General features: G+C 40.8%; 4 protein-coding genes across 13 annotated transcripts; 2 read left to right on the plus strand and 2 right to left on the minus strand.

Moving 5' to 3' along the window:
- Window positions 1–18268: 18268 nt before the first annotated feature.
- On the plus strand, window positions 18269–32095 carry ZNF140 (zinc finger protein 140). Of its 4 annotated transcripts, none has more exons than XM_042234443.2 (5): window positions 18269–18467; window positions 18800–18852; window positions 20392–20518; window positions 20768–20866; window positions 30150–32095. In XM_042234443.2, the coding sequence occupies exons 2-5, from the start codon at window positions 18844–18846 to the stop codon at window positions 31316–31318; spliced, it is 1404 nt and encodes a 467-aa protein (XP_042090377.1). In that variant the 5' UTR covers window positions 18269–18467; window positions 18800–18843; the 3' UTR covers window positions 31319–32095. The 4 variants fall into 4 exon arrangements, with proteins under 4 accessions (XP_042090377.1, XP_060256711.1, XP_060256710.1 ...); XM_060400728.1 differs by having other exon boundaries at window positions 20771–20866; XM_060400727.1 differs by having other exon boundaries at window positions 18269–18852.
- Window positions 26101–68382, minus strand: ZNF891 (zinc finger protein 891). 3 transcript variants are annotated; one of them, XM_060400726.1, is made up of 2 exons: window positions 68232–68382; window positions 26101–34851 (listed from the first exon to the last, which is right to left on the minus strand). In XM_060400726.1, the coding sequence occupies exon 2, from the start codon at window positions 27885–27887 to the stop codon at window positions 26370–26372; it is 1518 nt and encodes a 505-aa protein (XP_060256709.1). In that variant the 5' UTR covers window positions 27888–34851; window positions 68232–68382; the 3' UTR covers window positions 26101–26369. The 3 variants fall into 3 exon arrangements, with proteins under 3 accessions (XP_060256709.1, XP_027812150.1, XP_060256708.1); XM_027956349.3 differs by having other exon boundaries at window positions 26101–59208; XM_060400725.1 differs by having other exon boundaries at window positions 26101–59208; window positions 68196–68382.
- Window positions 68383–68442: 60 nt separating this feature from the next.
- ZNF10 (zinc finger protein 10) lies at window positions 68443–82577 on the plus strand. 5 transcript variants are annotated; one of them, XM_060400724.1, is made up of 5 exons: window positions 68443–68662; window positions 72067–72547; window positions 73778–73904; window positions 74170–74265; window positions 78614–82577. In XM_060400724.1, exons 3-5 carry the CDS (start codon window positions 73856–73858, stop codon window positions 80071–80073), a joined length of 1605 nt encoding a protein of 534 aa, XP_060256707.1. In that variant the 5' UTR covers window positions 68443–68662; window positions 72067–72547; window positions 73778–73855; the 3' UTR covers window positions 80074–82577. The 5 variants fall into 5 exon arrangements, with proteins under 5 accessions (XP_060256707.1, XP_042090375.1, XP_042090374.1 ...); XM_042234441.2 differs by having other exon boundaries at window positions 72067–72156; window positions 72315–73904; XM_042234440.2 differs by having other exon boundaries at window positions 72067–72156.
- A 21688-nt stretch (window positions 82578–104265) lies between these two features.
- On the minus strand, window positions 104266–106012 carry LOC101111229 (elongation factor 1-alpha 1-like). Its single transcript, XM_042234445.1, has one exon. It carries the CDS (start codon window positions 105938–105940, stop codon window positions 104552–104554), a length of 1389 nt encoding a protein of 462 aa, XP_042090379.1. The 5' UTR covers window positions 105941–106012; the 3' UTR covers window positions 104266–104551.
- Window positions 106013–114318: the final 8306 nt, after the last annotated feature.

Raw genomic sequence — 114318 nt, forward strand, 5'->3', positions numbered from 1 at the left:
GCATATGTGTGTTACCAGTGCATCTGTACTTGCTACCCCTTAAAAAATAGCGATAGAGCTATCCTCCACAGAGCCCAGGATCTGGTCAATTGCTGCTTTCTAATGGGGTTAGACCTGCTATTTTAAAAATTGTTCCTTTAAGGGCTTCCCTGGTGGTTCAGTGGTAAAGAATCTGCCTGCCAATGCAGGAGACACAGGTTCGATCCCTGATTCAGGAAGATCCCACATATCATGGAGCAGCTAAGCCCCTGAGCCACAACTATTGAGCCTGTGCTCTAAAGCCCAGGAGCCCCAACTACTGATGGCTGAGAGCCCTAGAGCCTCTACTTTGCAACAAGAGGAACCACTGCAATGAGAAGCACAAGCATTGCAACTAGAGAGTAGCCCCTGCTCACTGTAGCTAGAGAAAAGCCTGCACAGCAATGAAAACCCAGCACAGCCAAACATAAATCGAAATTTTTAAAATTGTTCCTTTAACAAGTTTTAGTCTACCTATCTTCATTCTTTCTTCAGAACCACATTTTAAAAATAAATTTTATTGATAAAATATATCTATTTTAACGTAAAGTTCAAGTTCCAAGCCTTTTTGGGAGGCGGGGAGGCTCCTTGCCACACAGCATGTGGAATCTTAGTTCTCGACCAGGAATCAAACCTGTGCCCCTTGCATGGAGTAGAAGCACGGGATCCTAACCACTGGAACACCAGAGAAGCCCTGAGTTCCATGCATTTTGGTAAATGCCTGAGTCTATATAACCACCACTGCTACCAATATGTACAACTTTCCAGCACTCAAAATGTTTCCTGTGCCTCTTCCCAGTCAGATCTACTCCTACTGCTAACTGCAACGATTGATCTCACATTCAACCCTATGGATTATTTTTATCTTTTCTAGAATTTAACATGAATGGAATTATACAATAGGTAATCCTTTGTGTCAGCTGAATGTTTTTGAAATTTGTGGGCATCAGTAGCCTGTTATTTTATTGCTGAGTAGTTCATTGTATGGTTACACCAGTTAGTCCATCCGTTCACCTGTTGATGGACATTTGGACTGTTTCATGTTTTCAACTCTTAAGAATTAACCAAAGATGCAACATGATACTCAGAATGGCCAGACGTGAAAGACTCCAAGAAAAGTGTTGCAATCGTGTGAGAAAGCAAAACCCTCATACACTGCTGGTGGGGACATAAAACAACATGCAACCACTTTGGAAAACAGTTTGGCAGTTTCTTCAAAAGATTAACATGAACTGACCACAGGATTCAGCAATTCTCCTTTTAGCTATATGCCCAAGGAAAATGTGTCCATAAAAGCTTGTATACCTAGCTCATAAGATCAGTTTAATGAAGGTTTGATTTGTCTCTGCTTCTGGTCTCTGTTGCTGAAACTATGATCTGAGGGTCAAAGAATAAGAAAAAGTCAATAAAAGGAGAAACCTGAGGGGGTGTACCTATACATTCTTATTCTTAAAAATCTGTTCAGGAATTTACCTTCATGTAACAGAGTCTGGGAGCCCATGTGAACATAATACTTCTGATTTGTGCTTATGTAATCACTGGGTCACTTAAATTTAAATTGTATGGCAGAAACCAACAAAACATTGTAAAGCAATTTTCTTCCAACTAAAAAGTAAATATAAGAGCAGGATGTTTCATTAAATATATGTTGTTGGGACCTTCAACCAAACATTTTGGACAAAATAATAGCATCGCATTCCTTGCTGTTGTTATCTAGTCACTAGTTCATGTCCAGCCCTTGCATTCCATGGACTGTAGCCCACCAGGCTCCTCTGTCCATGGGATTTCCCAGGCAAGAATACTGAAGTGGGTTGCTATTTCCTTCTCCAGGAGATCTTCCTAACCCTGAGATAGAACCCAAGTCTCCCACATTGCAAGTGGATTCTCTACCACTGAGCCACCTGGGAAGCCCCATTGCACCCCTACGTTACACTAAAAAACACCAATTCCAAAAGGGGTAATTTGTAATTGCAATATAAGAAACAACAAAAGTATCATATACAATCATATGGATACTTATAATATTATGGATGAAAAAGATTTTTAAGGCATATTGAGGAGATCAATTATAAAGCATAGATTTCACCTCACAAATTCAATGTTATAAGCTATCTTTAAGAAAATTAGAGATACCAAGGGAACATTTCATGCAAAGATGGGCTCGATAAAGGACAGAAATGGTATGGACCTAACAGAAGCAGAAGGTATTAAGAAGAGGGGGCAAGAATACACAGAAGAACTGTACAAAAAAGATCTTCATAACCCAGATAATCATGATGATGTGATCACTAATCTAGAGCCAGACATTTTGGAATGTGAAGTCAAGTGGACCATAGAAAGCGTCACTAAGAACAAAGCTAGTGGAGGTGATGGAATTCCAGTTGAGCTGTTTCAAATCCTGAAAGATGATGCTGTGAAAGTGCTGCACTCAATATGCCAGCAAATTGGGAAAACTCAGCAGTGGCCACAGGACTGGAAAAGGTCAGTTTTCATTCCAATCCCAAACAAAGGCAATGCCAAAGAATGCTCAAACTACCACACAATTGCACTCATCTCACATGCTAGTAAAGTAATGCTCAAAATTCTCCAAGCCAGGCTTCAGCAATACGTGAACCGTGAACTCCCTGATGCTCAAGCTGGTTTTAGAAAAGGCAGAGGAACCAGAGATCAAAGTGCCAACATCCACTGGATCATGGAAAAAGCAAGAGAGTTCCAGAAAACATCTATGTCTGCTTTATTGACTATGCCAAAGCCTTTGACTGTGTGGATCACAATAAACTGTGGAAAATTCTTAAAGAGATGGGAATACCAGACCACCTGACCTGCCTCTTGAGAAATCTGTATGCAGGTCAGGAAGCAGCAGTTAGAACTGGACATGGAACAACAGACTGGTTCCAAATAGGAAAAGGAGTACATCAAGGCTGTATATTGTCACCCTGCTTATTTAACTTCTATGCAGAGTACATCATGAGAAATGCTGGACTGGAAGAAACACAAGCTGGAATCAAGATTGCTGGGAGAAATATCAATAACCTCAGATATGCAGATGACACCACCCTTATGGCAGAAAGTGAAGAGGAACTCAAAAGCCTCTTGATGAAAGTGAAAGAGGAGAGTGAAAAAGTTGGCTTAAAGCTCAACATTCAGAAAACGAAGATCATGGCATCCGGTCCCATCACTTCATGGGAAATAGATGGGAAACAGTGGAAACAGTGTCAGACTTTATTTTTTGGGGGCTCCAAAATTACTGCAGATGGTGACTGCAGCCATGAAATTAAAAGATGCTTACTCCTTGGAAGAAAAGTTATGACCAACCTAGATAGCATATTCAAAAGCAGAGACATTACTTTGCTGACTAAGGTCCGTCTAGTCAAGGCTATGGTTTTTCCTGTGGTCATGTATGGATGTGAGAGTTGGACTGTGGAGAAGGCTGAGCACCGAAGAATTGATGCTTTTATGATGTTGGAGAAGACTCTTGAGGGTCCCTTGGACTGCAAGGAGATCCAACCAGTCCATTCTGAGGGAGATCAACCCTGGGATTTCTTTGGAAGGAATGATGCTAAAGCTGAAACTCCAGTCCTTTGGCCACCTCATGCGAGGAGTTGACTCATTGGAAAAGACTCTGATGCTGGGAGGGATTGGGGGCAGGAGGAGAAGGCGACGACCGAGAATGAGATGGCTTGATGGCATCACGGACTCGATGGACGTGAGTCTGAGTGAACTCAGGGAGCTGGTGATGGACAGGGAGGCCTGGCGTGCTGCGATTCATGGGGTCGCAAAGATCGTACACAACTGAGCGACTGAACTGAACTGAACTGACTAAATGAGACCCAAGCCTGTCTCACACAATGACCTCAGTCCTGAGAGCTGCATACAGTTCTACTTGCCTCTGGCAGAAGCTGATAAGGAACAGAGGATTTATGAGAAACAGCATGTAGGAATCCTCCAGTTAAACATTCCCTGACAACTGTCGTTTTTTCTTTTGAGGCTCTAACCCTCTTCTTGTTACCAGTTCCATTATAAGCATAGAACTTATTCTAGCTGGTCTTTTTCGTTAGGCCTTCTGGTGACAAATTCTTCATTTTCCTTCACCTGAAGGTCTTCATTATCTAGAGGTCTTTATTTCCCCTTCATTTCTAAAGAGAATTTTTGCTAGATGCAGAATTAGGAGTTTACAGTTTGGGGTTTTTGTTTTGTTTTGTTTTTTCAGCACTTGAAAATTACTGTGCCATCTCCTTCTGGTCTCTGTGGTTTCAGATGAGAAAAATCCATGTTCTTTAATTGTTCCCCTACAAGGAATACACTTTTTTCTCTCTTCAAATTGAATAGTCACAACTGAGTTCCTAGTGAATTACTATAGAGAATTAGGCCAGATTATTCTAAAGTTTATCCAGAGATACAAACTCATAAGACTCACCTAGAAAAATCAGGAAAGAGAGTAAGAGGGGACGTGCTCTCCCAAAGAGCTATAGTAATTAAAACAGTATGATATGTATAAGAATAGATGAATAGATCAGTAGGACAAAACAGAGGAAAGAGACATAGATATAAGGGGATTTAGTATTAGAAGAATGTAGGGTATATTTTAAAATTTGGTGTGCAGAAACACTTTCTAAATGGGAAGAATTCAAAGTCAGAAGGGAAAAGACTGATAAATCTGAATGCATAAAGATTTCAAAGTACAGCATGCATGTGTGTACACACACACACACAAAACCCCAAAGGGAAAATACAAATAGTGATTTATGCAAATATGCTGTATCTGAAACATACATATGAAAGTTATAATATCCAACCACCTAAGAACTCCCATGTGTGTGCTCAGTCATGTCTGACTGTTTTTGGACCCATGGACTGTATCCTGCCAGGCTCCTCTGCTATGTAATTTTCCAGGCAAGAATATTGGAGTGGGTTGGCACTTCCTGTTCCAAGAGATCTGCTGGACTCAGGGATTGAGCCTGCATCTTTTGTGTTTCCTGCATTGGCAAGTGGATCCTTTACCACTAGCACTACCTGGGGAACCCCAAGAACAGCTGCAAATCAATAATAAAAATACAGGGATACTAATGGGAAAATAGGCAAAGTACATGAACATGCATTTCAAAGATAAATAAGAACTAGTCAATAAACAGTTGTTTATTCTCACAAAAAAGTAAATTAAAACAAGATATTTTAACTGATCATATGAGTATTAAGTTTTGATGATATCATTTTGCCACTCATTGAGCCCTCACTCTGTGCCAAGCAATGTGCTATAGTTATGGGTATAACTCATAGTGCTTAGAGTCTAGTGAGGAAGATAATTACTAACAAAATAATCACAAATACACACAAGTAATTACAAATATAATTGCAAATTATTGTAAATTTTAAAGAGAATACATATAGGATCCAAGGAGAGTTTACAATCAAAGGAACCTTATTGTGAGGAAGAGTTTCTTGGGCTGCAATATGAAGCATAAACTGGAAATGTACTAATTAAGTTATTGTATGAAAGGATAGATAACCTTTTCAGAGATAGAGAAAATTAACGTGCTCAAAGGTCCTGCAATGCATGTCATATAGGGAAAGAAGGTTAGCACATTCAGAGGAGGAGCCTAAGAAAAGTCTCCTTGAAAAGACAGGGGTAAGATCATGCAGACAACTGGGGACTATGCTAAGGACTATTGTCTTTAGAGCAAGCAAAAGCCATCATATTAGGTTAAACAGAGGAATATATTTTTTAAATTTTTATTTATTTGGCTGCATTGGGTCTTAGTTGTAGCATGTGGGAACCTTCGTTGCGGCACAGGGACTCTCTGGTTGTGGTGCACAGTCTCAGTAGTTGTGATGCACAGGCTTAGTTGTCCCACAGCATGTGGGATCTTAGTTCCTTGACAAGGGATCAAACTGGCAACCCTTACATTGCAAGGTGGATTTTTAACTACTGAACCAGCAAGAAAGTCCCAAGAGGAATATATTTGGAATTGCTTTTATAAACATCAGGCTGATTTCTATATGAAGAAAAAATTTGGAGGAAATGGATGTGAAGATATAGCAAGGTTGTGGATGAGAAATAATAGTTTGGACAAGATTGGTAGTTGAGATTAAACACAGACATGTCAATCTCAACATGTTCCCAAACAAACCCATTTCTTCTCTCCTAAATTTGTCTTTTCATGTGTTTATCAGCTTTGTAAAATATGATGATTTACTAAAAGACCTGAGCAAGTTGTATAAGTGGAAGTTGAAATCATAAAAGTGGATAACAGTGGTAGCTGAGGTTTTAAAGAATGAATTTCTAGAAACATTTCACCCAAGTAAGAAACCTACTTCCTCCATCTCCCCAGCCTGCCATGTCCAATTCATTACCAGGTCCTTTAAGTTCTTCCTTTAAATATTTTCTTGACCCTGATTACCTTAGTCCCCAGCTCCTGGTCTCCAGGATACAGAATCATTGCCTTCATTGGTGTTCCTGAACCAAGATATTTTTCTGTTGATACTCAGCATCACACTGTACATGGGATGCAACAGCCTCTTCAGAACTCTTCATTGTCTTCTCATTCACAGAATGCATGTTCCTTCACATGTCCTTGTGAAGGATTAACTTTTCCAGTCTCTTCTCTTTTCATACTATCTCTCCGTTGCCCTCTTTTAAACAGGCCAGTGAATTTCTTGGTTCCTTTTTTCTCTTCCAGTTTTTATACTGGACTGTAACCAAGTAGAACCTTATGGGACCTCCCTGGATAGTCCCGCTTCCATGTTCTTCACCTGCCTCTTGTTTGTAGAAAAAAAATTAGTCTCTTAGGCCTTCCCAAAGTTCCAAAGAACAAATTTAATCAGAAAAGTGAGAAAATGCAGAAAGGAAAACAAACAAGAAAAAACAATGGCTTATCCATTAGACAAAGTCAAGGACTCTTAGGTCCTTCTCAGTCCAAAGTAGGAAGTCAAGAAATACCTGGAGTAACAGGCAAATTTGGCCTGGGAGTACAAAATGAAGCAAGTCATAGGCTAATAAAGTTTTACCAAAAGAATGCACTGGTCATAGCAAACACCTTCTTCCAACAACATGAGAGAAGACTCTACACATGGACATCACCAGATGGTCAATACCAAAAGCAGATTGATTATATTCTATATCCTTTGCAGCCAAAGATGGAGAAGCTCTATACAGTCAGCAAAAACAAGATCGGGAGCTGACTGTGGCTCAGATCATGAACACCTTACTGCCAAATTCAGACTTAAATTGAAGAAAGTAGGGAAAACCATTCAGGTATGACTTATATTGAAGAAAGTAGGGAAGACCATTCAGGTATGACCTAAGTAAAATCCCTTACTATTATACAGTGAAGGTGACAAATAGATTCAAGGGATTAGATCTGATAGAATACCTGAAGAACTACGGATGGAGGTTTGTGACATTGTACAGGAGGCAGTGACCAAGACCATCCCCAAGAAAAATTAATGCAAAAAGACAAAATGGCTATCTGAGGAGGCCTTACAAATAGCTGAGTAAAGAAGAGACGTGAAGGGCAAAGGAGAAAAGGAAAGATGTACCCATTTGAATGCAGAGTTCCAAAGAATAGCAAGGAGAGATAAGAAAACCTACCCAAGTGATCAGTGTAAAGAAACAGAGGAAAACAATGGAATGGGAAAGACTAGAGATCTCTTTAAGAAAATTAGAGATACCAAGGGAACATTTCATGCAAAGATGGTCACAATAAAGGACAGAAACAGTATGGACCTAACAAAAGCAGAAGATATTAAGAAGAGGTGGTAAAAAATACACAAAAAAAGAACTATACTAAAAATGTTTTGATGACCCAGATGACCACGATGGTATGATCACTCACGTAGAGCCAGACATCCTGGAATGCGAAGTCAAGTGGGCCATAGGCAGCATCACTATGAGCAAAGCTAGTGGAGGTGATGGAATTCCAGTGGAGCTATTTCAAATCCTAAAAGATGATGCTGTGAAAGTGTGGCACTCAATATGACAGCAAGTTTGGAAAACTCAGCAGTGACTAGAGGACTGGAAAATGTCAGTTTTCATTCCAATCCTAAAGAAAGGCAATGCCAAATAATGTTCAAACTCCCGCACAATTGCACTCATCTCACACACTAGCAAAATTCTCCAAGCCAGGCTTCAACAGTATGTGAACTGTGAAGTTCCAGATGTTCAAGCTGGTTTTAGAAACGGCAGAGGAACCAGAGGTCAAATTGCCAACATCTGCTGGATCATTGAAAAAGCAAGAGAGTTCCAGAAAAACATCTACTTTTGCTTTACTGACTACACCAAAGCCTTTGGCTGTGTAAATCACAACTGTGGAAAATTCTTCAAGAGAGGGGAATACCAGACCACCTGACCTGCATCCTGAGAAATCTGTGTGCAGGTCAAGAAGCAACAGTTAGAACTGGACATAGAATAAGAGACTGGTTCCAAATCAGGAAAGGAGTATGTCAAGGCTGTATATTGTCACCCTGCTTATTTAACTTATATGCAGAGTACATCATGCCAGATGCTGGGCTGGATGAAGCACAAGCTTGAATCAAGATTGCTGGGAGAAATATCAATAACCTCAGATATGCAGATGACACCACCCTTCTGACAGAAAGCAAAGAACTAAAGAACCTCTCGATGAAAGTGAAAGAGGAGAGTGAAAAAGTAAGCTTAAAACTCAACATTCAGGAAACTAAGATCATGGCATCTTGTCTCATCACTTCATGGCAAACAGATGGGGAAACAATGGAAAGTGTGACAGACTTTATTTTTTTGGCTCCAAAATCACTGCAGATGGTGACCGCAGCCATGAAATTAAAAGATGCTTGTTCCTTGGAAGGAAAGTTATGACCAACCTAGATAGCATATTCAAAAGCAGAGACATTACTTTGCCAACAAAGGTCCATCTAGTCAAGGCTATGGTTTTTCCAGCGGTCATGTATGTATATGAGAGTTGGACTGTGAAGAAAGCTGAGCACCGAAGAATTGATGCTCTTGAACTGTGGTGTTGGGGAAGACTCCCTTGGACTGCCAGGAGATCAAACCAGTCAATCCTAAAGGAAATCAATCCTGAATATTCATTGGAAGGACTGATGCTGAAGCTGAAACTCCAGTACTTTGGCCACCAGATGCAAAGAACTGACTCATTGGAAAAGATCTTGATGCTGGGAAAGACTGAAGGCAGGAGAAGGGGACGACAGAGGATGAGATGGTTGGATGGCAACACTGATTCGATGGACATGAGTTTGAGTAAGCTCTGGGAATTGGTGATGCACAGAGAAGCCTGGCGTGCTGCAGTCCATAGGGTTGCAAAGCGTCAGACACAACTGAGCAACTGAACTGAACTGAACGAGGGTTATAGATACTGTTCTGAGCCAAGTCCTATGAGCTATTTTGCAGATAGTGAAAGCCTCACCAGGTAGAAGAGTTTAACCCTATGCTGCCCACCAGCATGTTAACCCCAAAAGATTGATGATGTTGACTCCAGATTACCTCACCGTCAAGCAATCAGAAGAATGTTCATGTGCTGATCACGTGCCCCATTTAACCTCTCCCTCATGCTGTCTTTAAAAAATCTTTCCCTAAAATCCTTCAAGAATCTCAGGCCTTTTAAACACTAGTTGCACTGTACTCGTTGCTTGCCACCTGAAATTAATGCTGTACTTTCCTTCACCACAACCCAGTGTCAATATATTGGCTTTACTGGTCATGGGCCAGCAGACCCAGGTTTGCTTCAGTAACAATTTTGGCACCCACAATGGGGCAGAAGTTCCAAGCGAGCATCTTCCCTATGTCACATCAGTCCCGGGCTGATGGAGGCTCTTGGATCCCAGCTGCCTGAGCACCTTTGTCTCAGGCACAGCCCCAAGTGCCTCCCACAGACCAGGTGTCACTGGCTCCCAGCGCCTTCAATTCTGTGATGAAGGAAACAAGGCTTTGGTTCTGGTCTCTCTGTTAATTGACAGTTGACAATTTGGCAGTTGACAGACTTGATGTAGGAGGGTAAGTCACTTTGGTGCATACAACCAAAAACTCCCTTCCTCTCCACCCTGGGCTTTTCTTTCCCAGAATAAGCCCATTTGTTTTGTACTGGTGTGGTACCCTGCTGGAGTCAGGAATAGTTTTTAGGCTTCTACCCTATTTGTGAACCGGTTCTTTGTTTCTTTGAATGCAAGCATTTGGCTTTGGAGGGGACACTTGTGTTTGGTTCTTGTTGTCTTGGTAGAATGCCCTCTGGAGTACATTTTGGGGAAATGATTTTATTATAGCTATGAACCTATTTTATTATAGCTATGGGGGCTTCCCTCATAGCTCAGCTGGTAAAGAATCTGCCTGCAATGTGGGAGACCTAGGTTCGAACCCTGGGTTGGGAAGATCCCCTGGAGAAGGGAAAGGCTACCCACTCCAGTATTCTGGCCTGGAGAATTCCATGTACAGTCCATGGGGTTGCAAAGAGTCGGACATGACTGAGTGACTTTCACTTTAACTATGAACCTATGACTAAGGAAAAAGATGACTCTCTTCAGACTCCAGAGAAAATTGGTTATGATGAAACTATTTTGAAATCCCCAAATTGGTTTTTTGTTTATATATATGAAGTTAGAGAAAGCTGACTTGATAAAATACTTTTTTCAGAATTCTGGCTCTAAAAGAACAAACACACTCCTAGGAGAAAGTTTGAAGTTAACTCTTTCATATACTTGAAATATAAAAACAGCCCACTTTACTTGAGACTTCAGCCTTGGGTTAATTAATAGAACTTCAAACCAAAGGCGTGGGGAGGGGTGCGGGATGGAAAAGTGGCTTTTAAAAATTCAAATAAGTAAATTTATTTTTGGTTTTACATTTGCCAGGTGAATTACCATTACATACGAGGTCATGATTCCTTGTCTTTCTGCTTGCCTGTTGTGTTGTTTAAAAGAGGGGTCCTCGTGTGGAAAAATTTAGGAAAAAACTGTTGGACTTCACCCTTTGGTTTTTGTCCTGCAGGAATGCAATTTTATTCCTTGTGTCTATGTTTGTATTTGTCTTGTGTGTAAGTGTGCTGGCTATGGGAAACTCAAATTTGTTTCCTGAATGCAGCCGCTTGAGGTGCATTCTCCAGAACTGAAATACTTTTAGTTACAAGCCAATGAAATATAAAAAGGTGATTTTCCTTTGTAATACAGCTTGGTCAAAATGCTCCCAAGATTCAAAGTGGTCCATTAATGGATCCCTAAATTATGCATCCATGGTGCAATTAGAGCTGTTTTACAATAGAGAGGGGATAAAAGATAAAAATTATAAACTAATTGGGAACTTCCCTGGTGGTCCAGTGCTTAAGAACATACCTTGCAATACAATCCCTGGTGGGGGAATTAAGATCCCACATGCCTAGGGGCAACTAAACCCATGCTCCACAACTACTGAGCCCCACCTGTGCTGTGACTAGCGTCCATGAGCCAATCTGTGCACTGCAATGAAAGATCCTACATGATGCAATAAAGATTTGAGTGCCACAACTAAGACCCAATACAGCCAATAAATATTTTTTAAAATTATAAACAAATATATTTTGTATTTAAATAACTGACTCATGAATAAGTTTTAAAATAGGCTATGAGGCCTCTGTGTGTCTGGATATAAGTATGTCTCATGATTGTGTCTTTGTCTTTGGAAAATATTCTGAGGTTATTTTGTAAATGAGCTCTATTTACCTGGCTTAAAGAAAAGTAAATGTTTACAAATCAAACATTTTAAAATGCAATAGAGAATAACCCAAATGAATTTCATGTTCACTTGATCTGGGAAATAATTCAGTATTAAATTAATAATCTGATATTACAGTTAGTTTGTTGATTAATACAGATATGTCTTTAGAATCATCAAATTCTAGGTACTTTTATTGTACCTAAATTTACTAAAAGTCAATAAATTCATACTATATCTTTTACAAATTTGTCAACAAGAAAATTAACTTGGTATGATGATACTATCACAAGTAATACAATAGAAATGGTATAGGAGCTTTCAGGTGAACTCTGTAGAAATAATTATATTTTAGTTTTTCCAGATTCTTACTAAACTTCAAATGTTAGAATTTCACTAAATTAACCTAAATGATAAAAATTCATTGGAGGTCTAGGTCATATTTAATTAGAATAAAATACTACATCATTGATTGCTACAGAAGTCTAAGTTTATGTATTTTTTCCTTTTTGTAAGAGAAAAAACTAAGATGCTTGGGCTTATTAGTCATATATCTTATACCACATTAAAAAGAGAAATTATGCTATGAAAAAATGTACATATTTAGAAGTTATATAATATTTTCTTAAGTTTTCTAATCAGGAAATACGGGTACACAATTGTTTGCTTCTTGATTTTCACTAGAGATTAAGGTTTTTTAAGAGTTAAAAATTGTAATGTAACTAAAGCTACTAAAATAATAAGGGAAACATTTCAGTGTGTAAAGAAAGCAGGATTTATGTTGTTGGTGGTAGAAGATACGAAGACTGGAAACACATTTGCTGGGCAAACAAGAATAATTTTGTCCTAGAGTTGCTTGTTTATGAAATGGAAAACTAAGGGACAAACTAATATGGATCTAGAAAATGATAAATGGTTTGTGGAAAAGGATCCTTGAGAAAATAATTTTGTACGTTGTCAGCATTGACATTAGATTAAATTCCATTAAATAAATGAATTTTATTATTAACAGTAAGCTGGAATTTGTTTTTCTCTCTGTGTTAGGAGAGCAAAATTGTCCTGATATATTGAGCTGCCTTTGATAACAGATTGTAAACTTCTTTCTCTAGCTAACTTTCAGTATTCCAAAGGGCCCCTGAGGCATCTCAGAAAAAATTTTAAGTAGGATTATTTGGTAGATTAAATTACAGAAGAAGTATTATAAAATAAAACATAACATTAAACCTTCTTTATGTTATATCTATTAAAATGTACCTTTTAAGTGTTCCAGAAATCATAGGAAATTCCTGGAAATCATATATATCCTGACATAAAATGCTATCTGTCATCAAAATTGAGGCTCACAAAGACCGAACCTGAGAATTAGGGAAATACCCTAATGGATTTTCACATAAAGGCAAACACAGAATCTATAAAGACTGTGGCACATATAGATAAAGTCCATTCTGTTCCTACAAAAAACTAACCCTTCATTGTCAGAATTTGCCATCCTGATGTCCTAGTAGCATGGCAAAAATCTGCTTATAAATCAGAGAAATTAAGATTGTTAACAATAGTTCTGATTTTAAACAACTGGGCTATGGGAAACACAAAGCTGCTTGACTCTTCCTGGCTCCCTGGCAAATCTCAGTTTTTATTTGATGGGTTAAAATCTTCCCTTGTTGCAAGGCTGATACTCTCAAAATGAAAAAAGAAATGGTTGTAAAATCCATTTTTCACTTGGGGTATACTTTCTACAGTCTCTAGTGATCAAGGTACCTACTTCAACTGGGCAAATCATATGAGCCTTAACAAAATCTCACACACTTCTTGAGATTACCACTGTCACTATTATCATTGGGCATTAGGTAAAGCACACAAAATTCATGGAAAAAAATGAGCTCAAGCAGAGCAAAAATTAATTACATGGGATTGAATGAACTGATAAATATAATGTTATGCCTTTCTTATGACTTTTCTATTTTTATGATTTTATTTTGTCTGACACTATTGGCTTTTAATCTTTGTCTCTGAGATATAAGGAAACATTTCCCTTTAAGCTGATTATACTTTATAACAACTTGGTAAATTATACCATTCAAATGGAATTGAAATATACATCTTTTATATCTACCTGACCCCTCCAGAAACTAGAATTTCTCAGGTTCCCAGAAGCTTTATCAAATGAATAAGGAAGGTAATCTCTTAACAACTGAAGAATCTCAAAATATTTTGTGGACCTTAAGAGAGAAGAATTCACCCAAATCTACAGGTAGAATCTGTGACAAAGCCTTGCTGTGGCTTTCGTGGCCTTGAGAGGCCTTTTAAAAGTTCAGTCTGAGATTTCTGAAGAAAAGTTACAGCATGGTCAATTTAAAAAAGCCTTTGTGTTTGGTGTATGTGCTTGACTGAGGAGCCAAGGGGACGAAGCTACCATCTAAGCGATTATGACCGAAGGCCTCTAAGTCAGAATCCTGTCCAAGTGAAACAATATGGCAGTGCTGACAGAGCCTCCATTGGCCTCAGATAGCGGTTCTCCTGCTGTCCCCGCTGGCAGGCTGCCACCCATGTCCCTCCGAGCATGGTGCACCCCGCCTTATGTCGGGACCAGGTCTGGTGAGGAGAGCCCTTCGTCCTGGGAAAAGGGGCACATCTGGAAAGGTGACCGCCCCCTTGCCCATCATGCACCACATGTTCGTGAGGAACCTAGTGCTAAACCTTTCCTAGGCGATCTGCTTCTGGGTTGGGGTTTTCCTATGTAGCAGAGCAGCTCCCTTGCTGCAGTCTATTGAAAGTCAGCTCTCAAAACAAGGGTTTGAAAAAAACAAAAATTGATGGCAACAACAAAATGATAAAGGAGAAGAAAAAATAAAGAAAAAAAAGACTTTGTGAATAATTAACCAGACATTTTGCAAACAAATTGATCTTAATTTGGCTATATTTGCTAAAAATGAAGGTAATTTAGAAAGAAAAATATTATATTGTAATAGATACTAAATTCTAGTTTTGTTCATTGAGGTCAATTTTTACTGTTTAAAACTTACTTCCCAAAAAGAACTCTGTTGCTATGCTACATTATTATAAGTCTGAGTTACTAAGAAGATACTCTAAACTTGTTTCTGAAGATCACTGTAATCTATCTTTAGATGAAAATCAGATGCTCCCTGACCTATAAACAGGGGATTATGCATACTAGAAAAAGCATTAATTAAAGGGCTGTCTCCAACCTAGATGAAAGAATACTCTTGCCAGGTATTCTTAAGTACCCCATGCACAAAGAAACTGAAGGGAATTAACTCAAATTCTTTTTTCCCATTTAAGAAGGGCCTCCGCATTGGACTAGTCTACAGAAAGGACTGCTGACTTGCCGACCTCAAACAACATTCATACAAGGATAAGAAGACAACAGCAATGGTAGGCAGCAGACCCAAGAATCCAAATCAGGCCTGTAAGACCAGTCACACTACTTTAATTGAGCTATTTACTCAATGTTTATCTCCCTATCAATGGTTAAAGTTATTATTTTACTTTTAACCACATTGTTGTCCTCCTCCATGTTTAGCATAGAAAAAGGATTTCCTAATGGACTTTTCACAGAGTATAACTACTCATGATGCGTAGCACTATTTAAAGTCTACTGATGAAAGAACATGTACAATGCTTCTGTGACAACTGGGTATGGATGACAAAATGCCTAGCCTATGAAATGTTTCCCTGTTAGCATAACTTTCTGACCTTAGTTACAATATCTGATTAGTTTCCTCCTAATGTGGAAATTACTGGAAAAACCATAGCTTTGACTAGACAGACCTTTGTTGGCAAAGTAATGTCTCTGCTTTTGAATATGCTGTCTAGGTTGGTCACAACTTTTCTTTCAAGGAGCAAGCATCTTTTAATTTCATGGCTGCAGCCACCATCTGCAGTGATTTTGGAGCCCCAAAACACAAAGTCTGTCACTGTTTCCATTGTTTTCTCAATGTAAAACATTGTTTCCCCATTGTTTACCTATAAAGAAAGCTGTCCTCTGAAGAATTGATGCTTTTGAACTGCGGTGTTGGAGAAGACTCTTGAGAGTCCCTTGGACTGCAAGGAGATCCAGCCAGTCCATCCTAAAGGAAATCAGTCCTGAATATTCATTGGAAGGACTAATGCTGAAGCTGAAACTCCAATACTTTGGCCACCTGATTTGAAGAACTGACTCACTGGAAAAGACCCTGACGCTGGGAAAGATTGAATGGGGGAGGAGAGGGGACGACAGAGGATGAGATGGTTGTATGGCATCACCGACTTGATGGACATGAGTTTGAGTAAGCTCCAGGAGCTGGTGATGGACAGGGAACCACGGGGTCGCAAAGAGTCAGACACAACTGAGCGACTAACACACAACACCAAGGGAGACAATCTGCACCTGGGACAGGCAGCTGACCCACCATGGCATAGAGTGATAGATATGTTGATTATATCAATGCTTCCTATTGAAAGATTTGCAATTAAAAGGGGAAAATGATGGGGAAATTTTTCACATGTTGAGGTATGGGAAAGTGACTCTGGCTTATACATGATTTAATTTGAACTTTAGGCTAAACAAAACAGTCTATTTGTGGCCTAAACATGCACTGTATATCTACTTTAGCCAGTAAGGAAAAATACATTTAAAAATCAGAATGAAGTAACCATGGTTCAGACATCCAAAATGGAGCTGGGTGGCCATTGTGGATGTAGGTTCAGACACAGTCCTATATTACTGAGAACCTGAGTTAGCTAAACTTTATCAGACTTAAGGACATCATCAGCCATTTTATCAAAACAGCTATTTTATCTGTTAGCAGCTGCCAATCAGAACCTCATGGTCTTAATGTCTCCTCACAACTATGAAATCTTTCTCCTACTTTAGAAATCGTAGTGGCAAAAGAGCTCAAGCTATAGCCTGCTAGCAAAAGGCACTAGTTTCTTTAGACAGAAGTGTATTCATTAATAAAATTGCTTTAAATTATATTTTGGCAAAAAATAAAAACACTCCAAAACTTATTTTCCCAGTTGCCATATAAAATAGGAGGGCTCTTTTCAGGAATACTACAAGGGTGCATTTTAGTCATTATCCTTAATGTAATTGTCTACTAATTGTCAAATGTTTGTCCAGGTGCTATAACAAAACAAAGAGAGAAGTAATGTATTCATAATACAAAATGTTGATGCTAAGCTTGGGAATTAGACTATTTCCAACTTTGTGTCCAATTTCCCCAAATTGAGGCAGGACTACAGGGCACTTTAACAGGAAGTAGCCACAGTGGCTGTTTCCCATTTGCTCAAAGAGTTGGGGAAAATTAAAACAGAAATGGAAACTAAAACTGAGCTCCTCTGCCAAGTCTCAAATTAACCTCTCAATCCTAAACTTTATCCCCTCTCTTATTCCACACCTGTTCCCCCTCAAGACTGAGGAGTATCCAAGAAAAGCAGTAAACTGTTAACAGAGCAGGACCCTATAGGGCCTTCCTGGAATAACTCTCCTCAGCACCCCTCATCCTGTCCATGCATTCAGAAATGTAGGAAAACTTTAGCCTCCTAGGCCTTCCTCAAGTTCCAAAGAACAAATTTAATCAGAGAAGTGAGAAAATGCAGAAAGGAAAACAGTAAAGCAAGAAAAAATAATAGTTTAGCCATTAAACAAAATCAAAGATCTTTAGTTTCTCCTCAAGGGCTATAGATAACATGCTAATAAGCCTCTTCCTTTGAGCTGTTTTGCAGATACCGAAACCCTCACCAGGTTGAAGAGGTTACCTGTAAGGTGCCCGCTAGTACTAGACCCCAGACCAGTTAGAAACAGAAGGTTGGGGATGCTGACTCCCAGTTACCTCACCGCCAGCAAATCAGAATGTCCACAACCTGATGCACTCCACAAACCCTGTCTCATCATGTTTTTAAAAACTTATTGAAAGCCCTCAAGGAGTTCGAGTCTTTTAAGCACCACTTTCTGTCACCAGAAACCTGTTTCCGTGGATTGATTGTACTGTGGATGGCTGAGCCAATCCAAGTTTAGTTTGCTAACAGATCATTTTTCTTTCTTGTCTCTTTTTTCATAAACTGTTCAGCTCCACCTAGAATAAGGTTCCCTGATTCAGTGGGCCTAATCTCTCCTAAACTTCCCATCACAATACAAAGCTTCCCGCCCTACCTCCCATTCCCTCAGCTCGGAGCTCTGTCAGAGCTTAGTCCTCTTTGCGTGCTCGGGACCGAGCTCGGGACCGGGAGGAACCGAGCTTTCGGGGCTCCCTTTGGAGCTTCAGGGTGGAAGCCCGGCTGCCGCCTCTGCCCAGGCGGACAGCTCGCCAATCCGGGCTTGGCTTGGGGACGATCGCCGTGGCCGCCCCGGCCGCGGTGGTTGAGCTGCCACACCGGACTCCAGGGTCTGGGAGTCAGAGTCCTACCCAAGGGAAGGACGGTCCTGCCACTGCCGCCTTCTGGGCTGCAAGTCTTGGAAGCAAAGGCAAGGGCTGCAGTCGATTCTGGGAACAGTAGTCCAAGCGTGGATGGCTTGGACTCAGGCTGAAGCCGCAGTGGATCCTGGGAAGTGTAGTTGTTTGAGGCCCCGTTCACCTTGTGGGCGCGGGGCGTACTGGGAGTCGTCGTGTTGGGGGCTCTCTGCCCGCGAGGCGCTGAGGCCGCGGTGGGTGCTGGGAAGCAGAGCTGTCTGAGGCCCGCGGCCTGGTCGCGGTCGGTGGCTGAGGCTCCGGAAGGGGCAGTTTGCAGGACTCTGGCTCGGGGTCCCCGTTGCAGAGACAAGAATTGTCCTGTACTGACGGAGGTAGGAGAAGGGCCCGCTCTGCCCGAGCCGGGGTCCGCCGGGGCTGAGGTGACCGAGGGCGGTGGCCTCATCCCGAGCTCTGGAAGTCGTGGCTGCCCAGCCAGCAGCGCGGAGGAGATGCCCCAGCTGCGGCCCCGTTAAAAGCTGCGGCGCTGCGGCCGCGGGTCCGGCCCAGGCTGGGTGCCCCTGCCGCGGCGGGGAGGGAGCTGTCGTGGACGTCCCTGATTCTGCGTGACGAGGGCGGTGGTTGCGGAGCGACTGGCCCCCAGCCCGGCCCGGTTCGCCCGCACGGCCCCGCCGGCAGTGCCTCAGCTTCTTTCTCTCCCTGCCAGCTCCGCCCTCCACGCTGCGTTTTCAGCCGGCCCTGCCCTGAGCCATGTCGCAGGTAAATTGTGCTTCCTTTCTTCTGAATGCAGCTGTGTTTACATAGGCTTTCCTTCTCCTGTAACTCCTACCCCTGTACCTGCCCTGTCTCCCTCTCGTGCTTGATAGGACATGAGAGGGTTCGCTGGGGGCGCGGCGCTGCGGGCGCTGTCCCGATGTGGGCGGGGTCTGAACGTAGACCTGGCTGTCCCGTTCTCCTTTTGCCAAACGAATTCGATGGAATGAGGAGTGCTTTAGGCTTCTCTCTCCCGCTGCTGTTCTTTCACTTATTCGTCCTGTTTTTATTGATTATTTTATTATTATTTTATTGATTGTTTTCGTTGAGGCTAAATGCTTGGCAGGCAGTTGTGCTTCACAGAGGTGGGGGACAAGAAGGCCAGCCAGTCCAAATTATTCCGTCTGGATGCAGTTTCATTTCTCTGTCCTGCTTTTTTTCATGCATGTCTCCAAATCCAGAGGCTCTCCAACTTTTGCCTTGAGTCCAGTTTCCTTCTGTACTGCAGATCCCACTGCAATATATTATATTAGGAAACAGCTTCCTTTATTAGCCAATAATCTATAACAAGTTATAGGGACTTGAATTTTTTTTTACTGTAAAATATAACTCTGTCATACCTCTGGAACTGTTACTAGTTTGGAACTTTTAAAACTCCCGTTCATGCCTGATGGCTATGTGGATCACTCAAGTGCTGCAAAGCAGAGGCTTATTATTACCCCAACCCTGAGGGAAAAAGCTTTAGGTTCCACCCTGGCATGTCCTTATACTTTAGTCTTTATTCTCTTGTTCCCTGACTTTGCTGAAACTGGTCTCCAAGTTTCACAGCTATTTCTTCAGAAATGCGGATGCCTGGGATAAACCTGGGTGTCCCTTAAACAGATGCTGCTGCTATATGCTGCAACCAGTAGTGACTACAAAGAAATTCTTGTCAAATCATTTTAAAATGTTGTTGGTTTAGTCACTAATGTATGTCCAACTCTATGCAACCCCATGGACTGTAGCCCGCCAGGCTCCTCTGTCCATGGGATTTCCCCAGGCAAGGCTAGTGGAGTAAGATTGCCATTTCCTTCTCCAGGGGATTCTCCCAACCTAGGGACTGAAGCCATGTGGCCTGTGTCTCCCACATTGGCAGGCGGATTCTTTACCGCTGAACCATCAGGGAAGCCCCCGCTAAAGTAGGCTGGTATTAAGGAAAATATACATCCCCTATTAAACATAAAGGGATTGTCTTCATTATTTATAAAGTGTTGTGAGATCTTAAGAATATTTACAGCCAAAGCCAGAAATACGTGTTGTTCACATGTATAGTCACAAAATTATAAATTATCTCAGGACAAAGCATATATTTTTTCTTCAACTACACAATAAAACAAAACAGCTAAGCTCTTACTTATATTCTTAATAATAACTCAGAATACTGAAAACTGTCATTGCACTACTTACGTACATTGTCCACCCTCCACAGTGGACTCATTTCACTCCTTGATCAGGGCCTTTGGGAGCATAGATGCTGGTTGTACAGATGTATGTGTGTCATTTCAGGGGTCAGTGACATTCACAGATGTGTCCATAGACTTCTCCCGGGAGGAGTGGGAATGGCTCCAGCCTGCTCAGAGAGATTTGTACAGACATGTAATGCTGGAGAACTATGGCCACCTGGTCTCACTGGGTAGGTATTTTCTCTCATCTCCTCTGACCTTTGACCTTTAGGATGACAGTTGTGAATCTTGATTATCTGACTGAATATTCCCAAGGAAGGAAAGTTTCTGTTTGTTTGTTTGTTTTCTTTCAAGAGGAGGGTTATAACTTCAACTAGTCTTTCGACATCTTTCATACTTATATCTGGCATTTCTAATAATGGCCTCTTTTTTGGTAAGGATTCAAGGACTAATTTTGAATGTATTTCATTTTCCACAAGCAGGTCTTAACATTTCTAAGCCAGATGTGGTTTCCTTATTGGAGCAAGGGAAAGAGCCCTGGCTGGGGAATGGAGATGTAAGCAGAGAGCTGTTTCCAGGTGAGTGAGTGAGAAGCTGGTAATGAAGTTTTTTAAAATAACAACCAAGCAGCCAGTGAGAAAGCAGTACTTTTTTTATATGTTGGATAGAAAGTTTTCCTTGAAAGGTGCCAGAGATACAGGAGGGGACTGTGAGGTCTTGCCCATGCAAGGGGATCACTTCACACCTACTTACCTGTCTGCCTTCAGTTCTCTTCTCATCCTTTTCCTCACTTTATTTCTCTTCTCTTTCTTTTTAAAAATTGACATGTGCTTTTATTGTCTTAAGTTAAAAGGTGTATATTTTTTCCTTTATATTGTTGGTCTAACCCTCTTGAGTGATTCATTATGCTTTGGTTAATTAATGGGTTTATTCCTTCACTAATATATTAACAATATTTATTTTTTAATCTCATTAAGACTTTCTCTTAGGTGGTATGCCTCAGAGAGTAGAAGGCATGGCATAGTGAGATAGTGGGTCTGTAAATAACTTGGTTAGAGGTCCTCAAGTTGGCAGTTCAACAGTTAGAAGAAAGGAATTTCCATTTGGTGTTAAAGACCTGGGTAATTCAAATAGGGATAGTAGTAACAGAAATAAAAAAGACAGAAAAAGGGTCAGTTTTTGAGAAAATGAAGGGAATTAGCTTGAGATATGCATGGTGTGAGTAGAGGATGGTATTTCCAAGTAGAGAGGTGCACAAACTACTGGAATATGTCTTAGAAAAGAATTCAGGTTAGGAATGTAGAAGTGGGAATCTTGTATTAAGAAGGAAAAAATAGAAGCAACGAGACTGATTGAGAAGAGCTTTGAAAGCCTTCTTCATGTTAGGTTGAAATAAAATTGCTGGTGAAGCTCTTTAAAAAATCAATATGGCCATGCTTCACCATTTAAGATTCTGACATAGAAGACCTTTGGAGCCTAAATTGTATGTATTTATGACAATTTGCATAAGTTCTGTAGTTGATTCTGAAGCCTACCTCTATTGGAAATCTACTGGCCTTTAGAGAGTGGTCCTCTGGAGATAACAGGGGAACACTTACATTTAAAGAGAAGAAGCTAATGGAAGGACTAGTGACAGGACAGAAGATGCCTTGAAAACAGAGTTCTGACTTTGAGAGCAAGACTTTCAGGAGTAAGGACATGGAAAGAGAGTCCTGTATGGCTGAAAGTCACAAGGTGGGACAAGTGCCCAGAGACTTCCTCATCAAAGAATGAATTGAAGAAAAAGCCTCTAATACCACTACGTTAATATAACTCTTGCAATTTTTGTGTGTTCCTTCCAGTACCCCCTTTTTTTGGTGAGTTAAATTTTATTGAGGGCAAAATGAGCACTGCAGCCCAGGAGACAGCACCTCAGATAGTTCTGAGGAACTGTTCCCCCATAAGTTTTTGAAAGGTGAAATAGCTCACAGAAATAAGGCATAAAACATAAACATGCAGCTTAAATTATTATAAGACACCTATGTAACTACCACTCAGGTCGGTAAACACAGAAGTCCTGGGTCCCTAAGAGCTCTTTGGGTGCTCATCCCAGTCACTCCCCACTGCACCCCCTGCAAAGGTAATTAATTTTCTTTAATGATAGTAACTTCCTTGGTTTTCTTTATAGCTTTTTCAACTGTTTGTGTCTCTAGTCACTAGTTTACATCTGTATGTTTGTGAACTTTTTTACAGATAATCATAATATGTATGTTCTAATTTACTTCTCTCAAAATTATAATATTCAGGTATTTTGCATATTGATCTAGGAGTTTGTTTCATTATACAAGTAGATATAACCCAATTTATCCATTCTGTTATTGACAGCTTCTTGGGTTGTTTGCAGTTTAGGGCTGTTGCAAGTAACATTGCTGTTGTCCTTGGGTCCTGGCACATCCTGGCACAGGGTTCCTGTGGTTTATATCTAGAACTGGAATTGCTGAGCCAGAGGATGATGTGCCTCTTTCACATCATTAGATGATGCCAAAATGTTTTCCAAAGTATTTTTACTGACTTGCACTCCCACAGATACCATAAGTGAGTTCCTCTTGCTCCCCATGTTTATCAACACCATGTACTATTAGATATCATAATCTTCACACTTGTCAGGAGATAGCACACCTGTTAGGAGTGTGTGCAGTGCGAGCTTAATCTAGTTTAAATGTGCATTCTACAATTACTGATGAAGTTCAGCACCTTTTCATATGTTTATTGAGTATTTAGATACCCTCTTTTATGAAGTGCCTCTTAGTTTTTGCTCATTTATTGTATTCTTTTCTTGTTTTGTAGGAGTTAAAAATTTTGGATACAAATCCTTTGCAATTCTATTCACTTCAAATATCTTCTCTTACATGTGACTTACTTTTCCCCTTAAAACCTCTCTTAATGAACAGAAATTCTTAATTCTAGTGCTGTCAGATTCATCAGTCCTTCCCTTTATGAGGTTGTTTTTGTTTTTTTTTTTTTTTTGGATGTGTTTAAGAAATATTTCCCTACCACAAGGTCATGATGATGTTTTCCCAGATTTTCTTTTTTAAAAGCCTAGTTGTTTTGCCATTCACATTTAGATCCATGGTTCACTTTGGATTTATTTTTGTATGTCACATGACTTAGTGGTCAGTTTTGGTGTCTTCTTTGTTGACATCCATTTCTCAAGGTACCATTTATTGATATGTCTGCCCTTTCCTTCACTGGTTACTCATAAATTAAGTTGTTATATCCTGGGTAGGAAGAGTCAATATTGGGAAAATGACTATACTACCAGATGCAATCTACAGATTCAGTGTGCCCCTATCAAATCACCAATGGCATTTTTCACAGAACTAGAACAAAAAAATTCACAATTCACATGGAAACACAAAAGATCCCAAATAGCCAAAGCAATCTTCAGAAAGTTAAGTTTTTGTGTATGTTTCTGGGTTCCCTATTTTTTTTTTCTATTTTTCTATCTTTGCATAAATCAATACAGTCAGTTATGGATTTAATACTGGATAACATTTGATTGTATTTGCCTCACCTCATTCCTTTTTTTGCTGAATAATGTCATTTACAGACATCTTGACATTTCACTATATAGTACTTCATTATCATGTATAAAGTATAGGGATATTTTCTATACAATTGGAATATTTTCACATCAGAATAACAGTTTTCCCTAATTTTGTTTTAATGCGGTATCCATATATAAATGATTCATAAATGTGTTTATAACTGGATTGTCTTTTCCCTGTGGGATGATGAAATGTTCCTCTATGTCCTGTAACTTTGAGTTGTAACTTTTTTTTAAATATTAAGACTTTGGGTCTTATTTAAATCCTGTTGAGATATTAACTTTATTTAAGCAGGCTGTCAATATGGATAAGTTCTAACCTGTTTTCTCTGTACATGTTTCCAACGACAGTCTGGTTTTCAAAGCCTTTGCAGGTCTATTTCATTTGTCCCCATAAGCACCTCTTAGTGGCCTTTCTGGAACTTAGACAGTGGGTTCAGCTTTAGGTGTGCTATTTAGGGTCAGATCCATGCATGCACAGCTCAAGGATGAGCCCAGAATTTCATACACAACTTTACGAGATCACTTTCTTGAGCTCCTTTTTTCACAATCTCCCCTTTCCTTTTTGACTCCCAGGGCCCCCTCTTTCAGGTCTTCTGGATAGAAAGGTAGACCTTTAGGTTCCCCTCTGCACTTCTGTAACTTTGTCTGCCTCTGTAGCCATGCAACAAAGGGACAGAGGAAAAAAACAAGGTGAGGGGTATTACCCCTGTGCTCTTAGGACGATAGGTTTTTCTGCTGAGGGAGGAAATGTTACTCTGCCTTGGAGTGTTAATTGCCTATATGGCCATCACTGCTGCAGCATGCTTTGGGTTTGAGCAGAAGAGAATGGGAAATGAACAAACAATAAGATTTCTCTGTATGGCTCCCCTTTCCCCTTTATAAGACAGAAATAAAGGCTTCTCTTGGAGCTCTTTACCTGTTGCCCAGTTCTTGCTTTCAGGTTGCATTTGACTTTAGGCCTGGAGAGAGTAGAGATGGGAAAAAATACAAGAAACTCACCACCAGTTGTGTTACTTTGTGTTCTGACTTCCTTCTGCAGTCAGCTTGCTACCATTTACCTTTCAGAGTACTCAGCTAGCTCCTTTATGCACTGTTCATGGTTTTCACTTGTACTTAGTGGGAGAGCCAGTCAGAGTGTACTTAGTCCATCTGTACGCGCTGGGAGCCAGTCATATTTTATAAGTGAAGAAAAAAAAAAAAACAGAGTTACAGCGTGAGTAAAGATCATGCTAATAAAGTGAGAGGATGAGGCTCAGTTTAGATTGAGCAAAAGTATAAAGTGTAAGAGGAAAATGGTGGGAATTAAGGATGGTTCTGGAAAGCACTGGTCAGATCATGCAGGTATTTTACAGGCTGCATTAATGAACTTAGAGTTCATCCCTAGGCTAATAGGGAGTCATCCAAAGATGTTAGGCAAGCGAGCACTTTAGTGACATCCTTCTGGCTGAAGTTTGGGAAACAGATTTATTGGAAGCAAGCCTAGGAAACAGGATAGCCATTTAAGAGTTGTTTCCATAACCTAATCTAGATGTAATCATTACCTGAACCATGGAGGTGTCCAGGGAATGGAAGAAGGTATACAGATGGCAACAAAGTAAAGAAGTGAACTCAGAAAGACCCAGTGATTGACTAGATAAATGACATGACGATGACTGAGGAATTGTGATTGACATCACTTTTTTGGCTGGTATTATTATTTCTTGGAAGAAAAAAAGGATGAGCAAGTTTGAAAAAAGAAAGATTATATCAATTTGTAACTTGCTAAATTTTGGATCTTTGGGTTACTCAAGTATATAAATTCAGTAGGCAACTCAGTATCATAGTCTAGATCTTAAGAGAGAGATCACAGTGCTTCTCAAATTTTAGTCCTCTGGATTGTTTTAAAACATACTTCCAGGCCCCTCTCCAGAAATTTTGAGTCATTAGGTTTGGGATAGAACTCAAGAACTGACATTTTTAACAAGCCCCCGTGATACTGATGCTGAGTTAAAGTACACATTTAGGAGTTACTGGTACAGCTTCTCAAGATTTGAATTTTCTTTGTAAAATCTCCATACCCCTATTGTTGAATTTATTCTTAAGCAACTTTTTAAAGTTTCTTTTCTAAGAAGTTATATTGCTTTTCTATAAGAATGCTAATGACTTTGTATATTTATCTCTGTCTTTACTGTAGCATTTTAATAATATCTTAAACTTTCCCTGCAAATAATATAATGATTCTTCTATTAATTAATAAACTTTACTTTTCAAAAAAGCAGTCTTAGGTTCACAGCAAAACTGAGTGGAAAGTACAGAGTTCCCCTGCCCATTCCCACCCTTGCCTGGTCTTCCTCACTGACAACATCCACAGTTCAGTTCAGTGGCTCAGTCGTGTCCAACTCTTTGCGACCCCATGAATTGCAGGACGCCAGGCCTCCCTGTTCATCACCATCTCCCGGAGTTCCTCAGACTCACGTCCATTGAGTCCATGATGCCATCCAGCCATCTCATCCTCAGTCATCCCTTCTCCTCCTGCCCACAATCCCTCCCAGCATCAGAGTCTTTTCTAATGAGTCAACTCTTCGCATGAGGTGGCCAAAGTACTGGAGTTTCAGCTTTAGCATCAGTCCTTCCAAAGAAATCCCAGGGCTGATCTCCTTCAGAATGGACTGGTTGGATCTCCTTGCAGTGCAAGGGACTCTCAAGAGTCTTCTCCAACACCACACTTCAAAAGCATCAATTCTTCGGCGCTCAGCCTTCTTCACAGTCCAACTCTCACATCCATACATGACCACAGGAAAAACCATAGCCTTGACCAGATGGACCTTAGTCGGCAAAGTAATGTCTCTGCTTTTGAATGTGCTATCTAGGTTGGTCATAACTTTTCTTCCAAGGAGTAAGCGTCTTTTAATTTCATGGCTGCAGTCACCATCTGCAGTGATTCTGGAGCCCAAAATAATAAAGTCTGACTCCATTTCCACTGTTTCCCCATCTATTTCCCATGAAGTGATGGGACCAGATGCCATGATCTTCGTTTTCTGAATGTTGAACTTTAGGCCAACTTTTTCGCTCTCCCCTTTCACCTTCATCAAGAGGCTTTTGAGTTCCTCTTCACTTTCTGCCATAAGGGTGGTGTCATCTGCATATCTGAGGTTATTGATATTTCTCCCGGCAATCTTGATTCCAGCTTGTGTTTCTTCCAGTCCAACGTTTCTCATAATGTACTCTGCATAGAAGTTAAATAAGCAGGGTGACAATATACAGCCTTGATGTACTCCTTTTCCTATTTGGAACCAGTCTGTTGTTCCATGTCCAGTTCTAACTGTTGCTTCCTGACCTGCATACAGATTTCTCAAGAGGCAGATCAGGTGGTCTGGTATTCCCATCTCTTTCAGAGTTTTCCACAGTTTATTGTGATCCACACAGTCAAAGGCTCTGGCATAGTCAATAAAGCAGAAATAGATGTGTTTCTGGAACTCTCTTGCTTTTTCCATGATCCAGTGGATGTTGGCAATTTGATCTCTGGTTCCTCTGCCTTTTCTAAAACCAACTTGAACGTCAGGGAGTTCATGGTTCACGTATTGCTGAAGCCTGGCTTGGAGAATTTTGAGCATTACTTTACTAGCACGTGAGATGAGTGCAATTGTGCAGTAGTTTGAGCATTCTTTGGCATTGCTTTTCTTTGGAATTGGAATGAAAACTGACCTTTTCCAGTCCTGTGGCCACTGCTGAGTTTTCCAAATTTGCTGGCATATTGAGTGCAGCACTTTCACAGCATCATCTTTCAGGATTTGAAACAGCTCAACTGGAATTCCATCACCTCCACTAGCTTTGTTCGTAGTGATGCTTTCTAAGGCCCACTTGACTTCACTTTCCAAGATGTTTGGTTCTAGATTAGTGATCACATCATCATGATTATCTGGGTCATGAAGATCTTTTTTGTACAGTTCTTCCGTGTATTCTTGCCACCTCTTCTTAATATCTTCTGCTTCTGTTAGGTCCATACCATTTCTGTCCTTTATCGAGCCCATCTTTGCATGAAATGTTCCCTTGGTATCTCTAATTTTCTTGAAGAGATCTCGTCTTTCCCATTCTGTTTTCCTCTATTTCTTTGCATTGATCGCTGGAGAAGGCTTTCTTATCTCTTCTTGCTATTCTTTGGAACTCTGCATTTAGATGCCTATATCTTTCCTTTTCTCCTTTGCTTTTTGCCTCTCTTCTCTTCACAGCTATTTATAAGGCCTCCCCAGACAGCCATTTTGCTTTTGCATTTCTTTTCCATGGGGATGGTCTTGATCCCTGTCCCTGCACAATGTTACAACATTCACAGTATTACATTTTTCACAACTGATGAACATACCTTGACATATCATTATCACCCTAAGTCCATAGTTTACCTTAAAGGTTCTTTCTTGGTGTTGTACATTCTGTGCATTTTGACAAATGTGTAATGACATGTATCCATTTGTTAGTATGATACAGAATAGTTTTACTGCCCTAAAAATTCTTATTCTCTGCCTACTCACCACTCTCTTCCCCCAACCCCTGGCAACCATGGATCTTTTTACTGTTTCCATAGTTTTTCCTTTTCCAGAGTATCATATAGTTGAATTCATAGTATTTACTTTTTCAGATTGGCTTTTTTCAGTTAATATTATGCATTTATGGCTTATTCCTTTATACCTTTTCATGGTTTGATAGCTCATTTCTTTTTAGTGCTGAGTAATATCCCATAGTCTAGCTGTATCATGGTTTTCCATTCTCTTACTGAAAGACATCCTGTTTCTAAGTTTTGACAGTTATTAATCAAGCTGCTGTAAACTTCCATGTGTAAGTTTTTGTATGGACATGTTTTAATTATTTGTGTAAATACCAAGGAATGTGATTGCTGAATTGTATGGTAAGAGGATGTTCCATTTTATAGAAAACTGACAAACTGTTTTTCAAAGGGCCTGTATTATTTTTCATTCCCACCAGCAATGAATAAGAGTTCCTGTTGTTCCACATCCCTGTCAGCATATGTTGTTAGAGAATTGAATTTTGGCTATTTTGATAGGTGTGTAGTGGTATATCATTTTAATTTATAATTCCTTAATGACATATGATGTTGAGTATCTTTTTATATTCTTACTTGCCACCTATATATCTTCTTTGGTGAAGTGTCTGTTCATGTCTTTTGCCTGTTTTTAAATTGGGTTGTTCATTTTCTTATTGTTGAGTTTTAAGAGTTCTTTGTATATTTTGGGTAGTAACTCTTGTCAGATATGTATTTTTTTTTTTTCATATTACAGATATGTATTTTTGCAAATATTTTCTTTCAGTCTTTTCATCCTGTCTTCTTATTCCCTTGACACTGGCTATTTCAGAACAGAGGTTTTTAATTTTAGTGATGTCCACCTTATCAATTACTTCTTTCATGGACTGTGCCTTTGATGTTATATCCAAAAAGTCATCAATATAACTAACATCATCTAGGTTTTCTCCTTTATTATCTTCTAGAAGTTTTATAGTTTTGTTTTACATTTAGTTCTGTGATCCATTTTGAGTTAATTTTTGTTAACAATGTAATCTGTGTCTAGGTTCGTTTTTATGCATGTGGATGTCTAGTTGTTCCAGTACCATTTTATGAGAAGGCTGTATTTGCTTCTTGTGTTGTCCTTGCTATTTTGTCAAAGATCAGCTGACTATAATCATGCAGATCTGTTCTGCGCTCTCTCCTCTGTTCCATTTATCTCCTTGTCTAGTCTTTCACCAGTGCTGCTCTATCTTGATTACTGTAGCATTACACAAGTCTTAAAGTCAAGAGTCAGTCCTTTGACTGTTGTTCAGTGTTGTGTTAAGTATTCTAGGTCATTTTCTTTTTTGTATAAACTTTAGAGTCCATTTGTTGAGATCTGTGAAATAACTTGCTGGGATTTTGATTGGAATTTTGTTGAATCTGTGTACCAAGTTGGAAATAATTTTAAACTTCCAGAGTTGCAAATGCAATTGTCATTTTCAAGACATTCTGACAGTAAATAAAGTTTAAATAGAGGTGAAGATGATTAACCACCTATCCTTTACAATTATTTATCTTCCTAATAGTTTTGTTTTTCCCTCACCTTCAATTACTTATTTTTAGTCTCCTAATTCACCTACATCTTTCTTATTTAATGTCTTCTGGACATGACAACTATAAAAGTCATGCAATGCCAAGATTTTTTTTTCAATATAATTCTCATTTTAAAATGGAAGAATGGCTTTTATGTTACTCAATACAAAAAATTAAAAAAATATTTGCTTTGTTTTTTCAGCTTCAAAGTCAAATGTTGAGATCCAAGAGTTTTCTCCAAAAAATGTCATATTAGAAGATGATTCATCCCAGTACTTGATAATGGAAAGATTTCTAGGCCAAGGCTCTGAGTATTCGAGTTTTAAAGAAGGCTGGAAATGTGAGGGTGATACTGAGATGCTGCAGGGAAATCAGGGATGCATCAGGCAAGTGACAGTTCCCCATCAAGAAGCCCTGTCTCAGCATGTGAATGTCAGTACTGTGGAGAGACCCTATGGATGCCATGAATGTGGAAAAACTTTCAGTCGGCGCTTTTCCCTTGTGTTACATCAGAGAACTCATACTGGAGAGAAACCATATGTATGTAAGGAATGTGGGAAAACCTTTAGCCAGATCTCAAACCTCGTAAAACATCAGATGATACATACAGGAAAGAAACCCCATGAATGTAAAGACTGTAATAAAACATTCAGTTACCTTTCTTTCCTCATTGAACACCAGAGAACACATACTGGGGAAAAACCCTATGAGTGTACTGAATGTGGAAAGGCCTTTAGTCGTGCCTCAAACCTCACTCGACATCAGAGAATTCACATAGGAAAGAAACAGTATGTATGCAGGAAATGTGGGAAGGCCTTTAGCAGTGGCTCTGAACTCATTCGTCACCAGATTACACACACTGGAGAGAAACCTTATGAATGCATTGAGTGTGGGAAGGCATTTCGCCGTTCTTCACATCTTACCCGTCATCAGAGTGTCCATACCTCCAAAACCCCCTATGAATGTAATGAATGCAGTAAAGCTTTCCGTTGCCACTCCTTCCTTATCAAACATCAGAGAATTCATGCTGGAGAAAAGCTCTATGAATGTGATGAATGTGGTAAAGTTTTCACGTGGCATGCATCTCTTGCACAACATATGAAAATTCATACTGGAGAAAAACCCTACGCATGTACTGAATGTGACAAAACCTTTAGTAGGAGCTTTTCCCTCATTCTACATCAGATAACTCATACTGGGGAGAAGCCCTATGTATGTAAGGTATGCAATAAATCCTTCAGCTGGAGCTCAAACCTTGCTAAACATGAGAGAACACACACTCTAGAGAACTCCTATGAGTATGAAAATTCATTTAATTACCACTCATTCCTTACTGAACACCAGGGAATTCACATGATAGACAAAACCTAAAAATGTATAGATTAAAAAAAAAAAGTAGTTAATGCCTTACTTTGACTTCAGTGAACTCTTGAAAAGAAGCCTTATGTGAATATGTTGTGATTAAAATGTGGTCTATGCTGTAGTCAGTATTCTGGAGAAAACCCCCAGGAATATTTGGGAAAGCCATTAATAGCTGCTCATTCTCTTTTATAACAATAGAAGATGAAATCAATCAGTATTGAGAAGATTCTTCATCTGGTGGTGGTGGTAGTGGTGGTGGTTTAGTCACTAAGTCGTGTCCAACTCGACCCCATGGACTGTAGCCTGCCAGGCTCCTCTGTCCATGAGATTTCCCAGGCAAGACCACTGGAGTGCTTTGCCATTTCATTCTCCAGGGGATCTTCCTGACCCAGGGATCAACCCTGCATCTCCTGCATTGCAGGCAGATTCTTTACCACTGAGTCACCAGGGAAGCCTGTACTTTTTCCTGGAGATCAGAAAATTCATAATGAAGAAAAGTCAAACACAATAAGAAATTTTAAAATACTCTTCCTAAGGGGGGGAAAGCAACCCTATAAACGAACTTAACATAGGGTGACTTTCTTCAGTATTTCAAACCTACAGAATTATCCTGGGGAAAAACCACCATTATGATGAGTGCAGCAAAATCTTAGAGTTCTAAGAAGTTATACTGGACAGAATTGATGTGGGAGGTTTTTTTTTTTAATGGGAATGTTTGTTTTGGCTTTTTTAAAAAGCAAATTCATGAAAGCTATGAATAAATCTTTTGATTTATAGTAAATTAAATGTACTGGCTGAGTTTGTTTCTTCACAGCAAGTGTGATTATGAAACTGCAACTATCACAATATTGACATCAGCAAGAGTAGCATGCTTTTGTAAACATTATAAAGACATAGAAGCATTTTTAGATATTTTATGGTTTTAACTTTGAGTCAGAGTTTGGACCTAAGATTATGATAATTCATGTTTACCCTTGAATCTGACTAGATGTCTTAATCAGTCTGAAATAACTGTAAATAAGGTACATCAGAGGAAAATGCCAAGGTTTTCCTCTTTTGCTCCAATTAGAGTAAGAACATTTCTTTTGTAATCACATTTGTCAAATCAGATTGTTTTCATCTCCACATATACCTGCCCATTCTTTATTCTCCCATTTTAAAGACTGTGTTATCTTTGAGGCATCTGACTGCCTCCTAAGAACTTCTCTTGCATTTAGTACACGAAATACGTGATTAGCACTCGGATAAGTGCTTCATTCAGAGAAGGTGATGGCACCCCACTCCAGTACTCTTGCCTGGAAAATCCCATGGACGGAGGAGCCTGGTAGGCTGTGCTCCATGGGGTCGCGAAGAGTCAGACACGACTGAGCAACTTCACTTTCACTTTTCACTTTCATGCACTGGAGAAGGAAATGGCGACCCACTCCAATGTTCTTGCCTGGAGAATCCCAGGGACGGGGGAGCCTGGTGGGCTGCCGTCTCGGGTCACACACAGTCAGGCACGACTGAAGTGACTTAGCAGCTGCTATGTCTGACTCTTCACGACCCCATGGACTGCGGCCTACCAGGCTCCTCCGTCCATGGGATTTGCCAGGCAAGAGTACTGGAGTGGGTTGCCATTGCCTTCTCCAGGACTTAGCAGCAGCAAGTGCTTCATTAGTGCATATATTTTCATGTTCTTTCACAAAATGAGAGCTAGATATTTCTTTTCCACTCAATGTAACAACAAAACACATAGCTGCTGTCTAATATTTACTTTTCTAGAACCATTCAAAACCTCAAACTATTAGAACAGCTCCACTCTATAAACCCCCATTTTCCTATGATTAATTTCCCTTGCACCCTGTGGCAATCCTTGATGAACAAGAATATATTTGTCATCTCAAATATATTTGTTACATTCAGAGGTATGACCATAAACTTCTCCCAGGAGGAATGAGGGCTGATTAAACCCTGCTCCAAATTTCTGTATGGGAATGTAATGATGGAGGACTATGGGAATCTGGTCTAAGGTGGGTACTATTCCTCCAAATTCAGAATCTGAATTTAGGAATCTGCCTTCTCCATAGGAAATATCAGGACGTAAGCTCCAAGTTGCCTGGCTGAATTTGTAGTCCATGTTCTTGAAGTAATGTTTTAAATTGGTACAAGTTGGAAGTGGCATGCATTCTGCTTTGGTTCTTCTAATGCTTCTCTTCCCTAGGATCTAGGAAAACCATATTTCGAATTATCTGTTTTCTCCTTATAAGCAGGACTTTCTATATCTAAACCAAATATGGTCTCCTTATTGGAGCAAGGGAGAATGAAGAATGATGGAAAAAATGGGAACAGGCCTATGCTCAAGTGAGGGAAGGGCACTTAGGAACAGAGTGTCTTTGCAGGCCACCACAAAGTCAGTTCACCAAATATGTTGCTTGAATAATTTTGTAAAAAATAAGAACTTTCCCCCAAAATTTACTTCATGCAGCATCATTCTGAACTACATAATTCACCCAAAGTTCCTCTTGTTCTTTGTGGTAAAATACTTCAGAAAATAAGAACTATGCTATTGTTTTTCATTTAATTAAAGTACAGATAATGCATCAAATACATTAAAATATAGTTAATTCCTAAATTATACAATAAAAGATAAGTCAAAACACTGAAAAGAGAAAGTGAAAGTTTGGATATTTTCATTTATATAGTATGCTTTCTTTGTCATAGCAGTGCAGTGCTGGCAATGTTGCTTTCACTCAATTTCAGTACAGAAATCTGTGTTACACCTTTCCGTGGTTAACATAACAATCTTTTTTTTAAATAAGCTATTGCAGAGGTAGCAGAAGACTAAAACAAAAGCTTCTTGTTTTTCAAGATGAAATTCAGTAACAATGGCCAGCCAAACACAAGATAGAAAAGAAAATGGCAGAAATAAAGTATATGTTGTACTTTAAATTACTCGTATATTATTTCAGTTCCAATTTGTTTGACAAAGAAACAATAGTGACATATAGTGTGACCATCTCAATACATGTGAAAGGGTAAACATCCAAAATGAACATTTTAATCTATGTAGTACAAGGAGTTTGTATTTCGGATACACAATTATCTTAGGTTTGCATACTCAAAAGATGTGAAATACCGGAAGGAAACCACTGTAGCTCTTTTTATTACTCTGTTGTCATGATTATCCAATTATCCATACTAAAACAGAGACAGAGGAGAGAGAAGGGAAAAAAGATGAGTGTAAAGCACAGACATTTAGGACAAACTGAAAAGTTCTAACGTGTAGTTATAGTCTTTTAAGAAGAAAGAATGACAGAAGAAATAGTTGAGGAATTCACTCAAGAATCTTAGAAATGATGCAAGATAATCTACAGATTCAAGAAGCTGAGCAAATTCCAAGTAGGCAACTATGCACATTGTAACAAAAAGTAAAACCTGGTTATCTAAAACTGGTATGGGGTAGGAGAGATTACCTTCAAAGGAGCAACAATAAGACTGAAAACTTCCTCCTCAAATGATATGATGAAGTCAGATGATAATGAAACAATGCCTTTAAAGTGCTGAAAAGGAAAACAACCAGAGGTCAAATTGCCAACATCCGTTGGATCATAGAAAAAGCAAAAGAGTTCCAGAAAAACATCTGCTTTATTGACTACGCCAAAGCCTTTGACTATGTGGATCACAACAAACTGTGGAAAATTCAAGAGACGGGAATACCAGACCACCTGACCTGCCTCCTGAGAAATCTGTATGCAGATCAAGAAGCAACAGTTAGAACTGTGCATGGAACAACAGAAAGGACTATGTCAAGGATGTATATTGTCACCCTGCTTATTTAACTTATATGCAAAGTACCTCATGCGAAATGCCAGGCTCGATGAAGCACAAGCTGGAATCAAAATTGCCAGGAGAAATATCAATAACCTCAGATACACAGATGATACCACCCTTATGGCAGGAAGCAAAGAAGAACTAAAGAGCCTCTTGATGAAAGTGAACAGGAGAGTGAAAAAGTAGACTTAAAACTCAACATTCAGAAAACTAAGATCATGGCATCCAGTCCCATTGCTTCATGGCAAATAGCTGGGGAAACAGTGGAAACAGTGAGAGACTTTATTTGGTGGGGCAGCACGGGGGCTCCAAAATCACTGCAGATGGTGACTGCAGCCATGAAATTAAAAGATACGTGCTCTTTGGAAGAAAAGCTATGACCAACCTAGACAGCATATTAAAAAGCAGAGACATTACTTTGCCAACAAAGGTCCATCTAGTTAAAGCTATGGTTTTTCCAGTAGTCATGTATGGATGTGAGAGTTGGACTATAAAGAAAGCTGAGTGCCGAAGAATTGATGCTTTTGAACTGTGGTGTTAGAGAAGACTCTTGAAAGGCTGTTGGACTGCAAGGAGATCCAACCAGTCAATCCTAAGGGAAGTCAGTTCTGAATATTCATTGGAAGGACTGATGCTGATGCTGAAGCTCCAATACTTTGGCCACCTGATGTGAAGAACTGACTCACTGGGAAAGACCCTGTTGCTGGGAAAGATTGAGCACAGGAGGAGAAGGGGATGACAGAGGATGAGATGGTTGGATGGCATCACTGACTCTATGGACATGAGTTTGAGTAAGCTCCAGGAGTTGGTGATGGACAGGGAAGCCTGGCATGCAGCATCCATGGGGTCACAAAGAGTTAGACACAACTGAGTTACTGAACTGATACTGATACCAATCTAGATTTCTATACCAACCAAAAAATCCTTTAAAGTTGAAATAAGGATGTTTCAGATAAACAAAAACGGAGGGAATTTGTGTAGCACAGCTATGACTAAAGGAAATAATACAATGAGCTCTTCAGGCAGTATGAGCTGATCCCAGATGGAAACTTGCAATACAGAAGTATTGGGAAACTAAGGCCTATGGTCCAAATCAAGGCCTGTGAGCTAATAATAGATAATATTTTAAATGGTTGCTTTAAAAGATGAATATGCAAGAAATATAAATGAATTTGACACAGTAGTTTGTAGTTTAAAATATATATGAAACTAGAGAAGCATGATAATTAATACATGGTAAGAAAAGTTATGACCAACCTAGATAGCATATTTAAAAGCAGACACATTACTTTGCCAACTAAGGTCCATCTAGTCAAGGCTATGGCTTTTCCAATAGTCATGTATGGATGTGAGAGTTGGACTGTGAAGAAGGCTGAGCACCCAAGAATTGATGCTTTTGAACTGTGGTGTTGGAGAAGACTCTTGAGAATCCCTTGGACTGCAAGGAGATCCAACCAGTCCATTCTGAAGGAGATCAGCCCTGGGATTTCTTTGGAAGGAATGATGCTAAAGCTGAAACTCCAGTCCTTTGGCCACCTCATGCAAAGAGTTGACTCATTGGAAAAGACTTTGATGCTGGGAGGAATTGGGGGCAAGAGGAGAAGGGGACGACAGAGGATGAGATGGCTGGATGGCATCACTGACTCGATGGACATGAATCTGAGTGAACTCCGGGAGTTGGTGATGGACAGGGAGGCCTGGCGTGCTGCGATTCATGGGGTCGCAAAGAGTCAGACACGACTGAGCAACTGAACTGAACTGAACTGAACTGAAGAGGGGATGGATGGAGTGTAAGATTCTAGCCAGCATTGGAAAAGTGGTAAAAGTACTTGTTCGGCTCTCTCTTGATCTAGGGGCCAATTAATAAGTATATTCTACTTGAGAAAATTCATTAAGCTATACACATTTCTCTATTATGTTTCAGTAAAAAAAAGTTTTTATAAGTCTCCCAAAAGATTATTAAGCTTCAACTTTAAAACAAGAAGTTACTACAAGAATTCCATATTGTCTTAGAAAGCAGCAACCAATGCTTCAGGGCACTTAAGATATCCACACAGAGTTAAGGCTGGGTCAAGTTTTGTTACTGAGAAATTACTTCAAAGAGTTTTCTGTTGAACATTATACAGTACGTCTCAGGACAGGAAACTTGTTAAATCCTTCAAAGAAATTTCAAAGCAAAAAGGCAGAAGACCTTGGAGACTGGGTGTTAATGACTTGGGAGAAAGAGAACACGTCTTCAGTAACACTTTCAAAAAGTCTACCTTTAAAGGGTAGGAGAGAGGAAAGGTAATAAACAAAAAGGTAAACAAATTTGTTATTCTTTTAAAACTTTTTAAAAATTAATTTTTTAAGTATTACATTCTGTAACACCAATACTCTCAATATCACAGAGGAAAACATTATGTATAAAAATTGAAATTGATCAGAAAATAGAAATTTCAGATTCAATGTGAAATTTTGCTGACTGGTAGAAAATATAATTTTACCTGTTTGCTGTGCCTTTCTTAAATTATAGGGCAGTTTATGTCATTACATTTATTAGTCTGTGAATTCCCTACTGATGTTAAATATGTTAATTACTATCTTAATAGAACTCTTTATGCTAAGTAAATGACAATTTTCTGTAATTCAAATTTCACACATGAACTGCTACAGTAGACTCCTAGTTTCCCAGGATTTTTACAATAGCCAGTATAATTTTTTTTAAAGCAATAATTTCAACCTCTGAGGAAAGATTTCTAAAGAACTTCTGATAGCTCTTCAAATAAAATATACACTCATGCTGGAGCTGGTATGTGGCCTACATTCCAACCCAGTCTCATATATTCTTCTCTTTATCCCCTTGCCTGTCCATGTTCCAGCCACTGACCTGTGATTTATTTAAATAAACAAACGAGGACTTTTGTTTTTGCTGTTCTACTTACAAAGCTATTCTGCCTCTCCACCTCTCCAATTCCCCATGGATGACTCCTTTCCTTTCCTTCAGGTTTCAGCTTGAATGTCACTACCTCATGGAAGCCTTTCCTGACTGCCTTATCTAACATATGTTTCCCTATTATAACACCTCATTTGTTTCCCTTATATTATGAATTTTGCCTAGAGGTCAATTTAGATGAAGTCTAAAAAGAGCCCAGGCCCTTTAGCAACATTTTCAAAACGTGCCTTTAAAAAACTGTAGACAGAAAAGCTGGCTTAAAATATGTTTTAAAAAAATTATCTGATATTTTTTAATGGTTAGAATCTATATATTCAACAATAGCCTGAGAAAATATATTTGTAACTTTGAAGATATTAAAATCATACTTTTGAAAATTATCTAAGTAGTTCATGATGGAATTGTTTACTATTTTAAAAAATATACAACTTACCTAGAAACTTTAACAACAAAGAAGTAAAACAAAAAAAATTATGACTCAGAAATAACCACTGATAATATTTTGGAATATATTCTTCTAGGATAGTTCAATGCACATATATACACACATATTTACAATATATATTTTAACAAAAACATGGTTCTACTCAACTTAAATGCAGAATACATCATGCGAAATGCTAGGCTGGATGACTCACAAGCTGGAATCAAGATTACTGTTAGAAATAGCAACAACCTCAGATATACAGAAGATACCACTCTCATGACAGAGAGTGAAAACTTTTCACCCTATTAATGAGGGTGAAAGAGGAGAATGAAAAAGCTGGCTTGAAACTCAACATTAAAAAACCTAAGATCATGGCATCCAGTCCCGTCACTTCATGGCAAACAGAATGGGAAAAAGTGGAAACAGTGACATTTTATTTTCTTCACCTCCAAAATCATTGAGAATGGTGACTGCAGCCATGAAATTAAAAGATGCTTCAATGCTCCCTGAAAGGAAAGTTATGGCAAACCTAGACAGTGTGTTAAAGAGCAGAGACATCACTTTGCTGTATAGTCAAAGCTACAGTTTTTTCAGTAGCCATGTATGGATGTAAGAGTTGGACCATAAAGAAGGCTGAGCACTGAAGAATTGCTGCTTTGTGGTGCTGGAGAAGACTCTTGAGAGTCCCTTGGACTGCAAGGAGAACAAACCAGTCAGTCCTAAAGGAAGTCAACCCTGAATATTCATTGGAAGGACTGATGCTGAAGCTGAAGCTCCAATATTTTGGCCCCCTGATACTGGGAAAGACTGAAAGCAAAAGAAGAAGGGGGCAGCAGAGGATGAAATGGTAGATAGCAGCACTCACACAACGGTAATAAATTTGAGGAAACTCTGGGAGAGAGCGGAGGACAGAGGAACCTGGCATCCTGCAGTCCATAGGGTTGCAAAGAATTGGACATGACTTAGCAACTGAACAATAGCAACAATTTAAAAATCAAAATACAGTATATTCCCAGTTATCAACATTTTAATGACCATATTATATTCCATTTTATGGAAATACATAATTTAAAAAAAATTAGCTGTTAGAGGGAATTTAGGAATTTTAGTTTTTCACTACAGCATGAAACTCAGGTGACTGTTGTTACTTATACATGTTTGAATGAAGGATTCTTCTATAAAAGGTAAGAAAAAATTGTTAGGTTAAAGGCTAGGAATATTCTCACTCTGCAAATATACTGCTTACCTGTCCCCCAGAAAGGTTTTATGAATTTTTGCTTCCATCAGTAGCCTAAAGAACACAGCACTGTCACAAGTATTTGGGTCATTTCACTCCTTTTCTATGCACAGTGATCAAAGTATATGAATTTGAGGATGGAGGAGGCAGCGGGAGGGAACATGAATAATTAAACTACAGTTCTCTTAAGAGTCTGTTTCTGCAGGTGTGTCAATTGTTGGAATATCTTGCTATGCTGACTGTGACTCTCGTGCTTAAAAGAGAAAAGAAATTTTGACTCCAAGCAATTTTTGCCTTATACAATCACTTAAATTTCTTATTTTAAGTTTATCCTCCATTGAAACACTAAGTAAACAAAAGACACATAATTTGGGGGGGGGGGCGGATACAAATATTTAAATGAGTACCTATTATGGGCCAAGTACTAGGAATAAAACAATTAACAAGTTAGAGTTCCCATCTTACCAAAGCTTAAAGTTTAGATGGTAAGATACATAATTAAATAGGAAATACTGTGAAAGTTTGAAAAGTATGTTAGAGCAGATATAGGATACAATACCTAAAGGATCAACAGGCCAGGTTAAGGTCCAGAGAGAGTGAAGAGATGGAGTAGCAAGGGATGTGGCCTGAAAAGACAGGTAAAAGTTTGAGCATAAAAGGTCTTGTAAAACATTTAAAAGGAGGGAAAAGACAGTGGAGGATTTAAAAGTGAAAAGTAATACAATCAGATTAGTACCTTACACTAATCACCCTGGGAGCAGTGTGGAACACAGATGAAAGGAAAGCAAAATGTATTAACAATCTTATTCATGCAGTATCGGTTGTTATTACAAAATATCTGGAAGAGAAAATGGATTAAATGTACATTATAGTATATCCACATAGTCAAATACTAAGCTATTTGAATGAAATGAATGAAAGAATGAAACAGCATGAACTGACATAGAAAGATATGCTTTTTATTTTTTTTGACATAAATTTATTTATTTTAATTGGAGGTTAATTACTTTACAATATTAGATTGGTTTTGCCATACATCAACATGAATCCGCCACAGGTATACACGTGTTCCCCATCCTGAAACCCCTCCCTCCTCCCTCCCCATACTCTGTGGGAGAGGGAGAAAGATATGCTTTTTAAAAAGATATAGAATAAAAGCTATGACTCAATTTTCATAATAAGAAAAAGCAAAGGTGAAATATGCTGGGTGAGACTGGGCCTGAGTCCACAGCTGCTGGTGTACCAAGTTATTAGTGAGCCAAAACTAGTACATAAATTCCAACCCCCATTTAAGCAGACCACAACTCCTTTGCTGAACATCATTTAAGATGATCTCCTCATGCAAGGATCACATGCATTTGGGATCCTTTTCTAACTGCTGCCTGCTACTGCTATACCCGGAGGGCTGCAAACACCTAATGAACAAAGGGAATATTGGGTGCCATAGCATGGCTGCAGGTGCTCCTTTCCAGGAGCACCTAGAAAGGCTAGGTAGGAAGCATGAGCAAGCAACAAGGATGCCCTACCAAAAAGGATGCAAGCTGATTTCTAAATCCCACCCCAGGCATGGCAAGGAGAACTCACAGATATGCTACAGAAATAAAACATAGCGACATATGCCAGAGGCACACGGTGGATACAAACTAACCACAGGGGCTTCTCCAACTCTTGCACATGGCAGCTATGTCCTCAAGTAACCTTAGGCAGCTAGGAGCCCATTCAGTTCAGTTCAGTTCAGTTCAGTTCAGTCCCTCAGTCGTGTCCGACTCTGTGACCCCATGAATCGCAGCAGGCCTCCCTGTCCGTCACCATCTCCCGGAGTTCACTCAGACTCACATCCATCGAGTCAGTGATGCCATCCAGCCATCTCATCCTCTGTCGTCCCCTTCTCCTCCTGCCTCCAATCCCTCCCAGCATCAAAGTCTTTTCCAATGAGTCAACTCTTCGCATGAGGTGGCCAAAGGACTGGAGTTTCAGCTTTAGCATCATTCCTTCCAAAGAAATCCCAGGGCTGATCTCCTTCAGAATGGACTGGTTGGATCTCCTTGCAGTCCAAGGGACTCTCAAGAGTCTTCTCCAACACCACACTTCAAAAGCATCAATTCTTTGGCGCTCAGCCTTCTTCACAGTCCAACTCTCACATCCATACATGACCACTGGAAAAACCATAGCCTTGACTAGATGGACCTTAGTCGGCAAAGTAACGTCTCTGCTTTTGAATATTACTATCTAGGTTGGTCATAACTTTTCTTCCAAGAAGTAAGTGTCTTTTAATTTCATGGCTGCAGTCACCATCTGCAGTGATTTTGGAGCCCAAAATAATAAAGTCTGACACAGTTTCCCTGACACAGTTTCCACTGTTTCCCCATCTATTTCCCATGAAGTGATGGGACCAGATGCCATGATCTTCGTTTTCTGAATGTTGAGCTTTAAGCCAACTTGTTCACTCTCCTCTTTCACTTTCATCAAGAGGCTTTTTAGCTCCTCTTCACTTTCTGCCATAAGGGTGGTGTCATCTGCATATCTGAGGTTATTGATATTTCTCCCGGCAATCTTGATTCCAGCTTGTGCTTCTTCCAGTCCAGTGTTTCTCATGATGTACTCTGCATAGAAGTTAAATAAGCAGGGTGACAATATACAGCCTTGACGCACTCCTTTTCCTGTTTGGAACCAGTCTGTTGTTCCATGTCCAGTTCTAACTGTTGCTTCCTGACCTGCATACAGATTTCTCAAGAGGCAGGTTAGGTGGTCTGGTATTCCCAGCTCTTTCAGAATTTTCCACAGTTTATTGTGATCCACACAGTCAAAGGCTTTGGCACAGTCAATAAAGCAGATATAAATGTTTTTCTGGAACTCTCTTGCTTTTTCCATGATCCAGCGGATGTTGGCAATTTGATCTCTGGTTCCTCTGCCTTTTCTAAAACCAGCTTGAACATCTGGAAGTTCACTTTACTAGCATGTGAGATGAGTGCAGTTGTGTGGTAGTTTGAGCATTGTTTGGCATTGCCTTTCTTTCGGCCCATTAAGGATTCATAAATATCCTAAATATACATACATCTGATTATGGCAGACTGAGTTGTGGTAAAGACATGCACAATAGAGTCTGTTGTTATATAACTTGCAACTTTCAATTGGCCTTGAGTGTATGCCCATTTGCATTCCCTTTCCTGATTGGTGGTGGATATAAGCCCTATTTTGCACAGGGCAGAATCAAGAGGAGATGGGGAGAATAAAAAGGGAAGTCAAGAGGGCTTGTGGCCAATCCTTCGGGGCTGGCCTGTTTTCACATCTAGGGAGTGTACTATCCTCTATTAAATAAAAGATCTGTCTGCTTGAGCTGTAACCAGTCTGTTGTCTCAAATCCTTGCTACGATGAGATAGGAGCCAAGAAATCCTACCTGAGCTATAATTAGTCCATCATTCCAAACCTTTGTTATGATGAGACAAGAACCAAAGGAGAGAAATGAACCGACCTGACATTTCCAAGCTACATGTGAATCCTATTAGAGTATCCCTCATCTTAGAACCTTCTGGGATTTAATCTAGGCCCCTATAAATTTTGTTTTCTTTGGTCACAGCCCAATATCAGCCTAACCTCAGCTCTGATGTTTTCTGTCTGTATAGCCATCATGACAATCTTCTGTATTCCTCATGCCACAGTCATAAACTCCAAATGCCTGCCCTTCTGGAAAATTTCCTGGTGCCCTCTGAGATTTCACTGAGTGATAAAGAAACTACTTTATTCCTCAATAACTTCCCTACAAATTCCCTTCATTTCTTTGCATTAACAAACTTGGCTACCCCCTGACAAAAACACTGTGTGCATGCTAAGATGCTTCAGTGGTGTCTGACTCTTTGAGACCCATGGACTGTAGCCCACCAGGCTCCTCTGTCCATGGGATATTCTCCAGGCAAGAATACTGGAGTGGGTTGCCATACCCTCTTCCAGGGGATCTTTCTGACCCAGGGATCAAACCCACATCTCTTACATCTCCTGCACTGGCATTGGCAGGCAGGTTCTTTACCACTGAGCCACCAGGGAAGCTTGGAAAAAACCCACTCAACAACAATCACACCAAAGGGCTATTTATTCCCATGCACTCTGTATCTATAGGCTGTTCTAATCAATTGCTACCTCTTGTAAAAAAACAAAACAAAAACGCCCAAAATGAAAAAACTATTTGAGACTCATACCAGCGAGTTTCAACTTTCTCTCTTCTTTGCTGTTACCTTCTGTTCAACTGGACTCTCTTCATTCACTTAGACTTTCCTATTTGTTTTACTGTCTTCTCCAGGGGAGGCCTACTGGTAACTGATTGGGGGGGGGGGGGGGGGGGGGGGGGTCGCTTTCACATACATAGTCTTCTTCTCTAAAGCCTCTGACCAGTCTTACATTCATTTTACTCTTGGCAGATTATCTTGGCATGAAATCTATAGTCTCATTTCTATATTCTTTCTGTTGGCCAAGAACAGGGGGAACGACTCATTTTGGCCATGTAGCCTGCCCTGGGATAAGGAATTCTGTAACTGGACACATGTTCTCTAAGCAAAACTAGGCTACTGTTAGTAAAGGAGAAGGAGGAAACATAGCAATTAGCAGTTATCTGCCACACTGGGCCAGAAAGTAGTTCTTAAGAAACCAAACAAGCTGTATTGTACGGCTCAGATACTCTTAAGACAGCTCTTAGATATAAGTAAATCAAGAGGTAATTAAAACCTTTCCTTTTGAGAGAATGGTACAAGTATCCCTTCTGGTAGAAAACATCAATCCATCTATATGTGTTCAGATTCCTCTTTCCCCTTCTCAGAACTTAACGGTACTGACAGTTCCTCTTCTTACGCAGGCACATTTAATCCCTCCATACTGGATACATCACATTAGGAATTAAACATGTCCTAGTTTTTCATTAAAAAATATTTTCCATTTGAAGAAGGAAAGGAGCTGGTTGCCCCAACTGTACTGACTCAATTTTTAAAAGAAAAGGAACACCATCTTACACTCTCAGTGAACTTTGGAATGCAAACCTGTAAGCCATAGAGATAAAATGCCAACAGCCGAGCAGGCCTCCCGGGTGGATAAAAACCAGGCCAGGCAGACCCCGTACTTAGACCTCCCGGAGCCAGAAGGAATGCAATGTCCACATGTAATCTTAATAATACTCATTGATGTAGACTAAACCATATGTTCAGATAGGCTTAGAAAGTAAATTTATGGCCTTAATCTGATTGTATCTCTTACTAATATTGTCCCAAGTGGACTTTGGGTATGAGGATTTGGGGACATGGGCTTGGACATGTACACTTTGGGTATAAAAAAAGGTTGTCACAAAAATCGGTTGGGGTCCTTGGCTAAGGAGGAAACTCTGCCTCGGACCCGCCGGTATAATAAACTGCACTCCACTATCCACGCTGTCCTTCTGACTGAGTTTGTTTCCTGGAGCGTTTGGCTATAACATTTCATGCATTGGCTGGGAAGCTCCTCACTGTGAGGAAACAAGTCCCGTTTGGGGCTACTTTGAGACTTTGCGACTCAGATCTTCTGGACGGAGGAAGGCGCCTCACCCTTCTGGAAAGATTCCATTTCCCGACGCCCAGATCTTTCATGTTAGTGGGTAGTGGACAGCAGCAGGGGAGTTGAGCACTCAAGTAAGGAGGTTCCCACCCAGCAGGGTGGAAGAGGGGACCTGATCAACCCCCTGGGAGGGAATGGGGAAGACACTGACTGTGATTGTTATAAAGGAGATGCTGTCCGCGTTGTCTTGAGGTAAATTATTACCAGGCGATTGCGAGAGGGCTTTTGAAGGAAAAACTTGGGTGAATGTCACAAAGAAGGTGGTGTCCACGTCGTCTTGGGGTAAATTATTACCAGGCAATTGTGAAACGGATTTGGGGGAAAGAAACTTGGTCTTTGTGTGCTCATATTCTGCTCCCCCTGAAGAGGTGTCCCATCTGTTGTGAAATTCTTGATCCCCTCAGAATTGTCAGGCTAGAAGGAGGGGGATACATAAGTGAGTATGAATTGGCTTTTCTGGAGACGGCCTGGAACATGGGATATTTAACCCATCTGTGTTTTCATCTGCACCTGATCAAGCCCACCAAGGCAGAATAGACTTAGACCACGTGGTGTTCTGGTTCGGCCATCCAAGCAGCAGGTGAAGACACACGGATCCCCCTTCTCCCTCTGGGATCTGGCAGGTAAGGCTCTTCTCACCCCAATGGCAATTTAAGTGTTTCATTGAGTGGAAATAGCAGAAGTACATAGGGTATAGAGAACTTCGTAAACAGAACAAAAAGGAAAGGAAGAAGAAGGTCCAAGAAGGTAAGCAAGATGGGGGGAAGTGAATCTAAAGCAACTGTGTTGGAGTGCATGATTAAAATTTTAAGAAGGGATTTTAGAGGAGACTATGGGGTGAAGATGGAGAAGGCAATGGCACCCCTCTCCAGCACTCTTGCCTGGAAAATCCCATGGATGGAGGAGCCTGGTGGGCTGCAGTCCATGGGGTCGTGAAGAGTTGGACACGACTGAGCAACTTCACTTTCACTTTTCACTTTCATGCATTGGAGAAGGAAACGGCAACCCACTCCAGTATTCTTGCCTGGAGAATCCCAGGGACGGGGGAGCCTGGTGGGCTGCCGTCTATGGGGTCACACAGAGTCGGACACGACTGAAGTGACTTAGCAGCAGCAGCAGCAGCATGGGGTGAAGATGGTGCCTAACCACCTTCACATACTCTGAGGTCGAATGGCCCACTATGGGGTAGGAATGGCCACCAGAGGGCACCATGTACTTAAAAATAGTGGAAGCAGTCTATACAGTAGTCACAGGAGAGCTAGGACACTCTGATCAATATCCATATATTGACTTGCAGCTATGGTTGGCTCGAGATCCTCCTCCTTGGGCAAGGCTCTACATTCAGAAAGGGAAAGGGAAAATATTAATGGTACAAAAATTGATGACAAAAAAGAAATTTTGCAGGATCCAGAGAGGGACGATTTGCCCCATACTGGATGACGCATTGCCATCCAATGCTCAATCTGGACCGGAGGCCACCTTGCCCGATCCAGGGCCTGCTGATGCTCCCGAAGCTGCCCTCCCACCAGCTCCCCCAGAGATCGCAGAGCTGCCATCTTGGCAGGCTCCAATCCCAGCAAAGGAGCCTCTAGTCAACGCCCATAGGATTCAGCCCCAGACGAACCTCCTAAAATATACCCACCTCTCCTGGTGAGTACTAACAGGGAAGGGGGAAGGAAACACTGGAATTAAACAGAGGCTACACTCTGCCAAGGAGCTAGGGGAAAGGGCTCCACTACAAATGCCCCTCAGAGAGCTTCAGCAGCCTCAGTTCAGGGAGCAGACAGACATTACCACTAACCTCCTGTAGCTTATCATTACCAACCGTTTTCCTCTATGGACATATTAAATTGGCAGAAACACACTCCACCATACTCGGAGGTGCCACAAGGCATAATAAGGCTGATGGAGACTATTTTTCCAATGCACTGTCTTACATGAGACAGCATAATTCAGTTACTACTCTCGCTCTTCAGCACTGAAGACAGATACAGGATCCATACTGAGACTAGAAAATGGCTATGAGAAACGGTCCCTGGGGGTATCACGAACCCACAGCGGTGGGCAGAATTAGCCACCCCTGATGAAAGGTCCAATTAGGACTATAACACAGAGGGAAGGAAGGGGTGGCTATTTTGCAAGGTCTCAAGAGGGGGGCCCAAAAACTTGTTAATATGGCAAAACCTAATCGAAGCAATCCAAAAGGAAACTGAAAACACCTACTGAATTTTATGAAAGACCATGCGAGACCTGTAGACTTTCAGCTCAGTTCAGTTCACTCGCTCAGTCATGTCCAACTCTTTGCGGCCCCAGGGACTGCAGCATGCCAGGCCTCCCTGTCCATCACCAACTCACGGAGTTTACCCAAACTCATGTCATTGGGTCAGTGATGCCATCCAACCATCTCATCCTCTGTCATCCCCTTCTCCTCCTGCCTTCAATCTTTCCCAGCATCAGGATCTTTTCAAATGAGTCAGCTCTTCACATCAGGTGGCCAAAGTATTGGAGCTTCAGCTTCAACATCAGTCCTTCCAATGAACACTGAGGACTGATCCTTTAGGATGGACTGGTTAGATCTCCTTGCAGTCCAAGGGACTCTCAAGAGTCTTCTAAAACACCATAGTTCAAAAGCATCAATTCTTTGGAGCTCAGCTTTCTTCACAGTCCAATTCTCATATACATACATGACCACTGGAAAACCATAGCCTCGACTATATGGACCTTTGTTGGAAAAGTAATGTCTCTGCTCTTTAATATGCTGTCTAGGTTGGTCATAACTTTCTTGCCAAGGAGTAAGTGTCTTTTAATTTTATGGCTGCAGTCACCATCAGCAGTGATTTTGGAGCTCAAAAATAAAGTCTGACACTGTTTCCACTGTTTCCCTTCCTATTTGCCATGAAGTGATAGGACCAGATGCCATGATCTTCGTTTTCTGAATGTTGAGCTTTAAGCCAATTTTTTCACTCTCCTCTTTCACGTTCATCAAGAGGCTCTTTAGTTCTTCTTCACTTTCTGCCATAAGAGTGGTGTCATCTGCATATCTGAGATTACTGATATGTCTCCTGGCAATCTTGATTCCAGCTTGTGCTTCATCCAGCCCAGGACTTCTCATGATGTACTCTGCATAGAAGTTAAATTAACAGGGTGACAATATACAGCCTTGACGCACTCCTTTTCCTATTTGGAACCAGTCTGTTGTTCCATGTCCAGTTCTAACTTTTGCTTCCTGACCTGCATACAGATTTCTCAAGAGGCAGATCAGGTGGTCTGGTATTCCCATCTCTTTCAGAATTTTCCACAGTTTATTGTGATCCACACAGTCAAAGGCTTTGGCATAGTCAATAAAGCAGAAATAGATGTGTTTCTGGAACTCTCTTGCTTTTGCGATGATCCAGCAGATGTTGGCAATTTGATCTCTGGTTCCTCTGTCTTTTCTAAAACCAGCTTGAATGTCAGGGAGTTCACAATTCACGTATTGCTGAAGCCTGGCTTGGAGAATTTTGAGCATCACTTTACCAGCGTGTGAGATGAGTGCAACTGTGCGGTTGTTTGAGCATTCTTTGGCATTGCCTTTGTTTGGGATTGGAATGAAAACTAACCTTTTCCAGTCCTGTGGCCACTGCTGAGTTTTCCAAATTTGCTGGCATATTGAGTGCAGCACTTTCACAGCATCATCTTTCAGGATTTGAAACAGCTCAACTGGAATTCCATCCCCTATGTAGTCAATCACTTTTGTAATCTTTATGGCACCTGATGTAAACTACAATGTATAAACCAGCTGACCTTTTAAATTATGGATCATGACTGTAACATGATTGTATCTCTCTTTAACATTTCCCAGGCTAGGCTTAAGGAATTTGGGGATGTGGGTTTGAGCATGTACACTTAAGGTATATAAGGTTTTCACAAAAGTTGGTCAAGGTCCCTGGCTAAACAGGAAATCTGTCTCAGACCCATCAGGGTAATAAACTGCACTCCACTATCCACGTTGTCCTTCTGAGTGAGTTTGCTCCCCGGAGTGTTTGGCTACAACACAGCCTTTATATCTCAAGCCTACCCCGATATCAGACAAACTCCAAAAGGCAAATGGAGTATTAGCCATGACCACCTCACAAATAATTGAGATTGCTGATAAGGTATTCAGAAACAGAGATGTGGAGGCAAAAAAGGAGGCTGATAAAAAACAGAGAGAAGATAACAAGAGAACCAATTAGAGGACCATGGTAGTGGCCACGACCTTGGGAAGATCCTCCCTGGGCCTTCCCCCAAACCTCCACTCCCTCTAAATCGGAGTTGTTCTCCTGGCAAGCTTCCTGCAAGGAAGCCCAGGACAGCCCTGCAACCAAACCAATGTGCCTGATGCTAGGGCTTTGGTCATTGGAAAAATGAATGCCCCCAGAATAACAGGGAAAAAGAACTGGCATCGGCCGTTATAGGGCTGGCCAGACTAGAGACTGAATAGGGGTGCCAGGGCTCAAAGACACAAGGTCCCTTGTGAAGAAACCATGGTAAAACTAAAAGTGGGGGACCAAATTATTGACTTTATGGTGGATACTGGAACAGAATTGTCAGTGGTGACCAAACCAGTGGCACCCCTCTCAGAAAAGGCCAATGCTATAGAAGGAGTAACCGGGGAAAAGCTGATCAGACCATTTTGTCTACCCTGGAAATGCCAGATGGGAGGACATCAAGTCACTCATGAATTCCTGTATATTCCTGAATGCCCAGTACCTCTGTTGGGGAGAGACTTGTTGTCTAAATTGGGGCACAAGTGACCTTTTCCCCCCAAGACAGGCCCACTCTCCGGGTGGGCTCAACCACCTATTTACTCTCCCTCCCGAAAACCCCTCAAGATGAATGGAGGTTGAAACCAGATGGGCTAAACAATCATGAGAGAGAGAGCTGATCTGACAATTCCCTGAGATTTGGGCAGAATATACCCCGCACCCCACCCCTCCGCCGGGCTCGCCCAATATCAAGCTCTGGTGGTAACAGAATTCAAACCCAGTGCCATACCAGTCAGGAAACGTCAGTACCTGCTACCTCTGGAGGCCAGAGTTGACATCTTGCCACATATTAATATGCTATGACAGGCAGGCATCCTGATTGAATGCCAGTCAGCCGGGAACACACCAATCCTACCTGTAAAGAAGGAAGAGGTCTAGACTACAAGCCTGTGCAGGACCTCAGACTGGTCAAACAAGCAGCTGTAACCCTATACCCCACTGTTTCTAACCCCTATACCTTGCTCAGCCTCCTCCCACCGAGTGCTAAGATCTATACTTGCCTGGATCTAAAAGACACAATTTTTTTGTTTCTGCATTGCTCCAGTATCTCAGCCCATTTTTGCCTTTGAATGGGAAGATCTAGCAGGGGGCACCAAATGACAGCTCACTTGGACTCGCCTCCTGCAAGGATTTAAGAATTCCCGACCATTTCCGGGGAAGCCTCGGCTTCCGACCTGGACTCATTCCACCCAGAAAGATTTAGATGCTGGCTGTAATAGTACTAGATGACCTGCTGTTGGTTGCAGAGAATAAAGAGGCCACCCCGCAATGGCGGGGAAAACCGACTGGCAGATAAAGCCGCAAAACAAGTGGCTGAGGAATTAGGAGGTGCCGGGGGTGCGACTGTTAAGACTCTTGTGCTCTCGAGAATGCCCGAGTTAACTTCAACTCTCCCACAGTATACCCTGGCCCAAGACCAGCTGGCTGAAACAGAAAGGGCCACCAAAAGTGAAAAGGGTTTGTGGGAACTGCTGGATCACAGGCTGCTAGTTCCCGAGGCATTAGCCACTTCATTAGTGTCTCAGGTACACCAGACTACCCACTTGGGAAGTGACAGAATGGAAAAACTAATTTGGAAATATTTCTTAATACCACGGCTTTCTTCCCTGTGTAAAATGGAATCCCAGAACTGTTCTGCTTGCTCAGAGGTCAATGCTGCCCCAGACATAAGCAGAACTCTCCAGGAATACAGTTAAAGGACACTGTGCCCTGTGAACATTTAGAAGTGGACTTTACTGAGATGAAATCCTGTCACCATGATCGTTATTTACTGGTCATGGTATGTACCTTCTCAGGATGGGTGGAGGCCTTCCCCACCTGAACTGAAAAAGCAAATGAAACGGCTTGCTGTCTGCCTCAGGAAATAATCCCCAGATTCAGGTTCCCACCCAGTATATGATCAGACAACGGCCCTGCTTTTGTAGCTGATTTAATTCAACAGGTATATAAAGCTCTAAATGTCAAATGGAAATTACATACAGCATATAGGCCCGAGTTCCAGAATGGTGGAAAGAACTAACTGAACCCTTAAAGAAACACTTTCAAAATGGATTATAGAGACTGATTATTCATGGATGGACTTACTCAAATTAAGAGTGACCCCGCATTCCCACGGTTATTCTCCTTATGAAATTGTCTATGGGAAACACACTCCCATAGTAAGACAGGTATTAGCAAACTTGCCACAGGTAAGAGGGGATGGAATTTCACAGCAAATGGAACAATTAAGTAAGGTAATAAACCAGGTAACTAAGTTTGTCCAAGAAAGGGTGCCATTCCCCCTTGGGGAACAGATTCATGAATCTGTGCCCAGTGATCAAGTGTGGGCCAAGGACTGGAAGCATGATTCTTTGGCCCCACACTAGAAGGGTCCATACACTGTTGTTCTAACTACACCTACAGCAGTTAAAATTGCAGGTGTCACTCCCTGGATCCATTACACAAGGGTGAAGAGGACATACCACGCAGACCTAGAGGATGCTGAGTGGACTGCACAGAAGGACCCCACTGATCCCCATGAAATCAAGATCATCTTAAAATTAAAAAAAGAAAAAATGAAGCTCTGCTATCAACTCCTGCTACATGGACTTTCCTGTATCATCTTGGGACTAACCATAATTTCAACACAAAACATTTTTATCTCATGGCACATTCCTATGCGAACTTCCATAACACTTCTAACTGTTGGGTTTGTGGGGCAATGCCTTTATCAGTAATGAACAGATTCCCTTGGTGGGTGTCTCCCCTCCACAGAGGGGACTTTAGCCCCCTCTGTTCCTTTTTGAGATAACAAAGAAACAACAATCTTTCTTTGGTAACTCACAACCTGTCACTTCTTTCTTGGTGTAAACTGAAATCTAATCAGATTGACCAAGGCCATGAGGTGACATTTGATGTAAATGCAAGCTTTACAGAAGTGACAAAAGCCTATACTTTTTACTTTAAAAATAGTAAAGATAAGAACTCTATGGCCAATAAAAGGGGCCAATCCATCAGGTACTTTGAACAGTTTTACCAGATATGGGGTGAATATTTTTGGATGACTCCAGAAAAAGGCCAGCTTATTGTCCCTACCCCTATCTGCTGGGAACAAAGGGAACAAAAGATTGGATTTGGTGACCATGCCGTAGATCCAAAAGAATTGAAATACATGGGATACTTATCTTCTGAGCAATGTAAACAGTTATTACAGGTCACCTATTGCCCAGATTTACCAGCTCGCTGGCCTGGCTCAGACTGGAAAAACAACCCTGAGATCCGATGGGTGGCCCCTAACAGCACTCAATGGCTGTGCGGGTCAAATTTATGGCCTTGGCTTCCAGTCAGTTGGGTCAGCCGCTGCACTTTAGGATTTGCCTTTGCTCGTGGAATTATTAAGCCATCCTTAAAACAAGCCCCAGTAAATTTGCTGTATTTACATGTGCGGTGGGCAAGGTCTGTATTTCAATGGTACGATTACTTAGCTGCCTTGTTCATACCATCTAGAGGAACAACAGATATTATAATTAAAGTAGAAGCTCTAACTAATTTCAAGAAACAGGCCCTCCTGGACAACACAAAGGCTATCCAAGCTTTAAATGAAGAACAAATACAAATAAGAAGGGCAGTGATTCAAAATTGGATGGCTTTAGACATACTTACAGCCACCCAAGGAGGGACCTGTGCTATAATTAAAATTGAATGTTGTGTATATATTCCTGATTTATCTGGCAATGTATCAGCTGCTCTAGATAACATGAAAAACCAGGTAAAATCTATGTTTGATGATAACCCTCCTTTTTGGACTTCTGTTTGCCCATGGATAAAGGGCAATTAGTGGAAGACTAGGTTAATCATTGTTATAGTTGCTCTGTTAATTTTGTTATGTGGACCTTGTCCAGTGTATTGTCTGGTTGGTGTCACTGAGATTGGCTGCATTCACCCAAATATATACCAAATATATCCCTATGAGTGATGCTCATACTAGAAGTTGAGAGCATCAAGAGGGGGGAATGAAGAAGGAAAGGAGCAGGTTGCCCTGACTGGACTGACTCCATCTTTAAAAGAAAAGGTACTCCATCTTACACTCTTGGCAAACTTTGGACTGCATACCTGGGAAGCCATAGAGATAAAATGCCAATAGCTGAGCAGCCCTCCCAGATGGATAAAAACCAGGCCAGGCAGACCGCACAGCTAGACCTCCTGGAGCCAGAAGGAATGCAACGTCCACCATGTAATCTTAATAATACTTATTGATGTAGACCAAACTGTATGTCCAGATAGCTTTAGAATGTAAATTCATGGCTGTAACCTGACTGTATCTCTTACTAACATTGTCCAGAGTGGACTTTGAAGAATTTGAGGATGTGGGCTTGGACATGTACACTTTGGGTATAAAAGGTTGTCACAAAAATCGGTTGGGGACCCACTGGTGTAATAAACTGCACTTCAAGGGACTTCCCTGGTGGTCCAGTGGCTAAGCCCCCAAGCTCCCAATGCAGAGGGTCTGGGTTTGATCCCTGGTCAGGGAACTAGATGCCACATTCCACAACTAAGAGTTGGCATGCTGTAACTAAAGATCCCACATGCCGCAATTAAAAGATCCTGAGTGCTGCAACTAAGAGCTGGGGAAGCCAAAATTAATCAAGTTAAAAAAAATAAACAAACAAACCGCACTCCACCATCCACACCGTCCTTCTGATTGAGTTTGCTTCCTGGAACGTTTGGCTGTTAACACCTTGACCAAACCTCTTTTCAGCAACTTCCCTATCTTTCTCCTACTATCCAAATTTGTCCATGTTTATTCTTTACTTCCTCATCCTTTATCATTAAACTCATCCCAATCTACCACCCATCCTCAACATATCATTCAGTATTTACACCTAGTTCAGTTCAGTTCAGTTCAGTCGCTCGGTCATGTCTGACTCTGCGACCCCATGAATCACAGCACGCCAGGCCTCCCTGTCCATCACCATCTCCCAGAGTTCACTCAAACTCATGTCCATCGAGTTGGTAATGCCATCCAGCCATCTCATCCTCTGTCATCCCCTTTTCCTCCTGCCCCCAATCCCTCCCAGCATCAGAGTCTTTTCCAATGAGTCAACTTTTCACATGAGGTGGCCAAAGTACTGCAGTTTCAGCTTTAACATCATTCCTTCCAAAGAAAACCCAGGACTGATCTCCTTCACACCTAAGGTCAACGATAATCTTCATGTTGCCTTTTTTTTTTTTTTTAAGAATTCATCTACTTAACCTCATCAGTCAGTCAGTCAGTCAGTCAGTCAGTTCAGTAGCTCAGTCATGTCCGACTCTTTGCAACCCCATGAATCACAGCACGCCAGGCCTCCCTGTCTATCACCAACTCCCAGAATTCACTCAAACTCATGTCCATTGAGTCGGTAATGCCATCCAGCAATCTCATTCTCTGTTGTCCTCTTTTCCTCCTGCCCCCAATCCCTCCAAGCATCAGAGTCTTTTCCAATGAGTCAACTTTTCACATGAGGTGGCCAAAGTACTGCAGTTTCAGCTTTAACATCAGTCCTTCCAATGAATACCCAGGACTGATCTCCTTCACACCTAAGGTCAACGATAATCTTCATGTTGCCTTTTTTTTTTTTTTTTAAGAATTCATCTACTTAACCTCATCAGTCAGTCAGTCAGTCAGTCAGTCAGTTCAGTAGCTCAGTCATGTCCGACTCTTTGCAACCCCATGAATCACAGCACGCCAGGCCTCCCTGTCTATCACCAACTCCCAGAATTCACTCAAACTCATGTCCATTGAGTCGGTAATGCCATCCAGCAATCTCATTCTCTGTTGTCCTCTTTTCCTCCTGCCCCCAATCCCTCCAAGCATCAGAGTCTTTTCCAATGAGTCAACTCTTCGCATCAGGTGGCCAAAGTACTGGAGTTTCAGCTTCAGCATCAGTCCTTCCAATGAATACCCAGGACTGATCTCCTTTAGGATGGACTGGTTGGATCTCCTTGCATTCCAAGGGACTCTCAAGAGTCTTCTCCAACACCACAGTTCAAAAGCATCAATTCTTCAGCGCTCAGCTTTCTTCACAGTCCAACTCTCACATCCATCCATGACCACTGGAAAAACCATAGCCTTGACTAGATGGACCTTTGTTGGCAAAGTAATATCTCTGCTTTTCAATATATTATCTAGGTTGGTCATAACTTTCCTTCCAAGGAGTAAGTGTTTTTTAATTTCATGTCTGTGATCACCATCTCCAGCGATTTTGGAGTCCCAAAAAATAAAGTCAGCCACTGTTTCCCCATCTATTTCCCATGAAGTGATGGGACCAGATGCCATGATCTTAGTTTAACCTCATAGCAGCATTTAAACAACCGACTTTGCCTTCCTTCTTCAAACGCTAATTTGTTCTGGTTTAGTAAAATTCTAGTTTTACTTACTTTTTAGATATAGGTCTCCGTGGTCAGTGGTAGATATTCTCTTTTCACACTATCCATTTTCCCTGTGCAATTTTAGTAACCTCCACAAAACCCATTACCCAGTCTATCTCCTGATGTTGCTAAAATTGTATCTCCATCCTAGACATCTCCTCATGTCCAGATCAACATATAAGCCTGCTCATCTAATGTCTCATATAACATGAGCATGACAAATTGCAACTACTGCTTTTTACTTCCATCATAAGTTCCTCATTCTGTATTTTGTTTCTTAATAAATTAGAGCTACTCTGGTCAGTATCTGTAAGACCAAGTAGCAAATCTCAAGGGTTCATTCAGTATTTAAAATTGGTAACTTCCCCTTTACTTGAAGACTCACTGGTTTTCTCATGCTGAAATGTCGGGATTTCCTTCCTGCTTCTCTGACACCTGCTTTCAATGACCTCAGCTCCATCCACTCTACACTAAGCCCAAAAGATCTATCAGCATATCACTTCCATTCCTCCCTTTTCTATGGTCTTATCCAAATTTGTACAGTCAGCATAAAATATTTAACTACAAACCTTGTGACCTTTGTCTTTTTTAAAAAACAAGATTACTGTATTGACTCTATTCCAATAAGCTTATTTTTCTCATAAAAATATGCCAAAATATAAGCAGTGTAGTGCTGGTACAACTATTTGAAGATATCTTTGTGAAACCAGGATCTCTCTGACATCATCCTTATTTAGGCCATGCTTGTCATCCTCCTGGTCACAAGATGGCTCATTCAGCTTTATGAGTGCAAAATCCAAAGGGAGAAGACTAGGGAAGACAGAATGACAAAGTGCAAAAGGCAAAGAGATAACACTAGATAGACCTGTCCCCAGTAATACTGTCTATATTTGATTCATCAGGAATGAGGGGAATGGCTCCACATGGCAGCAAAGCTGCTGAAAAGAGTTCTATAATTAGACATGTTGATATAAGCTAAAATGGGATTGCCAGTAGGGAGGGATGAACTGAATATTCATTTAGCTACTAACAATATCTGTCACACCAGGCCAGAAAGCAACTCTCAAGAAAATGCTAGTAAAGTAGTATAATATAGTTCAGATACTTTGAACTTAATGCAATTAACTTAATCAATAAGGTAACTGCAAACATATTAAAAACACATAATTTTAAAGTTATGTATCAAAAAAGACAACATCATAGTGAATATTAGACAACACTTAGATTTAAAAACACGTGTATACCTGTGGCAGATACATGTTGATGTATGGCAAAACCAATACAATATTGTAATGTAATTAACCTCTAATTAAAATAAATAAATTTTTTTTTAAAAAACAAATTATCTTAGACCAAAATGTGTTATATAGCTATAGGTGTGTTTATAGGACTATCGATAGCCTCAAATGCTTATTTTAGAGGACACTGAAACAATGACCTTGAAATCCACCTTAAGACAATGAAAAAGGCAACCTCACATTCTTAACTGTTACAGGGTTTCTCTTCCAGTATGAATTCTCTTATGTATAATAAGTGAAGAACTCTGACTGAAGGTTTTTCCACATTGAATACATTCATAGGGTTTCTCTCCAGTATGAGTTCTCACATGTCTTCTAAGAGAAGAGGAAACACTGAAGGTTTTCCTACATTCCTTACATTCATAGGGTTTCTCCCCTGTATGAGTTCTCACATGCATTCTAAGAGATGAGAGACCACTAAAAACTTTCCCACAGTCAGTGCATTCATAAAGATTCTCTCCAGTGTGTATTTTCTTGTGAACTTTAAGGTGAGAGCTTGTGTTGAAGGCTTTTCCACAGACATCACATTCATAGCGTTTCTCCCCACTGTGTATTCTCTTGTGCACTATAAGGTAAGAACTTGTGCCAAAGGATTTTCCACAATGATTACACTCATAAGGTTTCTCTCCAGTGTGAGTTCTCACATGAACCTTAAGAGATGTTTTTTGACTGAAAGCTTTTCCACACTGATTACATTCATAAGGCTTCTCACCAGTGTGAGTTCTTACATGTCTCCTTAGGGTTGAGGAATCATTGAAGATTTTCCCACATTCTTTACATTCATAATGTTTCTCACTCATGTGACTTCTCTGGTGCAAAATAAGATTAGAAATCCTTTTGAAAGTTTTTCCACACTGATTACATTCATGTTTCTCTTCAGTAGGAGTTTGCTCCTGTTGCTCAAGGGATGAATGATGACAAAAGATTTTGTTTTTATTACATTCACAGGAATTCTCCACCATGCAAAAATTGTTGCATACAGGAAGCATATTATTATGTTTGAAGTGTGTGTCACATTTGCAATATGTGTACACTCTCTGTGCTATTTGAGTTCTTTCAAGATGCCACAGAGTTCTGTCATATTCATGACTTTCACAGAGCCTCTCACTTACAGAGATATTTTCAAAATTGTTTAGGGTTGGATTATGTTTCAAACACTCAATATTTAAGTAACATTTATGGCAATGTTTACTGGTAGAAACTCTCCTTGAAAAAACAAGTGCTGATCTAAGTTTAGAGTTTTCCTCTAATTCATGATAGTCAAACAATCTCTCCTGAGATGCTGTCTTCTTTTGAGTAAATGTCACTTGCCTCAAAATTTCCTCTGGGATCTTGTGCTGTTTTCTGATCCTACCGCATTCCCAGTCTTCTTTTAATGTAGAAGACAAATCATCCATTGTGAATCTTATTATTTTCATGCCACCAGATGATTTTTCACCCAAAATATTCTGATTAGAAGTTGACTCTTTGGTTTTGAATTGAATCTCCCAGTCTGAACAGGTACCTTGGGGAATTCTGCTTATCACAGTTCTTATGTCTTCTTGACCCAACAGGGAGATCACAGGCTTGCATAATTGATATTCCACTAAGGTGAGATTTATATAGTTTTCCAACATCACATCTCTGTACATACTTCTCTGAGCAGAGTCCAGCATCATCCACTCCTCCTGGGTGAACTCCACAGCCACATCTTTAAAAGACATTGGTCCCTGTAACCAAGTTGCTGGAAATCCTGGCACTATCCTTTCCCCCTTAGTATTTCTCATATAGAAACAGGCAGAGTCCTGTGCAGGCAGAGCCCATATTGAGGATAGGTCAGTGGCTGCCATCTTGAGCGTTTGAATGTGACATCCACCTGCACAACAGGGCTGAGAGATCTGGATACTTCTTTTTTTGTTTCTCTGGTCCAATCAGGTCAGGAATGCATTTCACTGGGTGTCCTCCCTGTAGCCAAAGAGGCAGGTTCGGGTAAAAGAAGAAAGGTAAAAACAGGGTTCCATGGGAAGCAAGGTAAAAAAAAAAAAAATGTAGACCCTCCCCTGTACCTTCCAGCAAGGTCTCATCAATTTAAAACATTTATTGGGATTTATATTGATATGCAATATAGTCATCTTTGGCCCCCTTCTAGAACTGCTGCCTTGGTTATTCATACTGGCTTCTCCTGTAGACTACTACTCAGCTCTGGGTAGAAAAACAAGATTTTAAAAAATTGAAGTCAAAGAGAATCAGTTTAAAAAGGCACAGTTTCTTGAATTTCATGCATACCTTGCCACTTTTTCAGTTCACTTTTTAAAATAAAAAATAATTTTCCTGCTAATCACAACTGTTTTATGTAAATTTATTTATTGTATATGTAACTAAACAACCTTACATATAATTAATAGGACTAATGATTTGGCTGCTACCCTACTTATAATTTTATTGGAGCTGTTTAAGGTAAACATGACTTTGAAACAAATGTTCATTTGATTACCTTCAATTTAATCTCTGTCCCCAAAGTCCATATTTCCTTATGATAATTCATTCTATCTAAAACTTGAATGGGGTTAACAAAGAGGCATGAGCTATGTTCTAAGTTTTGAGACTGAGGCCTTTAAATTTCAGATGGTATAATACTTCCTGAATAATTTTTATAATATAAATATTGAAACAACTGACACTTTATGTGAGTAGAAATGAGGAATGCTTGGAGACTTTAAGGATCACAAGAAATCATGCAATAATATATTATGCTAATATTTTTACAAATCTCACTTTTTTAAGGTTAGTTAATAACTTTCAAATATAAGACTTCTATCTCAGTATTATACTCTAATAGAGTTCAGGTTTAATGGACAAAATTAGAGAACTCACATTTTTATTTAGACAAAGATTGTCAACAGGTAGATTTTATGTACCTAATCCAGAAGTGTACATAAGACTGTCATTTTAATGTAAATCATATAAAAATATACATCTGATTTGTTCCTTGCCAGGTATCCTGAGTATCCAGAACACTACCCATCACACATGCCCAGAACTGACTCAATTAACAACTACAAACTGAAATTAATCACTACCATTTAAAATTGAATCAGAAGTCCAATATCTATCCCCAAAGATTTTGAGCCCAAAACTTTCAAGGGAAAAATCATTTTACCAAATAGAAGAAAAAAAATCTGTGCTTCTTGAATTACTCATGAGACTAGTAAAATCTTGCAAGGATGGTACACAGAAAGATTAAAGTGCAATCTTAATTATGAACATTGAAAAGTTCTAAGTAAAATATTAGTAAATTGAATATGGCAGTATATTAAAGTAATAATACAATGTCACATTCAAGCAGGGTTTAACCAGGAATGCAGGAATGGTTGAAAAGCAGAAAAACTATTATTGTTATTATAATGTCAGGGTATAATGAACACTCTTGTATCCATCACTCTTGTTTTGAAACAGATCTGGGAATGGCGTATCACTCATAAATATTTCAGAATTTATCTCAAATTAAAAACTCATAACCAAGATACTATTATCACACCTACAAAACTAGTAATAATTCCTTAATGTCAAACACACCAGGCAGTCTTGAAAATTTTCTGTTATCTCATAAATGTTTAACCCCTCTCCCACCTTGTTTCTTTGACTCATGGTTGAAATAACGTTCATACAATCTTACATTCTTTAATTTCAAGTTTGCCACAGAGAAACGATATCTCATTACTGTGATACAGCTCAGTAACAGATTAAGGTGTGCGGACAAAGGATGTCACAACAAAGGATGTTGTGGCCTTCAAGCCATCAGCCACTACAGCCATCCTAGACTATGTGTTCTGAGGGGATTCAGCATGGAGAAACGCAGGATACTGGCCCTAGATAGATAAGGTGCATAGCAAAGGAATGATTACAATAAACCTGAACTCTTGCACCTTCCCATACACAAAAAGTGCTAAATTCATTAACCTGAGATATCTAGTTTTCTTTAATTAACAGTATTTTTTTGATGTTCCAACTACCAGGTCTTTCTTATAAAAACTACATATCCTGGCTCCTCCCTTCTCTTTGGAGCAATCTCTCAAAGCTATTGAGAAGATCCACAGAATAAAATATAATTCTCAACTTTCAGGTTTTGTATTTTTTTCAGTTAACAGTTCTGGCAACCAACTAAGGGACCCAGAGTTGACTTCTTTCCTTCACATGAACTCTACAATGAGCCAGAGTCTTAGTACAGGCCTCCTGTGCCCATCTGCCTCCTCAAAGAATTCAAGTTTGAACTTGAATATGAATATGGGTGAATCTCTCTTGGTTCTCCTGGTTCTCCCAATTATTTGCTGATGATACTGCATTTTATTTGGGGGTGTATAACAGGTACTTGGCTCGCCAGGTGAAAGATACTAGGGTCGCTTGGTTGACAGACACTATGAAGAAGAACCACTGCCACCACCCCTCTTCACATAGACAGTTGGAAGATCCTGGGGGACTCAGGATGAAAGACAGCAGGATTTGTTTAATTGAAAGACACTTAAACTAAGAAAGACACTGAGTAATCTGGGCTGAGTGGTTAGGTAAGAGGTTGACCTGATGTTTTTCCTCAAAAGGCTACCTTAACAAGAATTTGTCAGAATAAAACTGAAAACATTACGATAGCTTTCAGCTCTGAAGAAGGGACATCTCATGGCCAGCAATGGCTTTCTCAGGCAACTGAGAAACTTGCAGAAGTGGTAAAGGCAAATCTTCATAGTGTCCAGCTGTCCCTATAGGGAAATCCATTCAACTTAACTTTAAAAACTTGCTCTCCTGGGGACAGAAATAAGAACTAGCCACTCTGTGATCAAAGCACCCTGATGGTCTTCTACTACCAGAGGGATAACTGAGACACATTAGAGGAGCAGAGAAGACTCTGGGGTAAAAACCTAGAGGAATTAAGCTCATAAGCAGCACACTGGTCCACCACACAATCTCACTGGTAAATTTTATCCTCAACGAATTCAATTTTAAAATGGGAAATAGATTCTCTCAGATAAGCTAGGGGAATCAGAAAGCCAACCTCCAACTAACACCCTAGCCAGATTTATGTACATACAGAGCTCATACTTGCAAGAACCTACTTAACTGGGGATTAAAGGAAATCTCACCCTGAAAATGACTATGATGGGGCCCTTTTTCTGCATACACAGTCAAGTTAGAGAAAGTTAGCTTGATAAAACATCTTTTCAGAATTATGACCTTAAAGATAAAAGCCCTTCTAGGGTGAACCTGCATTTCTCTTTCCTGTGTCTTTGAGACTAAACGTTCTATCTGTTCGTCTTGTGTGGTATATGTGTGTGTGACTTGAGAACTTGGTCTCTGCCATCCAAAAGGCACACATATCATGTTCATTTGATGACAAATAGACTGGGGTTCTGATCAGTCTTTCGTCTGACTGTACCAACTGTTAGGGGCTTTTTGCCATCCTAACCTTCATTGTGTCAGTCTGTACAATGACCACCTTCACTTTCTTAAACTCTTTTTAGGAGTAAACCTTCTAGGCATCCTTTATACTGTCTTGTAGGGAAGCCTCTTGCATCTTATTAGTTTGAGTCACTACTATCATATATTTCATTAATGGCCAGATGATGGAGCCATCAAATGGAAGAAACTTCTAAACTGGTAAATTTTTAAAGAGCTCTCATTATAAACAGTTGTTTTCTTGGTACTTATGGGGGGAAATAAACCACATTAAATGGTGGAAAAATTATAAAATTATTTACACACACACATACACACACACGCATAAAATGATTAACCTAAGAACTCTTAATTTAAAACAGACAAAAAAACAGTCTGCGAAGTCTTATTTGTGGCCTCTGCTTCCCCTCAATGGATATTACAGATGCTAATAAAAACAAGTTAATGTTAATTAGGTAAGTTAACAAGAAATTTTAAAAAACTGAAGGGAAAGTCTACAAACTTTTTCCTAACAAGGGGAAATTTTAAAGTGACTCATCCCCCAAAAGATAAATCTCTCGATGGTTATTAAGAAATGGGATAAATAAAACAGACATTAAGGGAATTAAAACAAAAAGTTTTGATGCAATACTATCTCAGGTTGGATGGGCCAAAGGGATCCTCATTGGTCCCCAACATTAAAGGGCCCCAAACAAGTCCACCTTATTTACCCTGTTGTGACTCAGCTGGTAAAGCATCTGCCTGCAATGTGTGAGACCTGGGTTCGAGCCCTGGGTTGGGAAGATCCCGTGGAGAAGGGAAAGGCTACCCACTCCAGTATTCTGGTCTGGAGAATTCCATGGACTATATAGTCCATGGGGTCGCCAAGAGTCAGACACGACTTAGTTCACCTTTACTTCAACACAAATACAGCACATAATTCCATAAATTTCAGATTATGGGCTTCCCTGGTGGCTCAGAGGTTAAAGCGTCTGCCTCCAATGCGGGAGACCCGGGTTCGATCCCTGGGTCAGGAAGATCCCCTGGAGAAAGAAATGGCAATCCACTCCAGTATTATTGCCTGGAGAATCCCATGGACAGAGAAGCCTAGTAGGTTACAGTCCACGGGGTCGCAAAGAGTTGGACACGACTGAGCAGACTTCACCTTCACCTCAGGAGATAGATGGCCCTCAGGGCAAATAATTGGAGTTTCATTCTCTGTGGATCCATACTCCAAGATGAAAACAGCAGGACAACTGAGGAAGCTGGGCCTTGGCCAGACAAAAGATAAGTGACCACTTATTTTTCATTCTTAAAGTCAGGAGGATTCCCCAACTACACAAACACAGAAAAGTTCCTTAGGGGACAAAAACTAGGGGGTGCCATCCCATAGCAAATGAGGCTAACTACCCATAGGCCTCTGCTGTAGCACCTATCTTGGCTAAGAGATGTGTGGGAGGATCCTGAGACATACCAAATATATACTCCAAATCAAGCAAATCAAAAAGGACTGACCAAAGGAAAACCAGAAGAAATGCTCCATGTAAGTGATTTAAACTGCCCCAAGGGTGCAACTCTCTGAGTCCACCCATGTGTCTATACACAAGTAATGGATTCTTTTTTCCTCCTAATAAACACTTTACTTGTTTCACTACTTTCCATCTTTGTGGGATTTATTTTCTGCGAAGCTGAAGTGCCAGGGCCTTGCCACTGAACACTAGTCTAATCCCTAGGATTCGGTGCTCTCAATCCCACAACTCAACCTCAATCTCTGTCCACGAACTGAAGCTGTTGCAGCCCAAGGCCACCGAGATCAAACCAAACACACACACACACACACACACACACACACACACACACACACACGCACATAAAGGGCTAGAAAAAATTAACACTGAGATAGCTGACCAACAATTACTTGGGGCAACAGGCCAATTAACCAAGTTAAAAGATTGACAAAAAAAGGCCTGAGTTCCTTGGTTCAACCCTTTACTAGGGACCCCAGAACATTTTACGTAAAATAGATAAAAGGTCAGGGGATAAAAGAAGGCAAAGCTTCTATGACTCCTTGTAAGACCAAGACTTGTTGATAGGCTTCCTTTACTGTTGGGGACCAATGGGTACTATGTCGCCTGCTTGGTATTGTTTTTTATAAGACAGCATGTAGATATGCCCCTCAAGAAATATTAAACTTACTAAAGGAAACCAATAGAGTCATACAATATAAAGTAAAAACTGGGACCAATATTCAGGGACTAACAAAATTAATAACATAGATTTTGTTCTGGGTCTAATCTGTGCACTCAGAGGGCCTTTGTTGCATGCCTTACTCAAGCTTTTGAAGACAGTGAACCCTAAAGTTCTATGAATAGTACACGGAACTCTTAATTTTCAGTTTATTTGGAAATCATCTCACCCCAAATCTGATTCATAGCCTACTTAAAGGTTTATTAAGGACAAACAGAAATCTTAAAATTTTTTTCCACAAATAATAAAGCCTTAATCATCTAAGCAAGCAAATTTAATTTATTCCCATTGTTAATTATAAACTAAATTTATATTGTAATACCTGATTCAGAACTAAGTTTTTTAAGTGATGCTATGAGATCTCTAGTTTTGTCTGTTTATATGTGTGTGTACACATTATACATATAGATGTCTCTACCTTCAGAAAATATTATCAAAATTAAACTTATAAAGAGTTCTATTTAATTGGCTTATAAGTAAGCACTTACAAATTAAATATTTCAAAATATAAAAGAAACTGGTCAGAATGAATTCCAGGCTCACATGATCTAGAGGAAATACTCATTAACATCTGGTATTAAAGCTAGCTTAAGCTTGCTGGTTTATTCAATATAGACAGGTCTTATTTTTATTGTACCTAGGTTTATTGAAGGTCAATATGTTCATGTTATTTCTGTTGCAGATTTGTTAGCAAAAAATTAACTTGGTAGGATGGTATTTTCATAACTTATAAAAGTAAATGAGGTAAGAGTTTTCAAGTGAACTCTTTAGGAATAATTATATATCTAAAATAGTTTCTCCTGATTTTTAGTAACTTGAGTTTTGCTAAGTTAAGCTAAATGATGGGAATTCATTAAATAGCCAGGTCATCTCAGGTAAGATAAAACACGTGAACATTAATTGGTAAACAGGTCTAAATTTACCTCCTTTTGTCTCCTTATGAGACAGAAACTAAAGATGTTTGGGATTTTTAGACACATGTCTTATAAGACACTGAAGAAAGAAATCAGAAAATTTATGTTACTAGGGGTTATGGAAAATTCCAAGTTTGCCAACCAGGAAATGCTGCTATGACAAACAGTTCACAACTACATACTGCATGTCCATTTTCCCTAGAGATTAAGGTTTTAAGGGTTAAAACTGAAATATAATTAATAAATATTAAGGAAAGCATTTTAATGTGCAAGGGAATTAGAATTTATGTTTTCAGTAAAAGAAGGTATGAAGAATAGAAGTGAATTTGTTGGGTAAATAAGGGTGATTTTGTCCTGTAGTTGCTTAATTCTTGATTAAAAAAAATAATAATAAGGGACAACCTAATATGGATACAGAAAGTTTTGGAAAGTTTGTAGAAAAGGAGCCCTGAAAAAGTAGTTTTGTACATGTCAAATTCTAACTAAAAAAAGTTCTTTTAACCTTTAGCCAACTCTGAGATGCTTCAAAGGAGCCCTGAGACATCTCACAGAAGAATATTAAACTAGGCTTACTTGGTATGTTGAATTACTTGAGAAGCATTTTCGGGTGATTGGAGATAAATCTTAGGTTATATTGTATCAGTAAATGTCATTAATACAGATATTCCAAAACTTATTTGGAATTTCTAAAAATATGGTATGTCCTTGTATAATGTTACCAGTCATAATTCTAGCAAGTTTCTTGGCTATTGCCTTGTAATTAGACCTTTGACCATGTCATTCTAAGAAGAATGCTTTTGTAAACAAAGATAAAACATTTATCTTTTTCTCTCTACCTGATCCTTCCATAATTTGGCTTCTCCAGCTGACTGACTCCAGATGACTTGGCCTATTATGTCAAGATTACAACTAGTTATACTAATCATTGTTTTAATTTGCTCTCTCTCATTTTCAAATTATTTATGCCTTGTGTCTCTCTCTGCTATGGTATTAATGTTACCAGTTGCATTATATTCTGTTTTACAAGACTGTTGTCTCTTGCATTACACAATGTGTAACCAGGCCTCCAACAAAATTAATATCTCAAAACAGTTAATCATATATATAACTCTACACATAATTAGTGTAATAGTACAACTCTAAATATGGTTAGAAGCAACAAGGGAAAACATCTACTGGATCATAATAATACAAGCAATCCAGAGAATTTTAGACGATCAACAGGGTCTAATCCAAAAAAACATAAAGTGAAAAAGCGAAAGTGTTAGTCGCTCTGTCCTGTCCCACTCTTTGTAACCCCATGGACTGTAGCAGGCTAGGTTCCTCTGTCCATGGAATTCTCCAGGCAAGAATATTGGAGTGTGTTGCCATTCCCTTCTCTGGGGGATTGAACCTGGGTCTCCTGCATTGCAGGCAGATTCTTTACCATCTGAGCCACCAAGGACCAAACAAAAATCCTCAGCACATCAAATGGCCTATCAACAGAATCTTTTCCTGATTTAGGAATGAGAGCCTTCCCAGTACAGTGGACTAAATTGGTCATGCAGACTTTCCAAATGATCCAGTGATTAAGACTGCATTTCCACTGCAGGGGGCACAGGTTCTATCTCTGGTGTAGAAACTAAGATTCCACATGCCACGGTATAGTAAAAAAAAAAAAAAAAAACTGTCATGAAATGTTATGACCAAGAGGAACCACTGTGTTACAAGAATGTCAACTGCCATATCAGCAAAGAATGCTGCAGCCTTCAGGTGACGTGGCCACTGCAGATCAGCACCCTGAAGGGATTCAGGATGGAGAAACAAAGGATACTGTCCCTGAAGAGTTAAAATCCTTACCAGAGGAATGCTTTCAATAAGCCCAGACTCTTACATCTTCCCATACATAGGAATGTGCTAAGATCATTAACTTGATGTTTGGTTTTCTTTCATTAGTGTAATTTTGTTTTATTCTAACTACCTGGCTTTTATCGCAAATCTCCTGTATACCCTGGCTCCCCCCTTACCTCTTGGGAAGGTTCCTCAGAGCTGAGAGGCTGATCCCTGGCTTAATTTCTCAACAGTACACCCCCTTAAAAAAACATAATTCTCAACTTTTAGGTTATGCTTTTTTTTTTCAACTGACAGGTGTTAAGACGGACTGAAAAAAAAAGCACCAGGATAAAGTAAGAAGTACAAGCTGGACACCTCTGCTCCTCTCACTCACGGAAGAAAGTCAGACTCTTCCCCAGCGCCCGGCGCTGCTCACCCCAAAACACCCACCCCGAGCCTGAGTCCGTCCCAGGAAACCCGGGCGACAAGAACACCGCCCCCTACCCACGGCCGACGGCCTGGCGAACCCAGCAGCCCCTTGTCCCCTCTCCCTACCGCATCTCCTTGACGTCCGTGAGCCTACGCGCTCACCTGTCCTCAAGGTTCACGCCCCTCGGGTCGGAACCACCAGGCCGCGGTGGAAAGGGAGCAGAGAGCACAAGGTGCAGGCAGCCGAGCCGATGCTCTCATCCGAGAGCAGCAGGGCAGGGGCGCGCGCTCGCCTGGCCGCGGAGCCAGGGCCAGGACTACATTTACCAGGAGCCCCCGCGCCACCCTACGGAGCGCTCTGGGTTTTGCGTTCGGATATGCTTCTCGGCTGGTCGTGAGTGGACGTGGAGCGCGTGCGCGAGGGGCTGGGGCGCGGGCGTGGGCTGCTGGGGCCGGAGCAAGAGGCCGGGCGGGGCCCACGCTGCAGCCGCCTGCCCTGTGGACCCGCGAGGCGCGGGAGCCCGGCTGTGAGCTAGCAAGCAGAGCTGCTGCCTTTGTGACGGTTATTTTGCGCCTGCAGGTGCCGATCGTAGGTATGCATGGGAGGGCTGGACGTGGTTTGCTTGCTAGAGGACCGGGTACCGCGGTTTGCTCACCTCATCCCTGAGGTGGACAATCGTTTCACCAACAATGGTTCTTCCCTATGGTCTTCCTGGGCTGAGCTATCCCCGGAGCCCCTTGGGTTCTCGTGGTCGCGCTGGTGGGATTGGACCTTGATGCCCGCTGCGCCGGACGGTGTTGGGGAGTCCGAGCCACATAGTCTCAGCGATGAGAAATAAGGATTCTTCTGTTCCTGTTTCCTTTTTCTTCCCAGCTGAGGCCAGAGGTTTAAATTTTTGCATCTGGCCTTTCCAGCGTCTGCTAAACGTGATCTGATCATGCTATTTTTTTGTTAGAGCAGGAAATTTCTTAACTGTGAATGTGTTAACGTTCATAAAAGAAATCCGACGTGGTTATACTGGTTTTGAAATATATATATGTGTGTGTGTGTTGCTGCTGCTAAGTCTCTTCAGTCGTGTCCGACTCTGTGCGACCCCATAGACGGCAGCCCACCAGGCTGCCCGGTCCCTGGGATTCTCCAGACAAGAACAATGGAGTGGGTATATATATGTGTGTGTGTGTGTGTGTGTGTGTCACACACCACGGGTCGCAAAGAGTCGGACACGTCTGAGCGACTTCACTTTCACTTTCACTGTATTCTAGTCGTGGATACTGTAAAAGTTATATGCTCCAAGCGTTGATAAAATAAGTTTTATTTAATAGGTTTTGTGCCAAAAAGAGCTGGACCAATTCCTATTTCTTACTCTGAAATAAAAACTTTTTACGTATTGAAATTATTTTATCATTTATCTTCCTCAGAATTGCGTGTATATTAGTATTTTCAGTGTTTAAAATAGAACAAGTTTGTGTTGGTCTTTAAAAAAAAAAAAAAAACCTGCATGTCTAGCTCCTTCAGTTGTTGTTGCTGCTGCTGCTGCTGCTGCTGCTAAGTCGCTTCAGTCGTGTCCAACTCTGTGCGACCCCATAGACGGCAGCCCACCAGGCTCCCACGTCCCCGGGATTCTCAAGGCAAAAGCACTGGAGTGGGTTGCCGTTTCCTTCTCCCGTGCATGAGAATGAAAAGTAAAAGTGAAGTCACTCAGTTGTGTCCGACTCTTCGCGACCCCATGGACTGCAGCCTACCAGGCTCCTCCATCCATGGGAGTTTCTAGGCAAGAGTACTGGAGTGGGATGCCATCGCCTTCTCCTCAGTTGTTGAGTTTTCTCTTTTTGTTGTTTGAATCAAATAGTGTAACTAGAAGTGTGTATGTGTTTAAACTAGTTTTATTTTTCAGACTCATCTCATAATTATATTTTTTGTTTTCTCTTGACACTAGAGCACTTAAAGCAATCAAATTTGTACATAATCTAACATCTGGTATGAATATTAAAGAAGAGGTTGTCATTTCTCAAGAGGTTGACAAAAAGTTTGACATCAAAATTATATAGATCCCACCCAAAGTATATGGAGAAGGTGACAAATATAAGTTCTAGCTATACTTCATATACAGAATATACTGTTAAAGAAAAAAAAAGAAGTAAGAGGGAAGACAGATTGTCATCCAAGTTGTGTGTGTATGCTCAGTCATGTTGTAGTCTTTGCAACTCCATGGACTGTAGCCTGCCAGGCTTCTCTGTCCATGGAATTTTTCAGGCAAGAATACTGGAGTGGGTTGCTACTTCTACTCCAGGGGATTTTCTGACCCAGGAATCAAACCGACATCTCTTATGTCTCCTGCATTGGCAGGCAAATTCATTACTCCTTCGCCACCTAAGGAAGCCCATCCAGAATGCCAGCTAAAAAAGTGTTAGTCACATTAGGAATGTCGACTAAAGTTAACTGTCTACTAGGATGGTATATAATTTTTAAAAAGATGGTATAACAAGTGTTGGCAAGCATGTGGGAAAGTTGCAACGCTTGTATGTTGCTTGTGTGAAAATAAAATGATGTAGTCACTATGGAAAACATTTCAGTGGGTCCTCAAAAAGCTGAACATAAAGTAACCATATAAGCCAGCAATTCCGCTCTTAGGTATAATCATCAGCAGATGAATGAATAAAATGTGGTGGATCTATTCAGAGGAATATTATTTAGCCATTAAAAAGAGAGAAATGCTGGTTCAGGCTACAACTTGTATGAACCAAAATGTCAACTTGAAAAAATGCACAACATGAAAGTTGTGAGTTAAGTTTTATTTAGGGCAAAACGAGGACTGGAGCCCGGGAGACAACATCTGAGACCACTCTGAGAAACTGTTCCAAAGAGGCAGGGGAGAAAGTCAGTATATTTGTGATTTTGGTGAAGGGGGAATTCATTCAATCAAGTACTGCTGCTACTGCTAAGTCACTTCAGTCGTGTCCGACTCTGTGCGACCCCATAGACGGCAGCCTACCAGGCTCCCCCATCCCTGGGATTCTCCAGGCAAGAACACTGGAGTGGGTTGCCATTTCCTTCTTCAATGCATGAAAGTGAAAAGTGAAAATGAAGTTGCTCAGTCATGTCCGACTCTTCACGTACCCATGGACTGCAGCCTACCAAGCTCCTCTGCCCATGGGATTTTCCAGGCAAGAGTACTGGAGTGGGGTGCCATTGCCTTCTCCGACAATCAAGTACATATCTTCCCAAAGGTTTCTGCTAGTCTGGTGAAGCTTTTGCTTGTCACAAGGAACAATCATCAACATGAAGGATTTCGGTGCTTTCTAGATATGAAGAGAAACAAGAATTGGGCTCCTTAAATCTGCTCCTGAAAAATATCTAACTGAAGATGTATCCTGTCAGTTTTTGCCCCCACCGAGCACAGAATACCTCGTTTCTGCTTTCCACCCTGAACTCCTTTCAGGGAATGTTGAAGGTTAGCAGCTGCAGCAGCATATGACTTAATCATTATAGAGGTAGATGACAAGTGCTAATTTGTAGTTAACAAAAATATTATACTGAGCGAAATAAACCAGACACAGACATATGATTTGAATCAACTATAGTATGATTTCTTTTTAACCTATAAGGGAAACAAATCTGAAAAAGAATGTATGTGTGTGTGTATAACTAAGTCACTTTGCTATACATCTGGAACTACCACAAAGTAGAAAATCAGCTATACTTGAATAATAAAAGAGATTTTTTAAACAAGAGAAAGGATTCAATATAGTATTAGAACCATTCAATTCCAAATAAAATTTAACACAGAAATCTAGAGATTGTGAAGTGGAGGCAGTCTTTGGAGCTCTTTTCTTCCTACTCCTGGGGATTTTGATCACTGTACATGTATTTCTGGAATAGTCTGATGTCTTCTCTGTGGGTGTGTAGGTACATACAGCTGGTCTGAGGGAATCTAGGCTCATGATCAACGAGCCCCTGATCATAGCACCTCTCCTCAAGTTTCTTCCTTTCCCACAGCTTCACTTGCTCGATATCTCCTGCTTCTCAGGAAGTTCTGTCAGGAACAAGGAGGGCATGGAGGCTGAGTTGCTAACTGCCCGGTCCCACGTAAGTTGGGCTGCCTTCATTCTTGTTTGTTTTCCAACTGGGAATCCATTTTTGGTTAAAGGTTCTTAAGGGATCCATATGTCAGTCACCTCCCCCTGCAGACTGGCACTATTTTGTTTGCTTTATTTATAGTTGTTTTATTTCCTTTCATGTCAAAGAAACACAGCTTGGACAGAAATGTGTGGATTATCAAGGATTCTAATGAGATGCTGTTTGTCCACAGTGAGGAACTGAGCACACAACAAGCTTTCTCCCTCAAAGATGATGACAGAACTGGGGATACTGGTGCCTTTTTGAGGGATTCTCTGGTCCTGGTGGTCTTGGATGTGTGGCTGGCTTGTTAGTTCCTGCCTGGGGACTGCCTGTTTGGAGGAGCTTGGGGATAAGTTGTGTAATTATCCAGGAGTAACTAAAATGAAGACAGGAAGAGCCTGGGGGAGGGTGGATCCTCTGGGGACAGAGTGACTGGGTGGGGAACCCTCCTTCAGCCTCTCTCAGCTTCTCCCCTAGATCACCCCTTCATGTTTCATGTGTATTGAAAACCCTACCAGAGAACATAGCCTTTGCTTTGGGCTGTCCTATATATTTTGAAGGATTTAAGAAAAATAATCTACAGTATTTATCCAGATATTTACTTTTTTTTTTTTTAATTTGGCCACTCCATATGGCATGTGGGATCTTAGTTCCCTGACCAGGGATGGAACCCACACCCCATGCATTGTAAGCCCAGGGTCTTAATCACTGGACCGTCAGGGAAGTCCCCAAATATTTGCTGTCTGTCTTTCTTATCTGTCATTCCTTAGATGTAAAATTTCTCTCGTATTATTTTCCTTGCCTGAAGAATTCCCTTTAGCATTCCTTTAGAGCTGGTCTGCTGGTAACAAATCCTGTTTAACTTTATTTGAGAATGTATTTTTCATCATTCCTGAAAGATATTTTCACCTAGCATTGTAATTCTTACATGACAGTTCATTTCTTTCAACATTAAAAAAGCCCACTATTCCACTATCTTTGTATCTTCACAGATCTTTGATGAAAAACACTCAATCATTCAAATGGGTTTTTTTCCTTCTGTGTGTCATCTACAGTTCTTTTTGATGTGGCTAATAAAAACCTTGCTTCTGTATCTGTTATTTTGTTGCCATAAAATATAAGCTCTTCTCCATTTTTTAATGCCTACCAATGTTTAAGAAAAATGTTTTAGAAATTATTTGAGGTCATGAAACATGGCCACATTGGTTTCTTAAGTGTTAAGTTGTACTTGAATTCAAGACTGTTTTTCCCTTCTTTTCCTGCCTTGTATTAGGTTCTAATTATTTCACATAAGTGTAGATTAACTGATTCTCCTTGCTTTAGCTGTTTACAACATACTTTATTTAAATGAGCGTATTTCTGACAGTTTCTTAACCTAAAGTGTAACATGAAGCTGGTTTCTAGACAGTGCATAGCATTCCTTTTAGGGGTTGACCAGAAGTAGACATAAATACTACTCATTCCTAGAATAAATTCTGTTCTATTCTCTTTCCCTACCCAAGGGCTATCTGCCTAATCTTCCTGTTAATATTTGGGAAAGTGGGGGAGCAGAGATACACATCAGGCTCACATTTGCTTCATGTTGTAGACACTGGTGACCTTCAAGGACATACTTGTGAACTTCACCAGGGAAGAGTGGAAACTGCTGGACGCTGCTCAGCAGATCATGTACAAAGATGTGATGCTAGAAAACTACAGAAACCTGGTGTCTTTAGGTGAGACCAACCTCCCTTTGTGCAGTGGGTGGGAATTGTTTTGATTTGTTGAATTTTAAGAAATTGTATATTTTGTATATAATTATATGTTTTATATTTTAAGAAGTATATATTTTGCTGCCTCTGTAGCCCTACCTTGTCTATTCTTCAGAGCCCCCACAGGACTGTTGAAGGGTCAGGAGTTGGGCTTGAACTGGGATGTTTCTTTGTGTCTAGCCCAGAGCTCCTAACCCTTGCCCAGTACTTTATCTTTCACTGTAAACAGGGCATCAGCTTCCCAAACCAGATGTGATCCTGCGGTTGGAGAAGGGGGAGGAGCCGTGGCTGGTGGAGAGAGAGATTCACCAAGAGACCCATCCAGGTAAGGACCAGACCCCTGCTCAGAGAAGGAATTGCTGGTCTCTAGTTTTCCACATTTCAAAGACAAGGACTGAGTTTATTTACCTTCTGTTTCCCCATTGCTCGGCTGCCTTCTTCAGTCTTGTCACACTTCGATTTCCATTCATGAAAATTATCTTTCTGTGGATGTGCTTGGCTCCAGCCCTGTTCATAGTGCTTTCTTGATTCTTACCACTAGCTCTAGCATCTGCACCCTCTTGTTTATCATAGAATTACTTCTCATCTTTAACTGTCCTTTCCCTGTCCTGTGTCCCTTCCCATAGCCTTCATTCTGCTGCTTTGTGTAATCTCTGCTCTGGGACCTCATCGCCCACTCCTGCTCTGGGTTTGTTTTCTGCCAGGTAGAAGACTGCTACAGACAACTCACTGTCAACAGTCCTTGTTGACGTAACTCTCCTTCCTTCCCAGAATTGCTGCTCTCAAAAACACCTGTTTTCTCACTGTCATCTAGCTTTATTTAATGTTCTTTTTCAGTTTACTCCTATTCATTTTAATCTTAACATCTCCAATTTGCAGATTGTTATGAGGATTCCTAGCATCATTCCTTTTCCCAACTTCCCTGTGTAGAGCAGATCAGCCTTCTGGGCTAAGAAATAGAAGGCAGTCCTCCATCTTCCTCCTCCTCTGTTCCCACTGAGTGATCATTTCCCTGACCTCTGTTTCTAAGCTCAGTGCCCTGACATCTTTCTCCGTGGCCCAGCCATCCTGGTCTGGATCATGCTGCCTGTGGTCAATTTCACATGGGGCAGAGAAGCCAGGACACATGCCAGTGACCCCTGTGCCCTTGTGGGCACCATGGCCCCCCAGGCTCAGTGCAGTCCAGGCATGCTGTAACCCTCCACAACCATTTCCCTCTGACACATCCACACATACCAGGCATTCCCTGCATTTCAGGCTTCCCGTGTGATGTAACCAGAGTCTTAGTCATGCTAGAAGTTTCACCTCCTATTCTTTGCGAAACCTTTTGACTTGTTAAGTACAGGTTCCTTAAGGTTTTCTGAGCTTTCATTTTGTTTATACTTTTTAAAAATTAATTTATTTATTTTTGGCCGTGCTGGGTCTTTATTGCTGTTGGCACTAGTTGCAGCTAGTGGGGGCTGTTCTCTAGTTGCGGTTCACAGGCGTCTCATTGCAGTGACTTCTCTTGTTGTAGAGTATAGGCTTCAGGGTGCACAGGCTTCAGTAGTTGTGATGCATGGGCTTAGTTGCCCATGGCATCCAGCATCCTCCCAGACCAGAATTGGACCCATGTCCCCTGCACTGGCAGGCAGGTTCTTATCCACTGTGCCACTAGGGAAATCCTGTCTCTACTCTTAAATGTCATAAATGTCTTAAATTTGTTAAATGTCATTAATTGTTTCAGACCTTTTTACACTGGGCCTTGTAGATGACTGTATCAAATACCTATCTCAGGGAAGGTCTCTTAGACACTGGAAAGTACTTGATCCCTCAACTGCTTTGGAGCCATGGCAGGAAAAACTGTTCTCTGTTTCTTTTTTTTCCCTATTTTTTCCTGTCTGTATTTTTTCCAATCCTGTGTTGAGTTTAGCAAGCTTTCCTGGATGTCTATCTGTTGACAAGTATCCAAAAATAACTGTATAACCAACAGTTTACATTTTGGTGGAAAATTTATTGTCAAAGAAATACTAAAGTTCCATACATGTGCTTAATCACCTGGAATTTGAGGGAATCTACAAGCCATAGGAACTTCATTATTAAAATGAAAAGTATTATGGGTGATGGCTTTAAAAACTCAGATGAGTTCATTAATGGCTGCTACAGATTTTGAAGATAACTCAGGTGGGTAATCTCCCATGTTACAGAATATGTGGAATATTTTTAGGACTTTAATACATTTAATTTTTCTGTTGCTTTACTCAGACTTGTCCATCCATACCCAGCTCCACCCCTTATCATATGTGTTCATTTTAGAATTTTCCAGCTGACATTTGTAGTTTGAAAAACTTATCCATGGGATTTTGATGCATGGAGTAGAGGAGAGGAAAAAGATGGCATGTGCCTATCAAAACTCATCAAGGTAGAGGTATTTGTAAGTGTAATGGACTTTATTGCTATTTGTTGTTTAGTTGCTAGTCATGTCCAGCTCTTTTGCAACCTGATGGACTGTAGCCTGCCAGACTCCTCTATCCATGGGATTTTCAAGGCAAAAAGACTGGAGTAAATTGCCATTTTCTTCTCCAGGTGGATCTTCCTGACCTGGGATCAAACCCACATTTTCTGCATTGGCAGGTGGATTCTTAACCACTGAGCCACAGGGAAGCCCAATGAACTCTGTTGTTAAGCCTTTAAAAGGAAGTAAATAACTGCACTTTGCTGTAACATGGATGAACTTTGAGGACAGTCTGCTGAGTGAAATAAGTCAGTCACAAAAGGACAAATAGTGTATCATTCCACATATATAAAGCACTTGAAGTAGCCAAAATCATAAAGACACAAAATATACTGGTAATTGCTGAGCACTGGGTTGAGAGAAGGTTGGAGTATTATTGTTTAACAGTATAGAGCTCCCATTTTAGAAGATAAAAACAGCCGTTGGAGATGACTGCACAACAATGTGAAGATACTTAATACTTGAATCACGTACTTAAAAATGGTTAAGATGGTGCATTTAAAAAAATTTTTTTAATTGAAGGATAATTGCTTTACAGAATTTTGTGGTTTTCTCTCATACATCAACAAGAATCAGCCATAGGTACATTTTATGTTATATGTATTTTTTAAATCACAATTTTTTAAAAAAAGAAATCAGAGTGGGTAAGAAACAAATGACTAACAAAATTGTGAATGAAAATTAGGACTGGGAATGGGGATCGGGTTGTACAAAGAAGGCAGTTAGAAGCCTGGCACAGGGATTGTTTTGCCAGGTGTCTTAGTTTCCTGTGGCAACCAAAACTAAGTTCCACAAATCAGGTGGCTTAAATCAACACATTTACTTTCTCACAGTTCTAGAGGTCTGAAGTCAAGGTGTAGGCAGGGCTGTGTGCCCTCTGAGGCTTCAGGGGAGGATGCTTCCTGCCTCTCCTAACTTTGGTGCCCTTTGGCTTGTAGACACATCACCTCCATCTTCACATGGTCAACTCCCCTGTGTGTCTGTCTCTGTGTCTCCTCTCCTTTCCTTGTAAGGACCCCAGTCAGATGGGATTAGGGTCCTCCTACTCCAGTAATACTTCATCTTAACTAATTACTTTTGCAATGATCCTATTTCCAAATAAGGTCATAATCTGTAATGTTGGGGGTTAAGACTTCAACATATCTTCTTTGGGGAACACAATTCACCCTGTATGTCAGGTAAGAATAGATATTGCCCCACTTATATAGGAAGAGGTGATATTGGGTAAATTGTGGATTTTTTTCTAGATTTCAGAAACAAACATTTTAGCCAAAAGGCATTGAGAAACAAATACAGGCTCTGAAGCAGGGAAAGTAACTTGCAGTAGTATGCATGTGTGTAAGTAGAAGGGTGAAAAGTCCAGGAGAATGTGAATTAGAGTTCAGGTTCTGAGTTAATATCCTGTGTTAGTCCTGTCAATTTTAATAAAGTCTTGATGTCTCAGAACAAAGGAATCAAAGCAGAAGGTGGGAATGATGCCAGCAGTGAGCATTACAAACTGTATTGCTTTGGTGATGAACTTCCACCTTATATGATACTTAGGATAACCTTATAGGTCCTTAGATGACAGATAAGCAATATGATTTTTGAAAAGTTTAGCACTTTGTCTAAATTCACCACTAGTAGTGGCAAAGCTTAGGTTAGAAGCCATATCTGGGTAACTTAGGTGCAGTTGCTCTTCCAGTCTGTCACACAGCCTTTCTGAAGGGTTCGCCATGTCAGACACCTGGAATTATTCTGCACTGCTTTGGTGATATACATAAGAACCATTTCCTGCCATAGAGCTGTGTTCATGGTTTAGGAATGTGAAGAATTCATGTCAGAGCAGGGCCTGGCAGCAAGAAGACCCATTAGGCTCTTATATCATCATTAGTTGAATTAGGTAATGGCAGCAGCCCCTTCTGTGGTTTTCCTAAACTGCCACCCCAGCACTGAATATCTTGATCCCACATGTCACAGCTAATCCTGTGGCTTCTCTTACTCTTTGCTCCTTTTATATGCATATTATAGCCCATCATATTTCCTGTCAATGAGTCTTCTATCCCTTTTTCTCTATCACAGTTACAAAACCATATTTGAAAGCAACACTACAGGACTTAACATACTTTTTTCTACATCCATCCTACCATTCTGACCTTAATACTTCTTTTAGTTATAGAAGCTTTTCCATTTCTTTCAGATTTGGAAACGTCAGTTGAAATTAAATCAACTTCCACTAAGAGCATTTCTAATGATAAATACTCCTGTGATGTTAAAATGGAAAGAATGGCAAAGAGTGATCTCTGGTATTTGTCACTGGAAGAAGTCTGGACTTGTGGTGGTCAGTTGCACAGGCCCCAGGACAGCCAGGAGAGACATCTGAGGCAAGTGGCATTCACCCAAAAGAAAGTACTTCCTCAGGAGAGAGTATGTGAAAGTGGGAAGTATAGGGGAAACTGTTTTCTGCCTGCTCAACTAGTACTGCAAGAGTATTTCTGTAAACATGACTCAAATCCTAAAGGTTTGAAACACAATTTGGTTTTCAGTGGCCATCAGGAAAGCTGTGCAAGCAACAGTAATGAATCCAGTCAAACTTTCTGTCAAAACATCCGCCTTATTCAATTTGCAAGAACTCAAGCAAGAGATAAATCATACAGATGCCCTGATAACAATTCTCTTACTCATAGTACATCCCTTGGTATATCAAAGGGTGCGCATAGAGAAAAACCCTATGAATGTAAGGAATGTGGAAAATTCTTCAGCTGGCGCTCTAATCTTACCAGACACCGTCTTATTCATACTGGAGAAAAACCTTATGAATGTAAGGAATGTGGAAAATCTTTCAGCCGAAGTTCTCACCTCATAGGACATCAAAAGACTCATACTGGTGAAGAACCATATGAGTGTAAAGAGTGTGGAAAATCCTTCAGCTGGTTCTCTCACCTTGTTACCCATCAGAGAACTCATACAGGAGACAAACTGTACACATGTAGTCAGTGTGGAAAGTCTTTTGTTCACAGCTCTAGGCTTATTAGGCACCAGAGAACTCACACTGGAGAGAAACCCTATGAATGTCCTGAATGTGGGAAATCTTTCAGACAGAGCACACATCTCATTCTGCATCAGAGAACTCATGTTAGAGTGAGGCCCTATGAATGCAGTGAATGTGGGAAGTCTTACAGCCAGAGATCTCACCTTGTTGTCCATCACAGAACTCACACTGGGCTGAAACCCTTTGAGTGCAAAGACTGTGGAAAATGCTTCAGTCGAAGCTCTCACCTTTTCTCACATCAGAGAACCCATACTGGGGAGAAGCCATACGAATGTCATGACTGTGGAAAATCCTTCAGCCAGAGTTCTGCCCTCATTGTGCACCAGAGAATTCATACTGGAGAGAAACCATATGAGTGTTGTCAGTGTGGGAAAGCCTTCATTAGAAAGAATGACCTTATTAAGCATCAGAGGGTTCATGTTGGAGATGAGACCTATAAATGTAATCAGTGTGGAATCATCTTCAGCCAGAACTCTCCACTTATAGTATATCAAATAGCTCATACTGGAGAGCAGTTCCTAACATGTAATCAGTGTGGGACAGCACTTGTTAATACCCCTAATGTTATTAGATACCAGACAAATCTTATTCGGGAAAATGCATATTAAGGTCATAAAGATGGACTACTTCCCAAAGAGCAATAACTTTATTTAGCACTTGAGAGCTCCTTTTGGAGAGAAGTTGCTTTCAATCTTGTTCCTACACTTATGTGCACTAGAAAGTTGGCCCTGGAGGGGGAAAAACACAAAAATTTCACCTTAATATGTCAGATTGTCTTCTTTTTCCAAATTCCTACAAAAGTAATTGGTCTGGGAGGATTCATGGACAAACCTTAAATGCTAAAATCTGAGAAGAAACCATTAGGTAAGTGAGTTGTTGGTAAGTGATCCAGCTTTGTTTGCTTCAAAACAAATGAGAGCACTACCTCAAAAAGATAAATGAAAGCTGTTGCTGAGGAGAATAAAAAATGGGTGTAGTTATGGTAACAGACAATAGAAAATTGTATTCCAGTGAGTTAATATCCCATTTTTCACTTGATCATCCCTCTCTCCTGGGACACTTTGTAGTGTTCAGTTAGTTTTATGTGTCTGGTATAAACCACACTTTGGCTAGCAGCAGGGAAGATCTTATCATGAAAAATGGTGAAGGAAGAACAAGTTTACTACCAGTACTACCCAGGTTGGATATATTTGCATGTGGGCAAGAACTGAAAACATGTATATGGATAAATGAACAAAATTGAGTTGTTAGATAATGGAATTATGAATAAGTTTTATAGTCTAGCCAGTGTCACTGTAACAATTTGAAGATACTTTTAAATATTAAAAAAGGATATTGTTTTCTCTATTCCACTACTAGTGAAGCTTGAGAACCTCCTGCTAGCAAATTTTCCCATCACTTCTAAGTTGTTTGGAGTCATAGAGTTGTACTCCTTGGGACAAGCTGCCAAAGGCTCCTGGGAGCTTAAACACAATGCTTCTCTGGATGTTGGGACCTAAAAGAGTGGCAAATTTGGACACACTAGATAGGGTCTCCATTTGATCCTGAGCGGGTGCGTGGGCAATACCTAGCACAAGTATGCTGTTAAACAGTGCTGCCCAAGGCGACCCTCCTTCCAAAGTAGTCTCATATCTTTATGAAGAAAGCAGTGGTCAAGAGTATATATTTGAGCTGGACTCCCAAGTTGAAATCCCACCTCTGTCCATCACTTGCTGGTTAACCTTGGGCATGCTGCTTGGCCTCTCTGTGCCTGAATTACAGATGTCCTTCTCTGCAGATTAGGGATGACATCACTTACCTCATGGGATTGTGGTTAGTAGTAAACAAGTAACATACAAACAGAGCAGAATATGCCTGACATGTATGAAGTGCTTTATTACATTAGCTGCAATTATTAATATTACTTTATTGTCCCACTAAACTGTCTGTCGTTTACTTTAAACTGACTCAATTGCTGGCTGAGTTCCCATTTCCCTTCCAATCACACATATCTTCCCTTTTAACCACATTAGAACTTATCACCCAAGGAATCACTCACCCTCAGTGGGTGTTTGGATATATTTATGTGGATCAGTAAACAACTTTTAATCTTGTTTGCAAAAGCAATCTCTTTTATACAGAGGTTTTCCCTTCAAGGGAGAGGATCCTAGTCTTCATATTTTCTGTTAAGTCCATGACCCAAAACAGATTTAGATAGAGAATCTGTTTTAATTCTGTTTCATTCTGGCTCGTGTGTGTGTGTGTGTGTGTGTGTGTGTGTGTGTGTGTGTGTGTAGGGGGCTGGGGTGGGAGAAGGGGCTGACCATCATTTGCCATTTTCTAGCAAATGATACATATTGGTACATATGGTAGATGCTCAATGATTGCTGAATGATATACTATTGAGAAAACAGGACAACGCCCTTGCTTTCTCTCCCAGGACAAATCTAGAAATGCTCCTTAGATCTGAGAGACCTGAGACCTGCAGAAGTGAGAGGTCACAGCTCATTCCTCCTGGTGCAGTTAAGGAGAAGCGAGTTGGCCCAGGCCTCACATTTTGAGAACCTCCTGGCACCTCAGTTATGGCTGAGTAACTCCTCAGTGATTACACACCATTCATGTGTTTAATGTAGTCCTACCAGAAATGGTTTTGATTGCAAGCAGTGATTCTTTATGGGTGTAAAAGAGGAGCCCCTCAGCTGTGCCTCTTAGAATTTCTGGTAACCCATGGCTCAGTTTTCTTGAACTGTGTAGTGGAGATACTGCTGGTATCTACCTCTGAAGGTAGTTGTTTGGATTAAGTGAAATAATGTGTAAAGTACTTGAAACAGTGCCTGGCACATAGGAAGTACTGTATGTGTTTAGCTATTAATAATAATAATGTTACTATTATTAACACCCTAAGGAATGTATGTCTGTAGATGATCACTGAAGCATTACTTATAATACTATAAAATTTTCAATATTAAAAATGGATAATAGAAAAGTTGTTATTTATAGACATTAAAGTTTCACAAACAGAAAGCTTGATAACATGAAAAAAGTTGTGATGTTATGAAAAAAGCATGATAAATAATTGTCAATATAGAGTAAGCTCAGATATGTAAAATAAATTAACTTCAAACAACTGAAATGAATCTCACTCAAAACTTTAAGGAGATTTGTCAAAAGATAATAACAGTTAGCCTACATATTGGGAGAATTGGTGTTTACTTTTCTTTTTCTTGGTACTTTTCTTTTCGAAGTCTCTTCAAAGAATATATATTCCTTTTTAAGATGGGGAAAACAGTCTCTTCAGTGATGGAATGTTTTTTCTTCGAAAGTTCTTATCTACAAATAATCTACTGGAACTTTTAAAACGGGGAATTGGCAAGGTTGCGCGATACTAGATCAATATACAAAAATTGACTTGTATAAGCAGTGAACGGTTTGTAAATGAAATACCATCCTATTTGCAATGATACAAAAATATTAAATATTTAAGTATATTTAATGAATTGAGCAAGATCTATACAATGAAAGTATAAAACATTGCTGAAAGACATTCGGGAACACAGAAAACACATAATAAACAGATTATAAGTGGAGAAATACACTATGGTCAAGGATGGAAAAACTCAATATAGTAGGAGAGTAATTCTCCCCAGACTGATCTTCAAGTTCAGAGGCATTTGTAGAAATTGACAAGTTTAGGGGACGGTCCTAAGAGGTGGAGGAATAGGATGGGGAGACCACTTTCTCCCCGACAAATTCATCAAAAGAACATTTGAACGCTGAGTAAATTACACAAAACAACTTCTGAATGCTGGCAGAGGACATCAGTTCAGTTCAGTTCAGTTCAGTCGCTCAGTCGTGTACAACTCTTTGCAACCCCATGAGTTGCAGCACGCCAGGCCTCCCTGTTCATCACCATCTCCCAGTGTTCACTCAGACTCATGTCCATCGAGTCAGTGATGCCATCCAGCCATCTCATCCTTTGTCATCCCCTTCTCCTCCTGCCCCCAATCCCTCCCAGCATCAAAGTCTTTCCAATGAGTCAACTCTTCGCATGAGGTGGCCAAAGGACGAGCTTTAGCTTTAGCATCATTCCTTCCAAAGAAATCCCAGGGTTGATCTCCTTCAGAATGGACTGGTTGGATCTCCTTGCAGTCCAAGGGACTCTCAAGAGTCTTCTCTAACACCACACTTCAAAAGCATCAATTCTTGGGCGCTCAGCCTCCTTCACAGTCCAACTCTCACATCCATACATGACAGCAGGAAAAACCATAGCCTTGACTAGATGGACCTTAGTCTGCAAAGTAATGTCTCTGCTTTTGAACATGCTATCTAGGTTGGTCATAACTTTTCTTCCAAGGAGTAAGTGTCTTTTAATTTCATGGCTGCAATCACCATCTGCAGTGATTCTGGAGCCCAAAATAATAAAGTCTGACATTTTTTCCACTGATTCCCCATCTATTTCCCATGAAGTGATGGGACCGGATGCCATGATCTTCGTTTTCTGCATGTTGAGCTTTAGGCCAACATTTTCGCTCTGCTCTTTCACTTTCATCAAGAGACTTTTAGCTCCTCTTCACTTTCTGCCATAAGGGTGGTGTCATCTGCATATCTGAGGTTATTGATATTTCTCCCGGCAATGTTGATTCCAGCTTGTCTTTCTTCCAGTCCAGCGTTTCTCATGATGTACTCTGCATAGAAGTTAAATAAGCAGGGTGACAATATAGAATATACAATATACTCCTTTTCCTTTTTGGAACCCGTCTGTTGTTCCATGTCCAGTTCTAACTGTTGCTTCCTAACCTGCATACAGATTTCTCAAGGGGCAGGTCAGGTGGTCTGGTATACCCATCTCTTTCAGAATTTTCCACAGTTTATTGTGATCCACACAGTCAAAGGCTTTGGTGTAGTCAATAAAGCAGAAATAGATGTTATTCTGGAACTCTCTTGCTTTTTCCATGATCCAGCAGATGTTGGCAATTTGATCTCTGGCTCCTCTACCTTTTCTAAAACCAACTTGAACATCAGGGAGTTCACAGTTCACGTATTGCTGAAGCCTGGCTTGGAGAATTTTGAGCATTACTTTACTAGCATGTGAGATGAGTGCAATTGTGCGGTTGTTTGAGCATTCTTTGGCATTGCCTTTCTTTGGAGTTGGAATGAAAACTGACCTTTTCCAGTCCTGTGGCCACTGCTGAGTTTTCCAAATTTGCTGGTATATTGAGTGCAGCACTTTCACAGCATCATCTTTCAGGATTTGAAACAGCTCAACTGGAATTCCATCACCTCCACTAGCTTTGTTTGTAGTGATGCTTTCCAGGGCCCACTTGACTTCACATTCCAAGATGTCTGATTCTAGATTAGTGATCACATCATCATGACTATCTGGGTCTTGAAGATCTTTTTTGTACAGTTCTTCCGTGTATTCTTGCCACCTCTTCTTAATATCTTCTGCTTCTGTTAGGTCCATACCTTTTCTGTCCTTTATTGAGCCCATCTTTGCATGAAATGTTCCCTTAGTATCTCTAATTTTCTTGAAGAGATCTCTAGTCTTTCCCATTCTGTTGTTTTCCTCTATTTCTTTGCATTGATCGCTGAAGAAGGCTTTCTTATCTCTTCTTGCTATTCTTTGGAACTCTGCATTCAGATGCCTATATCTCTCCTTTTCTCCTTTGCTTTTTGTCTCTCTTCTCTTCACAGCTATTTGTAAGGCCTCCCCAGACAGCCATTTTGCTTTTTTGCATTTCTTTTCCATGGGGATGGTCTTGATCCCTGTCTCCTGCACAGTGTCACAAACTTCATTCCATAGTTCATCAGGCACTGTGTCTATCAGATCTAGGCCCTTAAATCTATTTCTCACTTCCACTGTATAATCATAAGGGATTTGGTTTAGGTCATACCTGAATGGTCTAGTGGTTTTCCCTACTTTCTTCAATTTAAATCTGAATTTGGTAATAAGGATTTCATGATCTGAGCAGGCACCCAAAAAGGCAGCCCATTGTCTTTGAAAGGAGGTAGGAAAAAATATAAAAGATAAAAAGAGAGACAAAAGAGGTAGGGATGGAGATCTGTCTCAGAAAGAGAGTCTTAAAAAAGAGAAAAGTTTCCAAACACCAGGAAAAACTCTCACTGGTGAGTCTGTGGCAAGCCTTGGAACCTCAGAGGGCAACCTAACTGGGAGGAAAAATAAATAATTAATTAAAACCCACAGATTATGTGCCTAATGGCAACTCCCTGCAGATAAGCAGTGCAGATGCTCACATCCACCACTAGCAAGCAGGGGATGCATTGATTAGGGTAAGGACCGGGCCTGAATGCCCTGAGGGCAATCTGACAGAAGTAACTTGTGATAGCATCCCAGAGTGTGGGATAGCTATCCCGTGAAAAGCCCTAACCTAAGACTGCCAGGCCCATTCACAGAACAAAGGACTGAGCTAAGCTAGCTGGCTGTGGACTGGCCCATCCCCTGCCAGAGACAGGCAGGCGAGGGCAGCCAGAGCCAGAAGGGGGCCATCGCGGGCACAGAGAGGCATCCTCTACCAAACTACAAGCAGGCTTCAATGCTAACCAAGACTTCTTGGGATTCTAGACAGTCAACATCTGCCGGGAGGGTTACAGAGATCAGCTCCCCAGAAGAGACACAGCACACCTGAGAAGGTGCACTGGTTGTACACCCAGAAAACCAAGTGGCAGGGATGGGGGAGGTGATAAGTCACAGCCCCCACCTCGGGGCAACCGCGCTCACCAAGCACCTGGTCACTTGAGCTGCTCAGACTGGGGAAGGGCACAAAACACAGGCCCAACCAAGTCTGCGCCTCTGTGGAGTACCCAAGAACCTGAACCTGAGCAGCTTAGACCTGGGAAGTGCATACAACTCAGGGCCCGTCTCAGACAGTTCCTAGCAGAGCAACCTAGAGCCTGAGCAGTGTAGACAGAAAGCACACATGCTATGTGCAGGGGCAAACCCAGTGTAGCTGAGACACTGTGAGCACATGCCAGTGTTATTTGTTTGCAGTGTTCCTCCTCCCCACAGCACGACTGAACAAGTGAACCTAAAAAAGTGACCACCACCGCCCCCTTGTGTCAGGGTGGAAATTAGGCACTGAAGAGACCAGCAAACAGAAGCTAAAACAAACAGAGGGAACCACCTTGGAAGTGATAGGTGCAATAGATTAAAACCCTGTAGTTAGCATTGACTACATAGGAAGGGGCCTATAGATCTTGAGAAGTATAAGCTGGATCAAGGAACTATCTGAAAATGAACTGATCCCACACTGTCCACAACACCAGAGAAAGTCCTAGATATATTTTTACCATTATCATTGTTTTAATTTAAAATTTTTTTAATTTTTAAGTCCTCTATTACTCCTTTAATTTTCATTTTTATAACCTACTATTACTTTTCAAAAAAAAGACCCTATTTTTTAAAGCAAACTTCATATATATATATATATATATATATATATATTTTATAATTTTTGTGACTATGTTTTTTTCTTTAATATTGTATTTTTGAGAATCCAACCTCTACTCCAGGTTTTTAATCTCTGCTCTTTGGTATTTGTTATCATTTTTGTACCTTTAAGAACCCAATCTTCAGTACCCATTTTTACTTGGGAGCAAGATTACTGGCTTGACTGCTCTCTCCCCCTTTGGACTCTACTTTTTCTCCACCAGGTCGCCTCTATCTCCTCCCTCCCCCTTCTCTTCTCTACCCAACTCTCTGAATCTCAGTGTTCTGGGCTGTGGAGAACACTTAGGGAACTGATACCTGGCTAGATCTGTCTCTCTCCTTTTGATTCCCCCTTTTATCCTCCTGGCCACCTCTGTCCCTTTCCTCCCTCTTCTCCTCTCTGTGTAACACCATGAACATCTCTGAGGGATCCAGACTGTGGAGAGCACATAGGGAATTGATTACTAGCTAGCTTGCTGTCGCCTCTTTTGATTCCCCCCTTCTCCTCCTGGTCACCTCTGTCTCCCTCCTCCCTCTTCTTTTCTCCATGTAACTCTGTTTACCTCTCCAGGTGTCCCTCACTGTGGAGAAACTTTTCATCTTTAACCTAGATGTTTTATCACTGGTGCTGTATAGATGGAGAAGTCTTGAGGCTACTGTAAGAATAAGACTGAAAACCAGAGGCAGGAGGCTTAAGTCCAAATCCTGAGAACACCAGAGAACTCCTGACTCCAGGGAACATTAATCGATAGAAGCTCATCAAACACCTCCATACCTACACTGAAACCAAGCACCACCCAAGGGCCAACAAGTTCCAGAGCAAGACATATCACACAAATTCTCCAGCAACACAGGAAAATAGCCCTGAGCTTCAATATACAGGGTGCCCAAAGTCACACCAAACCCACTGACATCTCAAAACTCATTACTGGACACTTCATTGCAATCCAGAGAGAAGAAATCCAACTCCACCCACCAGAACACCGACACAAGCTTCCCTAACCAGGAAACCTTGACAAGCCACCTGTCAAACCCCACCTACAGTGAGGAACCTCCACAATAAAGAGGAACCACAAATGGCCAGAATATGGAAAGGCCACCCCAAACACAGCAATATAAACAAGATGAAAAGGCAGAGAAATACCCAGCAAGTAAAGGAACAGGATAAATTCCCACCAAACCAAACAAAAGAGGAAGAGATAGGGAATCTATCTGATAAAGAATTCCAAATAATGATAGTGAAAATGATCCAAAATCTTGAAAACAAAATGGAGTTACAGATAAATAGCCTGGAGGCAAGGATCGAGAAGATGCAAGAAAGATTTAACAAGGACCTAGAAGAAGTAAAAAAGAGTCAAAATATAATGAATAATGCAATAAATAAGATCAAAAACACTCTGGAGGGAACCAACAGTAGAATAACAGAGGCAGAAGATAGGTGAGGTAAAAGATAGAATGGTAGAAATAAATGAAACAGAGAGGAAAAGAGAAAAACAAAAGAAATGAGGACAACCTCAGAGACCTCTGGGATAATGTTAAATGCCCCAACATTCAAATTATAGGAGTCCCAAAAGAAGAAGACAAAAAGAAAGACCATGAGAAAATACTTGAGGAGATAATAGTTGAAAACTTCCCTAAAATGGGGAAGGAAATAATCACCCAAGTCCAAGAAACGCAGAGAATCCTAAAAAGGATAAACCCAAGGTGAAACACCCCAAGACACATATTAATCAAATTAAGAAAGATTAAACACAAACAACAAATATTAAAAGCAGCAAGGAAAAAACAACAACACACAAGGGGATTACCATAAGGATAACAGCTGATCTTTCAATAGAAACTCTTCAAGCCAGGAGGGAATGGCAAGACATACTTAAAGTGATGAAAGAAAATAACCTACAGCCCAGATTACTGTACCCAGCAAGGATCTCATTCAAATATGAAGGAGAAATCTAAAGCTTTACAGACAAGCAAAAGCTGAGAGAATTCAGCACCACCAAACCAGCTCTCCAACAAATGCTAAAGGATCTTCTCTAGACAGGAAACACAGAAAGGGTGTATAAACTGCAACCCAAGACAATAAAGTAAATGGCAACAGGATCATACTTATCAATAATTACCTTAAATGTAAATGGGTTGAATGCCCCAACCAAAAGACAAAGACTGGCTGAATGGATAGAAAAACAAGACTCCTATATATGTTGTCTACAAGAGACCCACCTCAAAACAAGGGACACATACAGACTGAAAGTGAAGGGCTGGAAAAAGATTTTCCATGCAAATAGAGACCAAAAGAAAGCAGGACTAGCAATACTCATATCAGATAAAATAGACTTTAAAACAAAGGCTGTGAAAAGAGACAAAGAAGGACACTACATAATGATCAGAGGATCAATCCAAGAAGAAGATATAATAATTATAAATATATATGCACCCAACATAGGAGCACCACAACATGTAAGGCAAATGCTAACAAGTATGAAAGGGGAAATTAACAATAACACAATAATAGTGGGAGACTTTAATACTCCACTCACACCTATGGATAGGTCAACTAAACAGAAAATTAACAAGGAAACACAAACTTTAAATGATACAGTAGACCAGTTAGACCTAATTGATATCTATAGGGCATTTCACCCCAAAACAATGAATTTCACCTTTTTCTCAAGCGCACATGGAACCTTCTCCAGGATAGATCACATCCTGAGCCATAAATCTAGCCTTGGTAAATCCAAAAAAAATTGAAATCATTCCAAGCATCTTTTCTGACCACAATGCAGTAAGATTAAATCTCAATTACAGGAGAAAAACTATTAAAAATTCCAACATATGGAGGCTGAACAACACACCGCTGAATAACCAACAAATCACAGAAGAAAACAAAAAAGAAATCAAAATATGCATAGAAATGAATGAAAATGAAAATGAATACACAACAACCCAAAACCTGTGGGACACTGTAAAAGCAATGCTAAGGGGAAGGGTCATAGCATTTCTTTGCGTATATTTTTAGGTGTAGAGTTAGGTTATTTACTTGACTTTTTTCTCGTTTCTTGAGGTATGCCTGTAATGCTATGAACCTTCCCCTTAGTTAGTTCAGTCGCTCAGTCTAGTCCGACTCTTTGCTACCCCATGAATCGCAGCACGTCAGGCCTCCCTGTCCATCACCAACTCCAAGAGTTCACTCAGACTCACTCCAGGAGTTCACTCAGACTCACTCCGGGAGTTCACTCAGACTCACTCCGGGAGTTCACTCAGACGCACTCCGGGAGTTGGTGATGGACAGGGAGGCCTGGCGTGCTGCGATTCATGGGGTCGCAAAGAGTCAGACATGACTGAGCAACTGAACTAACTAACTAAGGGGAAGGTTCATAGCATTACAGGCATACCTCAAGAAACGAGAAAAAAGTCAAACAACCTAACTCTACACCTAAAACAACTAGAAAAGAAAGAAATGAAAACCCCAGGTTTAGTAGAAGGAAAGAAATCTTAAAAATTAGGGTAGAAATAAATGCAAAAGAAACAAAAGAGACCATAGCAAAAAATCAACAAAACCAAAAGTTTTGTTGGTTCTTTGAGAAAATTTGTTGGTTTGAGAAGTTTTGTTGGTTCTTTGCTGGTTCTTTGAGAAGATAAATAAAATTGATAAACCACTAGCCAGACTCATCAAGAAACAAAGGGAGAAAAATCAAATCAATAAAATTAGAAATGAAAATGGAGAGATCACAACAGACACCACAGAAATACAATGGATCATAAGAGACTACTATCACCAAATATATGCCAATAAAATGGACAACCTGGAAGAAATGGACAAATTCTTAGAAAAGTACAACTTCCCAAAACTGAACCAGGAAGAAATAGAAAATCTTAACATACCCATTACAAGCACGGAAATTGAAACTGTAATCAGAACTCTTCCAACAAACAAAAGCTCAGACCAGAAAGCTTCACAGCTGAATTCTACCAAAAATTTAGAGAAGAGCTAACACCTATCCTACTCAAACTCTTCCAGAAAATTGCAGAGGAAGGTAAACTAAACTCATTCTATGAGGCCATCATCACCCTAATTCCAAAACCTGACAAAGATGCCACAAAAAAAGAAAACTACAGGCCAATATCACTGATGAACATAGATTCAAAAATCCTTAACAAAATTCTAGCAAACAGAATCCAACAACATATTTAAAAGATCATACATCATGACCAATTGGACTTTATCCCAGGGATGCAAGGATTCTTCAATATCTGCAAATCTATCAGTATAATACACCACATTCAGTTCAGTTCAGTTCAGTCGCTCAGTTGTGTCCGACCCTTTGCGACCCCATGAATCACAGCACGCCCGGCCTCCCTGTCCATCACCAAATCCTGGAGTTCACTCAGACTCATGTCCATCGAGTCAGTGATGCCATCCAGCCATCTCATCCTCTGTCGTCCCCTTCTCCTCCTGCCCCCAATCCCTCCCAGCATCAAAGTCTTCCAATGAGTCAACTCTTCGCATGAGGTGGCCAAAGGACTGGAGTTTCAGCTTCAGCATCATTCCTTCCAAAGAAATCCCAGGGCTGATCTCCTTCAGAATGGACTGGTTGGATCTCCTTGCAGTCCAAGGGACCCTCAAGAGTCTTCTCCAACTCCACACTTCAAAAGCATCAATTCTTCGGTGCTCAGCCTTCTTCACAGTCCATCTCTCACATCCATACATGACTACTGGAAAAAACCATAGCCTTGACCAGACAGACCTTAGTAGATAAAGTAATGTCTCTGCTTTTGAATATGCTATCTAGGTTGGTCATAACTTTTCTTCCAAGGAGTGAGCGTCTTTTAATTTCATGGCTGCAGTCACCATCTGCAGTGATTCTGGAGCCCAAAAAAATAAAGTCTGACATGGTTTCCACTGTTTCCCCATCTATTTCCCATGAAGTGATGGGACCGGATGCCATGATCTTCGTTTTCTGAATGTTGAGTTTTAAGCCAACTTTTTCACTCTCCTCTTTCACTTTCATCAAGAAGCTTTTTAGTTCCTCTTCACTTTCTGCCATAAGGGTGGTGTCATCTGCATATCTGAGGTTATTGATATTTCTCCCGGCAATGTTGATTCCAGCTTGTGTTTCTTCCAGTCCAGCGTTTTAAATTGAAAAATAAAAACCATATGATTATCTCAATAGATGCAGAGAAAGCCTTTGACAAAATTCAACACCCATTTATGATAAAAACTCTCTAGAAAGCAGGAATAGAAGGAACGTACCTCAACTTAATAAAAGCTATATATGTCAAACCCTCAGCAAACATTATCCTCAATGGTGAAAAATTGAAAGCATTTCCCCTAAAGTCAGGAACAAGACAAGGGTACCCACTCTCACCACTACTATTCAACATAGTTCTGGAAGTTTTGGCCACAGCAATCAGAGCAGAAAAAGAAATAAAATGAATCCAGATTGGAAAAAAGGAAGTAAAACTCTCACTGTTTGCAGATGACATGATCCTCTACATAGAAAACCCTAAAGACTCCACTAGAAAATTACTAGGGATAATCAATGAATATAGTAAAGTTGCAGGATATAAAATCAACACACAGAAATCCCTTGCATTCCTATGCACTAATAATGAGAAAACAGAAAGAGAGATTAAGGAAACAATTCCATTCACCATTGCAACAAAAATAATAAAATACTTAGGAATATATCTACCTAAAGAAAGAAAAGACCTATATATAGAAAACTATAAAACACTGGTGAAAGAATCAAAAAGGACACAAATAGATGGAGAAATATACCATGTTCATGGATCAGAAAAATCAATATAGTGAAAATGAGTATACTACCCAAAGCAATCCATAGATTCAATGCAATCCCTAACAAGCTATCAATGGTATTTTTCAAAGAGCTAGAACAAATGATTTCAATATTTTCATGGAAATACAAAAAAAAAAAAAAAAAAACTCAAATAGCCAAAGCAATCTTGAGAAAGAAGAATGGAACTGGAGGAATCAACCTGCTGACTTCAGGCTCTACTACAAAGCCACAGTCATCAAGACAGTATGGTACTGGCACAAAGACAGAAATATAGATCAATGGAACAAAATAGAAAGCCTGGAGATAAATCCACACACATATGGACACCTTATTTTTGACAAAGGAGGCAAGAATATACAATGGAGAAAAGACAATCTCTTTAACAAGTGGTGCTGGGAAAACTGCTCAACCACGCGTAAAAGAATGAAACTAGAACACTGTCTAACACCATACACAAAAATAAACTCAAAATGGATTAAAGATCTAAACGTAAGACCAGAAACTATAAAACTCCTAAAGGAGAACATAGGCAAAACACTCTCTGACATAAATCACAGCAGGATCCTCTATGACCCACCTCCCAGAACATTGGAAATAAAAGCAAAAATAAACTAATGGGACCTAATTAAAATTAAAAGCTTCTGCACAACAAAGGAAATGATAAACAAGGTGAAGATACAGCCTTCAGAATGGGAGAAAATAACAGCACATGAAGCAACTGACAAAGAATTAATCTCAAAAATATACAAGCAACCCCTGCAGCTCAATTCCAGGAAAATAAATGACCCAATCAAAAAGTGGGCCAAAGAACTAAACAGACATTTCTCCAAAGAAGACATACAGATGGCTAACAAACACATGAAAAGATGCTCAACATCACTCATTCTCAGAGAAATGCAAATCAAAACCACAATGAGGTACCATTTCACGCCAGTCAGAATGGCTGCAATCCAAAAGTCTACAAGCAATAAATGCTGGAGAGGGTGTGGAGAAAAGGGAACCCTCTTACACTGTTGGTGGGAAGGCAAACTAGTACCGCCTATGGAGAACAGTGTGGAGATTCCTTAAAAAACTGGAAATAGAAATCCCACTGCTGGGCATACACACCAAGGAAACCAGAATTGAAAGAGACACGTGTATTCCAATGTTCATCGCAGCACTGTTTATAATAGCCAGGACATGGAAGCAACCTAGATGTCCATCAGCAGATGAATGGATAAGAAAGCTGTGGTACATATACACAATGGAGTATTACTCAGCCATTAAAAAAAATACATTTGAATCAGTTCTAATGAGGTGGAAGAAACTGGAGCCTATTATACAGTGAAGTAAGCCAGAAAGAAACACACAGGTACAGTATACTAACGCATATATATGGAATTTAGAAAGATGGTAAAGATAACCCTGTATGTGACACAGCAAAAGAGACACAGATGTATAGAACAGTCTTTTGGACTCTGTGGGAGAAGGCGAGGGTGGGATGATTTGGGAGAATGGCATTGAAACATGTATAATATCATATATGAAATTAATCGCCAGTCCAGTTTTGATGCATGATACAGGGTGCTCAGGGCTGGTGCACTGGGATGACCTAGAGGGATGGGATGGGGAGAGAAGTGGGAAGGGGGTTCAGGACGGGGGACACATGTACACCCATGGCGGATTCGTGTCAATGTATGGCAAAACCAATACAATATTGTAATTAGCCTCTAATTAAATAAATAAATTTATATTTAAAAAACAAGAAAGCATAAATCATAAAGAAAACACTGACATAGTTAATTATATTAAAATTTTAAAATTATGTGCATTAAAAACTTCAAAACAAAATGAAAGTCGAGTTATCTGCTAAAAAATAAATATAGGAAAATTATAACCAATAAAGAAGTAGTATCCAGAAAATACAAAAATGCCTGTATATGGATAAGAAACAGATACCTAAAAAGAATGGACGTTTGACTCAAATGGAAATGCTAAACCTCATTAGTCTATAGGGAAAATACAAATTTAATCTTAAAAACATTGAATTGATACATATATCTCTGGCTTTCTCATTTTATCCGCTGTGTAATAAACACATTGACCAAAATAAAAACAAAAAAGAAAGAAATTGACAAGTTAATCGAGAATTTGTACAGAAATACAAAGGACCTAGAATAACCAAATAAACTATTTAAAGAGAATAAGTTTAAACGGCCTACACTACCTAATTTCAAAGTGTATTATAGAAAAATACTAATAAAATCTTGGCATGAGGGTGGATATAAATCAATAAAACAGGAGAGAGAATTCAGAAATCGACATACAAAAATATTGTCAATTAATTTTTGACATGAGAACCAAAATAAATGTGGAAAAGACATTCTTTTAAATGAAGGGTGGTGTAACAACTTGCTATTTGTATGGAAAAAAACCCTCCCCTTACTTCACATCCCATCGAGACATAAAATGTATCACAAATTTAAAATACAAAAGCTAGAATTTTTCAGTATCTGAAAGAAAACAAGAGAAAATGTTTATGACCCTTGGCTAAACAAAAATAGAACAAAATACATGAATCATGAAGGAAAAACTAAATTGGGCATAATAAAACTTTAAAACTTCTACTCTTGGAAACACCATTAAGAACATAAAAAGGCAAGCCATAGACTAGTGTTAAGCAATAATATGTGTATCTGACAAAAGCTTGTGTCCAAAATACAAAGAACCCATATAATTCATAAGTTATATAGTAAGAAGAAAAAAATGTGCAAAATAATTTGCCAGATGCTTCACAAAAGAATACATACAGGTAGCCAGTAAACTACTCTACATATGGACCAGACTCTACACATGGACATCACCAGATGGTTGACACTAAAATCAGATTCATTATATTATTTGCAGCCAAAGATGGAGATGCTCTATACAGTCAGCAAAAACAAGACCGGGAGCTGACTGTGGCTCAGATCATGAACTCCTTATTGCCAAACTCAGACTGAAATTGAAGAAAGTGGAGAAAACCACTAGACCATTTGGGTATGACCTAAATCAAATCCCTTATGATTATACAGTGGAAGTGAGAAATAGATTTAAGGGACTAGATCTGATAGACAGAGTGCCTGATGAACTATGGACGGAGGTTGATGACATTGTACAGGAGACAGGAATCAAAACCATCCCCAAGAAAAAGAAATGCATAAAAGCAAAACGGTTGTCTGAGGAGGCCTTACAAATAGCTGTGAGAAGAAGGGAAGCGAAAAGCAAAGGGGAAAAGGAAAGATATAAACATCTGAATGCAGAGTTCCAAAGAATAGCAAAGAGAAATAAGAAAGCCTTCCTCAGCAATCAATGCAAAGAAATAGAGGAAAACAATAGAATGGGAAAGACTAGAGATCACTTTAAGAAAATCAGAGATACCAAGGGAACATTTCATGCAAAGATGGGCTCGATAAAGGACAGAAAAGGTATGGACCTAACAGAAGCAGAAGATATTAAGAAGAGGTGGCAAGAATACAAAGAACTGTACAAAAAAGATCTTCACGACCCAGATAATCACGATGGTGTGATCACTCACGTAGAGGCAGACATCCTCGAATGCAAAGTCAAGTGGGCCTTAGGAAGCATCACTACGAACAAAGCTAGTGGAGGTGATGGAACTCCAGTTGAGCTATTTCAAATCCCGAAAGATGATGCTGTGAACGTGCTGCAATCAATATGCCAGCAAATTTGGAAAACTCAGCAGTGGCCACAGGACTGGAAAAGGTTAGTTTTCATTCCAATCCCAAACAAAGTCAATGCCAAAGAATGCTCAAACAACTGCACAATTGCACTCATCTCACATGCTAGTAAAGTAATGCTTAAAATTCTCCAAGCCAGGCTTCAGCAATACGTGAACTGTGAACTTCCAGATGTTCAAGTTGGATTTAGAAAAGGCAGAGGAACCAGAGATCAAATTGCCAACATCTGCTGGATCATCGAAAGAACAAGAGAGTTCCAGAAAAACATCTATTTCTGCTTTATTGACTATGCCAAAGCCTTTGACTGTGTGGATCACAATAAACTGTGGAAAATTCTGAAAGAGATGGGAATACCAGACCACCTGACCTGCCTCTTGAGAAACCTATATGCCAGTCAGGAAGCAACAGTTAGAACTGGACATGGAACAACAGATGGGTTCCATAAAGGAAAAGGAGTACGTCAAGGCTGTATATTGTCACCCTGCTTATTTAACTTCTATGCAGAGTACATCATGAAAAACGCTGGGCTGGAAGAAACGCAAGCTGGAATCAAGATTGCCGGGAGAAATATCAATAACCTCAGATATGCAGATGACACCACCCTTATGGCAGAAAGTGAAGAGGAACTCAAAAGCCTCTCAATGAAAGTCAAAGAGGAGAGTGAAAAATTTGGCTTAAAGCTCAAAATTCAGAAAACTAAGATCATGGCATCCTATCCCATCACTTCATGGGAAATAGATGGGGAAACAGTGGCTGACTATTTTTCTGGGCTCCAAAATCACTGCAGATGGTGATTGCAGCCATAAAATTAAAGGATGCTTACTCCTTGCAAGGAAAGTTATTACCAACTAGACAGCATATTTATAAAGCAGAGACATTACTTTGCCAACAAAGGTCCATCTAGTCAAGGCTAGGGTTTTTCCAGTGGTCATGTATGGATGTGAGAGTTCGACTATAAAGAAAGCTGAGCTCTGAAGAATTGATGCTTTTGAACTGTGGTGTTGGAGAAGACTCTTGAGAGTCCCTTGGACTGCAAGGAGATCCAGCCAGTCCATTCTAAAGGAGATCAGTCCTGGGTGTTCGTTGGAAGGAGATGTTGAAGCTGAAACTCCAATACTTTGGCCACCTGATGAGAAGACCTGACTCACTGGAAAAGACCCTGATGCTGGGAAAGAATGAGGGCAGGAGGAGAAGGGGACGACAGAGGATGAGATGGCTGGATGGCATCACCGACTCAGTGGACATGGTTTGAGTGGACTCCAGGATATGTTGATGGACAGGGAGGCCTGGCATGCTGCGCTTCTTGAGGTCGCAAAGAGTCAGACACAACTGAGCGACTGAACTGAACTGAGACAGTAAACACATGCAAGGGCTTCCCTGGTGGCTCACTCAGTAAGGAAAGAAAGTGAAAAGTGTTAGTCACTCAGTCATGTCTGACTCTTTGCAATGCTATGCCAGTCTCCTCTGTTCACGGTCTTCTCCAGGCAACAATACTGGAGTGGGTAGCTATTCCCTTCTTCAGGATCTACCCCACCCAGGGGTTGACCCCAGGTCTCTCACACTGTAGGTAGAATCTTTACCTTCTGAGCCACCAGGGAAGCCCCAGTACAAGAGACCTGTGTTCGATCTCTGGTGTGGGAAGATCCCCTCGAGAAGGAAATGGCAACCCATACCAGTATTCTTGCCTGGGAAATATCCTGAACAGAGGAGCCTGGCAGGCTACAGTCCATGGGATCGCAAAGGGTCGGACATGACTTGGCAACTAAACCAAACACATGTAAAGATGCTCAATATCATCAGTCATTAGGGAAATCCAAGTCAAAACCAGGAAGTAGGACTTTGCAGCTGGTAACATAAAGGCTGTATATTGTCACCCTGCTTATTTAACTTCTATGCAGAGTACATCATGAGAAACGCTGGACTGGAAGAAAGACAAGCTGGAATCAAGATTGCCGGGAGAAATATCAATAACCTCACATATGCAGATGACACCACCCTTATGGCAGAAAGTGAAAAGGAGCTAAAAAGCCTCTTGATGAAAGTGAAAGAGGAGAGTGAAAAAGTTGTCTTAAAGCTCAACATTCAGAAAACGAAGATCATGGCATCTGGTCCCATCACTTCATGGGGAAACAGTAGAAACAGTGTCAGACTTTATTTTGGGGGGCTCCAAAATCACTGCAGATGGTGACTGAAGCCATGAAATTAAAAGACGCTCACTCCTTGGAAGAAAAGTTATGACCAACCTAGATAGCATGTTCAAAAGCAGAGACATTACTTTGCCGACTAAGGTCCGTCTAGTCAAGGCTATGGTTTTTCCTGTGGTCATGTATGGATGTGAGAGTTGGACTGTGAAGAAGGCTGAGCACCGAAGAATTGATGCATTTGAACTGTGGTGTTAGAGAAGACTCTTGAGGGTCCCTTGGACTGCAAGGAGATCCAACCAGTCCATCCTGAAGGAGATCAACCCTGGGATTTCTTTGGAAGGAATGATGCTAAAGCTGAAGCTCCAGTACTTTGGCCACCTCATGCGAAGAGTTGACTCATTGGAAAAGACTCTGATGCTGGGAGGGATGGGGGGCAGGAGGAGAAGGCGACGACAGAGGATGAGATGGCTGGATGGCATCACCAACTCGATGGACGTGAGTCTGAGTGAACTCCGGGAGATGATGATGGACAGGGAGGCCTGGCGTGCTGCGATTCATGGGGTCACAAAGATTCAGACACGACTGAGCGACTGAACTGAACATGACTAAGATAGAAAAGATAATGCTAGTTATTGAGTATTGGAGAGATTGGAACACTCATAGTTTGCTGGGGGCATTATAGAATAGTATAGCTGCCTTGAAGGAGGTATTAGTTGTCTTCATTACCTCCAGGTAGTTTGACCTGAGGTCAAACAACAAGGTGGGAACACAGCCCCACCTATCAAGAGAAAATTAGATTAAAGATTTACTGAGCATGGCCCTGCCCATCAGAACAGGATCCAGTTTCCCCCTCAGTCAATCTCTCCCATCAGGAAGCTTCCATAAGCCTCTTATCCTTCTCCTTCAGAATGCAGACAGAATGAAAGCCACATTCACAAAAAGCTAATTAATCTGATTACTTGGACCACAGCCTTGTCTAACTCAATGAAACTATGAGTTATGCCATGTAGCGCCACCCAAGATGGATGGGTCATGGTGAAGAGTTCTGACAAAACGTGGTCCACTAGAGAAGGAAATGGCAAACCACTTCAGTATTCTTGCCTTGAGAACCCCATGACAGTATGAAAAGGCAAAAAGATAAGACACTGAAGGATGCACTTCCCAGGTTGGTAGGTGCCCAATATGCTGCTGGAGATCAGTGGAGAAATAAGAAAGAACGAAGAGACGGAGCTAAAGAAAAAACAGCACCCAGTTGTGGCTGTGACTGGTGATGGAAGTAAAGTCCAATGCTGTAAAGAGCAATATTGCATAGGAACCTGAAATGTTAGGTCCATGAATCAAAGCAAATTGGAAGTGGTCAAACAGGAGATGGCAATAGTGAACATCAACATTTTAGGAATCAGCGAACTAAAATGGACTGGAATGGGTGAATTTAACTCAGATGACTATTATATCTAACTGTTGTGGGCAAGAATTCCTTAGAAGAAATGGGAGTAGTGATCATAGTCAACAAAAGAGTCCGAAATGCAGAACTTGGATGCAATCTCAAAAAACGACAGAATGATCTGTTTCCAAGGCAAAACACTCAGTATCACAGTAATCCAACTCTATGCCCTGACCAGTAGTGCTGAAGAAGCTGACGTTGAAGGGTTCTATGAAGACCTACAAGACCTTTTAGAACCAACACCCAAAAAAAGATGTCCTTTTCATCATATGGGACTGGAATGCAAAAGTAGGAAGTCAAGAGATACCTGGAGTTAACAGGTAAATTTGGCCTTGGAGTACAAAATGAAGCAAGTCAAAGGCTAATAGAGTTTTACCAAGAGAACTCACTGGTCATAGCAAGCACCTTTTCCAACAACACAAGAGAAGACTCTATAAGTGGACATCACCAGATGGTCAACACCGAAATCAGACTGATTATATTCTTTGCAGCCAAAGATGGAGAAGCTCTATACAGTCAACAAAAACAAGATCAGGAGCTGACTGTGGCTCAGATCATGAACTCCTTATTGCCAAATTCAGATAAATTGAAGATAGTGGGGGAAACCACTAGACCATTCGGGTATGACCTAAATCAAATCCCTTTCAATTATACAGATGGTTGGATGGCATCACCAAACCTATGGACATGAATTTGGGTAAGCTCCAGGAGTTGATGATGTACAGAGAAGCCTGGCATGCTGCAGCCCATGGGGTCACAAAGAGTCGGACATGACTGAGTGACTGATTGAACTGAGCAGCCACTTTGGAGAACAGTTTGGCATGTCTTCAGAATGCTAAACATAAAGTTACTATGTGACCCATCATTTCCATTCCTAGGTAAATAAGCAAGAGTTGAAAACCTGTCCATGCAAAAATGTATACCAAAATGCTCAGCATCGTAATGGCCTAAAACTGGATGAAGATATAGTAAACACAGGTATAGTAATTCACAACATATGGGTAGATAAACACATTGTAGTCTAGCCCTATAAGTCTAAATGGTTAAACGAATTCAGACACAAAAGAGTACAGTCCACATTATAAGACTCCCACCTATAAAATTCTAGAAAGCGTAACATGTAAAGGAAAGAGTTAGGTGGTCACCTATGGCCCAGGTGGGAGAGCAGTAGGCTACAGACAGGAGCACAAGGGAATCCCTGGGAGTGACCCATGTCTTGGCTGTGGTGGTGGCTCCCTGACTGTCTTCATTTGTTAAACTCATTGAACTGGACTCTTTAGCTGGATCCAGTTTGTTGTGTGTAAATTTTACCTCAATAAAAGTGTTTTAAAGAATTAGAAAACCAAGGATTTCTGGGAAACTAGAAAACCTGCAGCTCCAAGCAAATGCTAATAACAATAGTGTAATGATTCTTATTTTTTTGTAACTCATCTTCATCTGTAGGGGCTTCCCTCATAGCTCAATTGGCAAAGAATCCACCTGCAATGCAAGAGACCCCGGTTCAATTCTTGGGTAGGGAAGATCCGCTGGAGAAGGGATAGGCTACCCACTCCAGTATTCTTGGGCTTCCCTTGTGGCTCATCTGGTGAAGAATCAGCCTGCAATGCAGGAGACCTGGGTTCAATCCCTGAGTTGAGAAGATCACCTGGAGAAGAGAAAGGCTACCCACTCCAGTATTTTGGCCTGGAGAATCCCATGGACTGTATAGTTCATGGGGTCACAAAGAATCGGACACGACTGAGAAACTTTCACTTCACTCATAGACAGCTTAATACGAGATAGCCAGTCTGTGAAGCCCTTTAACACATTAGAATATCTCTATCCATAACCCTGTAAGGAGCTTAATATCATTCACCCTACAGTTAAGGGAACTAGAGTTTGGAATTTTTAAGGAATTTGCCACAAATCACATAGCTTGTAAATGGCAGAGCTTTGTACAACAGCTATCAAGTATGGCAGGCCTCAGATAAAGTAAAGGCTGACAGGGGAGAAGTTTTTATAAAATCTGCTATTCTAATATAAAAAAATAAATATACTCTACTGTTGCTATTTCCTCTTGAGACAAGTTCACTTAGACCTCCATCAACAACATCCTCTAGATGTCTCCATCTTTGTATTATCGTTGTGTTGGTGACTTGATACCGTTTGTTTGTTTGTTTGTTTGTTTTATAGGCTGGGTTGGGTCTCTGTTGTTGCATACAGGCTTTCTCTGGTTGTAGTAGCAGAGGCTACTTTCTAGTTGGGGTGTGTGGGCTTCTCATTGAGGTGGCTTTTTCTCGCAGAGTATGGTCTCTAGACACTCAGGCTTCAGTAATTGTGGCACATGGACTTAGCTGTTCCGTGGTATGTGGGACCCTCCCCGACCAGGGGTTGAACCTATATCCCTTGCATTAGCAGGCAGATTCATAACCACTGGACCACAAGGAAAGCCCTGATTTCTTGGTATCTTAAAATGACACAGCTACTAAGTGGAAACTAGGTTCTAACATGACGAAAGTGAACTAATCATGTTAAAGTATCATGGAACACATGAGTTACAGCACATTTTGTCTTCACAGCAGTTTGTGTGTCCTTCTTTTTATCTCATGAGTTCAGAGTGGCTTGTCCCCAGGGACCAGTAAGAAGTAGAGGCACCCAGATCACTTGGGCTCCAACATGTGCAGGTTTTCTGCCACTCCTTACTGCCTACACATCTGGCTGAGGATCCTGGCATACTCCTCACGGTAATGGGAAAGCACTGAGTAATCCTAAGAAAGGCCCAGCATCTCGGCCTCCAATGCTGTAGGCACATGGGGAATCAGAAAATACTTTCTTTATACTCATCCATTATTGAAGCACACATTGATTTCATCTGTGGAATGGTTTTCTTGTTACATGGCAAGAAATGGAAAAAAAATTGATTTAGTTAACTTTGTCCTTAAACAAGTTGCAAGCTGGCTATGTGTCTAGTGTCTCAGCTGTACTGGCCCTGGTTGAAAAGAAAGCAATGGTGTATATAAACAGCTAGTAGTTTAGATCGGCAGGATGTTCTAACAATGAGATAAATTCAGGTGCTAGAAGGGAATAGGGATTCCACAGATTTGGGGCCTCAGGAGGCTGGAAAAGCTAGCTGCTTTTGGCTCCATATATTAGGAATTAAGTTTTAGATATTTTTAGTGACAAAGATCCCTTGTCAGACAGCCCTGTGGAAGGAGATTGGATTGAATTGTGTCCTCCCCAAATTCATGTGTTAAAGTCATAACCTCCAGTATCAGAATGTGACCTTACTTGAAAGAAGGGTATTTATAGAAGTAATCAAGTTAAAGTGAGGCCCTTAGGGTGACCTCTGAAGTAGTATCACTAGTGTCCTCAGTTTAAAAAAAAAAAGAAGGGGGTGGGATTTGGGCACAAAGATACAGACAAAAGTAAGATGATAAGAGACACAGGTGACAGAGGGTCCACAAGTCCGGGAGGAAGGCTAAGACAGGCCCTTCCCTCATAGCCCTCAGAAGGAACCCCTCCCAGCCACACCTTGGTTTTGGACTTCCACCATCCAGAACTGGGAAACAATAAGTTTCTGTTGCTTAAGCTCACACTCCATGGTGCTTTGTTACAGCAGGCCTAAGAAACTAAGATGCTGCTTTATTTGAAAGTACCACCCCACAGGCACTGCTAATCCTCTTTACCTGATTCTTTTTCATTTTTCCACAGTGCTTATTACCTTTTAATCTATCATTCTATCTACATATCTGTCTATTATCTGTCTTCCCTGCCAGCATGAATGCTTCACTTTATTATTTTTTTTTAGCCTCCAGCATCTTTTATTTTTCCTAGTCTTTTATTTTTCCTAGAACCTGTATACAATTAACTCTAGCAGGGCAGTACTCAATACTGTTTAAGCCTCACATTTTAGATTAACTACTTATTATAAATGTGAATGCACATCCTCATAACTGGAAACTAAATGACATAGATTTATTCATTTATGTAACCATACAAAATTTTATATGCAACAGGAGCTTCTATACTATAGAATCTGACCTTACAAACTAGCTTACATATAAAACAGTTACTCTTTGCTCATCTGTCCTAATCTAGAAAGTGTTGCACCAATGCTTAAGATGTTATTAAAACAGATGAGCTCTCAACTTAAGGTTAACAAACCTGAAGCTCCACCCTAGAAATACAAACCCATAATTTGAAAATTGTTTTTCTAGAAATAGCTTATAAGCAACTCTTACCAAAGTAGTACTATAGGGAATTACAGTGTTGACCAAAAGAAGACACAGGTTTCTCATTAAGCTTTTTTTAATGGGTCTCAAATTCTGTGACAGATTTTTGGTCAAGTTGTTTTCATTAAAAAGTACTGATTTTAAAAACTAATAACTTAAACTGCCACACACAAAACATATGGTCCACAAAAACATTCTCCTTTCCTTCTGAAGGTTTTACGATGCATTGTTATCATTAACCAGTCTTTTACTATTAAACTTAAATGGCCAATTGAGACAAACAGTTCTGAGACCGTTCTTCCACCACTGATTAAGACTGGGGTGGCAGGTATTGGGGATAATATTCATTTAGCCTTCTGAGCTTTCTGGGCAGACTTGGTGACTTTGCCAGCTCCAGCTGCCTTCTTGTCCACTGCTTTGATGACACCCACAGCGACTGTCTGTCTCATGTCACGCACAGCAAAATGGCCCAGGGGAGGATAATCAGAAAAGCTCTCGACACACATAGGCTTGCCAGGAACCATATCAACGATGGCAGCGTCACCAGATTTCAAGAATTTAGGGCCATCTTCCAGCTTTTTCCCAGAACGATGATCAATCTTCTCCTTCAGCTCAGCAAACTTGCAAGCAATGTGAGCTGTGTGACAATCCAGCACAGGTGCGTATCCAGCACTGATTTGGCCTGGATGGTTCAAAATAATCACCTGAGCTGTGAAGCCAGCAGCTTCCATGGGTGGATCATTTTTGCTGTCACCAGCCACATTGCCATGACGGACATCTTTGACAGACACGTTCTTGACATTGAAGTCCACATTGTCCCCAGGAAGGGCTTCACTCAGTGCTTCATGGTGCATTTCTACAGACTTCACCTCAGTTGTTACATTGACTGGAGCAAAGGTGACCACCATGCCAGGTTTGAGAACATCAGTCTCCACACAACCCACAGGGACAGTACCAATACCACCAATTTTATAGACATCCTGGAGAGGCAAACGCAAGGGTTTGTCAGTTGGGCGAGTTGGTGGCAGGATGCAATCCAGAGCTTCAAGCAGGGTGGTTCCACTGGCATTGCCGTCCTTACGGGTGACTTTCCATCCCTTGAACCATGGCATATTAGCACTTGGCTCCAGCATGTTGTCACCATTCCAGCCAGAAATGGGCACAAATGCTACTGTGTCAGGGTTGTAGCCAATTTTCTTAATGTAGGTGCTGACTTCCTTAACAATTTCCTCGTATCTCTTCTGGCTATAGGGTGGCTCAGTAGAATCCATTTTGTTAACGCCAACAATTAGTTGTTTCACACCCAGGGTGTAAGCCAGAAGGGCATGCTCACGGGTCTGCCCGTTCTTGGAGATACCGGCTTCAAATTCACCAACACCAGCAGCAACAATCAGGACAGCACAGTCAGCCTGGGATGTGCCTGTAATCGTGTTTTTGATGAAGTCTCTGTGTCCTGGGGCATCAATGATGGTAACATAGTACTTGCTGGTCTCAAATTTCCACAGGGAGATATCAATGGTAATACCACACTCACGTTCAGCTTTCAGTTTGTCCAAGACCCAGGCATATTTGAAGGAGCCCTTTCCCATCTCGGCAGCCTCCTTCTCGTACTTTTCAATTGTTCTCTTGTTGATCCCGCCACATTTGTAGATCAGATGGCCAGTCGTGGTAGACTTCCCTGAATCTACGTGCCCAATGACAACGATGTTGATGTGGGTCTTCTCCTTTCCCATTTTGGCTTAGGTTTAACAGTGGTTTTCATGACACTTGTGTCCTGGCGGCAAACCCGTTGCGAAAAAAAAAGCGAATGCTTCACTTTAATTACTGATGTACAGCTCAGAGTGGGTGTTCAGCAAATATTCATTCAATTACTTCAATGAATTGATGAAGAAGCCAACATCCATCCACTGAACCTGGAAAGGGGGCTGCCACAAATGTACAGCCAACCTGTACCTGAGCATACACAGTGTTCTTTCAGCCGAGAAGGCAAGAGGAGAGTTGTTGGATAGTGACATGGCCGTGCCTGCCCCATGGAGGTACATGCTAACAGCTGTCACTATTTATTATGGAGGCTTTACATGGAACTTGGCAAGCAAAGCCTAAAATGTACATGCAAGATCAAAGGAAGAAGTACTGAGGCCCTATTGAAGAACAACAATAAGAAAGGACTTTGACCTACTGCTTGTTACGGCTTGCTGTAATGCCATAATAACAAGACAATGATAAAGCATAGTGTGGACCACAAGTTGGCAAATAGCGGATCATAGGTCAAATATGGCAGCTGTCACAGTTTTTCTGGCACACAGCCATATTCATTTTATGTAGTATCTGTAGCTGCCTTTGTGCCTCAGTGGCAGAATTCAGTAGTTACAATAGACAATGGCCCACAAAGCCTAAAATATTTACTGTTAGGTAGGTAGAATAGGGAAAAGGAGTCCAAAATGGCGGTGGCTAAAAGACAAGGAAGATCAAAGGAAGGTCTGAGGACCAGAGTGAAGACTTCAGGTAGAAGAAACAGCACTCCTGGCTAAGCCCAATTTGCATAGGGCAGGCCCAGGTGGAGGAAAAAAAATATAAAAGGAGGAGCCAAAGAGCTTTCTCTCTCTCCCTCTCTCTCTCCTTCTCTCTCTCCCTCTCTCTCTCTCCCTCCCCCACATGCTCCTCCACTCTCTTCTCTTTGAGTCTTTGGGTTGGCATGCCCTCACACTTCAAGGATGGATTCTCCTGCTATCTTATAAATAAAATAGAGCTGTAACACTGATTTGCCTAAGAGCTATAACATGGTTTGTCCAAGACCCGAGAGCTGTGACATGCTGAGGGCTTTAATGTCCATCGCTCCAAATCTTTGCTGTGACGAGACAAAGAACCAAGGAACATACACTCGTGTGACATTTACTAACTGATTTTTAAAATGATTTATTTACTTTCACTGCACTGGGTCTTCATTGCTGCCTGTGGGTTTTCTCTAGTTGTGATGAGTGGGGACCACTCTTCATTGTGGTACACTGGCTTCTCTTGTTGGGGAACATGGGCTCTAGGCTCAAATGCTTCAGTAGTTGCAGCACGTGGGCTCAGTAGTTGTGGCTAAAGGTTTCAATGAGTGCAGGTTCAGTAACTGTGGTGCTTGAGCAAAGCTGCTTCACATCATGTGCCATCATCCTGGCCCAGGGATCATACTCATACTCCCTGCATTGACAGATGGATGCTTATCTGCTGTACCACCAGGGAAGTCCCCTAACTGTTATTAGCTGAATTGTTCAGTTCAGTTCAGTCGCTCACTCATGTCCAACTCTTTGTGACCCCATGAATCACAGCACACCAGGCCTCCCTGTCCATCACCTTCTCCCAGAGTTCACTCAGAATCACGTCCATCGAGTCCATGATGCCATCCAGCCATCTCATCCTCTGTCGTCCCCTTCTCCTCCTGCCCCCAATCCCTCCCAGCATCTAAGTCTTTTCCAATGAGTCAACTCTTCGCATGAGGTGGCCAAAGTACTGGAGTTTCAGCTTTAGCATCATTCCTTCCAAAGAAATCCCAGGGTTGATCTCCTTCAGAATGGACTGGTTGGATCTCCTTGCAGTGCAAGGGACTCTCAAGAGTCTTCTCCAACACCACAGTTCAAAAGCATCAGTTCTTCGGTGCTCAGCCTTCTTCACAGTCCAACTCTCACATCCATACATGACCACAGGAAAAGCCATAGCCTTGACTAGACGGACCTTAGTTGGCAAAGTAATGTCTCTGCTTTTGAATATGCTATCTAGGTTGGTCATAACTTTTCTTCCAAGGAGTAAGCATCTTTTAATTTCATGGCTGCAGTCACCATCTGCAGTGATTTTGGAGCCCTCAAAAATAAAGTCTGACATGGTTTCCACTGTTTCTGCATCTATTTCCCATGAAGTGATGGGATAGGATGCCATGATCTTCATTTTCTGAATGTTGAGCTTTAAGCCAACTTTTTCACTCTCCTCTTTCACTTTCATTGAGAGGCTTTTTAGCTCCTCTTCACTTTCTGCCATAAGAGTGGTGTTATCTGCATATCTGAGGTTATTGATATTTCTCCCGGCAATCTTGTTTCCAGCTTGTGTTTCTTCCAGCCCAGTGTTTCTCATGATGTACTCTGCACAGACGTTAAATAAACAGGGTGACAATATACAGCCTTGACGCACTCCTTTTCTTATTTGGAAGCAGTCTGTTGTTCCATGTCCAGTTCTAACTGTTGTTTCTTGACCTGCATACAGATTTCTCAAGAGGCAAGTTAGGTGATCTGGTATTCCCATCTCTTTCAGAATTGTCCACAGTTTATTGTGATCCACACAGTCAAAGGCTTTGGCATAGTCAATACAGCAGAAATAGTTGTTTTTCTGGAACTCTCTTGCTTTTTCCATGATCCAGCAGATGTTGGCAATTTGATCTCTGGCTCTTCTGCCTTTTCTAAAACCAGCTTGAACATCAGGAAGTTCACAGTTCACGTATTGCTGAAGCCTGGCTTGGAGAATTTTGAGCATTACTTTACTAGCATGTGAGATGAGTGCAATTGTGTGGTAGTTTGAGCATTCTTTTGCATTGCCTTTCTTTGGAATTGGAGTGAAAACTGATCTTTTCCAGTCCTGTGGCCACTGCTGAGTTTTCCAAATTTGCTGGCATATTGAGTGCAGCACTTTCACAGCATCATCTTTCAGGATTTGAAACAGCTCAACTGGAATTCCATTACCTCCACTAGCTTTGTTCATAGTGATGCTTCCTAAGGCCCACTTGACTTCACATTCCAAAATGTCTGGCTCTAGATTAGTGATCACATCATCATGACTATCTGGGTCGTGAAGATCTTTTTTGTACGGTTCTTCCGTGTATTCTTGCCACCACTTCTTAATATCTTCCGCATCTGTTAGGTCCATACCATTTCTGTCCTTTATCGAGCCCATCTTTGCATGAAATGTTCCCTTAGTATCTCTAATTTTCTTGAAGAGATCTCTAGTCTTTCCCATTCTGTTGTTTTCCTCTATTTCTTTGCATTGATCGCTGAAGAAGGCTTTCTTATCTCTTCTTGCTATTCTTTGGAACTCTGCATTCAGATGAGTACATCTTTCCTTTTCTCCTTTGCTTTTGGCTTCTCTTCTTTTCACAGCTATTTGTAAGGTCTCCCCAGACAGCCATTTTGCTTTTTTGCATTTCTTTTCCATGGGGATGGTCTTGATCCCTGTCTCCTGTACAATGTCACGAACCTCATTCCATAGTTCATCAGGCACTCTATCTATCAAATCTAGGCCCTTAAATCTATTTCTCACTTCCACTGTATAATCATAAGGGATTTGATTTAGGTCATATCTGAATGGTCTAGCGGTTTTCCCTACTTTCTTCAATTTGAGTCTGAATTTGGCAATAAGGAGTTCATGATCTGAGCCACAGTCAGCTCCTGCTCTAGTTTTTTTTTTTTTTTTTGACTGTATAGAGCTTCTCCATCTTTGGCTGCAAAGAATATAATCAATCTGATTTCTGTGTTGACCATCTGGTGATGTCCATGTGTAGAGTCTTCTCTTGTGTTGTTGGAAGAGGGTGTTTGCTATGACCAGTGCATTTTCTTGGCAAAACTCTATTAGTCTTTGCCCTGCTTCATTCCGCATTCCAAGGCCAAATTTGCCTGTTACTCCAGGTGTTTCTTGACTTCCTGCTTTTGCATTCCAGTCCCCTATAATGAAAAGGACATCTATTTTGGGTGTTAGTTCTAAAAGGTCTTGTAGGTCTTCATAAAACCATTCAACTTCAGTTTCTTCAGCGTTACTGGTTGGGGCATAGACTTGGATAACTGTGATATTGAATGGTTTGCCTTGGAGATGAACAGAGATCATTCTGTCGTTTTTGAGATTGCATCCAAGTACTGCATTTCAGACTCTTTTGTTGACCATGATGGCTACTCCATTTCTTCTGAGGGATTCCTGCCTGCAGTAGTAGATGTAATGGTCATCTGAGTTAAATTCACCCATTCCAGTCCATTTTAGTTTGCCGATTCCTAGAATGTCGACGTTCACCCTTGCCATCTCTTGTTTGACCGCTTCCAATTTGCCTTGATTCATGGACCTGACATTCCAGGTTCCTATGCAATATTGCTCTTTACAGCATCGGATCTTGCTTCTGTCACTAGTCACATCCACAGCTGGGTATTGTTTTTGCTTTGGCTCCATCCCTTCATTCTTTCTGGAGTTATTTCTCCACTGATCTCCAGTAGCATATTGGGCACCTAATGACCTGGGGAGTTCCTCTTTGGTATCCTATCATTTTGCCTTTTCATACGGTCAATTGTGTTCCCCCCAAATTCCTGTGTTGAAGTCCTGATCCTCCATAATTCAGAATGTCCCTGCTTAGGATCTTTCAAGTTTGAACTTCTTAAGTCAAAATGTGGATATTAGGTTGGGCCCTAATCCAATATGACTGGTGTCCTTACAAGAAGAGGAGATTAGGACCCAGAACTGCATGAGGGATGGCCTGTGAGGACATGGGGAGAAGCTGGCAGCTACAAGCCAAGGAAAGAGACCTCAGCAAAAATCAACACTGTTAATGCCGGCATCACAGATGTTTAGCTCCAGAGCTGTGAGAAAATTCATTTCTGTTATTTAAGCCACCTGGTATTTTATTATGGAAACTCTAGAAACTAACCGAAGAAGGCAATGGCACCCCACTCCAGTACTTTTGCCTGGAGGGTCCCATGGATGGAGGAGCCTAGTGGGCTGCAGTCCATGGGGTCGCTAGAGTTGGACACGACTGAGCGACTTCACTTTCTCTTTTCACTTTCATGCATTGGAGAAGGAAATGGCAACCTACTCCAGTGTTCTTGCCTGGAGAATCCCAGGGACGGGGGAGCCTGGTGGGCTGCCACCTATGGGGTCGCACAGAGTTGGACACAACTGAAGCGACTTAGCAGCAGTAGCAGAAAACTAACACAGTGGCCTTTTACAGAGAAAGTTTGCAGACCCCCATTAGAGGCAAAAATATCTATGGAACAAAATAAAGAGACTAAGAAACAGAACAGCAGAGTAGTGGCCCCTGGAAGACGTCCACATCCCGATCCTGGAACCTATGAATATATTATCTTGCACAGCAAAGGGGAACTACATTTGCTCTCAGCCCACCTTAAAATATATTATCCTGGATTGTTGTGTGTGCCTCATGTGATCACATGAGTCCTTAAAGTGGAGGAGGCAGAAAACGAGCCAGAGTGATGCAATGTGAGGAGGACTCTATTGCTGGTTCTGAAGGTGGAAGACAGGGGCCCTGAGCCAAGAGATACTCATGGCCTTTAGAACCTGGAAAAGGTAAGGAAAGGATTTTCCCCAAGAGCCTCCAGAAAGGAATGCAGCCCTGCTGTTACTGTTAGGTAGGAAGTTAGTTAGGCATGAGCAACTAGAGGTGGCTAGCTTGAAAGGATGCAAGCTGATCTCTAAACCCCACCCCAGGTACACCTGGGAGAGCTCACAGATACACTGCCAAAATAACCACAGCGACTTTTCCAACTCCTGCACATGTGCCCTAGGCACACAGTGGATACAAACTGACCATAGGGGCTTCTCCAACTACGGCACATGCACCCCTGATGCACAACTGTGTCCTCAAGTAACCTTATGCAGCTAGGAGCCCTAAGTGTTCATAAATATTTTATACATATACTCATCTGATTATTAACAGATTGAATTATGGGAAAGACAAGCACTATAGTCTGTTGTTATGTAACTTGCAACTGTCAAAACTTTCAGTCCATCCCCAGCTAGATGAATATGTAAAAACTCTATTTCACCTATGCCCAGACATGTCCCCTTACCCGACTGAGCATACACCCATTTGTATTTTGCATAGGGCAGAACCAAGAGGAGGAGAGGAGGAGACAGGGAGTATAAAAAGGGAAGTGAAGAGGGACCGTGGCCACTCTTTTGTTCTGTCCGCTGTTTATAAATATCTATCTGCTTGAACTGTAAAGTGAAAGTGAAGTCACTCAGTCATGTCCAGCTCTTTTGCGACCCCATGGACGGTAGCCTACCAGGCTCCTCTGTCCATAGGGTTTTTCAGGGAAGAGTACTGGAGTGGGTTGTCATTTCCTTCTCCAGGAGATCTTCCCAACCCAGGGATCGAACCCAGGTCTCCCACATTGTAGGCAGATGCTTTACCATCTGAGCCACCAGGGAAGAGCTTGTAACTGAACTGTAATCAGTCTGTTGTTTTGAATCCTTGCTACAATGAGACAGGGGTCAAGAAATCCTGCCTGAGCTGTAAGTAGTCTGTTGTTCCAAATCTTTGTTATGACAAGGCAAGAACCAAGGGAGAGAAATAAACAGACCTGACATTATCAACCAGGGTTTTTGGCCTCCATAGTCAATAGAAATTGATCAGAGGCCAGACAAGAAATTCAGGACTTCTACTGCAGCAGGGAGGAGTGAGAACAGGTAATAGGTTCCCTTGCTCACTCCCTAAGGTGGGCATGAGCTGGTTCCTTATAGGGGGTGAGAGTACGAGTGTGACCAGGAGTCGGGCTGGAGGGCTGGCTTAGGTGTTTTGCCCACCCCTTAGGTGGTGTTGTGAACAAGGGGTCCGAGCAGTACCCTGCTTTTGCTCCCAGCTCTTCAAAAGTGGCATTTGGGTTTTTTGGTCTCCTTGTATCATTTGTCCAGAATTTGCCCCTGCTTCCCAGATGTGCAGTTGTTTTTAGTCCCATAGAGTTTCTTTGTACCTTGTTGCTTGAGGAGAGGTGTGTCCAAGTGCATTGCAGTAAAGGGTCCCAGGTCTCACTGTCAACACTTTGATTTAATCCAAAAGATCTCTGTTGGAACCTTGACATTCAGAAGTGTGAGATAATAAATGCGTGTAGTTTTAAGGCACCAAGTTTGTGGTGATTTGTTATAGCACCCACTGAAAACCAACACAGCATGAGAACTTAGTAGATTACAGAGACTGGTTAACAAACAAGTGGGCAAAGGATGCTAACTCCACATTTCAGCATAGAACTTGTTCAGTCACTAAGCCATGTCTTAGACTTTGCAACTCTATGAACTGCAGCATGCCAGGCTTCCCTGTCCTTCACTATCTCCCTTAGTTTGCTCAAACTCATGTCCTTCCTTTCCTCGTTTAATATTTAAAATTTAATTTAAATGCTTTGTGAGACAGCAGTCTTTTTTCTATTCTTTTATAACTATCTCATTGTTCAAAAAGACCAATTCACTTCTTGATGGAGCAGTGAAAAATATTTTTATTAAATCTCAACTCTTGAGTCCACATCTTTTTAGTATCTTTGCAACAAGTATTCTGTGCTGTATCCTGAAATTCCATAGTAGTCTCCAGGAAAATCACTGGTGTGATTATATGAGTTGGGAGCTGAACTTTGAGTGAAAGAAAACCTGAAAGATGAGGCAGACATGGGAATGTGGCAGACGTCTCAACAGTCAACCAAGTAAGCTGTCACTTAAAGGGAAACAAAGACAGCATTTTTTGCCAACATAAAACTAGAGTTTTCAAGTGAAAATGGAATTTTGGAAATCTTGTGTCTGCCACTGTGAACTTCACAGATTCTCAATAGTTTAATGTCAGTGGTGATACTGATAAATAGCAGCTTTCATATTGTGCTATGAAAGGTGGCAACATCTGGAAGATATGCATTAGTCAATGAACCCATATTTTCCAAATGACCAGTGTATGATGTTATGAAATCATGCCTGATAAAACTAGCCATTCAAAGTGCAAGACAAACCAATGAGTTTTAATAGAGTGAAAAAGTTTACCTATATGGTTTTAGATGGTATACTGCAACTGACCTATGCCTGTTCAGCTTTTACTAAGAAGTAAAATCATCTAAGTATATTGAAATACTGTCCTTTTCCAACGACATACCTATGTGTGGCCAGATGTTTTAATATACTTCCACAGAAGCAACATACACAACCAGAGTGAATGCAGAAGCACATATGAGAATCCAGCCGTTTTACATTAAGCCGGACAGTTAAAAGATTCTCCCATCCCCACCCCCAAAGGAAAACAATGCCATTCCGAATTTTTCTGGAAAATAAATTTAATTTACATGAAAATGTCTCTTATACAACGGAATATATCTTTTTGTTATTAAACTTTAAATTA

This window comes from Ovis aries, chromosome 17, assembly GCF_016772045.2.
Source record: "Ovis aries strain OAR_USU_Benz2616 breed Rambouillet chromosome 17, ARS-UI_Ramb_v3.0, whole genome shotgun sequence".
Taxonomy (NCBI): domain Eukaryota; kingdom Metazoa; phylum Chordata; class Mammalia; order Artiodactyla; family Bovidae; genus Ovis; species Ovis aries.

What these genes read in the sequence shown, in the direction of transcription:
- ZNF140 (XM_060400727.1), top strand. An exon ending in TGGCCACCTGGTCTCACTGG is followed by an intron (nt 20,519 to 20,767) that starts GTAGGTATTTTC and finishes ATTTTCCACAAG; the next exon opens with CAGGTCTTAACATTTCTAAG. An exon ending in AAGCAGAGAGCTGTTTCCAG is followed by an intron (nt 20,867 to 30,149) that starts GTGAGTGAGTGA and finishes TTGTTTTTTCAG; the next exon opens with CTTCAAAGTCAAATGTTGAG.
- ZNF891 (XM_027956349.3), bottom strand. Translation starts at nt 59,093, where the DNA reads ATGGCAGCCACTGACCTATCCTCAATATGGGCTCTGCCTGCACAGGAC.
- ZNF10 (XM_027980247.3), top strand. Translation starts at nt 72,010, where the DNA reads ATGATCAACGAGCCCCTGATCATAGCACCTCTCCTCAAGTTTCTTCCT. An exon ending in TGCTAACTGCCCGGTCCCAC is followed by an intron (nt 72,157 to 73,777) that starts GTAAGTTGGGCT and finishes TTCATGTTGTAG; the next exon opens with ACACTGGTGACCTTCAAGGA. An exon ending in TCACCAAGAGACCCATCCAG is followed by an intron (nt 74,266 to 78,613) that starts GTAAGGACCAGA and finishes CATTTCTTTCAG; the next exon opens with ATTTGGAAACGTCAGTTGAA.
- LOC101111229 (XM_042234445.1), bottom strand. Translation starts at nt 105,940, where the DNA reads ATGGGAAAGGAGAAGACCCACATCAACATCGTTGTCATTGGGCACGTA.